The following is a 144,179-nucleotide window of genomic DNA, read 5'->3' as shown; positions in this document are numbered from 1 at the left end:
CACATCTTTTAAGAAACATTTATTTTCTACCAGCCAATGGCATTACAAATTATTATTATTATTATTTTTATTTTTATGTTTTTATGTGTCTTTGCGTGTGTCTGCCTGTTAGAAAAAATATCTTATGAACCACTGGACAAATTTGAATGAAACTTGTAGAACGTAATCATATGATGTTCATCTACAACTGATTATCCTTTGGAGACAACCCAATTCAAGATGGTTGCCACAGCCAACTGACCCTAATGAACACAAAAATGTGCTGGATATTTTTGCTTAAAGCCTTGACAGTAACTGTTGGTGTCAATCTGGTCTGTCTGTTAGCAAAATATCTCAAGAACCACTAGACAAATGTTCATGAAATTTTTAGAAAGTAATCATTGGACATACATTTAGAACTGAACTAACTTTTGAAGTCAACTCAATTTAAGATGACTGCCACAAGCTAATCACCTTAGCAGACACAAAACTGCATATAACTCAGTCAATTTCACAGATATTGAGATAAATGTGGTGTTGTAGAAACTGAAATATGTTCTTAACACTAATTTTGAGTAATAACAGATCATGCAACATCTCACAATGTCATATGAGATTATGCATAAGGGTGTTGACAAGGTTTGACTAAAACTGTGTGACACCCTTAAAAGTTTGCCACATTTTGTTGTAAATATTTCTTTATTTAACACTACTGGGTGACAGAATAAACTGGACAACTGTGGGTTTTCTAAGGGAAAAAGTAAGACATTAATGTTGATGTAATACTAAATGTTGCCACAGGGGGGCATCACGCCAGTGAACAGGTGAACTCGGAGCCGTCTCCCCTCAGACTGGCTTGAGAGATAGCAGGAAGCACACTACTTGTTGCCGATCTCATCATTTTCCCTGTTCTTTTCAGGTTAGTGGGTTACTTAACCAGCAAATATGTGACATTTACGGTTTCAGTGTAATCATAAGTTGTCCATTAATGTATGGGTTGTCTGGAAAATAGGTGTTTTCGGGGTTTTATTGCCTTTGAACGTGCTGTGCGCAAAATGCTATTGTTTCGATTGTGTATGCTAGCGGAGCTAACCACGTGCACTGTAGATGTGTAGCATTCGAGTTTATCCTGATTTCCTTTATAGAGCAACTGGTAAATAATTCATTTGTACTGTCTGTTCATTCACTAAGTTGGCTTTATGTTAAAGTTGGATTAAATAAGTGCGCTAAAGCCTGCTACAACAGTCACTTTTGTATGGGTTTCCATTGTGTGAATATTATGTTCAAGGCAACATGTTAAACAGCCATTTGGGACCAGTCTGTATGACTAAAAAAATAAATGTTTGTTAAAAGACAAGTACTAAAAACTGAGCTGTAAGCCAATTAAACTAAGTGAGTTATGTACATCTGGTAATCTGTACTTTAAAAATATTGTTCACAGAGCATTTGCACTATGTGAAAAGAAGACTATTTTTGTTTTGGACCTTGGATTGTGATTGGTAAATGTTTATGAATAACTGAAGATTGATTGTTAAATGAAAAGAATGACACAATGATGTTAATAAATCAGACTGGCTTGAGAGATAGACAGGAAGCACACTACTTGTTGCCGATCTCATCATTTTCCCTGTTCTTTTCAGAACAACTTTTAATCTGTGACTGGTCTCAGGCCTGGGACCTGTTACAACTGCAACATCTGAATGCCATCGGGTGATATGCATTTCATCATGGAATGCTAGACCTTTAATTTGAACATATTTTTGAGCTTTTTTTACAATTTAACACGAGTAGCTCTTGAATAAAACAGATGAATACTACTGAGGTACTGAAGTGGTCTTATACTGAGTGAACAGTGTGAGTGTTATTGGCCTTGGAGTGCATTCCTGATAAACTCATTAACTTTAACTTTTATGATGTAGGAATTTAGATACCTAAAAGTATTTTGTATGAGCTTTTGGACTATTACATATTTTGAGTCATCTGTTGATTGGCTGATTCTTTGAAGCATAATAACTGTCTTTAATGTTCCCAATACACCCAGAATGACTCACTGGTTGTTGGTGAAATCCTAATTTTGTTGTTGAATCTTTTTTAAACCTTGTGAAAATCAACAGTTTTTCTTGTGGAATCTGGAAATCTCTTTTGGTTATGTTATCATTCCAGCTCAGGGCATGCACTTAGACATGACTATAATTCCTTATGAAATGCTTTGATTTCCACTTCATCTTTGTTCTTAAACCCAAGGGTTCACAAATTTTTCATTGGCAAATATTGAGTCATTTTAATGAAATTACCAGGACTTGTGAAAAAAAAGGTTTACATATAAATTTATACTTTTTTAAGCTATGTTTTGGCAGCTGAAAGCAACAGCTACATCATTCAATAGTGAGTGTGAAATACCTCACCCACTTTTTAATTAACTAGTTTTTACAGTTACACAAAGTGACTTTTTATGGATGTATAGTAATAATAATTTCTAGATCAAAATTAAAAGTAAACTTATATGATTTATATATGTAGTTGTCACTTTACTGTGTATCTGACGATCTTAGACTAAAACAGCTTTTTTTAAAAAGAAATAAATACTGAATTATTCTCATATATAAAGCTACCAATGCCTGCTGAGGATGTAGACCACCAGGGTTCTTAAAAACAAAAACACAGGTTCTGTATGATTTGAGTGAGCTAAAAGAGTCAGTTAAAAGCCTGCAATAAAGCTTTATTTGTATTTGTTTATCATCATTTAAAAATACATCATGACTTTCAGCGTGTATTGGGGCAGTTTGCAGCAAAGTGTGAAGTGGCTGGCATGAGAGTCAGCTCCTCTAAGACTGAGGCCATGGTTCTCCACAGGTTAAATGGTCACTCCAGGTCAGGGCTGAGACTTTGCCTGTAGAGATGGAGATCAAGTGTCAGGGAGTCTTGTTCATGAGTGATGGTAGGATGGAGCAGAAGATGGATTTATGGATTGGGGTCTCATCCTCAGTAATGAGGGTGTTGCTCCAGTCTGTTGTGGAGATGAAGGGGCTTAGCCAACAAATTTCTCAATTTACTGGTTTGTGTACATTTTAACCCTCTACTATGGTCATGAGATGGATCATGACTGAAATGAGATCCTGGATACAAGCAGCTGAAATGACCAGGCTCAGCCTGAAAGTGAAGGTGTGGAGATCCATGATTTGGTGGTAGAGTTACTGCTTGTCTTCATTTAAAGGAGTCAGGTGAGGTGGTTCAGACACCTGATTAGAATAATACCTGGGTACCTGGGTATTCCAGGCACATCCCACTGGGAGGAGACTCCAGGGCAGACCAAAAACTCACTGGAGGAATTAGGTTTTCTTTGGCATGGGAATGCCTTGGGATCTCCCTGGAAGAGCTGAAGTGTAGTGCTGAGAGGAGGGGTGTCAGAGTTTTCCTCCTAAATCTGTTGCCTCTGCAACTCAACCACAGACAAGCAGCAGAAAATAGATAGATAGATTTATTATTGAAGATCTATAAATACTTAAAATGTGTTCATAAATGTCCCATAAAAATCACTTAAGCTATTTTAAAAACAGTCGCCAACTGAAGGGAATCTCAGCTTGAAATGGCTAAGACTCTCCCCAACTGAATCCTAACCATTCCAGTATTCCCATGGCCCCTGAAAAAGAAACAATCAGAACACTGTGGTCCACACACCAATCAAAATGACTTTTTGCTGCCCCGTGGCTTTGTATCAGTTTAATAGGTCAATACATGGCCTGCTCAAACACATTCTGTGTTGAAGCAGTTTGTTGTTGGCTCAGACTGTGATACAAGTTGTGCTTTGGTTTCTGGACCTAAACTTCAGCCCCGTGCTGAGCCCCTCATTAGCTTTATGGGCCCGGTGTTGCATTTGGGGCTCCACAAAGCTCCCGCTGGGTCCTTCTCTTCCCACAGTTTCCTCTAAGTCCTTCCACCAGCCGACCTCCTACTGCTGCTCCTGTGGGTCTTATTAACTTTTCGGTGCCCAACACCCATAGCTCATGACATTGATTAAACCCAAGTGAGTCTTGTTGCCTACAAAAACATCAGAAAACCAACCCACACCAAACTATTAAAACCACATTAAGTACAAGCACAGATTAAAAAAAGAGGCAACATCAATCACACAGGTTTAAAAAACACACAACAAAACAGTTCAGAAATGGTAAAATTACTTGGTGTTTTTTTTACCCTCATATTGGTTCATGCTTTACAATGGACCTTTAAACTAAAAGTATGTGTCTTCTTCACTGAGACACATTTTTGTCCCATGAGTTTTTATATTTGTTTTCTTGAGGTGACTTGTGATGGAATTATTTGTTGACATTTTATTATTGCTATTAGGCAGCTTTGAGTTTAGTATTCTTCTGTTGTCTTTGAAAACCCAGTGGTGCAAATCAAATATTTCCATGCAATATTTTTAAACCCATGTAATTTAATTAAAACTGGAAGTAATATAAATTTGCATTAGTCTTATCTTTTATGAACACTGACAATATTTCAGCCTGTAATGGATTTTTTAATCATCATTCAGTGTTGTTTACATTATAAGTAATGCAAATTACAAAAAAGGGGGTACAAACACTTAAAGGAAATAAGTAAAAATACTTTAAAATCTATTAAGTCATTATAAACTAATCAAGTTTATAAATTATTTCTTGCTTTAAAAAATGATTTTAAATGTAAGTAATAAAGTTTCTTCAGAATATTATTTTTACACATGACCAAATGTACAAGCTGCCATGTGTGAAATGCAATGTCAGTCGGAAATAACTCTACAGAAGTAATACTTGTTACAGTAAAAATAAAATGCTTAGCAGTCATTGAAGAAATGCATATCACCCGTCACCTTTCATGCCAGAATTTTAGACAAAGTTAATTTTATGATGAGAAATGTTATAGCCATTTTGTCAAACCCTTAAAATAAAATCATGCATAAGCTCATGCAATCTTGCAAAATCTCACCTGATCTGTCAGTTCTTGAAGTAGGTGTAGTGAATGATTGTCAGCTACTACCACAGCAAATTTTAGCTCAATATCTGTAAAATCCACTGAAGTATAATTATTTTTGTGTAGACTAAGGTCATTTAACTGGTTCATCATTTGTAGACGGACATCCAATAATTACTGTCTGAAAGTTAAATTTATATCTGCCTGGTGGTTCATGAGATATTTTACTAACAGACAAACAATGTTGACTCCAACACTCACTGCCAAGGTATTGGGCAAAGATGTCACACAATGTGTTATGTTTGAAGTATGCATTAGGGACAATGCTCAGTTACCACCCCACCAAATTTTAGCTCAGTGTCTGTAAAATTGTTTGCTATTTTTGTGTTTTTTTAAATCAAGTGGCTGTGGCAGCCATCTTGAATTGGGTTAAGTCCAAAAGTTAATGACTTGTATTTGTAGGTTCACTGATTGCTTCCTGAAAATTTCATTAAAATCAAGTCAGTAGTTCATGAGATATTTTGCTAACACAGAGACATGATCAGTTAGTCATGAGAGTATGTGATAGGGATTCATCTGAGCTACTGCCACACCGGATTTTAGCTCAATATCTGTAAAATAGACTGAATTATAACCCTTTTTGTGTTTGCAAGACAGTAGTGAGAGCAGCTGTGTTGGACGGTTTGGAGACAAAAAAGACAGAAAACAGAACTGGAAGTAGCAGAGCTGAAGATCTTGAGGTTCTCCTCGGGACGGACGAGGATGGGCAGGAATAGGAATGAGGTCATCAGAGGTCCAGCACAGGTTGAAGGACTGGGAGATAAAGTTAGAGGACAGACTGAGATGGTTTGGACATGAGCAGAGGAGGGACAGTGGGTATATTGGTAGAAGGATGTTAGAGATACAGCTGCCAGACAAAAAGGAGATATATGGATGCAGTTGGAGAGGACATGGACGTAATTGGAGTGAGGACAGAGGACCAGAAGACAGAGTTAGATGGAGGAGGATGATTCACTGTGATGACCCCTGAAAGAGGAAGAGCCAAAAGAAAAAAAAAAAAGGCTTTTCTATGGCAACAAAAGTGAATCAGGCTAACTCCAAAAAATAATCAGTCGTAAATGTTCACCCAATGATTACTTCTGAAGGTTTCTCACTATCTGTTCAGGGATTCATGAGATACTTTGCCAACAGTATAAACAAATTAAATTAAAAAAAAAAACAAAAACAACGAAACAATTTGAAACATGAAATACATAAAGTGATATAAGGTAAAAAATGTTTTAAGGGTAAAAGTAAAAAAATCAAAGCAGAAAAATACTTTAGCTGATTCAAAAGGGAATTAAAAAAAAAGAAAGTGGAGTTATTCCAGCCACTTAGCACTTTGTTATAGACACAGGACTGAAGAGGAGCAGGGAGTGGAAATGTCAGCTTTGCTAAGAACGTGCTCAGATTGAGATTCTCTGCCATCCTTTTAATCACTGAGTGTTGCGATGTTGCGTGGAACTCTGCCAAGGGTTGTTCGTACGAGTGTGAGCGTGTACTTGTGTGTTTATCAAGAAGAGAGAGCTACCTTTAATGGAACCCCACATCCATCTCCTTGCCGCTGCAAATTTAAATGAGACATTTTCACTTCTTGCCTTTTAGCGATGACGCATATTAATAAGCTGGAAACTGTTGCTGAAAGGTTAGACAACTTTCTTTTTTTTTTTTAAATCAGGAAAAAATAAAATTGTGCGTATTGTCTAAAGTGCCAGAGGGACAGATAGGAGGAGTGTGTGTGTGAAAGTGAGACGTGAGGGCATCCACAGCTACATGGAGCAAGAAGAGAAAGGTTGATTAAACTCGAGTTTAGAGGTCCATTTCAAGTCTTCTAGGTATTTTTAAAGCTTAAAATTCTCCAAGATCATTTAGCATCCAGTCTAACTGCATCATCCCTCTTTCTTTCCTTTTATTCTTATGTCTTCATTCTCTTTTTTCTCTCTTTCTACATTTTTTTATTTGTCTCTGAGTTTCTTATCTAAAGGTGACAGGATGCTTTTGCAGCACAGCTCAGAATCGCTCTCCAAAAGGCCACCAGTGACTCATTCCCTTTTTATAGACCAATTGTCATTTCTTAATCTCTTTTAATTCTCACATTTCCTAATTTGCAGATGAAATCAGTAGCAATGGAAGGCAGCAGCACTTGGAGATGCTGTTGTCACTTTAACAGGAGATCTTGTTATCACCTTGCCTCAGCATGAGGCAGTCTTTTTTGTAGATTTCACACAGCGATGATTAAAAAAATGCTACACGATGTGTAATGCTTTTCAAGCTGTATAATGATAATCAAACTTATTCATACGAGGAAATTCTGTTTCTCTCTACATGTGTTTATTATCAAGCTAAGACAAAATTATCAAGTAAGACTGATCTGCACAACCAAGCAGTTACAGGCAACCTTTGATCACTGACACATTTTTTGTTTGGTCTTTTATTTATTTTTTTTGTTATTTTGCTGAGCATTATTATAATGCCAAAATGGTTTAAATATTTGCTAAAAGCTGGATTTATTTACTTTTGGACACTTAAAAAATTATATTACATTATATATGACATTAGAAAGCTTTTATAGAAGCAGCAATAATGTTTTTGCTCATGTCTGTATTTGTCTGTAGCGTTAGTAAAATATCTGATGAACCACTGAATGGATTTGGATGTACATCTACAACTAATTGACTTTTGGAAGCAACTCTATTCTAAATGGCTGCCAGAGCTAAGCAAAAAACACAAAAATCACTGTAACTCAGCCAGTTTTACAGCTATTGAGTTAAACTGGGGTGTGGTAGTAGCTGAGCATCATCTCCAGAACATACTTTGAGGACTACAGATTGTGCAATATTTTTGCTTAAAATTCGCACCCTGTACATCTACAATTTATTAACATTTAGTCAACCCAATCCAAGATAATCAACATTAGCGAATACAGAAATTGTTATAACTAAATTAATTTTACAGATACTGAGCTAGTCTTCGGTGAGGTAGTAGCTGAGAGTCATTTTCAACACACACTCTGAGTGCTAACAAGTCTAACAATATCATGAGATCAGCATAATGCCATTCATGAGGTTTGACCCAAACACCTATAAGTTCATCCCTTCTCATAGTAAAACAATCATAGTTTACTTGGCCTTTAATTAGCTTTTTTATTTTAAGTATAAATCCAAAAATATTTAAGAAAAAAATGTGTTTTTTGTTAGAGTTTTAAAATTTTCCTTCTTTAATTTTAACAACAGTTGAAATGAAATGTTAATGTTTGAACTTTCTTTAATAATTTATGCTGAACAGATCAGATCATTTTTGCTAAAACAGATTCTTGCTGGTTTGTAAATAAGACTTAATCAGTAAATACAATCTAATGAATACATTTCTTGGCTTCAAAATGGATGCATTCAGCTAAAATACACCACCTTGCTTTCATCAGTGTATTATCATGTAATCTTGTTTAGGGATTATGTGCTTGATGTGACTCATTTTAAACTTCCAGAAATAAATTTAAAAAAATAATGGGAAATGAAAAAATGGTGGCTACACATATAACAAACCACAGAGACTTACAATAAATGCTGCTCTGCATGCTAGAACCACAGTTGCATGTCAGAAAGCTGTTTTTGTGTTTCAGCATTGTTTTGTGTGTGTGTGTGTGTCTTTGGTGTCATTAACAACACCTCTCTGCACATCGGTGGCTTCCCTCTGCTAGCTAAGCCTGCTAATGAACAGACTTGGATGCCTGCGATTAGCATCACACAGAAGTTGAGAGAAATTGTCAGGTGACAGCTCTCTGTTGATTTTTCACTGTCACACCTCTCACATTGCACGTAACCTGACACTCCATTGTGATAAGCATATTGATTAGAACAGCACTGGCAGATGCTGTAAAATGCACATAAATGTTAAGCAGTGTTTCACTAATCATATGTTTAACTTTATAATGCTTTCTCACATTTGCCTCTTCACTGTGTATTCGTCATTCTGGGTGGGCCGATTGGCAGGAGAGAGGGAAACTGTTAACAGAGAATGTAAGACAACTGTGTGAGCGGCGTACTTATGTAGATAAGCAGTTTCATGTTGTGTATTTTATGTGAAGCATGTTATTTATTTATTTATAGGTGCTCTGTTGGCAAAATTTGCAACAATGATGTCTTTAATATCAGGCAAAGCTTGATTGTTGGGAGTTTTGTATGTTAGAAGCAACGTTTTTAAATTCTAGTTTGAATTTTATAGGGTGCAGATGGATGTGAGTACAAGTTGAAAATCATCAAACCCAGGAGTGATGGATGTGGTAACACAGATACCAACCACAGATCATGTTTCAGTCCCATTAAGTGGTTTGTTTGCGGCCTGCTGATGCCCAGAAAGGGCAGTCGCTGATCTAATGTGTTGCCACTTAGGTTGCCTTCCGATTTCCCAACACCGGCCTATCAGTTACTTGTTGCAGCTTAATATTGGCTTGTTTGTTTTTTGTGTCTCTTGTTGGTCTCAGTTTTGTGTCTTTTTCGACACCGTAATTCGTTGGGGGAATTGATTTCCAATAAACGCACAGAGATAGCTGTAAGTATGTAGATGCAAATCAACTGGATGTGTTAAAAATGGTTCCTAAAACCATGACAAAAACAACCACAAATAATTCTGCCAAAAGTTGTGTGTCTCTGCAATGAAGAATAAAACAGCTCTAAAAACAGCGTATCCAGCAGAACCTGTGGCAGCTCCAACAAAACTACTGAACTGCAGTTTTATTCTGTGGAAAAAACCTTGAAGGAAGTCATCATTTGTCTTACATTCCCAGTTTTCATGTGCTGTGTAGAAAGTCCTTCCAAGTTCTTACAGCACTATAACTCATATTTATTGTGTACCTCTGCCTTTCAGCAGCGGGTGATAATGTTTTTTCCTGTGTCTGTGTGTACATGTGTTCGTTTGTCTGTCTGTTACCAAAATATCTCATGCATCACTGGACAAAAGTTAATGAAACTTGCAGAAAGTAATCAATAGATGTAGATCTATAACAAATTAACTTTAGGAGTCAGCTCAATTCAAGATGGCCGTCACAACCATCCATCCATCCATTTTCTTTATCCACTTGGCCTTTCCAGGTCGTGGGGAGCTGGTGCCTATCTCCAGCCCTGTCACACCAGCTAAACTGAAAAAAATAAAAAAAATAATCTAACTTCAGCTTTAACTGTTGGAGTCAACCCTGTGTGTTTGTTAGCAGCTTATCTCATGAACCGCTGGACAGATTTTAACGAAACTTTCAGAAAGTAATGAACGGATGTACATCTACAACTGATCAACTTTTGATTTCATTCCAATTCAAGCTAACTGATATTAGATAACACAAAAAAAGGCTAAAGTCTGCTGAATTTTACAGATATTTAAGCTGAAATGTGGTGCAGTTGTAGCTGATATTCATGAAGAATACACACTCTGAGCATGACAATTTGCAATGTTGTATGAGATTGTGTATAAAGTTATTGTCAAGGTTTGGCCAAAAAAGCTACAACTCCATCATTTTTCAACAGCTTAGTTTAAAAGTCAGCAGGCAATATGCATTCCTTCAGGGAATGCTAGGTCTTTAATTACCCACCTTGCTGAGCTGACTGAAGGCTTATTAGTTTTTTAAGAGAGCCAAACCTTCTCCAATTATCATGATATTTTTAGACACCACAGGCAAAGTGGTAGAGCGCACACTTTCAACATGTTGTCAACACGTTGGCAAGCAAAGTGTATTTTTTTTCCATGCGGATAACATAAAAACACTTGCTCATCTGACACATTTGTACAAATCCATCCAACACACAAGCAAGTTAGCATCTGAAAAGTTGTAAAAGGGAAATCAATATGTTGTAATTGCACGTCTTCCGTTAAGAGTAAGGTGAAATAACTGCCAGGCTGGGAGAGAAAGGAAGCAGGAAGGCAACAGAGAGAAAAGGAGTCTCCTGTGAAGTCTGTGACTCGTCTTCAGTGCTTTTCCGTTTACTCAAACGCTGACATGTTTGAGATTTTTAAAACATTTATTCTCCATGGTATAAGGATTTTTTTTTGCATGTGATTTGACAGAATACAGAATCTAAACGTATTTCTGAGCTGAAGAGACTTCAATGATGATCGACAATGAGTATTGATTTTTTTTTTTTTCAGTATGATAAGGTTTTATTTTTTTGTTCTTCAGCTCAAGCTTTCTTTAGGTAGAGCTTATTCCTTTTCTCAGTGAAGCCATAACTGCTTTATTTGTACTCCGGTTTTAAGATCTGTTTTCTGACAGTGACTCAAAAACAGCAGGTAGCAAGTTGACAGAGTAAGCAGAGGCGTTGGACTTGGGCAAAATTTGTAGCGTTGCTGCAGAAGAGCTTGATTTGATTCTCAAGAGATAATATAACTCAGATTAATCTGTAAGAAACTAAGAAAACAAAGCTGTAAAGGAGGAATCAAAAACTGAACATTTAAGAGGCTAAATATATGTTAAGGCAGCTGCTGGAAGTCAGAGACAGAAAAAACTGACTGAGAGAAAAACTCTGAAAGAACAGAACTGTATGAATGGAAGACTGACAATGAGAGACTTATTTCAGTGAGGACGATTTAATCACAGTCCCTGCAGATATCCAATAACATCATCATCCCCTTCTCTCGCTCTATGTATCAGTCCCTTGTTCAGGCTTTGCAGTTTTCCCTGGACACAGACCATTGAGTCCAGACATCTTCCCCTCCCTCACAGCTTCCCCTTTAATGGAAAACTAAAGGTGTTCTGGCTCATTCAGCGTTCATCTGAGTCTATCACAATAACTCTGCAAACGGAGCTTGTTATTCCATTATCTCTGGTGTGAGTGTGCATGTCTGTATGCATGTATGATTCTTAGAAGGTTTTTTTTTTTTTTGAAGATGTTAACAGAGCCATTAGGTGTCAAAGTGTTGAGTTTTTACCATCTGGGTCAGAAATGAGCTAGTCACAACAGGAGAGCTGATTGGAAAACAAAGATCTCCCATCAGCTCTCCTAGTCAAGGTATCCCTTTATAAAAGTCACTTAAGCTGGGCAAAAATAAAAGATTAGTGTACAAGACGAATTGTTTTTCTGGAACTTGGAACAAAAATACTATTCATAAAATCCCGATATCGAGGGAACCAGTTTTATTTATGAAAACACCACCAATATGTAAGAAACAAAGCAGACAGGGAAGCTAAAAATCACAAATGTGTCTTTTATTCTTAAACTCTGAGTCCATTCTTTTTATCTGATACCTCCTCTTTAAGAAACTGCTATTAGATTAGAACAACACAAAATAATGCAGTGTTTTTTGGGAGGAAATGAGCTGCTCCTAAATACGTTTGCTTGCTTTCAAACAAAAGTGAAAATAATCTCACTTTCGTATTTATTTGACTCTTATAACACTGAGTCCCAATAAGAAACTGAAAGGTTTGACAAGGTGAAGGCACCGTTAGGTTTGAACATGTTGATCTCTACATATTCATGTGATGCATAAAAAAATGTACATCTGGACATAAACACCACCAAAACAGCTGGAAATAACAGTGTCTGTTTGTTTAATATTATAATTTAGATGTAAAATAAGCAGCAGTGCACCATCTTAAGGACTGAAAGTGTTTGGTATTGGATTTTATACTTTGTTTCCAATTCATCTACATCAATTGAATTAAAAAAAAACATTTCTGTCAAGATCTTTGACTTGTTTTTTTTATTATTATGTGTTGTTTGTGACACCAGTAACAAGGTTTCTTTAGCTCTGATCAAATTTAAACTCCAATATCGCCGCATTGTTTTTTATTTGTTTAGCAACAAGTAAAAAGGCTGTGGATTGTGAAGCTGCACACAATTTGAGATGTAGCAATGTTACTGGAGACAGAACCAATTTCTTTTAGATATTAGATGCATTAAAGTACATGGTTACATGGAAATGAAGAGGGAAACAGATATTTTGCAGCATATTATATATTTATGACATATCAGACTCATCTTTATTCAGACATAGCATTTCAACTGCTGTAGCCCACAAACAACACACAAAAAAGGTTAAGTACAACCAGAGCAATTGTAAGACATAAAACTGCACATATTGAACAATATATAAATGTAATACATTTTTACCTTCTGCACTCTTCTGTTTTTATATATTTTGATACTGACATAACTTACAGGAATTAAGCCAAATCTAAAAATTAGGTTCAAATATTCATTCCTTAAAGTTTCCTTTTCAGAAAGAAAAAAAAAAAACATTTAATTTTGTCTCGTGTTATGATCGATTATTGAGTGTTTTGCTTTGTTTTAGGAAAACTAAGGCTTTTATAATTTATTTATTTTAGTAAAACAGCTTCAACACGTCTCTTTAAAAAAAAAAATCTAATTCTTCTACACTCAGTTGATGTCTCATAATTGCTTTGTTAGTGTAACATAATTTCAAATCAGTTACACTTTACTTTGAAAGCTGTGAACACTAAAAACTATCAATCTAAAACCTATTTTAAACCCAGTGGATTTATATCAACAGCTGACTGACTTTTTCACCCAACTGAAAATGGGTGCCACAGCCAACCACCCTGAACAACACAAAGATGGCTATAACTCAGTCAATTTTACAGATATTGACCTAAAACCTGGCCAGATAGTAGTCGAGAGTCGCCCTTAACACATATTCTGAACAGATCGTGCAGGATCTTTGTGTAACATTTTGTGAGTAATCATTTGGAGTCAATTCTGTCTGGACAGATTTTAATGAAACTTTCAGTGAAATAATCATTGAATGTATTTCTACAACTGATTAACTTTTAGCGCCAACCAAGTTCAAGAGGGCCACCACAAAAAACTGATCCTAGAAACTAAATAAATAGCTGGAATTTGGTTAATTTTACATTGGTGTTTTAGTAGCTGAGGGTCATTTGAAACACATGTTGTACTCTGAGCATGAGTTCAGTGAGATCACACAGAATGTTTTCAAGGTTTGACCAAAATGGCTACAACTTTGTTCCTTCTAAACAAAAGAATGATCTTTGTTTAAAACTATGGCATGGAAGGTGGCGAGTGACAGGTATTCCTTCAAAGAAGGCTAGAACTTTATTTCATACATTTTTCAGTAATCCATCTAAAACTACGGGAACATATTATTTGTTTTTGCAACACTTTGTGGATTTAAAGCCTCTGGTAAATTTGACTTGCTAGGAACTAAAATAGATTTTGATTTCTTCAAATCAACATTGTAATTTATGTGTTTGCAGCACAACAATTCCTTTACTTGCAAGCCAAAATATTTAGTTTATTTATTTATTTTTTAACTTGTACAAGGCTGACTTTATGTAATATTACCACTGCTAGGTGCAGCTAAATTCATGGACTAAGAGAAACTGTGTTCTGCTCATCTTCTCTTTTGTCCTCTTCCACAAGCAGTCTGTTCATCTGGAGGAAGATGAAAGGATGACATTTGCTCATTGATATAAATATATGGAGAGATAGAGAGGAATGAGGCGAGCCCGTGTAGGAGGGGAGATATCCTTGGGGCAAAAGAAGGAGTAGAAGAGAGGGATTAGGCGAGCGCAGGGAAGAATGGAGGTGGAGGGTGAGAGGGAGGTGAAAAATGAAGAGGGGAGATTCAGGGAGAGGAGATAGAGAGGGCGATAGAGGAAAAAAACAAAGGGAGGGTAAAAAGAGAAGGAAGAAAAGAAAAAGAAGAGTCAGAGATAATGAAAACAGGACTTTAACCACAAACTGTTACAATTAAAGGCTTAGCAGGAATTTAAGAAATGCATATCGTCCTCTGTCTTCTGGAGTTTTAACTAAGATCATCTTATGTTGGGAAATTAAAGAATTATAGTCCCTTTATTCAAACGTTGAACATAACAATATGTGTAATCTTTTGCAATATTGCAATGCCTTGCATTATCTCACAAGATCTGTTAGCTCTTAGAGTTTATGTTGAGAGTGACTGTCAGCTACTACCACACCAAAATCTGTAAAATACATTGAAGTATAGCTACTTTTCTGTATGCTAACAGACACCTTGGATTGTGTTGACTTCAAAAGTAAATCAGTTGTAGATGTACAGCCAATGATTACTTTCTGAGAGTTTTATTAAAATCCATCCAGTGGTTCATCAGATATTTTGCTAACAATCAGACAGAGTTGACTCCAATAGTTAGTGGCAAAGTTTTAAACACAGGTCTTCTGCAACCAGTGATTGGTCTCAGCTATTAACATATCAAATTTTAGCTCAGTATCTATAAAGTTGTCTAAATTATAGCCATATTTGTGTTGTCTAAAGTCAGTTGGCTGTGGTCGCCATCTTAACTTTTGGAGCGGCTCCAAAAGTTAATCAGTTGGAGATGTACATCTAATAATTAATTTTTGAAGGTTTCATTAAACACGGTCAAGTGGTTCATGAGACATTTTGCTAACAGACAAACACAATCAGAAACATTACCGCTTCACCTATCGACAAGCATCAACAGATGATTCAGCTGACTGAGGAGCAGCATGTGCACCACATATACTGAGAGGTATGTTCAGAAACGTGCACCTGTGGTTTCCGCCTGTGCACATTTGTACATTTGTCTGACTGTGCATTAACTGGTTCTTGGTATTTTGGGGGGTTTATGAGCTCATCTGTCTGCCTTACCTGGAATCCTGTGAGCTTGTACTGAGCGTATGTGTGCACAAAGTCTTAATATCATCCACGGGTACGTGTTGAAGTATATTCACATGGAGCGCCAGTTAACCTTTCTTTTCTGTCTGAAGCCATGGCGTTGTGACATTTTATTACCTGTGGCATATGATATATTACCACACTTCCCACGGTAAGATTACATTACTACTCTCTTCTTTCTTGTCTTATTCTTCTTTACCAGTGTGCCTCCTGATATCTCCCTTGCTTAACTGCCTCTGCTGCTTTTTTTTTTCTTTTTCCCTCCACCGTATTTACCTTCCTGCCTGGTGGCATCCACTACAATAATTACACTAAAGACAACCACAAGAACTTAAGAACAGTGAGCCATTAAACCAAAAAGGGAGAAGATTTAATTGTGAGATGCTTTTAGGGGAACATACAGGAGAGGCAGAGTGACAGAGAAGATGAAAGGAGTCTAGAAATTAAGAAACACAAAAAAGGTTTTTTTTTGAGGTTTTAAAAAACACAAAAACTCTTTAGCCTGGATTGCAGCATTCTTTATCAAGCAGGCAGTCCCAGCGGTGTTGACGTGGTGTCCATGCTGTATGAAGGACTGTCACAATAGCAGCTTCCTACACACCACTGGCTGTAAGAGATGTGTGGGTGACCAAAGAAAAGAGTAAGCGAGAGGAAGGAAAATTCTGGTAATTGCTGTGAGATGCACTTAACTGTTGCTAAGATGTGGTCCTCAGAGTTCAGCTACATTATTATCTCAACAAGGACAGGTGGGTGATGAGATCTGAGAAAATAACAGCTTAGACTCCCGATGACAGATGAGGATGTAAGACAGGAAGGATGATGGCTTTGTAGAAATGGTGGGCAGATTTATCAATTAAAGAAATGAAATATAAAATATCTATTTCTCTTATTTTCCTTATCATAATATTTAACACTGATGTGCTATATCTGATGTAATTTTTTGTTCAAAGCATTATTTATTTCCTTTTTATAATCTATTGGAATAAATGTTTCTCATAGAAAAGAATAAAGAGAAAAACTCCTAATATGACTTTCCAGCAGCTGGAAGTCTTTTTATGCATAAAGTTTTTTCTTTACTTAACATAATGCTGGTTGTTTTTCTCATGTCTTCATTGTGTCTTCATCATCATCAGCATTTTTATACCCACTATGAATGAATGCACATATGAATTCTGGTTTTGCTTTATTTGTCTTCCCCTGGAAACATGGCTGATTTGTCACATTTACCAAAATAAAGGGGACCAATTCCATAGCTTTAAAAAAATAGGAAAACAATCTATAATTCATGCTAATGAACATTACTTATCATACAAAGAGCTCAGCAATAGTTTCAGATAGTCTTGATTCATCCCTTAGACAGCAGCAAAGCCAGCAGTCCATGGGCAGCACCAGTTTTAGGTACTTTATCTTTTAACTTACTTCTGTCCTTCCGTTTCTTCCTCTAGTTTTCACATCTTGTCTGTTTTCTTAAATTTAACTCCTTTGGTTTAAACAAAAGAGGTGTCCCATCATACAAAATTGAGATTTATTTAGAAAGCAGCAGAGAGCACATGCAAGTCATCTTTATAATTGTTGTTCATGCTGCTTGCAACTTGATCCCTTAGAACGGAACAATAAAAGGTGTACAACGCATTGATGGTTGACATTTTGAGACCCCAATAATCATATTAATTGCAGAGTGACATAATACATCTGTCTTTAATGAGGGGATTGTAATTAGAATGGAGTCCAATGAAGCAGGCCACAGATATTTCTCTCACTGTGTTCTCATATGTAGTTTTGAGATAAAGCAGTCAAACGTAGTGAAGAACAACAAAAATTATGGAAAAAAAAACACAAATTTAGAGTGATTTTTTTAATTTGATTTGATTTTATATTTATACAAAGTACTACCTTGTCATTTCTTTTGTTTGGAGTAATTGGTAATTCATGTTTGTTTAAATGTAATGTTATGCAGTTGAACAGATACTGTGGTTTAACATGAAGAACAGAAGAGGGCATGCACGGATATGGATGCTATAGCATAATTAAAAACTGGCGAGTTTCCTCCGCAGCCCTACTGTCGGGGAAGAGGCCTACCTATCACGTTAATTTGACAGACAGGTTTTGGATGGGATTCAGTCCACTGAGAGTGGGCCACTCACCAGTCCAGTCAGTCACCTTCATAGAGTCTGACACAGGACTGCTTTCCTCTAATTCAAACTTCACATCCAATCACTTTTCATCTCCTCATAAATCCTGTTAGGCCCCGCCTCCCTCCCTGTACTCCTATTAGGTGATTGTGTGCTTTAATTTGAGGCAGCGAATAAGCTATTAGCTATCGTGGACATGTTACCCGTGTAAAGCCAGGAAGGAGCACAGCAGCAGTGACAGTTCATCCTCTTTGGCTCAGCCGTTCATTGCAAACATGTTCTCTTTAAGAAAATTAAATGCCTCGACTTTTAGATATCAGATTAGCCAAACTGCCCAAGCCTGACTGGGGACAGACAGGAACACTAAAACGCACAACACGGAGCAGATGAGTAAATCTGGTTCCTGGTGCTGTTAGGTTCAAAGGTTAGATGTATAATGACATTTTGGCAAGGTGTTTTGGGGTGACAGGAAAAAAAAAAAAAGAAAGAAGTGGGCGAATGGAGACACCAAGCTGGTTAATTGCAGTTGCAGAGAATGTCAGAACTTTATCAGTGTTTTCATGGCATTGGAGCTGACTGGCAGCAAGTGAGAAGCTTTATCAGCAAGATAAAAAGTAAAAAAAAGAGGCTGTGGAAACAAAAAGAAATTAAAGGCCTAGTAATACTTGAAGGAATGCTTATAGTCTGCCACAGTTTTAATTCACAATAGACACCACAGCTACATCTTATGAAATATGTTAATGTTCGGACTATGTCCTGAAGATGATTCAGCAACACAACATAAACTTTACCTCATTATTTGTAGTTTTGAGTAAGTTGTAGCTATTTTGTGTTGGCAAACGTAGATTAGCAGTTGTGAGCATCTTTAGTTAGGTTGATACCAAATGGCATTTAGTTGCAGATGTACATTCAGTGATCACTTTCTGAGAGTTTCCTTCAAATTTGTCCAGTGTTTCATGAGTGGTACAGAAAACACACACACACACATAAAAACATTACTCCTCTGTCTTTACCTTCGATAATAACGGATGAAAGGGAAGAAGAGTAAATGAGGAAAGAAAAAAGCACAATGGGGAAAGAGATGAAGCAAAAAAAAAAGGAACATGGAAAGAGAAATACAAGATATGTTCTCTTTTTTTTTCTTATCTGCAAAACGGGGTATTTTTAATCTCCATTCATCAGAATGCAATTGGAAAAACCAGAGCATACTGACTGGTTGCCACCAAGAAAACGGAAGCAATTATAGTATAAATAATAAAATGAACTGGCCTCTTTTCTGTCCATTTATTTCTTTTCTTAAACCTTCCCTCCTCTGCACATTCCTGAAGAACTATTTTGACTCTTAGCATTTATTTTGCAACTCCAAGTTTGCCCTCTATTGCACGTTTTTTGTTTTTCAATTAGTTTTTTTTTTTTTGTTGTTGTTGTTGCATTTTTCTATTTCCCTTTTCCATCTTTTTTGTGCTGTTTATTGTTTTCCATCCTCCTGCCTTTACAGTATTCTGTAGCACCCCTTTGCATATATCCTCTCTTCCTCTTCTTCACGCTTTATTTTGCTACTCAGGTGAAATGCAGATCACATCTTTATATCAAAGATGCGAACCCTCCAGGAAGCACTGCTTTCATGTGATGAGACTTGCTTATAATCCTTTCAAAGCTATAAAGCCAAGGCTGAATATTAACACTCCACATTATTGACCTTCTCCTTCCACAATCCTCCTTTGACAGTTACACTTACTGAGTCGATCAACAACAACCTGCTGAGCAGAAAGCATTCAGCATGTTCACATTAGGTGGAACAGTAGAATTTGTTAGAGTGAAAAGAACATAATGCGTGTCCTTGTGATAGTGATTCAAGTGATTGTTCTGGATGTCAAGGTTGGATGTTTCTTCTTCTTCCCTTTGCTGTCATTTACAGTGACTCCTCTTCAGTTGATGCTGAAAGATGTAAGAAGTCTTCTTTTACAGTTCATTATCTCTCAGTTTGTTTGTTTTTTTTTTGTTTCTGTGGCATTTTGTTTTGACAACAAGCATCTCATGAACCACTGGGTGGATAATAATGAAACTCCCAGAAACTTATCATTAAATGTACATCTCCATCAGATGGGCTTTTGGAGTCAATCTAATTTAGGATGGTCACCACAGTTAAGAAGATTTAGCCAACACAAAAATGGTTATGATTCAGCCATTTTTACAGGTATTGAGCAAAACTTCTGTGTTAGTAGCTGAGAATAATGCCTAACACATAATCCTGGCACTGACTGATTACATGAGTTTTGTTGTTTAAACTTTGCTATTCGGAATTAGGTTCAACTCTTTCTATTTCAACTTCTGTGCTTTTTGAAATACCTCATACCCCAAAGCATACTCCAAGCACAATACATTGTGCAATAATTTTGTTTAAAACGTTGATCGTAACTGTGGGGGTCAACTTTATCTGTTTGTAAAATATTTCAGTAACCACTGGACTGATTGTAATGAAAAATTCATGAGATTGTGCACACTGTCATTCATAAGGTTTGACCCAAACGACTACCACTCCATCCCCTCTTATCATAAGATGTTCTTAGTGTAAAACTGGCAATATGCATTCGTTCAAGAAATGTTAGGTCTTTTATTTGAGATATGTGATGCATTTTTTATGAAACAAAATAGAACACCTTTAGTGAAAAATGTTCACCTATGGCATACTGAGCTTTTAGACTGCAGGCTCTAATTAAAACAGATAAGGAAAAAGAATCCAAATGAGGGAGCAGGACTTGAAAGTCATCTTGAGTCTGATGATGAACAACCAGTAGGAACTTTAGCAAATAGAGGTGAAAAGGGACACATTTGGGAAGAACTACGGATGTTATTAGCATCACAAACTTGTTTTTGTTCTGCTGTCTCCAATACATTTCAGAAGACATGTAAATACATGTTTATCACTCACTGCCAAAAGGCAAAGGCAAACAGTAATGCTTTGCCCAGTGTCTGTGTGTTTATGTGTCTGTCTCTCACCAAACTATGCCATGAACCATTGTTCAAATTTTAACAAAACATTCAGGAAGGAATCATCAGAGGTACATCTGCAATTTCAAACGATTCTGTCAGCACTGCAGTCTAGAAATACTTTCTTATTGCATGCTAATGCATGTTTGTTTCCTCTGAGACGACCTTTTTGATTTTCCATGAGACAACAGAAAGATGCACTGAGTAGTTTCTCATTCACCCATCTATTAAAGGTCACCAACATTAACAAAGCTTGCAGTCAACGGCACAAATTTCAATGTAGATTAAAGTTCACTCATGTTATGCACAAGAATCAGCAAGTTTTCTTCATGTAATTGTCAGTTACTTATGCAATGCCATGACATTGATCTCTTGTTTTGCAGCATTACAAATTGTCCAGACTCTCATCCAAATTCATAAAGAATTCTCTCAAGCCAAAAGAAGTCTTCCAACAGATGGTAGTGGCCCTAAACAGCTCTAATCTTATTGTTAATGAGGTTTGTCTGAGCTGGCAGCAAGAGAACAAAGACACCTTCATAAGGCCTCTGCTTGTTTTCTGTGTTAGGGTTCACAGACTAAGCTGTTGCCAGTGCCGAAAAAAAAACAAAAAAAAACTACTTATCGCCATTGCTCGTTCAGAACAGACCAGTCTCCACATTAGTTAAACTTTTATGAAAAGAAATCCAAGCAAAAAATCCCCCATCAAAATCATTTGTGTTAAACTGTAAATTACAGCCTAGCCCAGACCAAAAATGTACAACACAAGAATATTCCATAATTACTTGCAAAACATCACACATTTTATCACACTGCTCTTCTTCTGTTACTGTAATTTTAGCTTTTTGGATTAAGTTTTGTTTAGAAAATATATCTCAATGCTTGTAGCTACAAACTGCTTATGGGATTCAGAGTAGAACCTGAGAATTTTTCAAATAAAACGTACTCAAGGGTAGCGAGTGCTAATTGGGGCATCTTGGTAAAGTTGTCACCTAGAAAAGCTCTCTTTTAAGTTGATCGATCTGCTTAATGATAGAGGTGCAATTAATTGAGTCAGAGGAGATAAATGGCTGAGCACTGATCATCCGGTGACTTTCCAACCATTGATTTGTCCCTTATCTTGGCTAATAAGATGCTGCTGGGGGGAATAATGCAGCACTTGTTATTTAGATTTAGGCTACTAAATCTTACTTATTCCTCAAGGCCTCAGCCAGGTAAACCAATAACTGTTTAATTATCAAATGCAATTAACATTAGGATCATTTATATTCGTCATGGGAAGTTTTTTGTTTATTGAGCAACAAGAGTGACAGAATCTCACTTTGTGTTTATAAAAGTGAAGAAGATGCAGAAGTAGCTGGGCCAGTTTTAATGTTGCATTTAATTTTAACATCTCCAGTAAGTGTCTGGCCAATTAAAGGCCCAGCCTTCCTTGAAGGAATGCATATTCCCCACAGCTTTTTATAACAGAGTTTTAGTCTAAGATAATCTTGTGTTGAGAATTAACAGAGTTGTAACACTTTTGGTAAAACTTTGTAAATATCATTTTTGTCACAGTCTCATACGATACTGTGAAATGTCATGGTCAGGGTATGTGTCGTGAATGACTATCAGCTAACATTACACAATCTATTAGTATTTGGAACATGCTGGGGATCAGTGACAGCTACTACTTCAGTAAATTTTAGGTTAAAATCTGTAAAGTTGACAGTTATGGCCATCTTTTTTGTTTTTTCATATCAGTTAGCAGCTATCTTGAATCAGGTTGATCCCAACAGTTAATCAGTTGTAGACGTGCATCAAATTATAACTTTCTATTGGTTTCTGACATAATTTGGTAACAATCAGACACACAAACATACACACAGACACAGGCAAAAACATTATCATCCACCTTTGCCTTTCAGCAACAGGTGATAATATATACAAATGAAAAAAAGCTGTAACTAAATATCATGATAAGTGAACATGAGTTAATTTTTTGCAAATGTGAACATATTTTCTGTTAAACCCTTTTTACACTACAATTTATATATAAACCCAAATGCTTTTATTGTGTATTAACCTGTTACTGGCAAAAACAAGATGAGTGACTGGGCCCACATTGGCAGAAACAGCATGGCTATTCTAAATAACTGTTATCAAACCTAACTACTACTGGGGGCAACCCTGCGGGAAACTGCTGCAACAGGACATTGCATTTGGCTCCTACAGGCTGTGGGAGACCACTAGTGCTGAAAAGATGTCTTTTAGAGATAAACCTCAGATATTTTTCTGAGTGGACTGCAAGCAGCAGGAACCAGCCTTTTACAGCTGGACTGGGAGTGAGCTATAAAGTTATTTTGTGGCTGCATTCACTCCTCTAGCAATGAGCATAACACACTTGGTGAAAATTAGTGTGTCCACCTGGGTGTCATCATACCAGTCAGAACTATTTGCAGAGCCATTTGGCCATGGATGGATTAATGATCGTACCCTTTACAACTGAAACACATTTCAGTGGATGTTAGCAGTGGCGGATCTAGAGATGTTTTTCTTAGGGTGGCAAAGGTGGTTCCAGGAGGAGCCCAAAACTTATTGTAACTTGTATCTGGTAATGAAATGGATACACTTTACCTTTCACCTGCCGCTCCAGGAGTAGAGCATCAGTAGCCGTCCAGTAGCCACTTTGATGGTTGAGGTGTCTTGAAACCATCTCTGCTTGTGAAACTTCCAGGTCTGGTTGGAGGGTAAATCTTTTTAAAATTCAAGAGAGGTCTGTGTGAATGCTAAATCAGTGAGTTAGCACTGAAAGGTTCTGTAGAGATGTCTTTGACTTTTAACATTGTACAAAATGTACAAAAATATATTAACTTGCCTACAAATAGGGTGGCGACAGGAGCGACAAGATCTTCTTTTCCAGTGGCAGTGCCATCCTCTGGATGTTCGCAAGTTATTTTAGTCTACTGAAAAACTGGTTTTTCATTGGCCTTAATGCATTGAAAGTCACTCTCTTGTCACTCTCAATGGTATATCAAATCTATAAATAATATGGATGGTACACATAAATTTCGAAAATAAGAGCAGAACTAGAAATGGCAGAACTTTCCAAAGATACTCCTGACAATGGATTGTAGGAAATTCAATGGATGTCAGTGGTTGAAAAAGTGGCAACAAGTGACACATATGAAAAATGAATGGAAACCTCCACAGTTCACATTCTGTATTTGAAGACTGCCACGTAAATTATACACATCATCTCTCCCCTGCAGGCTGTACACTATTTTCTTTAATAAGTGAGGTGCAGGTGATGAACTGATGGAATGCATTGAAAGGCATTTCAGCATTTTATCTGTTCATAATGCAGCACAAGCAGCCATGACACCAAAGCATGATAAATACTATAATTATTATTCCTGTCTCTCACAGCTCACCCGTTTGCAGATTGTCTGTCTTATTCATCATGCCTGCACAAACACTTTTGTGCACAGACACATGTGCACACACTGTGTTTTGATGTGACAAATCTATATCCATCATGGGGAGTCAAAGTGAAATTTAGTGCAGCACCCTTGCAGGGTAACTGCAGTGTGGGCGACTCCATATTAAATTGTCGACTGAAGTGGGCCAGATTGTGTTAGACCGGTCTATCCATTCATCTGTGCCAGTACTTTTCTGCCTTCATTCATTTCATGAACACTACTGAAAAGAGGAGGATGACTCCTAGGAAGGGATTGATTTTTTATTCGTTTTTTTATTTTATTTTATTTTTTATTTGCAAAGGTGTAATACATAAGCTAAATAATACAAGTCATTTAAATATATGAAAACATGTAAATTAAACACTAGAAAAATTCCTGAAGAAATTTTCATGGTAAGCTGTTAGCAGTCAAAGTATGTATTAGAAATCACAATCATCTACTGCCACACAAAATTATAGCTCAGTATGTTTAAAATTGACTGAAAGAGTTATAGCCTTTTGTGTCTTTGTGTGGCCACTTTGAATTTTAAGCAAATAAATTAGTGATCTGTCAGCAGTCCTGCTCTCCATTGGCTACCTGTCAGTTTCCGAAATGATTTAAAGATTTTACTGCTTGCCTTTAAAGTTTTAAAAGGTTTGGCCCCATCATACTTATGTGATCTCTTTAACATCTACACTCCAGTAAGAGCACTCCGTTCTACCAACCAACCTCTCTTAGATGTTCCAAGATCCAAACAAAAATATAGATGTGATCTGGCTTTTGCAGTTGCTGCTCTAAAACTGTGGAATAGTTTACCTCTTCATATATGAACCACTGAGACTGTTGAGACTTAAATCTATTCTCAAGATCCATCTTTTCTCCATAGCATTTGATCCAGGTATAGTTTAAAATCCAACATAATTTGAAGGATTCTTTATGTGGTTTTGTTTTTAGTGGATTAAGTCACCATGGCAATTCAAAACCCCACTATAAGTAATACATCTCACAGCTAATGTATATATTGTGTTGGTGCACTCCTCCATTTGGGACAAATTGACATTTGTTAATATATGTAAGAAACCCATTTAGAGGTGAATAACAATATGTGGTTGCCTTGAAATGAATTGCTTCCTATGCATTTCTATGGCAGGCACAAATGAACAAAAAGATGATGTGGAGAAAATACAAACTCTGAATAAGTGGAAGTGAGCAGGATGTTAGAAATAATGCTAGTAATTGTTTTGGTTCACCATATGCAATTATCTACTTGTTATTTCAACATTTGCATCATTTTATATGGTTTAAGCCCATAGCTGCTTCTGTAAAAGTAGCTGAATAAAACAAGAGCTAATGGAATGGTACGGCATGGCGTGTACAGCACACAACAGCAGCTCCGTTAACAAGGTTCTGTGCTAATGAGCTTAGAGGAGGTGAAAACACATATGCATGAGTGGACACACCCGCGCACACACCCACAAACAACACCTCAACGTGCTAAGACACTATCAGCATGCTCTCGTTTTACCATGACCACTTTCAAGTGTTTGTCGCCATGGCGACAGTGTGATTTATTTCCCAATTAAGACTTGGTGAACCTGCTCACTTACACCCAGTAATATCAAGCAGCACATAAATTACCTTCAAGCCTAATGTGGCCCTGTGTGATATTAAAAACAAATGAATATCACCATCTCGTATCTCTGAAAGTAGTAAACTTATGCATCAGAGGTTTGTTTGTTTTGTTTTTTTATCGCACATGACTAGATATTTTCTGATAATTGTGCACTGGATTTAATTGGCAATTAATGTGCATGCAAAAACGGATGAATTTCAGCAGACTCCACATCCAATAACAACTTTTTTCCCCTTTTTTATCCAGCTCACCTAAAATGAAGATAAACAATGTGCGGATGAATGAGAGAGTCAGCAGGCAGGTGGGAATGTAATGGAATCAATTAAGCAAACGCTTGTGATTTATATTCTGTGCTGATAACAAAGAAAGCTTAATTTAGTTTCCTTTTCTTTCTTATTGATATGTTTTGTTCCTAATGTTTGTACAAAAACAACTTCTAAATCCCACACAGCCTCTTGTGACAAATAACTACAGCATCAATGTTTGTCTTTATATTTCTGTTTTTTTTTTGCACATATTAGCAATGATTTATAAACAAAAAGGCAATGAATGCAACTGGTTGCAGTATAAAATTCTCTCTGTCTAATTGTTATCGCTGGGTGACAAAGGCGACAGTGGAGCGATAATGTTTTGCCCATGTCTGTACTGTTAGCAAAAAATCTCCTGAATCACTGAAGTTTTTTTTATGAAACTTTCAGAAAGTAATCACTGACATCTGCAACTGATTAAATATTTGGAATCAACCCAATTTACAATGGCCGCCACAGCAAAGCAATCTCAGCAAACACAAAAATGGCTATGTCTAGGTCAATTTTACAGATATTGAGCTAAAACCTGGTGTGCTTGCAGCTGAGAGTAATTTCCAACACATACTGTGAGCGCTAACTGATCAAACAAAATTTGTTTTTAAATAGTTTGCCATTAACTATTGGAATGAACTCTGTTAGCAAAATATCTCATAAGCCTGTAGACAGACTTTCAGGAAAGAATCATTGCCTGTACATCTACAGATGACTACCTTTTGGAGTCAAGCTAAATCAAGATGGCTGCCACAGCTAACTGATTTTAGCTTACACAAAACGGTTATACTATAGTGAATTTCGAAGATAACGAGGTAAAATTTGGTGTGGTAGTAGCTGATGATCATTCACAGCATATACTTTATTTGCTAACACATCATGTAAGATATCACAATCCTGCATGAGATCATGCATGTTATTTTCAAGGTTTGACCAAAACAGCTCTAATTGCATCATTTCTCAACATAAGATGTTCTTAGTGTAAGACTCTGGCATGAAAAGGTGATATGCATTCTTCAAAGAATGTTAGGTCTTTAATTTCTTTATGTTGTCACGAACAAGGTTTGCCAATTTCTGGATGTTTGAATGTGTGAAAAAACGCCATGTTTGCTCAAGTTCGCAAATACTAGTTTAACATTCCTCTGTAATGAACCCTCTCTGTTGCTCTCTTATCTATTCTCCTCATTCTCTTACTTGCCCCTCCTGCTTGCTGCAGTGTTCTTGAGCAGAAGAACTCGTCTGGCCCTCATTAATGTCCTTGGCATTCGCTTGGCTCTGCAACTCTTTTTTTTTCCTCTCCCCAGCCTCTTACAGCTTCATCCCACATTCTGGCCATGCCATTCCTGTACGCGCAACACTAGCAGGCTTCAACTGCAATTAGTGCTTATGTCGTCAGGCATTCGCAAATGCACACACTCTCTCACACACACAGACACACATAGCGCCAAAGCAATTTGGTCCACGTCTTTTTTTTCCTGCCCTCGGCCATCTTTTCCACTCTTCAGCCCTGCAGTCCTCTAAGTAATGATGGACTTCTTGGACAATAATTAGACAGAGTTATTAGGCATTCAGTTGATATGCAAAAACACTAGGATGCCATGTTCTCCACTAGTTGACTTTTGTAATAAGCACATCCATTAAAACAAAATAGCAGAAAGACTGGGGTAATAGCACTAAAAATGTAATAATTTATGAGCGATTTATCTTGGCTGTTACAGAAAAACTGCAGGATTAGGGTGCAGTTTGGATCTAAATGGCACTTCAGTGATTAGGTAAGATTAAATCGCTTGTAAATACTGATCAAAGTTTGCTTTTATGTGTATGATGTGGTACACTGGAAGCGTGCCATTTTATAATTGTGTACTAAATGATGCTGATAACGTTTTTTTTTTACTTTTACAATCTGACAGTAGTCTTGCCAGTGGATTGCAGAAACTTTGGATTGTGTCACATTAGCTCCTGTATGAATCTTTCATTTGAACCTCTATCACAGAATTCCTCAAACTAGGCAAAGTCATTACCGTTTTCACTTTCTTCGTCTCTCACTCATTTCATGTTCTGAGATCACTTCTTCATCCCTTGCATTCTATTTTTCATCAAAACTTTATCCTCATTCAAACCCTCAAACACTTCTCAAACTTGAGAAAATGAGGCCCACATCTCTAGGAAATGAAATAATAATAGTAAAGAAAAAAAGGTAACTAGGTCTGGGGTGATCACCAGAAAGTTTCTGACACCAAAAATCGCCCCTAAGCTGATGTTGAATGTTTTAGAGCTGGCTGGTCTCTTTTCTGAGGGGAATACGACAACTCTTATGTTTGTACGTCTGCCGGGGCTTTAGAGGTAGAGGGAAGGCAGCTACCTCTCCTGCTCTCCCCTTCTCATCTCTTCACACTAATTAGAAAGAACTGGGTTTGAATCTTAGAGGGGACATGCATCCTCGGGCTGCTCTTAGGTAGGTGCGGGCAGTCATCATTCATCAAAGGGCTTTATGAAGATCTTGTGTTTATGAAAAGATGATTTGAGGTCACGTTGTATTAGAAACAGACATGATGGTGGAATATGGCGTGACAACTCCTTTGTGTGTGTGTGTAGGTGAATATTGTGCAGTGTGGTGGCAAGGCACCACAGGCAATGATAAGGAGGGGGCTTAAGCGGCGAGCTCTCCAGGCCTAATCACAGCTCCCATTTCAAAGGCGAGGATGCCAATTAAAACTGATAGGGCTCAATATGGGCTTTTGGGCTGCCGCAGCGAAGGGCAACACAGCCAACATGAAAATCAATCACCCTCCTTCTCCCCAGCTTCTGCTCAGGAGAAGCGGTTTGCTACTTGGTGATCTGAATGAAGCTCAGGATAAACACGCTCGCTCTATTAGGAGCTGCATCGGGGCAAAGGGGTGACACTCCCTGGGGTCAGCAGGAGCAGACAGACTTATGACACACAATGAATTGGAAATAAGAATGCTTTGCAGTGATTTTTCATATTTATATTGTAGCGGAGGAGGGTCACAAATAGGTAAACATTTTAAGGAACTTTTATCTCACTTTAATTTAGTTGGAGTGTCATTTCATGAATCCAAATGACATAATTAAAAGCATAGCAGTTTTTGAAAGAATGCATATCGCCTGCCACCTTTCATACCAGAGTTTTAGACTAAAATCCTCTTATAATGAGAAATAATACAGTTATAGTCACTTTGGTCAAATCTGAAAACAATTTTTTAAAGAAATTCCTAGATCTGATGATCAGACTATGTGCTCTGAATGTGTCACCTACTATCACTCACACTTTACCTTAATATCTGTCAAATTGGCTGAGTCTATTTTTGTTTGTTTGTTTCCTGAGGTCAGTTGGTTGTGGCAGCCATCTTGAATTGGGATGACTTCTAAAGTGAATCATTCATAGATTATTCAGATTATTACTTTCTGATAGTGTCATTAAAATCTGTCGAGTGAATCTTTTCTTCCTTTTGTAAAACTTGGATTATGCCACTTTTATTTATGTATAACAACCTGAACACACCAGCTAATTGTTCAGGGGTAAATGTGTCAGGAAAGAGAGACAAAAATTATATTTTCATGTATCTATTTGCAGTAAAGGTTTTTATTTTACATTATCTGTCAATCATTGAAAAAACAACAACAACAATTTGTGATTTTTGAAAAACAATCAGTCATTACACACGAGTGATTTGAGTATCATTATTTGTGTGTGTCTGTGTGTATTCCCTAAAAATCAGGGCAAAGAATCACTGGGATTTGTAGCGTGTTATCTCAACAAAGTGAAAAATCCAGGCTACGCAGGAGATGAATGTCAAAATGAGCATCCCTCGTCACCAAGCACATCATAAGCGCTGTAGGTCACACTTGGCTCAGGCAATTTAAACTGATGTCCAATAATATGTGATGTGTGTGTCTGTGCGCTTGCACAGATGTGTGTGAAGTCTAACGCGGTCTGACAAGCTGATAACGCATTTCTTGTCATATCGTTTTGCATCATTAAGTAATAAAGATTGATTGCCCTTTGTTCGCTGTCAAAGACTATTTGCACTATTGCCCTGTTGCTGCTGTGGTGACTTTGTGTGTCTGTGAGTGCAAAAGAAAATTATTTAAAGAGAAAAGTAGCAATTTGGTACAGCTCAGGCCTTTCCCTTCCACAGATCAGATTCTGGCTGGACCCAGTCCTCTCCCATAATGTTCTGCAGGGAGAAGTTTTGAAAGTACTCCAGGCGGTGGCTAAGAGACAGACAGATAATAAAATTATACAAAAAAGTTGCAAAATAAGATTCTCAGATCATAATAAACACATCTACATATACTGATACAGTATTATAGGAGTCATCTGTGGATAATTCTGACCATACATTTTGATTCTTGTGTTTAGAATTTTTTAAAATATAAGCATTCATACAGACAATACAAAAAAAAAAAGAATAAAAAGTTATTCACTTAAACTGGAAGTAGCCATCTAAAGTTTGAAAAATAAATCTATCAAGATAAGTCCGATAATATAATCAAAATGTTTTCCACAATGTCGTTAAGGTAATTTTATGGTGCAGTAAAGGGTACAAAGTGCTGACTACTGAGAAGTCAGTGGAAACTTTATGTGTTTATAGTTTAATATATATATAGCTTTGTTACTCAGATCAATAGCTGCCGCGGCTAACTACTGATCTGGTTAATGATATCTGAGCAAATGTCAATGGAAAAAAGAAGCGTGCTTCTTACTGGGAACTTGTGTGTCTTATTAGATAAATCCACTGGTTCTCCTCTGAAAAATGTCCTCCTGTCTATCTATTTACAAAAAGGGCTCTATGCATGTGCCATTAATTTTAGAGCAACATTAAGATTCCTGCTGCAGCTTGCTGGCTTCAGTGTCAGTATGGACACGTGTGGACAAGGATCTGCTCTGAGAGCTTTTCTTCAGCAAGCTGAGGAGACTTTTCTCAGTCTGGCCACGACCTCTCATTCAGTCTGTACCCATCCTCTTTTCATAAACTTTCTTTTTTCTGTGCATGTCATGTTTATTTTTTATTTCTTAGGCATGGAAAACATGATCAAAACAAGAAGTGCCTTTATAAACATTAAGTCATGGTCTATGGGCTTTTGTTTTCTTGTTTTTAGCATGTTCGTGTCACTTCGTTGTCAGGTTTCCAGTATATTTTTGAAGTTGTCTTTGTTAGCTCTGTTTCCTGTTTTCTTATAGCATTTTTTCGATTGTGCATTTTGTTTTTTCCCATAATTACACAGTGTGTTTTAACACTCAGAATCTGCCTACATTTGAAGTGTTTTAGGTTGGTATGAACACCTGATCACCTGACATGTGATGTGCATGAACCCAAACTGTTTTCTACAAGCCAGCATACTCACAAGTTGGGCTTTTGGCCTTCCACAATGTCCTCCTTGGGGATGGGGTAGAGAGCCTCATATGTGCGTGCCTCTCCAGAGCCATGAATGGTGTACGAGTTCATCTTGTTGACGTTGGGTGGGAAGTATGTCCATGGGATTAGAGCCTCACCCTTCCACATATCCCCTGTGATTGTGGTTGTAAACATCATTGGAAGTTGTTGCTGGAGAATTAAATGATGAGAGAAAACTAAGAAAAAAAAAAATTATTGAAAACAAAAAACTGAAATACTCCAGCCTACCAGAAATGCATTGCCAACTCCTGACAGTAAAAGTATAAGGTGCTGTCCATGCCTAAAGTAAAAACACAGAAAAGATATCTGATGATAAAACTGTCTGTTTATTAACATAAGGTCATACACATGAAAAGAGCCAAAGCTTAGCTTCAAACTTACGGACAAAGCTCCACCTCAAGGTAATTTTCAGTTCTGCTATCAAGGAAGAAGGACTCCACAACTGACAAGATAAAGAAAGGGAAATTAAGATAAGACCTTTATTCTTGCATTAATAAACTGCTTAACAGCTGTTATTAACCTTATCAGCAACTTAGGCAGAAGAAAGCAGACCATAATTAAATCACTGAGTCTTGTTTTTAAGTAACAAACAAGCAAAGATATGCAAGAATTACAATAATATAAACTTTTTATAAGTGAAAAGCGCCAGCACTCCCACTAACCAGGCAACATACTCATTATCTACCTAAGCTATAATGATTTCCTATCTTTTAAGTAACATTAATGAGGCCAAAAATGGGGCTCTCATTAAACAGATATCAAACTTCTTTAAGGTCAATTAGAATGGATTGTTATTATTCAACCTCATTACAAAGTTTAATTGCTATGTATTACCATACTAATGATAATGCAGTTACTATAATAGTATCACAAATATGGGCAGGTGGTCAGGACCCTTGTCTCCCAAACCACATTGGACTATCTTCACAATTTTATTTCAACTTTTAGAATGGCTGAAAATTGCATTACACTTATTTAGTTACTTAATCAGAACTGAAATAATTACATTACTGTAACCGGACAATGGGGTTGGAGTATGGGTGTGGGGGTTTGTGGGAACCATAAAAGGCACATATGTGCATATAATCTACTTCACAAAACTATAAAAGTTTGATGTTTATTACTATGATGTTTATTTGGTGTGTTTTAATCAGTTTTATGGTTTTAAAAGTTTGTTAGTGGAACGTTTATATTATTTTTTATTAGATTTAATATAGGCTGTTAGATGATGTTTAGGAAATAAGGGTTTTATTTTAGGGGCAGCATGGAGGAGCAGTGGTGAGAGCTGTCGCCTCCTGTCCCCCCGTCTGTCTCTCTGTGACCCAGAAAGGAGAAACAGGTAAAGTGGATGGATGTTTTTTTATTATCTGGGTGGGACATAAATGAGTAGATCTCCAGTTCTTCTATTATAAACTCAGAAATGGTTTTTGTGGTTAGTAATAAATTATTAAAAAAAAGAAATAAAACAAAACAACAACTTATTTTCAAACTTCAGTAGGTGCACAAAATAAATAATGTTGCATGTTACTAAGTGGGCTTGTATTTTGCATTTCTTTTCTATTATATAAACCTTTTAATTATATATATATAAAATAGAAATCAACAATTTTGGTTTACACTAAGTGAAACTAGAAACATTCCTGTTAAAAATTATCTAAAAAGGAAGCTGGTGAGTCTTTATACATTTAATGGGTTTTAATAAAAAAAAAAAATGACCACAAAAGAGGTTAAACATTCTACCTTTTCCATTACATTTGGCAAGTGTGACAAAGTGTAAACAAATAGTAGCATGGCTAGAGTAAAAATAATCTATTTTCTTCCCCACCTTCGTAATTCCAGAGTCCAGGGAAGGTCAGACCTGGTTCCCCTGGAGGAGCTGCTGGGTCATTGAAGAATGGACCAAATACTTCCATTTTCAGCCCTGCTTTTCCATCAGAGAAGACAATCCTGATGGGGTCGTGATCCACAGAATTGCTGTCCCAGGTGTTCAAGATAGCATACTCCATTTTAGTAAATGGACTGAAAGAGAGCAAATATTAGTTAGGATAAAAGATGTTGGGTGACCAATAAACACACAGTGCTCTATTACTTACAGAGATTCACAACTCAGCAAGATGTGAATTAGTGTTAAAAGCTGAAGTCCAAGAGCTACCCTCATATTGTCAAAATCCTTTTCACTCACTAAAGACTAAGGTCCACAGTAGCTCGTTGTGTCTTATTGTAAAGTCTGCTTGACTTTTTAAGCAAGCTGTTATCAAATTAGGTCTAATGTCTGTTACTCAGTAACTAAACAGTAAAAAAAACAAACTTCCCGACATCTTGGAAGTATCAAGATGAACTTACCTGGTTTTACCAAAGTTTTGGTTTGAAAGAAGAGTTTAATTAAGTACTGGTCAGCAAAAATACAGAAAAATACAGAAAAATGCTTTCCAAAGTTGATGTTAGCACAAAATCCAAGACATTGTTCACTAATTTTCTCTAATCATTGTACCAACACTTTTATGATTCCGTATTTTGCCAGATATACAAGAAAAAAGTCAAAAACAATCAATCAAAACCTGAAATCATAGAAGTTTTTAATTTCCTCGTTTACTTTAAATATCCTTCGAAGCTTCCTTAAACACGGAACTGTTGTACTTATCTTTTTTTTTTTTCTTAGACGGAACTACTTCAGAGGTGCACACCCTTGTCGTCATTGGTTGTTTTTTGTTTACTTCAAAACGGGTGGCGGAAACATCGATTAAAGTAAAAATTTTAATTTTTATCTAATATATAAATAACCTGTGTAAATTTATTCAGCTGAGTGATTTATATGCGTCATAAAGTTAAAAAACAAATGTGTCCAGCTTTTAATTTAACGATCAAAACGCTAGCTTAACTTGCTAAGGTTAGCTGTGATTTTATTTGCTGCTCCTGCAGCTAGCTGCAAAGGTAAGTAAATATAGCGGTTAAAAGCTGTTAACATCCACGATCACACGAATTTTTAACCAACTGTTTATGCTGTTAATAGACAATTTAGCACCAAAAGCTCACCTTGAAATCAACAGCTGACACGACTGCAGCTTAAGTGTATCGGTTTCTATTACGATATTTAGTTTGCTAATAATTGTTTCGGATTTGCAAAAGTAATGTTTTGCTTTTGTTAGATTCCTCAAAAAGCATGGATACAGAACTTGCGTTTTTGCGTGATCAAGGTAAGAAAAAACAGGAAAAGAAAATCGGATTTAATGTTTGCTAGGACAAAGAAGCTGATAAATGAATGATTTGTGGTCTGTTCTGTTTTCAGTCAGCAGGTTAAATTCTGCTCTCAGCCAGTATCAGGACAGACACGACACTCAGTCCACATCACCTCAGGTAAAACGACATTTTTAAGCCTCATTATCAACCTTAATTAGTTTGTAATTGTAACCAAATAAAACCAGGAAGGTACAGTAGTATTTTCTGTAAACAATTATTTTTTTATGTGTCTGCTTTTGTTTTCTAACATTTTAAAAACAATGTTACAGATAGATATCCCCTGCTTTAAGTACTGTTATACTCTTCTCACATTTCTCTAAGCAGTCACAGTGAAAGCCCAAGATGTTATGGTGTATGTTGATTTTTCAGCTACAAAGTACACTTTTTATTCAATTGCTTGTTATACTTAAGTGGCTATCAGTGACTGGGTAAATCGTGTTTTGTTACAGTAGCATAATGACAACAAAGGCATTCTATTATTGAATCTCAGTCATACAAGCTTTTACTTCCTCTAGATGGTTACTTTCACATGTTTTAAGACTCAACTTACCAGAGATTAAATTATGTCCTAATAGTTATTGAGGTTTTTGGTGCTGCCATTATGTCCTTGTTTACCTGACTTATTAACAACATGTGTGCACTTTAACCAACAGTAGGCTGGATTGCAAGTCCATACCACTGTCATTTTGGGTCAGGAACTGAAAAGTTTGGGAACCTTTGTTTTAGTGTACTTACTTGACTTCTACCGTACATTGCCTTGGATAGAATGTAAACTAAATGTAAAATTCAAGATTGGATAAAACTGTTTTTTTCCTCTCAAAAAAGTATATTTGTTGCTACATTTTTTAATACCTCCAAAGATAAAACAAACAGAATAAATTAATCTAAAGTGGATTAAGTATTGTCTATGTTTGTTAGGTGGAGGAAACGCAGCAACCAGAACCTCCTGCTCCTTGGCTCTCAGACAGAGGGTCAGTTGAACAATTTTTGGTTTTTAATTTTTTGGCACATTTTAACACCACACCCTCAGAAAATGTGAATAAATGTGTTCATGAATGTGACCATGAGCAAATACTTTTCCCCGTATTGCTCTGTGTTACAGTATAATGGCTCCTCTTATAGCAGAATATGATCAGCACATGGATGAAATGACTGAACAGTTGCAGAAATACCAGGTAGGATTAAAAATGTTATCATGAGATGTTTAAACTCATGATTTTATGAAATATTTTTACTCTTTTTGTAAATGGTGCATACTGAAGTAGTAGCCAAGGACAAATTATTAAAATTCTTGCATAGAAATATGCAGCCAGTGATGAAAGCCTCTTAAAAAAATTTTTTTTTCTCCAGAAAAACTTTTTGAAAAGTGCCTATGTGTTTGTTTAACAGGAGATGATGACGGACATCAAACTGAAGCTGGAGAGGGTTGTAAAAGAAAATGAAAGGTAGAACAATTTTACTGATGTCACTGTGTGCAAGGTGGCTGCAAAACAGAGGAAAAATTAGGTGTCAATTATATAAAACAAGGCATTTTTGGTCACAAGAGACACTTTCTGAAAATTTTAACAGTAAGCATTTAGTCAGTAATGTGTTTTTTATGTTGGTTAGTGCTGAATGAAAGCATGGTTGGTTGACTGCAATGAAGGAACACCCAAAAAATTTAGCCTTTTTTGTGAAATGAATGAATCAGTGAATGAATGGACATTTTGGTACCATCCGATAATACTCATGACCCTCTCCAGGTTGCATGCAGAGCTAAGAGAGTGTGTTGAGAAGCAGCTTCATGCCGTGCCCACAGCTTCAGGGGCAGAGGGTGGCACAATAGAGGAGGCTACCATCATCAGAAATCTCCAGGAACAGGTTCAGCTGTCTGAACAGGTCTGCATATGTCTAATTATATATGTGTGTGTTCATTTCTTCTTGATTAAGCCCATAGTTGCAGTTATTATGATGTTCATGTAATGTCTCAGCCATACTTGCTTTTATGTATGTGCCAGCATATCTTCAGCCAGTTAGGAGTAAGTCTTTTTTTTCATTTTTCTCTTTTTACACACCAAAAATTGTATTATTATGGAGATTCTTAGTGACAATTCTGGAATGACTTCTACGTTTCAACACAGACTTGTCAAAACCTGAGAGAAAATACACATTCAAAGAAAACATTTTTGTTTGTGTGGCTAAAAAAAACATTAGCTGCATTTATTTTCTACAAAAACTCAGGAGAAATACAGACATACTTTGTTAATGAGGAGAGAAAAAGACCACCACACACTTCTTTTTTTCAGTATTATGAATATAAAAATCAAAGATATTTTTAATTTTATTTTAAAATGTGACAGATTGCACTGTTTGAAGTTCAATTCTAAAAAAGTTGGGACATTATGTAAAATGTAAACACAAACAGAAATTAATGATTTGCAAACGTCATAAACCCATATTTTATTCTCAGCGGAACATAATACACATCAGATGCTGAAACAGAAAAATTGTAAAAAAAAAAAAAAAATTAAAGGTAATTTAGAATAAGGTAATTTTGAATTGGAAGTAAGACATCCCAAAAAATGGGGAACAGGGGCAACAAAAGGCTGTAAAAGTGGTAAGAATAAGAAACAGCTGGAGGAGCATATCAGATGAGTTAGATTCATTGGCAACAGTAAAAGGAAGAGTAGTTCAGAGATGCTGGATCTCTCCAAAGTAAAGATGGGCAGAGGTTCACCATCAGTTTTTAGAAACTGGCTGAATAGTTGTTTTTTAATGTCCTTCCTCACAAAAAGACAAATGGCAGCTATCACATTTTCATACTCTTCCTCATCCCCTGCTTTGGCAGAACAATATAAGTGAATAATGAGCTCACTGCTGTTGTGCTGTCCTTTTTATTTTCACCTTAAAAAGCTGGATGTAATTTTTGCTGTTGTGTGATGGCTGCAGGGAATTATTGAACTCAGACAACGTTTGTGATTTTCATTTGTGTCTGTTGGCTTGTTAGCTGTTGTGGACTGTTGGATATGAGCGGAGATGAAAAGACAACAGAAATGATTTGCTTAGTTTTGTAGATTAGTTGCTCCCAGGATTGGTGTTCATTGCTGTCATGTTATTTCATACTTTAAACAACACTAGTTTCACATTCTTTTTCTTAGTTGTGGCACAAATCAGAAAATACATTTTATCATCATCAATTCTGATTATTTATTTCTTAATTACAAGTTCAATTGTTTTAACTTTTTATTAACTGATCAAATAAATAATCACATAAGTCATTTATAGCCTAAAAAACATAAAATAAGTACACTAAACATGTACCAGATGTAGAATTACTCAATCTGTTGAGTAGCAGTTGGTACCGATCTCTGATGTCCAGAATCCTCATAAATTAAAAATACCAACTTATAAAGTCAGTTATAAGGATATTTTAAATAAATTGTTACAGAGGTGATTTAACAGAATGAAATACGTTCATAATAATTTCAAGTGTTGAATAAATATTACCCCATCTGAATAATGTTGGCAAAACAACTCAACCCTATTATAAAATGTGGCCATAAATTAATAGGTGCTGTCCCTCTAAAATGCTTTCTGTGGATTCTGAAATTGCAACAGAGTCTTTACTGAGCTGTAGTGGAGCTGGAATTTGATGCAGCTGGATGCTGTGAGCATTCATCGTAACTGGAAGTCAGATTAGACGATCATTATAATTTTGATCTTTGCATTCAGTTGAGAGCAGTGGGAAACAGCCACTCTAGCTTTGTCAAAGGTACTTCCTGAGAACTTTTGAACTCCTTTTTCCTTTCCAGCGAACAGAAAACATGACATAGTGGTTATTTGAGCGAATGTGGGTGGATATTTTCATGTGTGCGAGTTTAGGAGCGGGCGCAGGCCATGGAGCTGTGGCAGACGGCATCTCAGGAATTGGACCGCCTACAGCAGGTCTACCAGAAGACCATCTCTGACAGGCAGCTCCACGATGCTCAGAGACAGCAGCTCAAGGTTCACCATTACTACACTTACTTATGGAGCCAGTACATTATATACTGTAAAACCTTAAAGTTTGGACAAACTTGCCTAATTTGTTTAAATGTGTAGTTCTGACTGGGGCATACATTACTTTTATGGAAGTGTTCGTACAGACACAAATACATTTGTTGGTATCCTTCCACAATAATAATAAAAACCTCCAGTTTTGTCTCATCAGTCCTAGAAACTTCTCCCAGAAACTTTGAGGCTTGTCAACATACATTTTTGGTGGCTTTCATTTTGGCTTTTTCTGTTTATTTTTTGTTTGTTTTTTTTTTTTTCTTGGCTCTTTTTCTGCTATCCACACCAACCTGGGCTTGCATTTTCTCTTGCATCCACATCCTGGGAGGTTGACTACAGTCCCATGAACCTTATACCTTTTAATAATATTGGCAGTTGTGGTCAGAGGAGCATGAAGCTGCTTGGAGATGGTCTTGTAGCCTTTACCATCAACATGGATATCTACAATCTCCTTTCTGAGCTCCTCAGACAGCTCTTGCCTTTGTTTTCTCAGCTCCATGTTCAGTGTGGTGCACACAACAATAGTAGCATGTTTGATCCCTTAAAATACGCTGAATGGCTGATGAATAGCTTGAAGGCACTTGTGATACTAATTAAGGTCACTTAGTTTGAAACATAACTACAATGCAAAGATTAATATTCTCTTTAAGGATACAAACAAATCTGTCCATACTAATTTTAGTAAACTAATTGACACATCGTTACTTGCCACTATTTTTTCTTTACTTCATCTCATACGACAGACATGACGATATACATTTGACAGTTGCTTTTAACTGAACCACTTTTCACAAGAAATGAACTGTTTGAGTGAGCCGTAAGGGTGCCAACACATGTATCTGTCTCTGTATACCCAAAAGGTCTTCCCCACTAGATGGAGCCATTATCATAGTAGTGAGGTTAATTGGAGTTGTTTGGTCTCAGATAATTCTTGATATATGCAGGAGGTAATTACTGGCACTTAAAGGCTATTGAATGCTCCCTTTTTGCCATCACAGGATCAGCTTGTTCAGTTCCAGCAGCACACTTTCAAACTCCAAGCATCCAATCAGAAACTGGAATTGGTAAGTAATGCTTAATTAAAAGTGTGTTAAATTACCGCCTTCCAATTAGCCGTGGGATCGAAATGCTTTGCACTTTTCCAAAATGAACCCTGCTCTAATAATTAATCTTGTAACTAAGTGAATTGGTTTCTAAGTCCCTCTGGTGGTATGCAAGAAATGTCTTGTTGTAGAATGGTTTGTCAGCCCACTTGGTAATCCTCTAACTATCTTAGCTGGATGTCACCTGAAATCAGTGATAGGAAAACACCTGACTGCCAAGGCTGTCTTTAAAAGAAGCTGCCTGAACAGATGCTCAGTCTTACTATGGATATACATAACAAAACATACATATACAGTGCGCCTGGTGTTTACTTTGCTCATAGTCCAGTGTGTGTGGAGATAGTGTAGTAATACTATATCCCTCTAATGCATTTTTAATGTGTGGTTAAGCCTTGGGCTCTCCCCTCTTTCACTGTTCATGCAAGGAGCCTTTTTCAGTCACTGCATGTGAGAACAATTGACTTTGGAGCTGTGAATGTCTGACACAGGCTCCTTAGGGTTTGTTCTGAAAGGACAACGAAAGTTTTAAGAGAGAAGTTTTGCTGGAAAGTTGATTTTGATAAAAAAAAATGTGAAGTTGTGTGTTTGGAATTATGCCCCACAAATGGCATTCCTGTCTCTCTTGCCACACGCAGACTAACCAGCAGCTTCTGAAGACGGTGACGGAACAGAGCACAGAAATGGAGGAGATGCACTGTCAGCTCAGGTAACTAAATATCTTAGAGATTCAAATTGGCTGCTGCCAAAGGTCTTATTTTATTATTAACCCAAGAAATACATCATGCTGCAGCCTTTCTTCTACCCTTTTCAGTACAATTATTTATCCAATTTGAGTAATAAAAATAAGTTTAAAAGGTTTGTTTCATGTGCTTTAACCTGCACATTGGGGTACAGGAGCTAGATTTTGGTACCTAAATTACCAGTTTAACACTTTTATATGTGTATTATCTCTGTTCCATACCAGTCGCTTTTCAGACTAAATGCACTGGAAATGTTTTTCTTTTTATTCTATTGTTAATTTACTTGTTAAACGGAATCATTAATCAGGCTGAGAACAGTTTAATGTTTTAGGGAATTGTATTTATTCATAAGAATTATTCTGTAGCCAACAATTGGTTTGTGATTCATGGTGTTTGCTGTCAATGTCAAGTGCCCCAGTTTCAGGAAGTCAGTGTTCTTAACTATCAGCCCAGAACATAACCTCCTTCAGAACCCCTACATACGATTTTTACTCTGCCACCTTTTTACAGTCTATTTCTTATTAATGAAGAAGAATTTTACATCTGGTCAGCAGGTGACTGTTTTAATATTGATATTACTATTGACAGACATGAAAGTAATAAGAATCTTTGCAACTAACTTTTAGCAGCGTTGCAAAATAAAAGTAATTTTCCCTTTTAGGAAGCTGTTTTTTATAACTGTAATAACCTAAACAGAAAGTCGAAATAGGGGTAGGTCCTCTGTGGTGTTCTTTGCTTTAACTGTTACTCTTTTTCTTTTTGGACCAATGCAGACAGGCTAAGGCTGAACTTAGGACAGCCACAGCCAAAGTGGACGAGATGACCAGATTGTTGCAGAATGTCCAGGAGCAGGTGCAGAGAAGAGTGAGTACATTTAATCAATAAATATGAAATTAAAGGCCTAACAATCATGCCAGTGTTTTAGAATAGGATCATCTTATCAATATAAGAAATGACATATTTGTTTAGACCTTTAAATTCTTTTGCCATACTCTATCTTTTGTGTTATTGAAATATCTTGTGTGATCTTGCATGATCTGTTAGAGCATGGAGTATATGTTGTGAGTGACTGTATGGCCATTTTTATGTATTCTAAGGTCGATTAGCTGTGGTGGCTGTCTTGAATTGGCTTGACTCCAAAAGTTAATCGGTTGTAGAGGTACAAGCATTAATTCCTTCCTAAGAGTTTCACTGAAATCCATCCAGTGCTTCACGAGATACTGTTCAAAGTGTAGAGACAAATAAACAGACAGAGACACTGGCAAAAACATTATCACTGTGCCTTTGTCTTCAGCGGCGGGCAATAACATTATGAATGGTTGGTTTACCCGTCTAATGACAGCATGGAGGGTGGGGGAAAATTAGTCCTGATGTGTTGCTGCAGTATTTGCAACAGGATGCAATTTCTGTTAGAGTGAAAATTGTATTTTTGGTTGGTTTTTAAGCCTTACTCTGAGCTGCACAAATCCTTGTTATCGTTATCTTTAATATTTTTCGAACGTTTCTTTATTTTACAATAAGATTCTCCTCATGTTCAAACCTATGTAATAAGGAGGAAGATGTCGCAGAGGCTCATGAACGAGAGGACGCAGCAGACAGACGACTCCAACAGCTTCAGACAACTTTGAGCCAACTCGAGACCAGGTGAGCACTTTATCAGCTGCCTGCTGCTTCACCAGCAATCCCTTTACACTCGTAGCAGTAACTGGCTGCAAGCCAACAACGAGCAGTTCTTCACATTAATAAACTACTGCAATATTGATCTTATAGAAAGTCACAGAATTTTATATCTGAGTTTTAAGTGTCACAAGGCCAGGCAGCAATTCTCTGACTTTTCCTTCTTTGCTGGCTCTCTCTCTGCTTTTCTCCGTTTTGAGGCTGAAAGCTGCATCTCAGGAGGCAGAGGCAGTTCGCAGGGAGCAAGCTGTGTGGGAGAGAAAAGTCGGGGAACTCCAGGCACGTTGCACCACCCTAGAAGAGGAGAAGTATGAGGCTCTGTCCAAAGTCCGGGAGAGTGTTCAAGTGGCTGAGGAGGCTGTGTTGCAGAAGGACCAGGTGACCAAAGTCTCTTTGTCTTTGTCATTTTTCTTTTCCTTTGAATCCGTTCAGCTGCTCTTTCCTCCGACAAGTCCTTGCACCCCATTAGCAATTTTCCAACTGAAATGTGTACCTGTTTCCATCCTTACTTGTTCCTGCAGTCACTGTTAAGAGAAAAGCAGAAGACAGAAGAGCTGGAAAAGACGACGGCAGCTATCAAACTTTTGATCCAGGAGGCTGCGGTTCGAACCAGGAAAGAGGTAGAATAAATAAATATTCCTGTTAAATGCCTTCAGAATGTGACTAATATCTACTTTGAACTTTATACTGAATAAATCACACAATTTCCTGAAATCACAGGTTAAAAAGTCCCTTGTTTTAAGACATATCTACAAATCCAAAACATAAAGCACAGACTTTTCTGCCTTTAATGAGTTTCACTTTGAGGAAGCACTAACTTTACAAGTTGCACGGCCTTTTGCCTTGCTTGCTTTAACACATGAATCCTCCAGCCAAAATCCGAGCACTGCTCTTTCACCCTGTGCAGCCTCAGCCAGAAATGTGTTGATTAGTGCGCTATTCTTCTTCATCAAGCTCTCCGACTTCTTAATCCTGTTAATACAGCGTGACATGACTGAAGCGCAGGCCAGCATCTTATTCACTGGCTGGCCTTTAAAAAAATATTTCACTGAGTGGGAGTTGATGCTTTGGACTTTCTGCTAATCACGAGCTCAGATAATTTACCTTTTTACCTCCTAGGTACTTTTTGTCAGTGAACTTGAAATGAATTTTAAATATTGCGGCTGTAGGAAGTACTTTTTTATCCTTATCTTCTTTTTACCTCATCTTAATTTAAATGTACTCAGAGGAAAGACAAATTTGTAGAATGAAGAATTAATCCCTGATCTAGTTACCAGGGGTAGTTAGACTTTGAACTTACCTGAGGAAAAAAAAATATCACTTAAATTTTAGGAATTAAAGATGGAGCTTCTTAATTAAGACATGCCAACAGTCATTTACAGTTAATACTCCTCTTTATCTAATTTTTGAACAAAGCCACTGTTGTTTCTTGGTGTCTTTTGAAAATGCATTAGCTTATACAACCACAATTCCCAAAAAATTGGGACCTTGTGAAAATAAATAAAAATGGAATGCAGTTATTAAAAAATCTCATGAACACTTATTTTTTCCACAATGGAACAAAGCAAACAGATCAAACATTTACACTAAGAAACTGTACCATTTTTTTTAAATAAGGTAATGTTGAATTTGATGGACAGGGGCAGCAAAAGGCTCTAAAAGTAAGTAGTACAAACAAGAAACAGCTGGAGGAGCATTTTGCAGCTAATTGGGTTAAATGGGAACAGGTCAGTAAGAGGACTGGGTATAAAACGAGCATTTTAGAGAAACTGAATCTGTCAGAAGTAAAGCTAGGCAGAAGATCACCAGTTTTTGAAAAACTGTCTAAAAATAGTGGAACATTTTCAGAATAATGTTCCTCTCCGAAAATTTGGGACGACTGAATATCCCACCATCTACAGTTCATAATGTTATCAAAAGAATGTGGAGACATCTCTGAGGTCAAAGGTCAAGGCTGAAAGTTAATACTGAATGATCGTGATCTTCTGCATTAAAACCAAGTTCTGAGGTGGTCCCCATGTTTGGTCATTATAAGTCACATCTTTCTGTCATTATTTTTAATGCTATTTGGCTTTTTTACATTTAACATCTGCTGCTTACAGCAATTTTTTCAAAGTTCTTTTTTTCAGTGTGCTATGAAATGTATTCATTCATATCATTTTAAATTGCACAAAGGTACAGTCGGGACAAATTCTGAATACAGACCATTTAATTGTAATTCTTCTGCTGCGTTAGGACACAGAGTGAAATGTGAATTGTCTTTTCCTTTTCTTTTTTTACAACAGGTAGAAAACGTGCGCAAACAGTGCAACGTCCAAATCCATCGGATGGCAGAAGAACTGTCTGCACTGCAGCTGGTACAAACCTGTTCCTCTAACAGGATTTTCTTTTCAAAATCACACTAAACCTGTTTCAGTTTCTGCCTGTCGGCTTCAGTCTCGAACAAACCCTTTCCCTGTCAACCCTTGTTCTGTCTTCCAATCTCTTTCTAGGAGTGTGCAGATAAAGAGTCGCAGATTGAAAGGTCCCTGCGTGAGAGAAAAGCTGTGGAGGAGGAACTGGAGAAGGTATCTGTGAACGCACAGTGACTGCTGAAGCTAGCTAAAGACTTCTGATAATGTTTGATTGTCTTCTTCTGTGTTTGGGAGTGGGCTGTGCTGTGGATTTTGTTGGTAATAACCGGTGGTGTTTTTTGTGTTAGGTGTATAAGGAGGGCAGGGCAGAGCCGGAGTTTAGGAAGATTGATGCCCTTCATCAGAGGTGTCTAAATGCAGAGAGACTGAAGGAAGACATAAGCCTCACTCTGAACAGCACGCAGAACAAGCTGAAAAAGATGGAGATGGAGTAAGAGTTGCTCAGCGTTGCACAGTATGTTTACATTTTGAGCAGAAAGTGAAGCCCTTCTTCTTCTTCGTCCGCTTGTAGATACAGTGAGGAGCTGTCTCGGTGCCAGGAGGAGGTGCGAAGGCTGCAGGGCTCTTTGGCTGCAGCGCGGGATGACTGTGTCAGCGTCAGCGACGAGCGGCTTCAGCTGCAACAGGAAAACACGCAGATCCGCAAAGAGATGGATGAGCTGCGCAAGACCACCATGCTGGTCCAAAAGAAAGCCAAGCAGAAGGTAATCACTGATGAAAACAAGGAGTATAAATCTGTCTTAGTACACAGTAAAACTATCTTAAAGTGAAAATGTAAAAATACAGGATAGAAACGGTTAAGATAGTGCAGTGGTTGCTCTCTGATAATACCAATGAAGTAAAAGTTAAATGAATCATGGGAAAATTCAAGTTAACTTTGAGAATGATTAAAGGGAAGTAAGTCGTGCTGCAGGGCAAAAGGTCAGACTTTACAGAGGGCTTTCTTTTTAATATGTAGACAGGAAGAATAAAGTAACTGAGTGGTTTCCTGGATTGATAGGAGGACTCAGTATTATTAATTCTCATGCACTCAAAACATAATCCTCTCAAGGGAGTATTTTTATTTCCTGTACACATGTGATCAGAGAGTACAGGACTGAGCTCTACCCTTCAGAACATGACATTCCCTCACTATAAGGTCATCAAAATTTGAATCATTTCCTCAGAAGTGTTGTCATTTAAGCTGTTAATTATAAAAAGTGTGCAGATATGATGAATTTGCATTGATTTTGATCAAGGTATATGTGAATATTTTAAATCTCTTTTGATGTCTTTTTAAGTCAGTATAGTTGAACTTGTGTTCAGCCTCACTCGCTGCTGTCCTCCATAAGGTTTCACAGATGGAGCAAGAATACAGCCTGAAAGAGCAGGGATTGGAAGCGCGAATGAGGGAGCTGGAGGAAAGTAGCCGGAGCTCGAGTGCTGATCTGACACGCCTCCTCACAGCACAGCAGAAGAGCACTCAGCGATGGAAGGAAGAGGCCAAAAACCTCCTGCAAGCCTTTGAAACGAAAATCACAGGCCTTAAGTAAGAACTTGTGCAGATGGTTTCAAACATTTCGAAGAAAAGAAAATATGGACACAAAACTGTCATTTTGCAGTAATTGAAAACAACCTTTTACAGCATGAGGTTTTTTTTTAAAAAAAAAAAAAAAAGAAAACATTTAGTCATCTGTAAGCACTAAACTTTTATTCCTCACCTTCTGGAGCAAATATAAACATAAAACTTGAAGCCCTTGTTTATTGTTGTTAATCCGTGTTCTTTTACTGTATAAGGTAATGCATGACATTTAAAGTGCAGTTACATCACTTGAGATCTGAAACGTAAAAAGCAAGAAAAATGTTACAGCATATCCTAAATGCTGAATATTAATGTAATAGAAAAAAAGGAACATTTGGCAAATTGTTTCTATTCTATATAAACAACTCAGAAGAGGATCCAGGTGGCACAACCTTTGCAGGACAACATAATGTCAAATTCAGAGGATGTAAATTTCTGCATTAAAAGTCTTATCAGAAAAAATATTGGTTCAATTGGTGCCATAAGAAAAGAAATTATAAGCCTCTTTACAAGTAAGCACACCCCAAATCCTTCTTGTAATTATCCTACAGGCTTGGCTCATTTATAGTTTGGATGTTTCTGTTATAATTTAATGCCAGACACATGTAAGTCTCGTCAAGCTGGAAGGGAAACATGAGTGCACATCTTTTCAGGTCTCCTGAGATGCTGTACGGTGCACAGGTCCACACTCAGGCTGGGTCACCTCAGACTTCTATTGTTTTCCTGAAGCTGCTTCTGTGTTTACGTGACATCGGAGCGTCTCTGCTTCTGCTGCAGATGCTAGCCATGCTCAGAATTTGGCCAAATGGACAGGCCAGGGAGGAGAACCCAACCGTTTTCTTTTTTTCCAGCACATCTGCATGCATCTGTGCCCTCACCTCATGCTTTTGTCCCACTTTGTTTCTCATTTGGCAAATGAAATGCAGTGTGGTGCTCAAAAACCAAGCAAGCTGAGCAAACATTCTGCAAAATGAAGTGTTTAATCAAAACCAATTTCATAGGAACTGGTTAGTAACTGACAGACTGCCAAAAGATGTTTTAAATTAACAAAATACTTTAATAGTTAATGTGCTTTCATAAATGCAATAAAACTTGTTTTAATCAAAAACAAATACTCACTTTGATACATCACTGCCTAAGGACATTTTTCCATCTATTTTACCATGAACACTATCAAAGACTCAGCACATTTCAGACAAAAATGGAGGTTTTTCTGCTCTGAGCAATGTGTATCGCAATAAGATGCGTCTGAAATACTGAAGATGTTAAAACGGTTGAAAACAAAGCTTTATGTATGTTTTTGTTGTCTCTGTGAGAAGTGTCTTGGCTCTTATCTTGCTTTTTTCTCCCACATTTGTCTCAGGGCAGAATTGAAACGGCAGAAGCAGCGATCACAAGAACTAGAGATCAAACTTGAAGCAGACCATAATACAATATATGAGGTTTGAGTGACACACACACACAGTCTCATAAAGTACTGCATTTTATTTATCAGAACATGGAGCTGTGACCAATTCTCAAATGACTTTAATATTATACATGGAAATGTAAAATTATTTTGCACCATGAGATCGAGATTTTACCTTCATTGAAGAAGGTACCATTTTACCAAAGATGATCCACTAATAGAAAAACATGTAACATCTTTTGAATTTAAATGTGCTCAGTGGTGGGTTCAAAATGATATTACCAACCAAAATAAGTTTGTCAGAAGCAAACAAGTTTTTTTAACACATACGGTGCTGCAAATAAGTATCCACCCCCTTACAGATTACGGAACCCCCGCCCGCCTCCCCTCAATTTGTCAATTCATGAATTTGTTGGGGTTTTTTTTGGAGAGCTAAGTTCAGTTTCACTGGGTCAGACTACTGTAGAATCAAAAAAATACCTTAAACAGGACCAATATTGACAAATGCAGGAAGCACAGAACAGTAGTGAACCTTCCCATCCATGGCTGGCCAACCAAAATGACTCCAAGAGCTCACTGACAGCTCATTCAGGAGGTTCCAAAAGACCCCGGAACGTCTAAAGCCCTGCAGGCCTCGCTTCAGTTAAAGTTCAGCTCAGGATCCAACAATAAAGAAAGAACTCAAAGGACCAGGTCCATCTCACAGTTACCAAAACCATGAAGATAATCTCCAAGATTTGCAAGACAAAAGTGGAGCTTTCTGGGAGTGTGTCCTGTTACATCTGGTGTAAAACTGACATTGCATTTCAGAAAAAGAAATGTTTTTTAGGTTTGGACAACAGTTCCTTTTTTTACAAGGGATCAGATTAGTTTGGACAGTTTTTTGCCCCAATAATAAAAAAAAGCACAACATTTAAAAAGTGCATTTAAGTCTGTAAGGGGCTGGATGCTGTTTCAAAGCTCTGTAGTAAGTTTAGTCTAAAAGAGGCCAGAATTGATAGTTACACTTTCTTTATTTGATTTTGAGTATTTTGAAAGCATCTAAAACCCAACCTATTGTGTTTTCCTTCATGTAATAAACTTATAAGGGTTTTATTTCCTCAGTACGAGAGACAGTTAGCAGAAAATCACGAGAAGACGAATCGTCTCCAGAGAAGACTGACGCAAGCGGAACAGAAAGCAGCTACAGCTTCACAACAGGTAACCAAATGCACTTCTGACTTAGGAGTTTTACAAGATTTTCATTCCTTACCGTTTTCAGATTAATGACTGATATTTTTTTTAATTCCATATTTGCTGTCCTTGTGTTACAGCTGAGCATGTTGGTGTCAGTGAAGAAACAAAGCAGCAGTGGCTTCAGAGACTCTTTGACAGCTGCTGTGCCACAGGAAAAAAAATAGCCATATGTGTCACTAACCTGTTGTTTAACTTGCTTTGATTAAAGGCACAGGACAGCTGTTGTTTTCTGTGTTCGGCCATATGTTCTACAATAAATGCCATATTTTACCATATTCTGGTTGATGTCTAATTTTATGAAGAGAATTGTGAAGTTGGTGAAATAAAACCAATTATTGGCATCTTTATGTTCTGTTTAAGAAGTGAGGTGTCCCTCAAACCTAACTACGTTGCCTCTCAGCAGGGGAGAGTTTTTGTTCCAAGATGTCGTCGCCTACAGCTTTTGTCTGTCTGGTACAAATAACAATAATAGGTGTAACTTGGAGGTAATTTTGGCCAGATGTAATTGCTTTTAGCAACTTACTTGTGTTAATATACACTATACTGGCAAAAGTATTCACCCACCCGTCCAAATCGCTGAATTCAGGTGTTCCAATAATCACTTCCATGGCCACAGGTGAGTTTTTAAGACCTGGTGAAAGATGGAACTCTTTGTTTTGGTCATGAATGCTTATTGGAGCATCAAACTACTGATCTGAGTGTATTTAGACTGAATGTAGAGATTGATTCAAAAAGCTGACAGGTTAATAGTTATTTGCCACAAGTGCTCAAAATGTCAAGGAGACCCTTGCAAAGATCAACTGTTTCTTTTTCTAATCAACTCATCTGGGGAGTTATTTTGTTCATTTTGCTTCTTATGGAATCTGTATTATTTTCTGTTGTAGTTTGTTTACATTCAGCCTCTAATGATGCTGCGTTGAATGTAAATAAAAAAACTGCAGTGGTTTGCACGTTATTTAAATCCTGTATTCAATTAAAAGTAGCACAAAGAAAACACATCAAATGCTCTGGCTTCTAATTGGACCCAAAGTTTTTAATCACTTAGTTTTTCTTTCTTAAAGGTAGGATTTTGTTATAATCTTTCTCTGAAGATTAGGTTTACAAACTGTCATTCGTCTTTCTTCATGTAATCTGCATATTTAGGTATGCAAATTCAGCCACCTCTGTCAGCTCGTTTCATAGCAATGCTGGTGTCATTTGTCAGTTTATTTTTAAATTAATTATTAAACAGATTCTACTCTCATCTTTCACTGAAAAATATTCATGACATATTTTCAGACTAATTTAAATTTAGGGTGGTAAAATGTCCATTTAGCCAAAGGTTGGTTGTGTCTTACTTTAGATCAAGTACAGACAAAGTGGTATTTGCATCTTTTTTGTATTTTTGTTTGGTGTACCACAGAAACGGAGAGAAACTTCTTTCAACCTTTAGTTGTCATCAATTTCACCATCTAATGATGGTGCCTAATAGGTGACATGTTTGTCATGATTTTTTTAAATTTCTGATTCTGTTTTCTGTATTTTTTTCCATTATGTCAGGATTACACATTTCATTACATGTCTCTTTAAATGTATTTTCTTAAGACTGTAACTCCCTGCTGAGATCTCTTTATGCACAGTTTCACGGTTCTTACATCCCTTGAACAGTTTGTTCAAGTGAACTTTTAAAGCCAGACACCATTTCATGGATCAAGTCTTGTTTTGTCTAGTTTTGTCTTTCTGTGAATGATAATTATGCAATGAAGATTATTGTAGCATTATTTGTTTTCTTTCCGTCCTTTGTTGCATTAATTCATTCCTCACCATCAGTCTCAAATGATAAGATGGTCATTGTTATAATCTAGAATTTAATTTTGTTGGATGCTTTTGATTTTCGGAGTAGTTGGTTCAACTTAGATCTTGTAAGTGTTTAAATAAGGGCTTGCTTTGATTTGCTCAAATTGAAATAAGCCTCAAAGTATTTGCAAATCACTGCATTCTGTTTAGATTTTATTCCACAACTTTTACCAAAATTGCATTAAAAAAGGGTTAAAATGACAATAAAAGAATGAAAGTAATAATAGCTTAATTTTACTTATTGGTTGCAGTTGAGTCATCATTAATGACACCTAATAAACACAACTTCACTCATGTTGGTTGTTAACTCCTGCACAGCTCAGTGGTAAATGCAGATATGTGTGTGTCTTTGACTGTATTCCAGCAGCACGTAGGTCAAACACCTGATCATCCCTCCATTCAAACCTGGAGTGCTTACTCTGAAAAAGACATGTATAAAGAGGTAGGACAATGTTACCCATGATTAAAGTATTTCTTATCTACAGCAAATTATACTGGAGAAGTTTTTGTGTGTCTGAATGTTTATTAGCCTGTTGAGTCCAAGGCCCCTCGTGGCTCTCCTTTATTCATGTCTGAGCTGATGCTGGAGTCAAATGCTTTGATTTACAAGCTCTCTGAGGCAGACTTTCAGGTTTGTTTACTTTTAAATTGTCATACTTAATGAAATAGTGTAATTCGTTGCATAACAGCAGAGTTTAATTCATTGTTAATTCCCTCAGGAGGCCATTGAAGGGATTATCAGGCAGTTTCAGGTGATGGTAATGTTGGTGAAGTCACTGCAGTTCCTGAAGTTGACTCAGTGATAATCTGAAACGTTAGCGGTATAAACAGTCACCAGCTCATGGTCACAATATTCTTTGTTGTTGTGATATCTAATATGTTATGTCACACTTCTAATTATATGTGAAATGTATGTTATTTCTGTGTATTGTTTCAGACTAACAGATAAATTTGAACATCTTTGGATTCTGTCTAGGAGAATGATGTCCACCTTCAAAGTATTGTGCAAAACATCAAGGTCTGTTTTTATTTTGCTGTATTTTTTTTTAGTCGGGGTGTAGCCTGTCCAGACAGAACTGTATCAGTGTGGTTCTTTTAGGATTCACTTCATTTTGCTTTTGATGCTACCAAAGTGTACTCGCACACATTTGCGCATTTTTGTACGTTCTCTAAGGAAAATGAAAGCCGGGATTGGGATGCAATGCAGCAACAAGAACGTGGTAATCTGCGGAACATAAGCCCCGTTTCAGTTTTTGAAGTTTTCCAGAAAACCAATATGTTTTAAACAGCTCTAATGATGCAAGCTGAATGTGTATTCACCAAAGCATTTACTAAAATCTTGCTTAAAAAAACCTAACAAATAAAAAACCTCTTACAAGCAATATGCAAGGTTATGCAAATATTAATTAATGTGAACATCATTCACAGTCACAGGTTTGTTGTCAGTGCAGATTCTTCCCAAGTGCATCTTCTGATGCAGGAGATCCAGATTTGCACAGATGAGCTGCAGACCCAGGCATCTGCCTACAGTTCATACCAGAGAAAATTCAAGGTAGTTTCAATTGTTTTGCTGCAGGTGACCTGGTTTGATGCACTAGAGGAGTTGACTGCAGAATTCATGCTGAAGCAGCTTTTGTGGGAGTCTGGAGAAATGGATGACAGCAGGTGAGATGCTTAGGCACATTCCATCTGTAAGCTTGAACATGCATACAATACAAAGATATCAACACAGGTCTTTCCGTCCTCTTAGCTCATCTTCGTCCTTGAAACTTTTTATCTCTCCCCAGAGCACACTTAAGCAACTGGACCTGGAGCAGTGCAGCTCTCAGATTAAGAAATTACAGCCAACTTGTCAACCAGCTGGAGGAGGGTCTGCCTCCTAACAATTTAGTGGCAACTTTAAAGGACAAAGTGGACATTAGGAAGTAGAGGGTGGGTAGGACAAAGTGCTCTGTAGTGACTTAGATTTGGATGTGAGGTGTGTAACATGAATCTAATTACAAGTTTCTTCCAGACCTGATGTCACAATATAAGAACTCCAAACAGCTGTTCATTGTTGTTTTAATATATGTGTAATTTTATGCTTTTCTGCATCGGCTTGTCATCACAGAGCTTCATAACCTGTGAATGAGTCTTTTATAGGCTCCTCACTGAGGCTGCCTTGGAAAAGCTCAGCGTTTTCTCGTACAGCATGAAAAAGTATCATACAGTTTTTCTTAGTTTGTTTATTTGACTTTTTACTTATGTAACTCTTAATTTTGTATTCAAACAAACAAAATATAATTAAGTTTTTTTTTTGGAGTATCTTATACTTCTTGTAAATTGACTAATGGGCACTGTACAGGAATGATTAAATGTCAATTACTAATAAATAGGTGCATACATTAAAGAAATAAAATGGCAAATTATTAAATGTTTAAAAATTTACAAACCAAAACGTACATCAAGGCATAATGAGGCAGGCATCTCAGTGTGAGGTCACAGTTAACAAAAAGCAGTGATGAGGGTGGCTTCTAACTAGAATGACCAAGGTGATCAACTAAGAGCAGAGCTATTTTTCTATGATGATAATTAGGTGCTTGTTTTGTTTCTTGTTTGAACATAATCAACAGTTACCCTGCCTACAAGTTCCCAGTTATTAAACATATCTGAGGCTGCGACTCATTTCAGAAGAGACTGTTTGGCATTAATTACATTCCTCCTTTTAAATAAGTGGAGTGAAGCATGCTACTTATATGGACTCTATCTCATATACAATGCACATTGAGAATTCTCATTAGTTTTTATGTGTTTATTATATTTGACCTTTTCCAGTAATCTCCTGCATGCATATCAACTCTTCAAGACCTGACTTCCCTGCGCCTTAGAAATTTTGAACTTGTTGTAGACACTTATGTGTGAAAAGAAATGCATCATTAGCAACACAAAGAGACATAAAAATCTAACCTCATGTAGGAAAATTTTGAATTTTAGGTTTTAGGACAATCTTCAGGAGAGGCTTCAGTGGAGACCATTATTATTGAAAGTGCAGTTTTTTCACAGCTTAGTAATACTTTCATAAAATGTTAATGTTTTCATTGTTTCACAATCAACTTGACAATTTTAATGCTCTAATTTAACCTTGTGTTTTGGTTTGTTATTTCTTGCACCTGGGTATGAGGAAAGAGGACACACACATTTACATTTAGTTGTAAACAAACAGTTGGTTTAATTATTACATGCATACTGTACTTAATTTATCCAAAGAATACTTAATGACAATGTTTTGGTTGAGGTCAGGTCTTTGTTGGGTCAAAAATTGGATTTTGTCAGTAAAATGTTTCTGCAGCATGAAGTAAGTGGCCCAATCAGCTTTAGGACTGGTGAGACTTTAGTCTCAAACATTGGTTTTGTTTTGTCCGTCTGGTAAATACTGTAAACCCGTTCAAGAGCAGCCTAATGGATTGACTTTACAAGATGTGACAGCTTAAATAACTGAACTTTACATGTGCATATCAACAGGTGTATTTACTTTGAAAAAGAATAACTAACCTGTTTTGTTTTAATTTATGTTGGTCAGAGAATGGACATATGCAAATTAAAAACTGCAGTGTAAATACTGTATTTAGTACTGAGAGGTCATATTGTTTAAAATTTCCCAAAAAGTCGTGCAGGTGGAGGATTTAAGGAGGACCACAGGATTTGCTGTGCTGTCTCACGGAGACTCCAAAGAAGTCTTTATCTTCGGATGCAATCAGGATATCCAGGTGGTTAACATCCAGTGTTGGAAAACAGCCATTGTGTTTGACTATCTCTGATCTTGTGTGTTTGTTTACTGTGAAGGGGCTCCTGGATGACAGCATTATCAATGTGGGCACAGTGGCATCTTCACGCCATGCTGCTCCCATCAAGTTCAGGGTGGACAAATTGCAGAAACGGCTGGGCCTCTTTAATCAGACACTGGTAAAGGCTTTAAAAGAATCACATACAGTGGTCTTTATTCTGCTCCCAGCGATTAGTCTACAGATAGTAAAGGCTTGTCAGCCTCCCTAAATGCAGACTTGATTTGAACAGAATTGGATTTGTTCCTAAATGTTGCACAGCACCTCCCCCTAGTGGACAGAAATGAGAGGCAAACATACTCACACTTGATTAATGTATACTGACTCACAGTGTTGTCCATAAGGCATCGTCTGATTAATTTCCTCTGCTTTTTTTTTTATCTCCCTACATTATTACTTCTATCTTTCTTTGCAACTAGAGCGTATCGTCTTGGCTTTAGACATCAAAAAGCAAGTTCCAGCTGAGACCAAGATGGGGACAAGTCCAGGAAAGAAATCATGACGAAGGTCAACAGGATGCCCAGTGCTCTTAAAGCAGCCACACAGCCTGGTAAGTGTTTATAAAACTAGAAAAGGAAAACATTCAATGAGTTTTAAACACTGTAAAAGGCAGACAAAATGGACGAGTTCCACATTTGCTCACTTAGGCTAATTTACTGTCACATCAAATGTTACCTTTTTGATTTATCCTACATAGATCTTTTGGAGACTTTTCAGCAAAAATGTGGTCTTTTAGACAAGGTAGAGAAGCCCCTAAAAGTTCACCTGGAGTCAAAGAGTCATTTCACCCAGGTAATATACATACACAATTCTGTTTTTTTTTCTTACTGATAAGAAAAAAAGATTTCCACATGTGAAATTATTTAATTATTTTTAAGTTCCACATACAATCTGAGTCAGAAGAAAGCACTTTGAATGCCTTCCTGCTGAAATGTGCTATACAAATAATTTTTTACTTTTACTTTGTGTAATAATAGATTTTATTCCTAAAATGCAGTTTAAAATACATTTGTCCTATGTTTGACGCCATACATTATTCTAAACATTTCCTTCTACTGAGCTCTGTGGATGATTTTTAGTTTTTACAATCCAGAAATCTTTTATTTTTTCTTTTCATTGTGGTTCTCAAATTGTACTTTTTATCTAATGATGAGCTGCTGAAAATCCTGGCCCAGACACATAAAAGCCTCAGGCAGTACAGCCCCACCTCAGGAAGTGTTTTGATGCCATTACCCAGCTCGAGTTCGCTTTGCTGCCTGCACGGTCCTCTGGTGCCAAAGGAGTGGTGGATGGAGGAGAAACGGGAAGCAGATACAGCAAAGACATTCTGAGAACGGTTTCTCCGGAGGGAGAGAAGGTCATTATTCCTTGTGACGGTTTTATTCTTCCTGATATTTCCTTGTTTCAGGCGGCAGGGAGTAAGTGAAAAGGAAGAAAACAATTCCTGCAGTATACTTCCTTAATTATCTAACTGGTATTGTATGTTGTATTATATAATATAGTTTTTATCGTCCTGTTTTTGACCTCTGAGTGGTTGCCAGAAATAACCAGATTAGGTCCACTGGTTACTTCTAAAGGATCTTTAAACATCAAGCGACAGTAAAAACAAAATAAAGGCAAAACAAACAGAACAGCCTTACATACAGTGGCAAAACCATAAACTACAATATATATTTAATTTAAAAAATGGTCATTTAAAATGTAAAGTATATACTTTTATTGTTATAGTGTTAGGATTCTAAAAGGTGAGTTATTTATTTGAAGTGAGAACTGATGCAGAAGATTTACACTGAACCCTTGATAAAAAAGAATAAAAACAATAATAGCAAAATGTGATTAAGTTGTCATCTCTCTGTGCATGTAGACGTGTTTCACTGGAGGTCTGAAAGCTCAGAGAAACGTGGGACTCTGGCTTTCCAGGGTTGAGGAGGCGAGGCGAGCTTCACCGAGATGTCTGAGCAAGGCTGCCGCTGCAGACGATCAGGAGAGGTCAGGAAGGAACGTCCATCACAGGTAAGCACACACATAAAAGTATTTAAACAAATAATATTTAATGAGTTTAAGACTTTCTGGTCAGGAGAAATATGTGCTGTTTTGTATTATATTATTTGTATAATTACAGCTCTGACGTGTCTTTTGTTTTGTTTTGTTGTTTGTTTGTCTTTTTATCTTTTTAGTCTTTTAAATGATTTCATAATATTTTCTTCTGCGTCCACAAGGTGGTGCTGACCATCTCACAAATTATGTCCTGGGAAGACACTGATGCTCGCCTTGAGGGAAAGCAGGACCGTTTAGTTGCTTTGCAGAAATTTGAGCTCACCAACTCAATGTGAAACAAATCAGTAGTGCTTTTTTAATTATTTTATTCTGATAAAAGATTAATAAAGCAAGAGTAACTTATTCTTTGCTTTTTTAAATTTTGAGGTTGTGTATTACAGAGGCTGAAAGCCTTGGCAGCACTGGTAAAAGAACAACTTCCTGCTTTACTGTCATCACTGCCTCATCACGATTAATATTCATGCAAGAGACATTATCACTGATCTAGAACAGCAGAAAGCACAGAAGCACAGCAGTGATGCCATATCATGAAATAAAATATATATGTTATAGATTTTAATGTGATCTGTTCCCCATATGGTATATACTATATACATCTTTATAACCACCAGCCACCCTAAAATTACTGCAGACCTCTTTCTTTTCTTTTCAGATTGACACTAGAGCTCACTTTGAATGGCAGAGACAGCTACACCACTACTGGGACCTGGACCTGGACCTGGACCTGGACTTGGACCTGGACCTGGACTTCTCTGTGGCCACAGTGGCTCTGTCCACTTACATCTGTGGCTCTGAGTATCTGGGAGTCTGTCCTTGGCTGGTTGTCACACCTCTCACTGTAACACAAAATAGAATATTAAAGTTGCCATATGTGTCAACACAAACACACAGTCAACACTGTATTTGTGACAGATTTACATATTTTGTACTGGGAAAAAGTGGGGTTGTGGCCTGTAGAATACCAAACAGGATGAATGATGGTAACATAAAATGCTTTGGGCATTCAATAACTTTCCATCACTTTGCTCTGAACAACTCTCAGGTTGCACTGACTGAATGTCTGGGATTGCTTTCCTGATGAAAAATAAAACGGTGGTGTCATGTTGTTGGTTTATAGACAGGTAAATTATCAGTAAAAGGAGGGTGTAAATTCTATTCATGACATACTTTTGACAGCTTTAACAACTAAATCACTTTGGCAGAGTTGGCGATACTGATTGGATACTTTCCAGTGACCAAGCTTAAAGGTGACACTTTGAATAATGCAAACTCTTTTTAAAAAAAATTCAGTTTTTCTGCAACTAAACTGGATAAATACATGCTGTGGTTTGTGAGACTAGCTTTTCCTGTATCAGAAAACACAGTTAGAATATTTATCTTGCTGTCAGAGTGAAAGTACTTCAGTCTACAGATGTTACCAAAAAGGAGAATTTGACAGAGGTTGAAAAAATGATGTGTGTCCTCCAGTTTCCTATTTCATTAGAAACATGTATTTATCTCTATCTCTGCTTTTGTGTGCAGGACCGTTGTTACCGTTGTCTGATGGGAGCTCTCCAGCTGGATTTAGGATGTGATCTCACTGGTCATCATTAACAGCTCTGAGGGACTAACTATAAGGTCAGCCATGAGGACACTGTAAGGATAAAATTATGTATTTAGAGACCTTCACTCAAGTAAAATTACCAATAGGCAGTGGGAAACATTTATTTTATAGAGTGTTAAATGAAACAAATCTGTATAAAATACCACATATAATCAAGAAACAAACTTGAATGAAACTAAATAGGTTTTGATGAATTTTCAGAATTTACACTACTATCAAACTAACCACTACATGTATAGGAAGATGTAAACTTTTAAATTCTTATCCATGATATTAATACACATTTTTTTATATTAGCTATTTTTTTTTACCTTTTCTGATACTTTTAATTGCTGAATTCTTGCTCTTGTTTCTTCCGTAATTGTCCTGGCTGCAACATTCCCAACAAGATTTTCACTTCCCTGTACTTGCAGAGTCATGCCTCTAGATGGCACTGTAACAAAAGAAGTCAGGCCTTTTACTTGGTTTTAGTTAAATCACTGTTATGTGCGACATAATTAACTCTTTTCTATAGTATTTGTGGACACTTTTGTTTTGTAGCTCAGGTAGAAGATATAAGTCAGCTGTAAGTGTTTGGAATCCAACCATTAAACTTGGTTTTATGTTTTATTTTGCTGACAGCAGTTTAAAATGTTCATTCATTCTATCAGCTGTATCTGTAAATCAGTGGGACAACTCTGTCTGATATCTGATTAGTCAATAATGTTGTTTGTATATGTTTTTGTTGTATTTTACCATGCAACCAATGAGTTATTCAAACAATGTGAAATGATTGCATTAATGTTCTTGAGTGGAGCTTTCATCAAACACAAAAACATCAGAAATAATCTTTTACTTTTGAATGCTGGGTTGAGAGATATCACATTTTATTTCATTCTTTCTTTGTTTCCAATAATTCCCGACACTTACAGTTGATAACTTGGTATTGTTTTAATGAATTTAGTCAAATGTTTTGTCTGTCATCACTCAGTTGCTTCAGTTTGTAAAAAATGCAAAAACTGCAAAGGTAAATACATTCACATACACACAAATACACAGGGACATCTATTTTATATATCAAAATATAATAAAGGAGAAGAAAAACTTATAATAAGTAATTTAGTAATGTTTGAATTTGACACACGTTTTTTTTAATTTAATGAAATATTATAAATTTGAATTGATAAACTCAGACCAAATTTATTTTGATTCAGTTAGGAGTGAATTTAATGTTTATTCTCATTTAGTACAGTTTGCAGGAATAGTTAGAAATATTCAGTCATGTATCTTCCACTGCAATTTCTGACAAAGTATCTGAAAGTTAAACTATTATTGGAGAGGATGCTTTATCAGTGATAAATGCAAAGATACCAATGAATAAAAACATACTTAAAAACAGTCGGTCCCTCAGTCACCATCCTCATTTCTTAAACTAATATTTTCCTCTGCTGGAATTTATGTTGAATAAAATTAACCTATAAGCTTTTTTTTTCTTCTTTTTCTTCATTTTTTCATAAATTTCCCAAATTCTTTGTAGGTTGATAAAAAGCGGTGGAATCTTGATTGGACTTTATAAAATAAATTCAACAAATAACTTTATAATAATCCAGTTGCATTTTTTATAGGCTTTGAGATCATGAGGATAAAACTCAAATATTAATAAATAGCTATTTAAAGTTCAAAAATGTTCCATTAAAAATTATGCTCTTAGAAGCTCACTGGTTAAGTTAGAAGATGACTGAATTATTTACCCGAGAACTGCCTTTTATTTAAAAATGATAATATGAGATAAGATGAAACAACTTTATTGTCCATAATGAACCATTTTGTGTTGTAAGAAATTAAATATATATGATTAATAAAAGCATTATTCTAAACAAAGTCATGCAGCTAACAAGGTTTAATTTGAAGGTCGTGAGATCAAGCTGATGAAGACATCAAATCAAATTTATTTATATACCACATTTAAAAACAAGTGTCAATGGCCAAAGTGCTGCACACAAAACAATAAATAGTTAGAAAAAGAGACTATAAAACCCAACAAAAACAATTAAAAATATGAGTTTGACTAAAATAATACAAAAATGCCATTTCTCATGCTATATTAAATGCCAGGGAGTATAAATGTGTTTTTAGATGAGACCTAAAGCACCAAGTGTTGAAGCCTGTCGGATATGAAGGAGCAGCTGGCTCCACAGTTTAGGAGCTACAACTGAAAAGGCCTAAATCACCTCTGAACCAGTCCGGACCTCGGGACAACTAAAAGCAAATGATCATTAGATCCCAGGGATCTGAAGAGCACATAAGGCTGCAGCAGGTCAGACAGATAAACAGGAGACTGCCCACTCAGGTCCTTATAGGTCGTCAATAAGATTTTAAAATTAATTCTAAAACAAACAGGGAGCCAATGAAGGGAAGCCAGCACCGGGGGAGATCTGTTCACGTTTATTTGTACTGTTAAAAGACGAGCTGCAGCGTTCTGAACTGACTGCCGTCATGAGAGGCAACATACAGAGAGTTACAGTAATCCAGTTGGGAAGTAATAAAAGTGTGAATCAGCCATTCAGAATCATTAAAGGATAAAAACAATTTCACTTCAGATAAAAAAAAAGATCTCTTTACCACAGAACTAATTTGTTTCTCAATGATTAAAATCCAAATCAAATATCAATCCCACATTTTTTACATGAGATTTTACAAATGGCTTCAAGCTACTCAGGTCTGTAGAAGTGCTGCAGTTTTTCATCACTATAAACCCAGAACGTGCTGGCAGACCAGAACTACCCGACAACCTTAACGCTCTCTTTAGACCCATAGCTGTGATGGTTCCAAACAATGTATCTTAATGTTTCCGTTCATTTACAAGCCACTGCACATTCAAACCTATTACTACACAAAATTTGTTTTCCTGATGTGTGGTTTTGTGGTCCTTGGACTAGTTAAAGCACTCTAGAAGTGCAAGACATTTCCCGTTTGACTCCGGCTCAAATGCTTCTTTGTTTTTATAACTACAGTGTGTTTCTGTTCTTCGGTCAGAGGGATTTGAGTTCAGTCAGACTCTGGCAAGGAAGATGACCCAGATGAAGAAGTTGTGCTCAGAGCAGCTATCCCAGCAGAACCATTATGATTTTGGCATGAGAGCTGTCAAATTTGTCCTGGTCATAGCAGGGTCAGATCCTCACACTGGCTCATGTTCCAAAGAGGCCATGGTGTCTTTAAACCTCATACAGACTAATGCACGAATAGTTCTGTTATTTGTTACTTTTAATGCAGAGAGCTGTAATAAATTGTGATTTACCCTGAAGTTAAATTGTGATTGTTAGAATACATCTCGATGAAATTACTTCAGGGTCTCTCCACCTGTGTGAGGAAGTGGTTCTTATCAGAGCACTGAGGGCTTCCAACCTGTCACAGTTCCTAAATGATGATGTTGTACAGTTTGAGTAAGCTTATTATGCAAGTTTGGTAAAAAGAAAAAAAAAGTATATTTTTTTTCCCTTTGCAACCATTTTTGTATAAACAACAAAAAACTGCATTAAATTCCAATTGAGAAATATTATATTATAGATTTTGTGCTCTTGCAAAATGTACCAAATGTGTTTTTGACCACTTCCCTGGTGTAAGTGTCCCTGAACATGACTGTGGGCTCCTACACTCAGACATCATGGACTATCTGGATAAACACAACCTTCAGCCACTATCATCACTAAGAAAGTACAGTAACAATGAAATAAATTATTATTTTTTATTTTCCCTTTTGTATGCATCATATACAATTACATTAAAGCAGTTAAATGTATTTTTCATATTTCTTATTCAACCAGTTTTATGACATGCTATCTCAACTTCAAGCCTATACACTTGTAACTGGTCAGAAATATGTAACACTTATAACAAGGTTGTTAGGTTCTTAAGGGCTGCTACATTTACATTTAGTTTTTATTTGACATAGATACAACAATAATTTCATATGCATTTATACCAGCATCCATTATAAAACATGCCCAGATCTCTCTGTCTTTCTTTTTTTATTATCAGGTAAACCAGCTCTATGAGACCATGTTGGTGTGTCCTGGTGTTGTGTTGGTGGAGGTAAGACCACTGTTTACACCACCCTCTCCATCACACAGACAACCCCTGAAGACCTACGTGTTAAAGCCAAAATCTGTCCTAAAAGGAGAGCTTTTTGATTGTATTATGAACACTGAGTGACTGAGTAATACAGTTGCTTTATTTGCTTTTCTTTCTGAAAATTACCTTATGCAAAACCCGCAGGTTAACAGTTTGTCACTGAAATGGTGCGGTGGACCGATGGTGCTTTGTGTCCGTGATGCATTCAATGACACCAGCAGCATCCACAAGTGGGTGATCTGTGGTCAACAAATTAAACTTATTCCATCTGTACAGATAATGTTTGAGGTCAGACAAACACAGCAAAAGAACAGTTTGATGTTTTGTTCTTGAGCAGCAGCTCCTATTAGAGATTTCTGGTTTGGATTTCATTCATGTATGTTTATGGTATTTTATGTACTTAAAATAGCTTTTAAAACTGTATTACTTGTTTTTTTAAGGTTCAGGGTTTGGCTGTGGCATCTCCAGCTTCAATAAGTCGCTGTGGGATGGTAAATATTGACCCTAATGAGCTTAAGTGGATGTCTTAAGTGGTTTAAGAGGCAAGGTGCATGCATTTTTTTGCCTGTTTGTTTTTTCATCTTTGTGTTTTGTTTATTTAACAAAGATTAGGAAGAAGAGGAATTTTCCCATTGATAAAAACTGCAGACTGTATGTAAACTGTTCAGATGCTTATAAGCCCACGTTTTTAACTAATAGGTAGATGTACATGGCTGCAATGCGTATTTTTCATCAGTGTAACAAATGTTGAGCCTCTGTCTCTGCTTAGTATTTTAAATCTGGGTTTAATCTGCCATAAGCAGTAACTTCCTTGTTAACGTTTGACTATCTTAGCACTATGTTGCTGATTTATTTGTTGCTTTGTGTATACCCCGTTTTTTGACTTCTTCAGTTTCTCTACTTTAGGTATTTCTATAATCTTTTCAGTTAATAATGAAACCCTCTTGGTCTAAAATTTAATGTGACATATTTTCATTTAAAAAATCTTTGATAACATTTTAATTACTTTTGAGGATACCCTGAGGTCATTACATTTTTAAAATAATTTTATGCTAGTTTTACACATATTTTTTAACTGAGGCATCTGTATTTTTCTAGATATCGAGGACAGCAAAGAGCATGTACAGTATATTACATTTCTCATCAAGCATTTCCACTTGTTAAAATTATAGAAGTTAGGTTCATTATACTTTTTTGACAAAGTTTAGTTATGAAGCTATACACAACCAAACTAAATGTCAAACAACAGTTGAACAATATGTAATCTAACAGCAGAAAAAACTAGTTTCTGTTAGAAATGATGGAGGTAAAATGTGTATACACGTCATTGTATGAACATGATATTTTATGTACATTCATATTTCTGTTCTCCTAGGTTCTTGACCCGGGTGCACACACATTTACTGGAGCTCTTTGAAAAGTATGTGAATAAAAGTCTAAAGTTTGTGTTGAAGCATTGTACGCAGGCAATTTGCCAGGTAGACATCAGGAAAGTCAAAACTCTGTGTTCCCTGTCGGAGGCCCAAACCCTAATATGGTACCTATAACACAAAACTCAAGTCTCCCTTAAATCCTCTTCCAGAACCACATCACACTCATTTTGATGAAACTTGCATAAGGAGCTTATGTTATTCTGCCCATAGTTTGTTTATTGTGACTGTTTTGAGTTTGCATCATTACTATGAGATGACGGTAGAGCAGCTAGGTCCCAGCTGTGAAGCTTAAGGGTATAAAAACATCTCACGCTGACAGACGCACGCAACCACATCATTAGCAGCAGGATTCAGGGAAACAAAAATGGGAGTGAGAAGAAAATTGTCACGGTACAGAAAGTTTTCTGGAAAATAAAGTGAAACTAACAAAAACAATCAAAAATGCAATATCTGTCTGCCTGCCTGTCTGTCTATTCATCTGTCCATCTGTTTCTTTTTTTGGTGACACTTTTATATCCAAGTACAATGCACTATGTGTTCCCAACATCTTTCTGTTCGAAACACCATCAGCTTTTTCAGCAATTTCCGCTTCAGTAGCTCTTTGATTCGATTTGACAGCACAGGTCAGGCTTTGCTCCACACACACAGCACTGAGCATTAGTTGCTCTCTATCGTTTTGTCAATTTACAAGCTTTCTTGATGAAAACCACTGTTGTTAGGTCTTGACCAGTGTGGATTGTTAAATTCTTACAAGAGCTACAGATACAGAGATTCAATGACCCGTTCATCCAGCAGTTACAATTTAGTCTTTGTCAAAGTTGCTCAAACCTTGGGGCTTTCTGTTTTTTATCAACTTTAAGGACATTATTTACCTTGCTGCCTATTTTATCCCACTTGTTGTAAGGTATCACTGTATCAAGATTATGAGTTAGTCATTAGTAATGCTGCTATGGTTGATATATGATCTAATATAAGCCCTTGTATAATATTTAGTGTTTATTAATTTATGTTATGTATGTTCTCATTTTTCTATGTGTAATTCTGAAATCATAAATATTTTGCAGCTCCCAAAGTATGGATCTGTTTGGATTCTATATATAAACTTCAACAGCAAGTGTCTCAAATCATGGAAGAAGCTAGTCACTTCATTTACTTACAACAGGAAGCACCCCTTTTAAAAAGTTGTTTTCTTCCTACTACAGAGACTGTCCACTTCAGCCACAAGTGCAAAACATGCAAGACACTTGCCAGATTTTTTCACGAGTGGACGTACCTACAAATTCATAAGGTCAGGATTACACAAAATGCAAACTGCTTAATGAAATTGTTCGGAAAAGGAAAGAGCTACATATTTTACTCCACAGATCTTGCAAAACTTGCAAAAGTTCACGACGGTACAATTAGGGGAATGAAATAGCAACCATGGTTTGTATGACAACATTGCCATAAGAAAACATCTCGTCTCCACTGGGAGCACGGCAGCATTAGGTATATTTGCAGAGTTACAAAATAAAAATGTATTCCATGTAGATATCTGGTCAGAATGCACAATACCAACTGTAGAGAAAACAAATACAGAATTTCAACACAAACTTTTGGCTCTGGGTTAGGAAAAAGTGACGATTTGGGCTGAATTTTCAGTTCCAGGCTCTGGCCACATTGAGGTTCCCTGAACGCCTCAGCATGCAGAAGAGTCAAATTTAAGGCCATCTGTCTGCAATACTTCTGAATTTCGTTGACGTTTTTGTTAGTTATTACAACATGGCTTACCCTACACTTAATCTTTTAATATTGTAATAATGTTCAGGAACTTAAACACAAATATCTGTAGAAACATTAGAAAGGAGGCTTTTGATTAAGATTTTTTGTTTAAGATGGTGTGAGAAAAGATAAAAGCCACACGCCAGTGGCCTCATACAGTTAATTGTGCACATCAGTGTCCCAGTATATTAGTCATATTAGTGAATTCAACAGTACTTCTGCCATACAATAAAAAAAATGTCTGGGAGCTTCATAAAAGATGAACCTGAATGGCTTTTACACTTGGAAAGGCTGCAGCAACACAGAACATGGAACTTGTGTTGCTAGTGTATTAGATAAAACACAAAAGAAAGAAAAATAAATTATATATATATATATATATATATATATATATATAGATGTATCCTGGTTTATATCTTGATCTGTTGTCTTACTGGGTTAACTTAAGTCTTGGTGGCTCAGGAACTTAACATCTAGGAGAATAAAAGATCCCTTTCAGTTTTTATCACCTTTTCTGCAACACAGGGGAAATCTTTGAATCCAAGCTGATAAGAAAACAACATTTTGGGTAAGAAAACAAGGTTTGCATCGACAATATCAACGCAAATCCACTGACTTAGAGAGCTGTAGAAGGTGAAGTTTAAGTTAATAAATGAAGTTATATTTTTGACAAATGAAAAATACACATTGGTCTGGGGAAAAAAAAGATTTTATATCAGCCATTGGCTGCCCTGATTTCTAAAAATCAGCATCGGCCATAAAAAACTTACTTAGGTGTACAGTATGTGAATGAATGGTTATGTGTGTTGGCACTGTGATTGACTGGTGACCTCTCCAAGGTGCACTCCGCCTCAACTGCTTGAGATAATCATCAGCTCCCCACAATCCTGAATAGGAACAAGCAGGTAGAAAAAAAATGGATGGATAGAAAATAAATACAAACCCTCACATGCATTAGTTTTGTTATATAGATGGTGGTTCTTATTTCTTCAGGGTTCAATTCTCAGACAACTGACTGCAGAATATTTTTCATCAGCAGGCTCTTCTGTACTGCACAGTAAAAGAAAAGAGGTTGGAACAGTATTTTAAAATGCAGGGCGGTAATATAAAGTAATGTATAGTTATTACACAAAAGTGGATGGTGCATTTACTGCAAAATACAACTGCTGCTTTTACTGTTCTTTTAAATCTTCATTCTCCTTTCCATTTATCCATCCTCTTCTTTTATTGTAGGTGCTCCAGCTAAAAACAAAAACCAAAAATAAAAATGTTGGTGGTAAGAAGACATGTTGTAATTGTGTTGAGGTGGTTTGTTTGGGTACTTTAAGGCAATTATAAGGGATGTGCTCACCAGTATTTAATTTCCTATTTCCACACATATCTGCATAGTTTTGGGATCAAGTTTAAAGTGGAGATTTATAACCTCAGTTTTTGTTTACTCAGTCAATTTGACTGAAATGGCATTAAAAATTGTCCATTTTTGTGTCTGTTACATTTTGAACCCAAATTTGTATTCCGTTTTAACTTGATCTTTAAATGAGCAAAAATACTTGATATTTTAGAAATATTAAGAACTATTACACTGAGTTAGCATCTGTGGCATTGACAAAATTGTTACATTTGCTAGGGTGGAGGGTTTGATTTAAGTATATAACATGCACCTGTTGCTGACTGCTTTAGTAAAGTATTTGATAGGCAACATATTTCATTTTTCATGCATTCAATCTGTTTTTGATTTGAATAATCCTGATTTGTGTTTTTGCTCCTGTCCTCCAGAATATGACCATTGCAGCAGCGTGTGCTTCTCCAGGAGGGGTGCGCAACCCAGTGACACTTCAGTATGCTGTGCCTGCCAACACCTTCAGAGAACAGCTTGAAACGAATCTTCAAAGTCAGGAGCAGCATCCCAATACCATATTATACACACATAATCATAAAAACTTGCACTATAGGTTTTATTTTTCCAGAGATTTTATGTTTGTGGTCAGAAACACAATTTAAATTGCTCCAGTATTTGGTTAGTTCTTAACAATTAAGATGAAATATTATCTGATCAGAATGACATACATACAGTACATGTCGCTCTTTCTATATTGTCTCATGGTTTCTCCTTCAGTCTCCGTTTCATCTTACTCCCTATATGCCTTCTTTACGCTTATTAAAATACTTTTTTTCCCCTCTACTAAGCTCCCTCCAGGCCATTCTATACAGCTTCCTTGGTGATTTTTCTCAGGAAGTTAAGGATTGGGCTGGAAAGATCGTAAATGCTGCTGTAAACTTTGAAAGTGCTTGAATGTTGATTTGCTGCCCACTCCAGCTAAGTTGCACTATGTCTTCAACCTACAGGACCTTTGTATGTCCAAGGTGATGCATGAGCACACATTATGTTGACACATATTTAGACAACCATGACATTTTAATTTCATAACCACTAAGTTATAGTTTTAGTGCTGAGCACTAAAACAAGACGTAAGCAAGACGACCTCTGCACAGAGACACAAGAAGGTCAGTTTACACAGGTAAATTAGTTTCTTTAAGGGAAATGTTTCTAGGGAGTAGGCCTGTCACCAGTGACTGTCAACGGTCTCACAAAGACTTGCGGAGTAACTCAGCCTTAAGTATCTGTTCACGCTCATTAACCAAACAGGCAGCAGCTGCGGGAACCACAGCGCTGCTCCAGACACACCGACTCCTCACACACCCTGTAGGTGGTTACTGCCAGAAAAATACAACAACAACCAAAACCAACCCCAGAATCCTCACAGATGCATCTCAAATGTCTTGTATTTGTGAATTAGCTTTTTATTTTTTTGTTGTAAGTACAAGTAATTTGACCTTCAGGGTTTCCTTTTTCTTCAGTGACATCAAAAATAAAGCAGCTGTTTTAACGTTTTAGAAGCTGCATCTTTGTGAAACCAGTGCCTGAATGAGTCCAAAAGTCACATTAAATATGACAACTCAACAATCAAAGTAATGCAAAGTGTTAAGCATTTGATTACTTTTTTCCCTAATTTCAAATCCCTCGTGATGTGCATCACAGTCCATAGTGGACTGCAAGTTCATTTTCTTCCTGCGAAAAGCAAAGACATCCACTATCCTTCTCTTCTTCTTACTGATTAGTTGTATATTTCTTTGCTGAAAGGGTTGGTTAGACTGAGGTATAAATATTATACTGATCATTACTCACTGATGTTACTCAGCAGAAAATCTGTGACAATAGTTAAACACAACCAGTTTACATTCAGTCACCAGAGAGCTTAGAGGCCACTGTTCTTACCATCCTTTGATAGACCTGCTATTTAAAAAATGTTAAACACACTCAAATTAAAAAGTTACTAAATTAAAACACCAAACATTACATTGTTTCTGTTATCAGTCTTTTTTGTTTTATTAAAATATTTTTAATTGCATAATTGGCTCCAGTCTGTCAGTTATTCTGTTCTGCCGCTCTAATGCACAGTTGTTTATTGGCACAATGTGATGCATCTTACAAGAAGCACTTGGTGAAATTTCCTCACCTCTGACTGTTCAAGCTATTGTTTAACAAAGAAAGAGAAGCTCTTAAACAAGATTATAGTCAGCACACTCTCTTTCCTCAATACACAAACTAACTTAAGCTTTGAGAGATTCACTGACAAACACAGAGAGCCTCTAAATCTTTGCTCTTCCACAGCATGATGTGCAGCTATGTTTTATCTTTTCAAGCCACATTACTAACTATTTATATGCCCAGTCTCTTCTTTATGCTCCCACATTATCTGCATCACTTCTCCTGTTTCCCTCCCTACTTATGTTTCTATACCCAACAGGCATAATTACAGCAAGAGATGCATTGAGCACAATTTTACTAGCTTTTTAAAATATTCCTCTAAAACATCCTTCAGTAATACACACATCCTACCCTGCATGTTTATAAACCACACCCACACATTACAATGTGTACAACATTACAAAATGCTGCATTTCTATCTGTACAGGGTTTTCAAACACTTGGAGCAACATTTTCACATTAATGTTTCTTTTTCTGATTTATTGATATCTTTTGCATTCACCTTTTTTGTAGAATATTTGCTTTGTATATTGCTCTGTAGTTTTAGTCATTTCTGTTTCCCTCTTTTTATGCAGAAACATTCTGCAGTGTGAGGCAAGACCAAGATCGTCCATATTTTTGCCGTGAATGTCAACATGCATTACATGACTGAGTCATCAGCAGCCAGGATAAACCCATTTTAACTTCATCGTCTATGAGAAGGCTGGTAAGAACCCTTTAAAAGCTGCATCGGTGCCTTAAATTTCTGAATGCATTTTATTATTTTCCAAATATGGATGCTTGATTTGGTTTGTTTTTATGTATGCTACTTTTTCTTCTTCAATTAATTATATCTACACATTAAATAATATTGTAAAAAAGTAAAATTAAGAATAGTGTTGATAGTTTGAGGAGGATAATCTATATATCTATAACTAAGTAACACAGATATTTTTTTCCCACAATGAGCCTAAACATTCATACTGTGGGCAAGAGCAGTAACTTAAACTTTGAACCACCATGTAAGCTGGAAGAGAACCTGAGCCTTTAATGTTATTTGCCTGCTGAGAATAAACCTTCAGATATTATGGAGCCCTGTGTGTGTGTGTGCGTGTGTGTGATCTTTCTTTCAGGTATTTCATCTCTCAGGTGTGGGAGAAGCTACATGTAGTTCTGTGCATGAACGCATCATCGGCTGGTTTGTGGAAGTCTGCAGAGAAGTCTCAGACTATTTTGAACACATCTGTTTTGGCTTTTGGTTAAAGTGATTATCACATGGTTAGTCAGATTATTTTGTCTCAAAGTATTTAAAATGCTAAATTATTCCCACACGTTCAAGCACCCACATTTTCTTAAAAAAAAGCACATTATTTTAGTATTTGGTTGTATAAATCAGTGTTGATGTTCTGAAAAAAATCCTCAGAACCATTCTTACTTTGCTTTACTGTTACAACCATGCTGCATAGCTGTAATTTTCATCTTTATAGATTTCTTTTTCTGTCATTTTTCTTTTATTTTTAAAACAATGCTGCTATGCATAAATATTCAAACAAACTAAAGCTAGAAGCCAAAGATAGAGCTGCTTTCATTCACTGCAAATCATATTTCTCCTTCCTTTTGTTTACCTTGTTGAGCTCAGCTGCCTTGTGAGGCGCTGCTTTCTGTGTCTCAAGCCCTTTTTCGAGATGCAGAGCTTGGAAGTGAAGAGCTGAAACAGAGAATCTCATCTACCTATTAAAGTATTTTTCCCCCTTGGATGTTTTCTGCTTTTACTGCGGTCATAAATCAATCAAGGTCAGTGCAAATCGACCTTCTTTAACAAAAAATACATTTCTAAACAGCCTTCTTCAGTGTCAAAGTGAAATCGAACTTCTACAGAGTAATGTTAATTAAATTTAAAAAAGTAATGTAAAATTAGTGACTGCAAAAATATTCACCATTTAATTTGATTCCATTTTAAAAGGATCTGTTGTTCTACAATCATCACCCTAACTGTCGTCATCAAAATTATTTGAAAATATCTTTTATTATTATGACTGTAATACTTGATATTTATTTTAAAAATGCTGATTTTAACTTAACTGATCCAAACATAGATCAGTTATCATCAATAAAACCCTTTTTTATTTATCTTATATTCATTTTACTATTTTGTTGGTAATGTTTTTATTTCTTTGTTTTTATCTTATTTTTATAGCCAGCATTCATAGGAATTATCCTCCCATCTCGTGACTATCACTCACTCCTCTGATAACCTTTAAATACCATCCTAAAATAATCATCTGATCCAATCCTATCCAATATCCTCTCCACCTTAACCTTTTCTCACCTACGGTTCTGTCAGTGGAACCCTTGCACACTGTAGATTCCTGACTTGTTACTTTAACTATAAAAATCAATGTTGTATTGTATTGAAAATGAAAGGCACCTACATTATGAGTACTCTTATATGAACAAACCACAAATATCATCCTGTAACAACGGCACACGCAATATGTGAACATTTAGTTCCTGTATATGAATGATAAACTTCAGTAGCTTGACCAGTAGGTGAAACATTACTGAGTCAGAACATGTATTAAACAGAATTTTATTGCAGAGATGTTCTCTTGATGATCCCTTTACTGTATTAATAAATTCTACATATTATTCCATGGGATCTATTTAAAAGTAATTGTATTTGCATATCATAATTTATTTTTTAGTTAATGCTTATGTTGTTTTTTACAGTGTTGTCTGCCTTGGTTTTCTAAAAGTAGCATTTCACAGTTTCATGACATTTCTGTTCTGTTTCTTAAATTATGCATGTATAACATAACAGCTGGCCAGATATTTTAAAAAGTAATCTTACATAATAATTTAAACATATGTATTTTTGTCACAGTATAAACTCTGACGCGTATGCTCTCAAATTAATCCCATTGATTAGAATTTTTTTAGTTGCAATTTTTTTTGTAAATTTTCACAAAGATCTGTCTCTTTTCACACACCAGTCTGGCCAAGTGCCAAACAATTACCTGGAGATGGCAATTTCCTCAAGACTCTGACAAGGATGACAAGGACAACATCAAGCCTCAGATCCTTGTAAAATTGCAAAAAAAATACAGCAGCAACCCTGATTTCATACCTGAAAAGGTCTGTTTGGATTTAATGTCAACTGCTGATATTTTTGAGGAAAGCAGATTAAATCAAAATACTTTGTTAAACTGGAATTTTGAAAATGTTGGACAAAGGTGTTAAAATATATGATTATGATTATATTATTAATTGATTATAGGTACTGCACAATATGCTGTGATAATGTATTCTATGAAGGTTTTGTGAATATCTAACTTTTTTTAACCATTGTACCATCATTTCTGTTCTGCACTATTTTGTACAACCTTTTGACTTAATTTTTAATGACTCCATTCTTCCTGCAGGTGATGAGGTTCGTCTTGAAAGCCCACATCTTGAGGATCAGAGGAATATCCTAATTGTGCACATCAGTGTTGACTACAATCAACTGAAGGTTATTGAAAACAACATACTTCAACTTGTTTTTACTGCTGAGGGTAATCTTCTTGAGAATCAGGAATTTTTGCAGAGTCTCCAGGCCTCAAAGGTCGAAACTGGTTATTCAGAGAATGCTGTGAGTACAATATAAAAATCCTCAAGCAGCCATATAAAGATTTTTTCACTTTTTTATGTTTTTTTTTCTCAATCAGTTCTTTAATTCAACTCTTTGATGAAGCTATCCTTCATTTCTTCTACATAATCACTGTTTTGCAACTTGCACAGTTTCAATTAACCTGTCATCTAAACTCCTTGCCATTGGTTCATTGACCTCCCAAAAATGTTTTCCATCACTCTGCTTTTACACTTTTATTGACATCCTTTATTTTATCTTGACCATCTACTCAAGGTTAGTCATTCATCTTTTTTCCCATATGTCCCAGGGCTATAAGGATCCGCCAAACGCCCCGTGGCTAAGTGATTTTTACTGGAAGACATGTTGTGAATTGGAGGACTCCCTTTCCTGCTTCAAGGGCATTTCTGAAGGTATCACCAGAATGCATATCCATGTCAAGCTGGGCAACTCAATTTAGTTGTTATTGTGGTTTATCCAACAACATTCTGCACATTTACTACTTTATGTTTCTGGTGATTACACACACTTAACCTGTTTGACTTGTATGTGATCGCATATTTACTGTGGTGCAAAAGTCAGCAGTTTGTGATGCATTTCATTACTTGTCTCTCTTTCAGGTCAGTTTCAGGCATCTATTAAACTAGAAATTTATGAAGGCTATGTAGCAAAGTTCCCTTCTCTTTGTGAGTCCAAGGAAAAGAAATGGAAGATTAAAATCTCCTGGAATGAGAAGTTAAGGTCCTTTTAGAAGCTATTTCTTATCAAAAGCTTCATGAAAGATAAGGTGAGCCTGGATTAAATCAATAAAGATATTTAGAAAGGTCTTGGACAGGTTTTGTTTTCGAGTCTATAGAACCACAGAATAGAGTTCAGTGCAGCTGAGCTGTTTTCTATCTTCTGTGATTAGATTGTATTTCAGGCTAATTTTGATATAAAGCTGTTCTTTAAGCCTTTAACACAATCCCCCCAAAGTCCAGTCAAAATGTCCAAATGTCTGCCCTTTTCTTGAAGTTTATTTTTTAAAAACAACATCACAGTTTTCTTCTTGCTCACTTGTGTCCAGTCTGTCCTGTTTGCTGTAATCACTAACTTCTCCTTTTTCTGATCAGGTCGTGCTAGTTGTAACTGAGTTTGTGATTGTCATCACTGGAAAACAGGTTATAATTTACAATGAAATGTCTCCTTCCATCCTGCTGGTCTTCATCTTTAATGCAGGATTTGACCCCATGGGTGCCTTTCAGTGTTTAGCAAAAAAAGAAAAGGTGTCTCAACAGGTAAAATAAATAAGACAATAAATGAGGGGTGTAGCTGAGGCAAAGGCTTGAAGGCAGTGTGGAGGAAACTGTCAGTGAAGTATGTATTACCTACAGTTCTGCCAACTTTCCCCGAAACTACTGTTTGAAAAAAACCCAATAATATTTATCATAGTTATCTTATTCTACAGGTGTGCACAGATTATCACTACGGGATTTTATGTCTGGTATTTATCAGAGTTGGGTCCAGCTCACTGGGTCAACCCAGGGGCCTATAGCAGAGAAAATGATCCAAGCAGCAATGAAGAATGGCAACTGGGTTTTCTTCCAGAAATGCCATCTGGCTGCCTCCTGGATGTCAGCCATGGAGAAGCTCATCAAGACCCTCACTGAGCCTCGGAACACCACAAACATACCCCCCAGTCTATACGACAGACCAGATACATCTGTTTAAGTTTTTGTTTCTACCGAGGCACTGCTCATATTTCACTAAAATAATACAAAACAGAAATTGTTTTTTTAGCTTCAAAACTTCTTTTTTAATTTTATTTTTTAAACTTTTTAGATATTCATAACACATACTTGGTTGGATTGAGAACATATCCTTACCTGAATACTGTGCTCCCATATGTTCTTTCTAGACACCAACACTAGCATGCTGCTCATGCTAGGTTTCTGTGTACACATGGTGACAAATACTTTCAGGTTTTTAAATATAACATGATGCTGTAAGCAAAAAGAGCCCAACAGTGTCAGGAGTAATGTTATGTTTTGTATCTGTGCACGCACATTACCGTAATCCACAAAAAGACTGCCTGGTTTTTTGTGGCACACACTATCTTTTAGTTTTTACACATATTGATAGTGTTTGCATTGTTTTCTGTTCATATATTTATATATCTTGTGTTCCTGTGCTTTAGGAGTGGAAGACATTTGGTCCGCTGAGCTGGAACATCCACTCTGAGTTTAATGACGGTGACAGAGAATGCACTCTCCTCAACATTAACCTCTACTGCACAGATAGTACCATCCCTTGGGATGCTCTGATCTATATCACAAATAAGTCTGAAATAATTTGTTATTATGGAAAGGATTTATAAAGAAATCAAAATGATAATCTAGCTTTAGACGTAGCACAACTTTTTAAGAGCAAAGGCACTTAACTTCCATCATGTAAATGGCATGGAAGAACATTTAATATCAGTCTCTCCTGGTAAACTGTGTCTCTTATTCACCTAAAGGCTCTTTCTCTTAAAGGCTCATTTGGAAATGAAAACAGTAGGAAAGGTTAAATGTGTCCTAGCTTTTATGTTTGCAACTGTTTTTAAATTATACAAGTTTAAATGTATAAAGGTTTAAGTTATAAAAGTTTACATTTTCTAATATTATAGATATGAGACTGTGTTGTTGAAGTATGCTCCTTTGGTCTTTTGGAAAGTGTAATTGCAAAGAGCAATACCTAAAGTGTGTGTTAAATTTACAGGAAACCTGAAGTTATTTGGCTAAAACCGACAGACACCTTATGGTGTCTGTTGTTTTATCTTCATATGATTCAGAACAAAAAATTGTCTCAACAAGATACATATTATGAGCTTCATTAAAAATATAAAAAAGCCAAATGTTTCCTGATTTTACAAAACAGGACAGTTCTCTAACTTGTTTTTATTCTGTCCTGCAGCCTTGATCCCATGTTTGCTCGGTTTCCAGTCAGTAAAAATTCACTTCATTTTTCCATTTGACTTTATTTGTAGAAATCAAATTTAAAGAGCACACAACCCTCAGACAGCTCAAGTTTTATTAAACACACGTTTTCTTTTCTTTGTTTGAACATAAAATGAAATGTTTTACTTGACAATTTTCCCAGAACTGAAGGTAGCATTTTGCATATTTTAAAAATGTTTTAATTACATTACATTATTATTATTTTACTACATATAACATTCTTAAATTAGGGACTGATAATACAAATTAAATGTCCAGTGGATTTTATTATCTGAGTTTCTTCCTTATTGGAAGTTATTGTAAATACTTGAGAGGTATGACTCTCAGTATCTAATAGCTCTGAACTTCATTAGTTTCTCTTATCTGGTTTTTAATTACTCATCAAATAAATTCTGAGTTTTGCTCAGTCTCAGAGAAACATGCTGCCTGATGCTGATGTCTCTTACAGAATTGTGTTATTAGTTTATTCCTCTGTAATGAGTCCTTAAGAACCAAAGCCACACTATTTTAAAGAAAAAAAATAGACTCAAATTAAGTTTTTTTTACATTAAAGAAGCAATTTCTCTTCTAGAAAAAAGTAAGCCTCTATTACCTCTGCAGCATTGTCAGTTGATTTCATTTATAATTATTTGATTCCTTTCTTACAAAACTATGTGCACCTGTTGGAAGAGTTTGCATTTGAAGTACTTTACTGTTTATAGTAATTTAAAATTCCTCCTGTTTGGTAGTTTAGTTGCATCTTTCTCTTTAGATTTGCTTTGTCTTGACCTTTATGCTAATCTGTTTTATTACTAGAAGCTCAGTTAGGTGCTTTCTCCTTATATTTTCTGAACCTTTACTTTCAGGTAATATGTTGATGCTAAAACCAATTCAGAACTGGTTTCTTCAATCAGAATACAGATGGGGTCTTTGTGTTCCTCAGCCTTGAGCTACACATTCATGGTGTTCATTTACCTAAAGTTTAACACAATATTAAAGAAATTCAGCTTGAATATTCTGCTGTGTTGATTTAAATCAAGAATAAAGGCAATCATGCAATTATTGAACCTAAACACAAGACCACTACATGTACTATAACACATGATTATAGTTTTTTAAAAAGTTTGTAATACTTTCCATCCTATTTTTAAAGCTACTTTTAAGTGGAATTTAAAACAATGCCTCAGGACAATCCTCAAAGGCTTTTTGTCTCCTGAAACTCTGCAGCCTGGCTACACCTACACCTCCTTAGGCTATTTTTTCATTTTCTTTCTCCCTCCTATTCTACATTTACAAAGCACAGAAATAATTTTTCAAAAAATGCAGTACACCACAGCAAGTCAGAGAGTGCAAAACTCTGCTAGCATATTTTATATTTTCCTTGGATTAATGTTATCCCCCCTCTGTGTGCAAGGTATAAATTCTGCTCCAGAAACAGATGCACTACAGCAATGCAGGAGATACTTCAAGGATCTTTCGATCGTGGACAACCTGGAGGTTTTTGTTATGCATGAGAATGCCAGCTTGACTTTCCAGGTGAGGAGTAATATTAAAGCAGTAATATCTTACAGAAAAAGTACAGTATTTGATTTCAAATTCTGTGTATTATTCTTGGTAATATGCGGGGAAAAAATGGTATTTGAAATGAGAATTGTTTTTAACTCTAATTCTGTATGTTCTTTAATGTGGAGTTCCTTATTTTCTGAGAACGTGTGTATGCCTCCACAACTTCAAGAAACCAAGACACTAATTAACCCAACACTGGATATTAATCCTCAGTATAACCGAAGTAAAAGTCATGATGACATAGTCTGAAAACTTGCTGGATCTGTACTGTTGCTACCAGGTACACATATAGAAAATATGTATTACGTATGCATTGTAGAATTACATCATAACAACATTAGCAAAAGCATTTTATGCAAGCCAGTCACACTGTGAGCCTATATATCCAAAGTTTGTCAGAAACAAAACTGGCCATTTGAACTTCCTAACAACTGTTTAGGGGCAGGAAGTAGATCCCTTCAATAACTTGCTGAGAGTTCAAAGGGTAACACACATAGCACACAAGAACATGGGACAGAAAGTTGGGACACAGATTCATAAACAGCGTTAAAGTTTGTTTCCTTTATTTTTCTTTTTTATATTTCTTCACTTCTCCCTACTATCATGTTGTAACATTTGTCTCCCAGATGTTTTTTAACACTCTGCTGAAAAACAGTCAAAGGTCTAATGGGTATGTCACTACAAATGGACCAAATCTATAAAAGCTTCTTAAACAACTAAGTTTCCCCCCTCTGGGCAAACTCAGCCTCGTCTTCCATCAGACATCCGTTCCTAAGAACATCTTCCACCCAGGTTTGAATGATCGTGCAGACATTTAAAAACCTTATTGTATTTAAAAGACAAAGAGGAATTCTGTGCTATTTCAACCAAAGTTTATCAAATATATTTCATTAATATCTGAAGGAATTATACCACATAGTAAAATTGTATGTAATCTTTCCAATAATGTTGTTGGAGAAAGTACTGCTTTTACTGCTGTTCACATGATAATTGATGAGATTCAGCAAGCAGGAGCACATTTGTGATGAGAAACTGTATCAAAGTGCAGCAGAAACACACTTTATGGTCAATTGTTTATAGATTGGGTGCAATTTGTTTCAAAGAAGCCAACAAAAAGCATATAAATGAATTACAGATGAGTAAATCCAGTGGGAAAATATGCATTATGACTCACTTCCTCTTTCAGGTTCAAGCTTTCTTTGCATTGCTGACTCTAACAGACATTGAGAACAGAATATTTAAAACTTTGTTTTTTGTCATTTTTGTGCACATATACATGAATTCATTTATCTTTCAATATTAGATTTGTGTCTTATCTCATATAGTTGAAAAACAGTCATAACATTTGTTCATTTTGCATTTGTCCTCGGGGCCCAGAACATTTTTTAGTCTCCGCTCTTCTTGTCTCTTTCTCTCTTTCTGTTACCCTGAACTACCTCTCTGTGTTTGGTTCATTTCTTCTGACTTAAGCCGTTCTTCCGTAAGACTGGTTAGAGCATGTGTATTGTACAATCTCTAAAACTGACCCTCTCTCTCTCTCTCACACACACACACACACACAAAGATGCTAATGAAACAAACAGTGGAGAATTGCATTAGCTCATAAAATGATGGGTAGCAACTCAGTCAGACTGCAAATGTCTGCATCCTCAGAAGGAATGATAAACCTCAGTGTGCTTGAGTTCAGTCACTGAGTCACTTTCAGGTCCCAGAAGAATCCCGATGCCCATAAAGCACTGTAGCATCCCCACAGCAACACATTTAAAAAGTTATTTAAAGACACCCAAATTTTAATGACATTGTGCCCCTTTTTCCTTGTCTTGTTGACTTTTACGAGACTCGGATTAAATGTGGGCAGTTTTCATCCTGTTCAATAATAATAGTGCATGTGGAGTGACTGTACAAGTCTTTACACGTTCATGATTTTTTGTGGCTCTTCAATCATCAACAGCAGCATCAACTGACCCCCTAACCTCCTTTTTGTACCAATTAATCCTGTTACGAGCTGGGATTATACACTATGAATAACTGGATGTACTGTGCTGTTATTAAGAGAAGAAGTTGCGATGAAGAAGGTGGAAAAGGATTGAAAGAGTAAATGAGATTATATGCCTCAGTGACTCTGAAACCTGATTAACATCATCGCCCACACATGCACAGAATTCTACCCCACTGGATTTAGTCAGGAGGAGGAGGAGGGCATAAACAATGTCTTAAACAGATGGGCTAAAACAGAAAGTTAGGTGTTTAGTTTAAAGGGGAAAGAAAAGAAAAACTCAGAAATAAAAGATGAGAAATTAAGCATGCACAGAATGGCAACAGCTGCAGAAATACCAAAACAGCTGCCAACATGGGAATTTAACAAATAATAATAACAACAATAATGCTGTTTTTGGGTATTTGTTTGTCTCTGTCTTATTATCCACTGGTCATATTTTAATGAAACTCTCAGATAGTAATCATTTGATGTATATCTACAACTGACTAACTTTTGAAGACAATCCTTCCTAAAAAGGCCACCAAAGCTATCCTACCTGTCAACACAAAAATGACTATAACTTAGTCAAATCTAGAGATCTTGAGCTTGAGTTTGATGTGGTAGCTGAGTCAGGATTGTGTAAACCCTTCCATGACCCCGGTGGTGTGTTTCACCTCTGGACCAGAACAAAACAAGGCAGCACTGAGGCTGTTTGCAGGAAACGGTGGAATGGGGACATTGTCAGGTTAGCCTGCTTGCAGATGTAGGATTTGTGTGTGTGTGTGTGCGCACGTGCACAGTGTTCTACAATGTGGCACAGTTTCAGCCACCAACAGCAGCCTGTTTGTGTGTAGTGAACCCTGAGATTAGATTTGGCCAATTTGAACATGTTATCACTCCACAGAGGAGCATTTGGTGTGTGTGCAAACTGCTGTGAATAAATTCACATGCAGTAAGGAGATTGTCATTCCTAAGTCATGCCTTCCTGCTTGAAAATGAGGAAGGTCTAATAACTGTTGCACGATCTCCTATCTGAGCTCACGCTAACTAATCAGCTCCAGGAGCAGAGAGGCATAAACCACAACAATGTGCGGTGGGTTGAAATGTGACATTCATTTTTCTCACTGTAAAATTTACTTTGAATTTGATCCAAATACAGTACATAAATAAATAAGAACAAATAAACAGAAAACGGCTATCTAACATTTTTTAAAGACACACTGAAACTCTGACAAGCCTTACATGTTGAAAAGTAAAGAGTCGTTTAACTCTAGACAAAAGTTTGTCACTTCATCCCCCCTTGTTTGTAATTTTTTCTTTTGTTTTACATTCAGCAACTGTGTTATATATTTACTTTTGAAATATTTCACTTTTGTCACTAAATTCTCATCATTAGAGCAAACCATTCTCTCAAAGAAAAATCTTTCTGTAAATCTGACATGTTTTTTTTTAAAGCTGTGAAATTTGACAATAATTTTCAGTCTTCAATGCTTTGGTATTTACAGGCTTTGATTAACTCTGTCCAGACAAACTGACAAAAGAAGCCTGGTATTAAACCAGTCACTCGCTGACAGAATGAAGAGAGTTTAATAATTCCGGGGACAGGATTTGTACATAATGAAGATAATTGCCAGTGTTGTAGCATGACAGCCCACCAATTACTAACAGGTTTTTGACATTTCCACTTTATTTCTCTCAAAATAGTCATGTGCAGTGAGTTTTTTTGTTACAATATTCTAGGAGAATAACTGAGCGAAACAGAACTGAGCAGAGAGGCACAGACCACCAAGACACACTCAATATGACTAAGATACACATGTTTCTAACAAAAATGCTGAAATACTCATACTGTGACACTGGGTGACAGGAATGTTAACAGTAACAACATATCAAAATACAGAAAAAAAAATCGTAGTTTGTCTAAAGCTATTCCCAACTGTAACTTATCTACTTTTCTTTGATACAGTTTACAATTTCCTCTCAATTACAATAAAAGTCTAATTGTGACAGCATCAGGATAAAGCGAGGCAAACGTGAATAATCAGTATGAATGGTTCTGGTGTTGGTTTTGTTTCTGGGGTGTCAAGGAATGTGTTGAGATCAGCCTGAAACCCACTCTCAGGCCTGTGCACGTAAAGGATGTTGCTAAAGACTGCAAAAAAGAGTGTGTGTGTGTGTGTGTGTGTGAACATAATACAATTAGGACATGACTGAGCATAAATTAAAGTATTAATGGATGTATGAAATAAACATTGTATTTTTAGTCATGTGGTTGATTAGTGTAGCAAAACTAGGATTACTTATAATTAGTTAGTACAAATAGTGTGTTTCTGAACTCAGAACAATGTTTCGCTCATTCTACATGTCTGATGAGGATTACAAAAGACTAGTGACTGTGATATAACTAAGTTTTAAACAAAAATTCCACTTTGGAAAGAGATTTTTTTTTTCAAATCTCTGTTTTTATCTCCAGCAAGGTAGTTTTTAGACCTGAGGTGCAAACGCAGCACAAAATCTTGTTTTTCAAAAATATTTGGAGTAGTGTAGACGAGGTCAAATATTGATTGATGCTTGTAGCATTAAAAGAACATGAGAGGTAGAGTCGTCTAAATGACTTCTTAAGTTGTCAAGTGTTTCACATAAATAGATTTTTTTTATACGGAGGAGTCAATGATTGAGAATTTTTTTATATATTACTCAGCAGCTCAGACCCTTTTCCTACTGGTCTTATTAAATATAGTTTTATTCCTTATAGTTTTCATGTTTAAGCCCATGCTTCCCTTTATTCTATTTGTCTTATTTTCTAGTAATGAGACTTTTATATGATTGCTCTTAATTTGTATTTATGCTGCCATCTTGACCAGAACCCCCTGGAAGAAATGATAATTTGTCTCAGCAGAACCTTCCTGGTAAATTAAAAGCTAAATAAATACATTTGTCTGCATGAACTTTGACTGTCTCGAGCTCTGCTGATGCTGACTGATGTTCAGTATCTGAAGGCAGAAGGAGGTCAGCTGCTTACAGCTGGTCAAAGGTGTGAACAGTTATCCTCTTTGTGCCTTCAGCAAAATGGCAGTGACAGATGAAACCACTGCTGGTTGCCGACTGCAGCTGCACATTTTGCCTCACAGGTTTTCACATCTTACTCTGCAGAAGAAAAGCCAGTGACTTATTTCCTTAACATTGCAACAGTGGCATCTGAAGCACAGTTTAAGAACATTTTACAAGAGTAAACATCAATTCACTTGTTAAATAAAATGTAAAAATGACCATTTTGCAAAACTGTATGGAAGATTAAGAAAAAAAAGATGATCAATATTTCACAGTTTTGAAGTTACATTTCAAACAAATGCCTTCCGTTTTCTTTTGAGTCCATCATTAGCAGATGGACTTACAAAGCTGCTGTTGGCCCGTCAAAAAGGTGAATAAATTTCATTTCCTCCTGCGTCCCCTAAACCACTTGTCAGTCTGAGAGTTCACCTTTGTGCAAGAAAAGTAGTAATTCACTTGAGTCTTACAACAGCGAAGATCAGAGAGGACGCTTGAGTGGCGAAAGATGATGAGGCTGAACACAAAACTGTTACATCAAGTCACCCAGTAATCCTCGTTGAATGTTGCTTCTAGAGATTAGAGGCAAGTGTTTGCTTTTGCTGAGCATTAAAGAGTGAAAACAAAAAGGAAAGATTAGGATGTTTCAGCAGGGGTGATGTCCCCTCAGTCCCCTTTCTTTGATCTTCTTGCATCACTTTGGATTTCTATCAGAATATTGCAATACAAACAGACCAGCCTTTGAAGGACATACGGAATGGGAAGAGATATTAATCACAAACTGCACAAAGTATACAGAATCAGCACAATATATAGAAACAAAGAAAAAATGTTCAAAAATCACCTTTTGAACAGTTTCACAGTTTGAGAAAGCTTAACTAGAAAGTCTCTGATTAAGTATGACTTGCTGATAAAACTTTCCTCATTACATTTAAGGTAGCAGAGCCTTGAGTTGAACTGTTCATAGAGGAACTGAAACGTTTACAGGTTAGAAAAACTGAGACGACAAAAGAGATTGCAGTGAAAGAGCAGTCTAACAGGAGAAGAACTGAGTTTAGCAGTTTTTAATGGAATAGATTGAGGTATTTGACTGTTAATGAAGAGAAACTTTAAAAGTTAAAGAAGAATGCCACTTTTTAACATCACAATGTATGTACAACCCCACTTCTGAAAGTTGGAACGTTGTGTAAAATCCAAATAAAAACAAAATGCAATGAACTGCAGAGCTTATAAACCCATTTTTTATTCACAATGGAACACAGTAAACATGTTAAATATTTAAAGTAAGAAATTGTATCATTTTTGGAGTAAAAAGAAGATCATTTTGAATTTAAAGGCAGCAACACATCTCACAAAAGTCGAGACAAGACCATGTTTCTCACTGGGAAGCATTCTCTCTTTGTTTTCCAGCAGCGTAAACATCTAGGAACTGAGAAGACCAGCTGCCGGAGAGGACATGGGGTGTGTGGTTTCAAATTTTTAAATGCAGTATTTGTTTTACAGGTTAGTGAACCTCTGCCCATCTTTACTTCTGAGAGATTCAGCTTCTCTGAAATGCCCCTTTTTATACCCAGTCTTTTTACTGACCTGTTACCAGTTAACCTAATTAGTTATAAAATGCTCCTCCAGCTGTTTCATTATCTGTACCACTTACTTTTACAGCCTTTCGTTGTCCCTGTCCCAACTTTCCTGAGATGTGATGCTGCCATCAAATTCAAAATTACATTATTTTTTCCCCTAAAAATCATACTTTTTTTAGTTTAAACATTTGATATGTTCAATGTGTTCCACTGTGGTTTTGCATTATAACTTATTCATATTCTATAATCAACAGTAGCATAAAAAAATGAAACTGAAATAAATGAAATTTACAGTAATGCTAAAATCTACAACTAATTACATAAAGATTCTTTCTTAGCTTAGTGAAACCACATTCCAAATTTTCAATACATACATAAATACAAAAGCCTAGAATTACAATATAGACCAGAATAAACAAAAAAGTGTTTTTTTGGACGGATTTATGTGAACAGAAAGAGGGAGACAGGAGAGAGTGTAGGGGACTTTTCTGATGAGACGTGAAGCCAAAATGGTGGCAACTAAATGAGGTGGTGCATGAGGGTGTGGATGAAAAGTGCATTAGTGTTTTTACATCATTAACTTTGACATGTAGCTTTAGCATCCTATGTGGCTTTCTGATCGTGTGATGTTTATCATATCAGGAAAGCTGCGTTAAAAGAAAAAACACATCACCCGATCATGTATACTGAGGCATATGTAAAGACCTGATTTACAATTGATCTGAAAACAACTTAAGTTAACACTGTGGTAAATATTCTTGTGAAGAACAGATCTAATCATGTTAAGATCCTTAGCTGTTGCTTTTCTTCTTGTTTGCCTCCCATTGAGGAAAGAAATCTGCTTTATGTAAAGTCTTTGGACACCGCCTCAATGAAATTGGGAGCTGACATGAGTATGGTGAAGGTGCAGATGATGGAGAACAACGAGAAAGCCACCAAGCATAACCGATCCACAACGGCAGCTGCAAACTTCCACTCGCTACAGATTTCCTCACCCTCATCCTGGTCCCGAAAGCGCCTCGCTATGTACTGCACTTCTTCCAGGATGCGGGAGATCTCTGGAATATGTTCCAGCAGCAAAGTCCGCGTTTGGTCTAAGTGGATGTCAGGCTGGGAGGAGCCGTTGTGGTGGTTTCCTCCTCCGCCACTGCCGCCGCCACACATCATCAGTCCTGAATCGGTGCTCGGTGGGAAAGCGGGGTTATCTGTGCCCATTGCGTGGTAGCCAAAGTAAAGGTTCATGTTGCCGTTTGTTGTGGTGGACTGAGTGGACGCCTGTCCTGGAATGGTGCTCATCTGAATGCTGCTGCTGCTGGTGTGGTGAGGAGGCGAGTGTGAATACTTGTAAGCCGAAGGGTTTGTTGAGTTTACAGCTGCTTTGCCTTCTTCTCCGGGCTTCTTCATGCGGAGGAACCAAGCACACCAGTTGAGAAGGAAGACTCGGACCTGGTTGAAGACAACAGAGGCGGCTTAAACAAAGTTGGTCAAAGACATGAACATATTTGGGTGGTTCCCATCTGGGTTTCATTGCAGTTTTCAGTTGTTTTTATTTGTCATTAACCCCTTAATATATTTTCTTTCTGTGTTGTTATCTCCCTATCAGCCATTTGTTTAGTTCGAACTTTGCTAGTTGTGTAGTTTTTACTTTACTTTTTTTTATATAATTTTTTTTTTTGATTTCTTTCAGGCTTTCAGTTTTATACAATTTAGTTTGTAACAGTTCAGTTTTCAACAACCTGTATCCAGTTAGTGCACTCGAGTCCTCAGCTCCATCATATGACATCATCAGGAAAAATAAATAAATAAAACTTCCTGTTCCCTCATTGTAAAGTTCTGTGTCTGCAAATAAACATCTAAGCAAGGAAGCATTTGGGAAACAAGTTGCTGAAAACTCGAGACAGCAAGACCACACTATAACTTTTCTTGCATAGACCTTCATGGCAGGCATTGTGAGATGAAGCAGTAAAACTTCCTCAGGAATTGTTAAAAACAAATGCATTCCACCTCCACACTTATCTGTAGAACATGCAGAACTTTCTCTACGCAAAACAGAGCTCACTTTAAAACACCTGGACAAGTCGATATTTCAAGTCAGAATGTCTGCTGTAAAAAAGGTCTACTGCATTTTATTTTGGAAAGCCAAATCACTTTAGATATCATTATCTGAGCTTATCCTACAGAGGTTTGTACTTCAAGGCCAAATAATCTCAATGTCCAAGTCTTTGAGAATCATGTTACTAAAAAAGGTTTCCAGTGTAATCTCTTGCTGCCCTTTAAAAATACTGTACCATTTTTCAAATTACAGAAAAATTAAGTTATTTTCTTCTGTCTGTCAACTTACCCATTTAGGCATCTTCCCTCCTCGAGGATCATGATGGTGGAACTGAAGAACCAGGACAGTTACCACCACAGACAAGCCCACAATCATCATGGTGCTGGCAAAGTACTGAGCTGAGGAGCAGAAACACATTCATGTGTCACAGATTGTAAACAGGGCAAGAAAATAATTAAAAAAAAAAAATATTTGGAATTTATCAGCAAATTTCTAACCTTACATGTGAACTAATCAAAGTAAACTTGGCTGAACTCCAGCTAACTCAGGCCCCATTCCACATCTGAACACATCTTTTTCCTCATGAACACAGCAGCGTTTCTAAAACTGTTTTCATCCACACAGAAACACAGAAAATGACCAAAACGCTGTAGTAACTATGCCAGGCTTGTATGTGGCGCTGTAACACTGCCACAAAAATACATCAGAAACAGGAAAGAAGACTTGGAGCAGACGCTTTAAACTGTAAACACAAAAAGAAAAAGATGAATGGTGAGTGCACAAGTAAAACTAAAATCCTTTTTGTGGATTGACAATGAAGTGGAACTTCTACTTTGTGTCACATTGAACTACTATAGAGTGGGGCTCCTGTCAGTCCAAATATAAAGACATACTGGATGCTTTTCAGGGCAGTATCCCACAAGTGATGGATGAAGGGAATAGTTTTCCTCTGGTAATGTTCAATGCACATAGGTAAATTGGTCTTTCAAAATTATTCTCATTTTCCCCTCTTTAAAATGTATACTCAGTGTATATTGTTAATCTTTTTCTGCAAAGATTACTTTAGTGTTGTTGACAGTACAATAAAATGGATAAAAACCTATGTTTTACCTTAATTATTTGGTGTAATATTAAGGGTTTTTGCTATTCTTTATTCAAGAAAATTTAATTGACCGTCAGAATTGTCTGTTCATTGAAGTAATAGAGCAAACAAAGGCTTTGCTGTAGTTGAGCAACTGGCAACGGCAAGAAAGTAATCTGTCATTACTGAGGTCATAGGTTATGCAGGAGGTGGGGTGATGACATCTTTGTTTTAAAAAAGTTACATTTAGACTGTTCACACAAGAACACAGTTGTGGCATTTCAAAGTTGTTGTTTTTTTGTGTCTGTGTGGACACATGACTAAATCAATCAATCAATTAATCAACAATCAATCAGTCAAAATTGTGTATTCACAAAACAGTTCCAATGTGGATGGAGACTCGGTCATTTGTTTTGGAGAGAAGTTTATCCATGTAAACAAGTCTAAGGTCCTAACCCTCCGGAGGGCTGATGGGAGGATGACTAACACGAGTCCTGATCCACAAAGCAACCAAAACAAATACTCACACTTAAATTGAGTGGAAGCCACAGACACATGAAATTGCACATTATATGCTTTTCAGAAGTGTAGTTTCCTGTCCACACACATTTGACGCAGCTGTTACCTCACAGTAAATCGGACCAATCAAAACATCCTGGATGCCTGTTAAAGCATAACTGGAAGCTGTATGAAAACCTGTCAGACAGAATGCTGTGCAGCATTTCCTTTTCACTTTAGTCTATCGGTTCTGCTTTGTCTGCAGTGTTTTGGAACATCCAGCCTCATGAAGGAAACTTTGCTAATGGCCTTGTTTTACATCACTGAGCTGCCAGATGATGCAGAGTAGCATTTCTGTCTGCTGCCTTCCCGCTCATGTCTTTGCCCGCTGCCTTGTCTTTTCCTGTTTGCATCAGTGTAGTCTCGCACAAAGCAGCCCGATGTTTGTCTCCCGCGCTGAGCACAATCTTCACATGCTGCTTTGGCAATCAAACGTCCAAACCCAAACCCGAACACCTCAACCCCAGTCACAACGGATTAGTCATTTGGTGTGCAGAAAGTGTTCTGTTACAGTCAGCCCTCTGGTATCAGGCGTAACAATCTCTTTTGGCTCCTAGCCTATCGTGATCAACTGTCTTAAATCTGCCAGCCTGGTAAGAGAAAGATTTCCATACAACTCTCCCACGCTGTGACAATGTGTAGCTCACTAAGTGTCTATAGCTCCCTACAGGCAGTTAAATTAGGGTGAAAATGTAAAGCAAAACATTATCTTTTGCATAACAAATGGTGCATTGACTTACAAAATTTTCCCTGCATGAATCAACATATTTTAATCTACAGTTAAAAAAAACAGCTCAACATTCTATTACGAATACAAATGAACTATTCTCTCCCTATTTTTGTCAATTTTTTAACTGCACAAATTAACAATTATTAATGAAGAATGATGTCTCACCAATCAGAGGAACAGAGTCTGAAGTGGCAGGCATGATCTCTGCTACCAGCAGCATGAACACCGTCAGAGAAAGAAGCACCGTTATGCCTGAAGAACGATGAGAACAGGAAAAGAAATGTGTTATCTCTCGTCTGCCTTTTGACTTGAAAGAACTCAAAATAAATGCAGGCTTTGACTCAAACGCAGGTGAATAAAAGTATGTATTTATTTTGGAGCATTCCTATTTTTACAACTATAACCTTGTCACTTTCTCACTGACTACCATTTGAAACAAACTGGCATTTTCAGGTGCAGGTGATTATCTTTTACCATGTTTATGTTGGCATTTTTATACATCTGCCAATGATTAGTGCCCAACATAAATGCTAATCCACAGCTGTAATGTCAGCATTAGCATAAAGCAATGGCAAAAAAAATGTTTTTGTGACACCACTGGGACCTGAAATCCCTGGGAGAAAGATACATTTTTGTCAGATTTATGCTAATAATCATGAATCCTCGTCATTTTGTGTTACTGTAAGATTATTTTATGTTTTCAGGATGGGTTGGTGTGTGTCTTATATTGTACCCAAAGAGATCTTCTCTCCAGAGTCAGCAGGGAGCAGGAACACCAGCATGGCCAGGCCCGAGATGAGCACACAGGGGATGAGCAGGTTGAGGCCGTAGTACAGAGTCCTGCGGCGCATGGTGACTGTGAACGTCACATCGGGGTACGGCTCCTTACAGCACTCGTAGTACAGCTCATTGCGCTTTCCTGGCACACCTGAGGAACAAATGAAGGTAATTGGTAAAGAGTTACAAAATATTGTTTAGAAAGAAAAAATACTGGTAAGTTAAAAAAATAAAAATAAAAAAAGACAGATGTTCTTCTGTCAAACTGCAACGTTTCCACCTTCAACCAAGTTCTCACTCATAGCAAGAAAATAAAACAAATAGTAGAAAACATAGGGATGATACTATTTCTGGTTGCAGATTTAAGATAAATACTGTTGTCCTTTTTCCTGTATTTACATTTTCTGTTATTTAATATCAGTTTGAGCCTTAACCAAGCAAACTGACATAGTTTCAGGTAAATTATCATTCTTACAATCGGGATTTTGTGAGAAAGCTACTTGTTCTCGATAAAAACAAACACTGAAATTGACACCACATGCAATATTTTGCTGTCCTGATGTAAAAGCATAGCCAAAGCAAGAGCTATGTCTGCATCCTTGGCACAAACTCCAGCTTGTCTCAAATGTGGGCTGGGCTGCCAGGGCCGTCCCTTGTCCCCCGTCTTGTATTTGGTGTTTACTGACAGGATTACAGGGCACAGCAACGGACAAGATGTCTGGTTTGAAAACTGTTGGGGCTCTTCTGTAATTTTTGTAGATGATGTGGTTCTGTTGGTGTATTCAAGTGATGACCTTCAGCATGCACTGGGCTGGTTCACAGCCAAGAAAAGACAGTCAGCCATGATTCTTAACTGGAAAAAGGTGGAATGCTCCCTCCAGAATGGGGATAATTCTTTGTTTGTAACAAAGAATTCAGGTGTCTGAGAGTCCTCTACTCAAGTGATGGAAGGATGGACAGGGAGTTGGATCAACGGATCGTGGCCTCATCTACACTGACGAGGGCATAGCTTCGGTCTGTCATGGTGACGATGGTTCGACTGAGCTGGTTTGGGCATCTGGTGGATGCCACGCCAGGAAATGTTTTTTTTTTTTTTTACTTTTATCAAAGTCTATGATTTTTTTTTACAACTATATCTGTCTAAGACATAGCTGGGATGTAAAGCGCTACCAAATCTTTAACTACCTCTGATTTGCGGTTCGTATCTGTTCATTTAGATGAATAACCTGTCTGTTTAGACTGACAACAAATAACAATGACTTAGTCCTGGTCAGAGTTAGATAAGTTTAAATAGGCATGTAGAAATATATAAACTTGAGCCAATCTGTATGTGTGTGTGTGTGTGTGTGGGGGGGTGTATGTGTGTGTGCACGCGCTTCCAGAGTATTGATTTTAATCAAGAATGAGATAAAGCTACAAGTGGTCCACTTTGAAATGGCCATGAAATCAAAGTCATGTCTATTAATCATTCCCTTAGCAAAGTGTGTGTGTGTATGTGTGTGTTGGTGTGTGTGGGTGTGTGTGTGTGTGTGTCTGTGGGAGGGGGCATAAGGTGAAGGGACTTTTGTGGTCCATTATCAACAATCAGTGGTGAATAAAAGTCAAGCCGAAGTGCCTCTGATTTCATAATACATTGAAGTATGACTGTCCAGCCATAATCAACCATTTTTAATGTTTTTATTTGTTCATATTTTTACTGTTTGATAATTCTTAGTGAGAACCTGGTATGACACAATCAGCAGCACAATCAAAATGTACAACTTATCTAGATATGTGTCACCAAAATATATGAGCTTCCTAAAGAAATTAAATTTAAATAAATTGAAAGAATCCAATTTCATTCCATTTAAACTTTGCCACCTGGACGCTGAAGAAAAATAGCCTTTGCTAGATGCCTATTATTATGATGGATTGCAGATTTGCAGAGCCACATCTTTTCTCTGTGTGTGTGTGTGAGTGAGTGTGTGTGTGTGTGGGTGTGTGTGTGTGTGTGTGTGCTCTGACATTGGCTTGGAATGTTTGAGGTTGGCCAACTTACCTCCTAACTGTCCTGAATTAAGTGAACCATCTCTGAGCCAGCTGCCACCTCACCTTCACACAACCCCACCCCCAACACATCCTCATACTCCGGGTGCAATCACTTTATGTGTCAGTGAGTGTGTGTCTTTGGGTTTAACTTATTTTGTTGGTCTTTGACGAGCAAGAATTGTGCACAAGATTATATAGATTAATCATACTGAGAGAGATAATGTGTGTGTGTGTGTGTGTGTGTGTGGGGGGGGGGGGTCAAAAGAATCAGTGATTCTCAAAACAATATTATCCAGATGTTATTGCTTGCTTCTTAAAATTGGCTTTAGGTTCAGATTTCTTTTTCATTTTATTACATTTTTTAGAGCCAAGATCATGGCTGTATTGTATGAAATACAGTGAAGGTATAAAGTATCTGCAGTTTTACAGTAAAATGATCTTATTCTGAGAAGAGAGAGTTACAGATGTTTGGGTCAAATCTTGTGTAATGTTGTGAGATCTCATTAGATGAGATAGCACTTAGTGTATGTGTTGTGAATGACACTCAGCTACCACTACACCAATTTATAGCTCAACATCTGTAAAAGTAACTATTATTTAGTAATAGGCATTTTTGTCTTGGCTAAGGTTGATTAGCTGTTCAGCCATCTTGAATTAGGTTGACTCTAGAAGTCAAACTGTTGTAGACGTGCATCCAATGATTAATTTATCAGAGTTCCAATAAAATTTGTTGAGTGGTCCATGAGATTTTTTGCTAACAGATAGACATAGTTGACTACAATAGTTGATAGCAAAGTTTTTAAAACTAACGCTTAAAGTATGTGTTGAGGATGACTCTCAGCTACTACCACACCAAAGTTTTGTTCTTACCTACAAGGTCCCACTCCCCGTTGGGTATGTAGGTAGAAATGTCCACCTCCAACATTTGGAGGTCCAGTAACCAGCCGTTGTGAGTCCAGGAGCCAAACTTCAGGTCACACTTCTGCACGTCAAAAGGGAACCACCGAACATCGATGTAACAAGTGCTCTTCAGGATACCTGGAGGGCGGTGTCATGAAAACGTTGTTTTTAAAAACTTGAAGTTTAATTTTGTAATGCACTGGTAATTATCACAACAAAATGTTAAAGACATTTTCTGATTTGCTGATAAAAATAATTCTAAAATGTTTTTTAGATACTAAATTAAAAGACAGAAAACAAGAAATAAAGGACTACTGAAATCTTGGCACCAACACTAAGGATGCTGTCAGAACAAAACTCCTTCACGATAAAATGCAAAATCACACAAGTCTTTTCAACTAGTGTAATGGAGACAATATCAAATATTGCTTTAACGAGGAATATTGAACATTGAAACAGATGATGAAAATATCCCGAAAACCTCACCTGGTGGGAGGTACTGGCAGGACCCGGAAGAATTCACCAGAACATTTGTATGAAATGTAGCATCAAACCTCTCATCGGCACTACATGCAGACAAGAGAGATTGATGTTAAAATGGCAATAAAACATTTAAACAGCAAGGGAAATAAATAAATTATACAAATGAAAAAATAAAATTTAGAAGCCTGAAAAGGAAGAAAAACACAAATATCAGCTTGACAAAAAATGTAAAAAGAGCCACAAGGAGAAACCTGGACAGTAAAACAGAAAACTGAAGGTGACACGAGGAGGATTAAAGATGAATCCAGACAGGCCGGGTTTAATTTCACTGATTATATTAAACAAACGTGGCTGGCTGTAAAAGAGACAAATAAAATTCACAAACAGTCAATAAAATGTAAGAACAGAAAGACAACAACAGAGTTTCAAAACAGCTCAAACAATTATTTTGTTGACAAAGTGTTTGTCTAAAATTTACTCAGGGAAAATAAGCACAGATTGAAAAAAAAACCCTCATGTCTTGTTTTTCTTGGACTCTATCAGTAACAGAAAACTCCTCCTGTCCTACTGCCAAAGGCAAAGGGGAAACAACAATGTTTTTGTGTGTGTCTGTGCATTTTCTTGTTTGTCTGCACCGTTAGGAAAATATCGCATGAAACCACAGAACAGATTTTTTTGAAACTTCCAGAAAGTAATCATTGGTTTGACATCTACAACTGATCAACTTTGGGACATTGGCAGTCAACCTGATTCAAGATGGACACCACAGCTTGTCAACCTTTGAAAACTTTAACTCGGTCAGTTTTAAAGATATTGTGCTAAAATTTGATGTGGTAGTAGCTGAGTCTTCAAGGTTTGACCAAAGTAACTGAAGTTCAGTCATTTCTAAACATGAGATAATGTAATTTAATGTTAGTTAGGCTTGAAAGGCAGCAGGGAATATGCAGGTAATGCTAGGCATTACATTTAATGAATGTTTAAGATAAATATCTCATAAAAAGACTGATGGGTGAAGAATCATGCACCTGTAATACCTACAGTGAATGGAGGAGATTTGGTTTAATCTTGCAGGAGGCATTTTCCAGCATGGTTTGAGTTTTTTGTGTCCTTTCAGAAAAGGTCTCTGCAAATCAATACATCATTGCTTTGAAAAAAAAATCAAATAAAAGGCTTGTTCAAAAATAAATTATATGGCACTTCAATCCAGTGTGGGTCTGTTTCACTAAAAGTGATGGATAAATGCTATAATGCTGCTGATGATTGTGGAGTTTATGTTTAAAATATTCAAAATTATGATAATTAGGCATCCTAGGCACAAATACAAGATAATCAATAATTTTAATAATTGCAGTGTGAAGCGCTTTGGGGTTCTTGGACTAGATAAAGTGCTACACAAGTGCAAACCATTTACCATTTAATTATTGAAAGTTTGCAAAAAGAAAAAAAAAAGTTAAAACATGGGTATTTTCCCTTTAGCTCAAACTGTAACAAAAATGTCAATCCCCTAATCCTCCTCTGCCATTATCAGGTGAGATTCTCTGACTGCGTCCAGTTATTGTTATTTTGCTCAATAATAAGAACAGCCAAGTGGACAAAACAAACAGGAGCAATCCTGTTGAGAAAAGCAATAGAGTGATAAAAATTACTCATTCATTTATGCAAAACAATGTTTTTAGACACATTTATTTGCTGTTTTTTGCCCATAAAAGAAGAGAATGGGGTACAGTGGAGCCTGAATGTGCCTCGTTTTAAACAATGATTGAATGCTCATCCAAAGCCAGACTGGAGCTTGACTCAAACCGTCATTTGTTACTGTCTGTTAGTATATTTCTTCCACTTACTATACGAGAGTGGGGCCAGAGGGTGAATGTGAGGAGCATACTTAACTATTCCTGAAGGTTTTTCACTCGACATGTAGAATATAAATTTTAGTAAAGTGCACTAGTGTACTTTTAACAGGACATGGATTTACCTGACACCAAATCCTAGCCTGTAAATTAATCATTTAAACATAATCATTTTTTCTTTCCACTTGCCAGAAGAAAAAAATACAAAGTGACTGAGATAAGACTCAGAAAAGCCACAGTTATATTGATTTATTACTTAGAATAAATAAGTTATAGAAACATTCACTAAAAGTATTTTGAATACATTAACTTAGAGTGTATTTAAGAAAGCAATTAAGAAGTTATTTTTATGTTTGTTTGCTTGTTTACCTGGAGAATGATGTAAATCATTATATGATTGATCTGAGACAGATTCTGAAGACGTCAATAAATTCAGTGACAGACTTATAATCCAATTTACACAAAAAATATATTGTCAGTATATTATCTTATCTAATAAAGACAAAATAAAGGCCTCATATTCTTTGAGGGAATGCTAATTGCCCAACGCTTTGATCCCTAAGTTTTAGACTAAGATCCTTTTATGTTGAGAAATAACAGATTTGTAGTCATTTTAGTCAGACACTGAAAACAATTTTTGTCCTTTTAAAGTGAGTTTAAAGTGGTGGCCATTTTGAATTGGGCCGAGTTCAAAACTTAATCAGTTGTGTAAGTCTAAAGAATATTTTCTGAAAGTTTTATTAAAATCTGTCCAGTTAGTTGTGAGATGATTTGCTAATAATCAGACAAAGTTGACTATAAATAGTTAAAAACAAATTGTAAACTTTATTCCTGTGCAATCTATTAGTGCTCAGCATGTGTTGGGGTTCAGTCTCGGGTACCACCACACCACATTTTGGGTCCGTATCTGTAAAATTGACTGAGTTAAGGCCTCAGTTAAAGATGTACATCTATAGATTAGTTTCTTTTTTTATTATTACCCACCCTTCCAGTGGTGGGTAATAATTAGTGCTTAATGACTCAGTATTTGTATTTTCTGTAAGTTTTCCATCCAGTCCAGACCTCTAATAAGAGATTATTTAAATAATTCACAGAGACTGATTTTCTCATCTTTGTGCTACACATTTTACAGCAAAAACATCATGTCTTAATTCTTGTGTTAGGTGAATATGACAAAAGACAAATAAATATAACAAAAGATACAGAGGTGTTGTGGTATTTGGGCAAGTTGAGTGAGATTTTGCAGACTTTTGCAGCTCTGTCACTTTATTACTTTTCCTGAGGATAAGCACTTGTACTTATGGGACAGTTTAATTAAATTTATTCCAAAACACACAGCTAGTATAATGAAGTAGAACTGAGGTTTAAATTTAGTAATCTGCCTGAATAAGTGACGAGTCTGGGAGTAGCGTTTTGACTTAAGTGAAATCCTAAAAGGTTCTGTTTGCTTTAAAATGAGTAAATGGAGTTTGAGCTTTCTGCACGGATGAGTGCATGAATGACAATTTCTTGGATCTTTAGAGACAGAAGTTAAAGATCTTAGAGATTCTGGATAAGACCGTAATGACAGCTTGGAATCCTGGTGTAATGATTTTGCCCCTAAAGAGATTCTTCATCTATTGGAAATCCTCTTATTTTACGTGAGCTGTTGAATAATGAAAACCAAAAACACAAAAAAATGTCATGCCAGTCACTGGCATAGCAATAAATGTTTTCAATTGTATAATCTCGAAGGAGTTAAGAAACAGAGAAAATTAGAAATGGAAATGAAATATTCTGCTGAGCCAAAGGACAAACTGCATTCAAATTTTATACATTGGGTATACGGTTCTTTAGAAATTTATAGCAAAGAAAGCTTTCAACTTTATTCCCACTTCAACACACATAAGAGGATGACATTTTAATAGGAGCAATGCATTTGGGTAATTCTGTTTCCCACAGGGATCCTCCCAGAACCAACCTTATCCCAGAAATCACATTTTGAGTGTGTGCTTGTTGACGTGCTGACATCTGCACAAAAATACATAACAGTGTCATCCCTTCATGGGCCGTTGAGACGTGGACCCATTCTCAGTGAGGTTGGTTAGGGTTTGATGTTTCGGGTAATATTTGAGAGCAAAAAAGGCAAGAAGGACTACACTGCTGTGTCTAATATTTCTGTCTGTGGAGCTGCTGAGGAGGAATATTTACTGAATCTGAGACACGTTAAAGCTACTCACTGCAAAGTATGAAACAAAACATAAAAAAGCTTATCCCAAACTATATCAAAAGGTGCAGTTAGAAATAGTTAACTCCAGTAGTTTTCCAGTAATAATATTATGTACTGAATGTAAACAAAGCACTTGGCAGAATCTGTCGAAAACCACATGGAAGCTTGAATCACATGATTGGCCTACATTAGGCTGACCGTAGTCTCTATCGGTAAAAAAAATTATTGCAGAATTGAATGAGTGTAGATTAAAAGAAAAGATGTTTAGTTAGAAATGCAAGAGTAAAACTGATGCTAAATGTGAAAGAAAAGAAAAAGAGCAAGGTTGGACAACTATCAAGAATAAATATTGGGAATAAAGCAGGGCGGTGGAGCACCATAAAGACAGAGCTCAGCATTCAAACTCATGGGAAAACTTAAACTTTTGCAGTTGCTTAGCTCAAAAAGAAGACAAAACACTGCAACACAATGCAAGGTTTTAGAAATTTTTAAGTACTATAAAGTCATGCTGAATCTCAAAGCCCCTAATCCTTCCACTAATTGGGTTTTACTTTAAATGTCTGAACAAGTTTTGCTATCTCTGTTAGATGAGGAAACGGACCATACTTCATCTGATTGAGGACACAAACTCTCTCCATCGCTGAAGTAACATCAAAGCTTATCACTGATCTTTGTCCGAAGGTGCTGCTGCAAGATCAAACGATTTACTGTGAAGTCCTGAGACAGGATTCTCCTCTGTGTCCCAAAATGATCCAATCTGTAAACTGCTGTTCAGTGCAAAGGCTTGGAACAGCAGCCAGAACCTGCAGTAACACAAAATCAACAGTTTTGATATTTCAGAACAAAAGCATTACTGGACCAGTGGCTTGGGGCATTAAGTTACTGCCCACCTGTAGTAGAATTTACAGAAAGCTTATAGTCCTGTCCCCTATGCAAATTTAAAAAGTTGCAGGTCAGCACAAAGAAGTTCATTATCATCATCATCATAGATATGGGTATGAATAGGATTTATAATTTAGCCTTTTTTTTTCTTTTGCATAATTCCCGAAATGATTTTAGTTGTGCTATATAAATAAATTGAATTAAACTGAATATTATTCACACACAAAATGCTGCAAGAATGAGACAAAAGTCAAAGATGTCCACCTAAAATAAGATTATCCATTGTAGTATTAAAGTGCTGTATCCTTGAAGCCATAAAGCGTAAATGTTTTTAAAGACAGCAGGTTTTAGAGGCTTTTTCATATGTGCCACAATTCAAATGGCATCCAGCAGAGGAACAACAGACAATAAGTCAGGCAAATGAAAAATACGGGGGGCTCTTGGCTCGTTTCCACTAATTCACTGGAACACTTATTTTTAGATTTGTTCTGCAAGGGCTGTGAAAATGCAAAAGTCTGCACCATCTTCGACTTCTCGCTGGGATCTCCCTGCCATCATGATTTCCAGATTCTCCACAGGTTTTATTAGATATTTTTCATGTCTTGTAAACAGAACAATTTTTCACACTTTCACAATATATTTTTTGTTTTTTTATGCTGTATTTCATGCACCAGTTTACAGTATTTCCAGCACTGCAAATGCATTTCCAGCAGGGAGTTTTGATAATGAAAGTGAATGTGTAAGTGGAGAAAGTTCAGACTAAAAATTGTCATTTACATCTTATAAACCTATTTGGACAACCTCTTTGGAGAGGCATCCATGCCCAAAGACGTGTAAATCAAGATGCTTTAGGTAGCATCTCACTGGGTTGCTGCTGTTGGAGACCAGTCAGTAACTAAAAATTGTGAGAAAATTGCAAGTAAATAGGCAAATTTTCAGTTACAGTGTCACTGAATTCTGAGTGTTTGCGACCAGTGACCAGGGAGCCATGTGGCAACATGTTGAGCAGCCAGTTTTTGGAAATCATGGCTAACTGTCATGTGCACAGCCTGAAAATATTCCAGACCGCAAATGTTTTGGAGATGCCAACAAATGCAGCCCATTATCATGTGAAAAAAAACTACGCTACAGTTAAGACAAAAAATTTAAACTTCAAATTGTTGGTAGCAGTTTTTTGTCCATTCATTTTAGCAAGTTAAACATGGACAGTGACAGTGGATAAGTTAGTTAGTACCCGTCACACAAGAAAAAAACAAAAACCGGTGTGACTGGAACCAAAAAGCTACAGGTTTGTTTCATTAGTCCCAGAAGCCTTTGGTCCTTTCATTTTAGTTCATCCCTGTATGATTTTTTGTGTCTTTCTGTCAATAGTGGAGCCCTCCTGGGGCCTCTTCCATGGAGCCCATTATAGTTCAAAAATGTGGGGAATAGTGACATCAGAAAGTGAAAGACCTTGACCTTGGAGTTCCACAAATAGGTACCAACAGGTTTATCTGCATCAGTAGAATAGTAATGTGTAAATGTAAAAAAGCTGTTAAGGGAGTGTCTTGTTATATAACAGGACCTAAATCTGTTTGAATAAACCCTCCCTGTTGGATAGACACCCTCTTCCTTTACTCCTTCTACAGAGCCACATTCGGGTGTGTTTGTTCCATAAATTTGTCTTCATTTTTTATTTGTGTTCAAGTTTTGCAGAAGCCATGACCTAATTTCCCAACGGGGATCATTAAATCTTCCATCTTGTAATTTTAATCTCCTCTCTCGCTTGCTTGCTTCCCTATTACATATAAATAAAAACAAATATTTATTTTCCCAGGATTTATACTAAAAGCACAAAGAACATCAGATTCAATCTGGGTCTGTGTCAGAACTGTTGCCATTACTGTTTGTGATTGGTGATCCCCACTATAAGCAGCTTAATGTTCTGTGTCATCTCAGTCAGAGACCCAAACCCTCATGCATCTCTCCTTCACTTTCCTTTTTTCTTTCAGAACAGGAGTCAACGGGAGATTGTTTCCTTTTTCATCATAAAAGAATTTACAATCGAGTTAACGAGAGTGGAAATACAATTAAATTAACTTGTGCTTTTTATTATTTTTACATTACAAATGCAGTTTTTGAGTGGGTATATTTAAAAAAGAAAACTGTGTTCATTGGAAACATGCTAAAGATTGATGCAACACATATCATCTGCTAGGGTTTGAGAGTTATAATAATGATCAACAGTCCCATAATATCCCTCCCCTGGTACTTTTTACTGTCAGCAGCTCAATAAAAAAGCCGTTTTTTGTGACATAAAGCAGAGCAGCAGACAAATGCAACTTTAGCATCTCCTAAAGTGATATTCCCTTTCACATTACCATGATTAATGTTCAGTAAAATAAAGCTGCTTCCAAACTAAGTTCAAGCTCTTTATTTGATGTGACAACGGAGGGAGAAACTGTTTCACTGCAAAAACCTGATAACTAGCTGCAGCTATTTGATTTCCTTTCTAGTGCACTTAATCAAATGCCAAAAAGCTGTAAATACTCTTCAAAATAAAAGACTTATAATTAATGTCCTTAAAGGAATGCATTTTGCCCACCACTTTTCACGCCAGGGTTTTAAACTAAGAGTTATTGCTGTTTGGCTCAAACCTTGTCATTTACATTGTGCACAGTTTCATGGGATACTGGGAAATCTCACAAGCTGTGTAAAAAAAAAAAAAAATGGTTTGAGGATGACTCTCAGCTACTACCACACCAATTTTAGCTCAATATCTATTAATTGACTGAGTTATAGCTAATTCTGTGTTTGCTAATGTCAGTTATTTGTGGCAGCCATCTTAAATTGGATTGACTTCAATCAGTTGTAGATGTACACCAAATGATTAGTTCCAAAAATTTCATTAAAATCCATCCAGTAGTTCATAAGATCTGTTGCTAACTCTACAGACAAAACACAAACATGGGCAAAAACATAATCACCCTTTTGCCTTTGACATTGAGCAATAAAGAAAAGATTTTTTTTTTAAATCAAAAGAAACTAAATACAGATAATACATTTTTTTGCAAGGAGAGCAAATGCTTAACTTCTTTTTATCCTCTTTTGCTATCCTTTGAGGCAACAAATTCCTCATATGTACCTGATAAAAATCATAGCACACCAGACGTCACAGCTGTTGTGCAAAAAGGCAAATGTTGACAGTTTGTTTACCATGTGGACAGTTGTATACAAATGCTATAGAAATCTAAAAACCGGTTTCAGAGCCAGAATTGCTGCCATAAACACAAAGAAGTCGTGAACACAATCAGTGTTTGTTGGCAGTCATGGGAGGTCTGAATTGTTCCTATTTCAGCACTGGTCAAGAGCACTTTGTGGAAATCACAGAAACACCTGGCAGTCTAGCAGGGGAATAACAGAGGCCTTATCTTCATCCAAACAGGCTGAAAACAGCTTTTCTTTCTTGAGATTGGAGTGACCTCTGAATACAAGAAACCGGTGAGACACAGTTTATCTTTCATACTAAGGTAGGCCCCAAATATATAAATAAAATATATAAACTAAACTAAACATGAAAATAAATATAAAGCAATGGCTAAATATCTCAACTAAAGGTTTACAGAAATATTATGAAGATTTTTATGAGTTTTAAACAATAGTCTTGCTTTGGAGAGTTCCAAACATCATAAAAAATATTATTATTATTTTCTTTCTCATCTCTAGTCATCAAATCATTTTATGCTTCTTATCCATGGTTGAGTCTCAGAGCCAACAGGTCCAGGAGGGGAATCCAGACGACTCCCAGGTACTTGAATTTGTTCTGCTTGAGGCAGAGACTTATTCCCAACCAGGAGGGAGCATTCTACCTTTTTCCGGTTAAGAACCATGGTCACAGACTTAGAGGCCATCATTTATTATTACTATCCTTGCAATATGTCCAAATCTGTTATAATGCAACAATCCAAAGAAAAATACTGACACAAATAATTAATTAAAGTTGCTTTTTGTAGACTCCATCTGACCAAAAGTTAAAAAAAAGTCTTTCTTTTCTGTTTACAGTTGTAAAAAGACTCTGAAATGTTAGACAAGCCTACTTTATTTATAGTTCCTCTTAGTTCTTAACACTATGAAAGCTTGGAAACTATGAGATACTAGGATTTTTGTGAAATATTTAGTGACAGACTGAATTAATATTTGCGCCTCGATAAAATAAAACAGTTCTTAGTTGCAAATACTACTTAAATATGTATATTTTCACAGCACTAAAATATTATGCAATTATCTTTAACATTATGTTATGCATCATTTAATTATGAGTAGGACTAAAGTGCAGGACTAACACAAAATACACAAAATAAAATCCTGCAGTAGTAAGAAAACCAATAAAACCATCAAAATCTCCCAAACTAAACAAATAAGAAGGAGTTAAAACAACAGGAAGCAGTAGGAATGACCTGCACAAAGGAACTGAGGAGAATACATAATGAGAACAATCATCTGACATGCAGAACACGTTTGTTAATCAGGACACTAAATCCAGGTGTGAAAACAGAAGATGAAACTAAACTAAACAGAATCCACAAAAAAAAACAAGGTGCATCAAATAAATCAGGAAAACAAGCAAACTACGGCGTAAAAAAGAATTTGGTTTAAAAAAAACCCACTAAAATACAGAAACAGGACAAAAAACAAAGTTAACAGAGAAATGAGAAAATAAAAATTATGAAGCTCATAAACTATAGGATCAATAATAAAAAGGGTTTTTCATCTTGAAGCTTTGAATCTCATCTTTCTCTTTGTAATATTCAGATTTATACTGGAAGTTATTTCATAAACTTGTACAAGTGTGAATCTAATGAATGAACTAAAATATTTAAGCTTATTACTCCCCAGTGAGGGTACTGATACTTATGGATTAATAAAAAGTAATATAAAACACAAGGCAGGTTCTGAGATAATGAGCAGAACAGAAAGAAGTCTGTAAAAGCTACCTGTTGTAGAGGAGGATATCTGGGACCCAGATGAGATTGGATGGGAAACGAAGGTTCTGAACCCCGGGGTAGTTCTCTGGGTTCCACGAGAGGTAAATATCGGTCCAAGACTGAAACAAATATTTGAAAACAGAGATGATGATGAGACTATTCGCATACATGTATATATGTCACAGCTTAAACTGCTGATGAATAATTTGTACATCAAACCATATTTTTTTAAATCTCTGCAGACACAGAAAGTTACTGTAAGACCAAATATAATACATGTTTTTAAAAAGTGTGATCAATCCTAAGCCATCAGAAGTCAAATATTTTCCTATTACACAGGCAATTAGCTGCTGGCTGTTGCACTTTGGCTCCAACTCTCATAATGAATGTTGGCACTGAAACTTTGCCAAGACAGCATTTGTTGGCACTAACCCCCTGCACTCACATTTGGGTCTGAGCCCATTCAGTAAGGCCGAACTGAGTCTATGAAACCATTTAAAACAAAAAACTATGCTTCTATGACTTTTATATTGTTTTTATTGTAAAACCTGAATAGTATTTGTCTTGACACATGAACTTATTCCTTTACATCTTTTTTATGAGCGTGTGTAAAGTATATAAAGTTGCACAGATGGAGCATTCGGATGAGCTATTTGGAGCAACCACTGTCCCATTACTAATATAGCTACAGTGCACTCTCCTCATCTCCTTCTCTGTTACACGTCTACATGTCTGTGTTCATGGATGCAAATTGTGTTTTTATTCTTCATTTGGAAAGCTCTGCCTTTGAGACTCTTATGTGTATCTGCATGACATCATTTTTTAATGCTATCTGCAAATGGGCCTCGGTCCATGTAAGTAAATTATCAATTACAAACAAATCATCTTCTCTTCAAAAATACTTCATCTGAGTCTACTGACATATGTCTGCACTGATGCAACTAATGACTTAATCACTACACTTGTCATCGTTGGGGTCTTGGCAGTTTGAAGCTTCTTCTCATGTTTGTTGGCTAGAAGAGCACAACCGGCAGCCAACACAATAAATCACAGCCTGCTAACTTTGCACTCTATCAGAAATGGATTAAGTAGACACTAGGCTATGTAGGGTAACAGCTGTCTAAGAACAGATTTTTAGTTACATAACATAAATTTTCAAACGCATCACTAATTAGAGACAAAGTTCTTATTAGGATAGTGTGAAATAGGCTCATTGAATAGAAGATTAAGGACAGTTCATTTTAGCATGTGCAATACATGTGTAACACATTACAGATCCAACAGTAGCAACAGCTAAAACAGTTGCAATGATTCAATTTATTGCACTGATTGCTTTTTGTTGTTTGAAATGATGTGTGCATTTCTCTTGTGTTGACTCCTCTGTCTTTCCCCTTCAAAGCATCCTCAAACAGAACAGCCACAATACAAACTCTGTGTGAGTAGAAAAGAAAAAAAAATACTTTTGTCTGTGAAATCTCTGTTCACCCATAGGAGATGAGCTGATTTTCTTTTATCGTTGCACAGCAGGGCAGCTAACAAACTTCACTGGAGCGTTACGTTTTCTGTCAGCGGAGAGCTCCTGAGCAGGTGAATAAAATAAAGCTGTAGTGGAAGAAAACCTCTACATTTTTTTTTTTTGGTTCTTTGTTTGTTTTGACATCCAAAACAACTTTGTGACAATTTACAGAAAACATTGATTTGTTGCACAAAATTTCTGAACATGTTTAAAATACAAAGCCTTTATGACTCAAGATTGAGAAGCCCTGCGACCACTGCAAGACATTCTGGAGACGGCCTCACAAATACTGATCAGCAGCTAGTCTCCTGCAGGCAGAGCCCAGTGAAACTACCTTAAAATATCTGTGTAGTTTCCTTTAATCCTTGTTGTTCCAAGGTTCTGGTTCTCACTTAGCTCTGCAGGGCTAGTTCAACATAACTTCTCTTTCTTTGTTTCTTATGGCTCTAAAAAGCTAAAACTCCACTCAGAAATAATATCAACTCTTTCAGTCTTTTAGCACATTTTGCAGACAATTTAAACTCTAATTGTTATAAATCAGTGTGTTTTGCCTCCATGTTGTTCTAACCCGGTTTAAACAGAATATGATGCTGAAAACTCTCGTAAAACCCTTCAGATTTTTGGCTTTTGTTGTGTTTGAATTTGTGTCATAATGTTGCTTTTTTCTGCCTTTGCTGCACTTTGCTTTCTCCTGGTAGTTAATAAGATGATTCTGCCTCTGGCCTTTCTGCTTTTAGAGTCTCCACCTTTGCTTATACTGTGACATTATTATTACTTATTGTGCTTTTCTTGGTAAATTTGCATTATTTATAACTACTCTGTGCAAAAATCATGCATAAGACTACTTTTTTTTACCAACTTTTTTGTCCTATGGGCACTTTTCCTGAACAAAAATGGAGGAAGACACCAAAATAACATGCATTTAAAAACCTAAACTCATAATGATTTCTGTTTTGGAGTTTTCTTTTTCTGATAAAACTGTAAATCTAGAATTTTCTGGGACGCAGTGGAGGGAAACCTGTTCCTTCTCTAACTGATTGTCTTAGGCTGAATAATGTTCTCCTTAAGTCCCCTCCAAAACCGCTGTGTCTGCAAAGCCCCCGTAAGCCACTGCGCCAAAGAAGAATTCAGTATTGAAGAGGTAGCTTCGTGAATAATTTATACATTTATAACCTGCAGGCAGTCAGCAGCTAACTCAACCTGACTGTGACATCTTTAACACACCTTTCTGATTGAGGCTGTGATAACGAGGTTGTTGTACTTACCTGACTGGACTGATGTAACATTTTTCTCAAGTCACTGAGCGTCGGAATACATATTTCTTGTACCATTAACATCATTTCCACTTTCCGTTATTAAATAAAGATGCAAATTAGCTCTGTTTAAACTTGTGTAGGTGGAATAAGTTTCTTATGCAAGGAATATTTGGTAAACTGACAAGTGAAAGTCTTTTAAAGAACCACAATTAAGTAATAACAGCTGAGCAAGCACACACAGGCAGGTCATGTCAGATAAGCTTTAGCAACATTTCAATACAGGTTGAATTGGGAGTGAGTGGTAAGAATTTTATGATCTTTTAAAACTGCCCCACTCCTAAAGAACAGCCCCATGAGTCACTTCTTCTCTTACTGTGACCTGTAGTGGCCATAAAACAAATCAAAACCAAATTTATTGATGGAAAAACCACTTCATAAAACTTGTTCCAATATAAAAACCTTCAGTTTTGATACCTGTGAATATTTAGTCCAGCCGGTGGAACGAAACTTGTAAAGCTGAAATTAACTTAACAAAAAAAAAAAGATTATTAGCAATAATTACCATTTGAGACAAAACTGAAGCTAGTTTAGTAAAATGAAATGGTCTAAATGTGTTCAGGAATTTTCAGGGTGAAACTGCAGCAAGAAGAAAGCTGACAACAAATTTTAATGAGTATAGCTACATTAAAAAGGATCGGTTTAACTCACAACAAAGCAAATGTCCTAATTAAAGGCAAAAATAGGCACAAGGGTAAGCTAACTGACGTTTCCGACTTGAATAAGAATATCTGTCAAAACCTGTTTTTGCTGCCTGTCCTTTGTTATATCATAGAAATACAAATGTTTATATGCTTTTATTTAACTACACTCAGTAAAAACTGTTCTTGACCCAATTAAAGACTAGTTTTTATAGCAGCAGCTTCACACTGTCACATGAAGTCCTAAAGATGTGGAAGCTCGGGTGTATTTATTTATATATTTTGTTGCAGTCACAGAGGCCACAGGACAAAACAAACATGTCTTCTAAATTAGGCTAAGTGACAATTATCCCACTGATCACAGAGAAAATTCTCAGAGAGGAGACGTACCAGTTGCAGCCACGCGTTCGTGATTAACACTTGGTTCTTCTCATCCTGGAGGGGGAACAACAGGAGACAGAATTATCAGCAGCAAGTAGGAATGGCTGCAGACAGATAGTAAATGAAAACAAGCTGCAGGGAACAAGAAACAAAAACTAATTCTGCATGGTTGGTAAACATGACGCGTCAGATCACAAGACAGATCGGCCATGAAGTCAAACTGCAACCCAGAATGAGTCAGAGCTGACGTGCTCACTGAATGACAACGATGCTCTGCAGCTGGTTTTATGCAATGTTATATATATATATATATATATATATATATGCCATTTTTAGAAATACAATAAGGTAATAGAATAGAATTGGAGCAAAATGGAGCACTTTATACAGGCAGATGTCAGTGAGAGTTGAAAGAAAGGATGACACTATTACATCTGAGTCATTTATTCTGACAGCAGGAACACCCGGCTCCTCTCATGGGTCAGCACAAGGCCAAACTGTTACTTACAGAAAAATGGAAGAGGAAAAAGGTAAGAATAAAAAAAAAATAAACTGAGAGCAACTGAAGCAAACAGAAAAAGAGGAGAATAGACATGCTATGGTTGTTTAAGACAAAATACAAATATGAGCACATTTCTGAATGCAAGTTACAACAATACTCACAATTATATTAAAAATGAACAAATGAAAACTTCACAGCTGTATTTCATACCTTTTTTGTTTAGTTTTGTTTTTTTAACACTCTTATTTTCATAAAGTCACTGACGTAACTTTATCACATTATCTCCTACCCATGACTGAATCTGGAACAATACAGCTGCTTCTTTGAAAACATTTCCTTTTATGTTGATCTGATAAAATCTTGATATTTCACTGCTTTTATTTCTGCCTGTTTCTCACCAACATACGCAAAAATCCTTTCTTATCAAACCACGTCTCTTTCCTGTTGTTTCATCCTGATTTTCTTTCTTTTCTCAAAATATTTCAGTAGTTTTATGTTGTGAAGCAGTTACAAAAAACTGTTCTTGTTAGAACCTGAGTGGTCAGGTTAACAGGTTTTGATGTCAGTGCTCTTTGCAGTAAAGATTTGCTTTATTCCTGCTGAAAAACTGTTTAAAAATACCATAACATTAAATTTGATTATATTGTACAACCTTTAAAAATTGCTTAAATTAAAAGCTTAGCATTCCTCGAAGGAATGCATATCGCCTGCCACCCTTCATGCCAGTTTTAAACTAAAATCATCTCCCGGTGAGAAGGGATTTATTCAGAGAAGTTCTGGTCAAACCTTATAAATGTTCTATGCAGGATCTTGTAGAATATTGTGAGATCTTGTGAAATGTGTTAGGGTTAGGGTTTAGCTTAATATCTTTAAAACTGACTGATTTATATCCAGTTCTGTTTGTTAATTAAAAGATAAATATAAAGGTATAAAGAAAGTGTAAAAACACCCTTTTATGATTGGCCTCAAACAGAAAACTCACACCAAATACAAACATAATGCTTTAAATATGCTGATCACCTGAGAATATCAACAACATTTGGAAATCTTTAAGCATATATCTATGAAACTACAAACATGAACTAGATTAATTTATCTGATTGAACAGAATTTTGACCTATTAGTCAAATGAACCTATGTAACTTTTACCCGATCTGGATTCTCCAATCAAACAGTGCCACCGTTCTTCTGTGAGGGACTAGCAATTAGAAAATAAACTATCATTTTATTGAAGTCTTAATTATCAACCGCTCTATGTGACGGGCTATTGTATTTCCACATGATCATCACCCAAATCCACATTTTACTCTCTAATAATTCACACAAAGAAAGTGAGATTTCAAAGGCTTTTGTTTCCTTTCTTTGCTTTTCAGCTGTCAGTCATTTGCTAAAAAGATATATTTTTTGACATGAAAAGAAATGTCAAGTAAATTCTAAAGCAAAATCCTCTGGATCAAAGTCTTCAGAATTCCAAGAATCCCTTGAGTGAATATGAAAAGATGCTTTTAGACTCATGATATCGGGTGTCTACTTACTAAAAAAAAAGCTTGTTTCTGAATGAAACAACATATTTCAGTGAGTCGTTATCATCGGGGCTTTTAATGAGCTTCACAAATGATAACATTTTTGTCATCACTGACAAGGAAAACAACAGACTTCCTTTTCTTTGTAGTTAAAATCAATTCTCACACACTCGCCTGCCTCCCTCCACACCTCAGCCTTATCTCCACCCGTCCTTTCTGATACGCACCTCCTTTAAAGAGACTTCCTCTCTGCTGCTCAAACAGAACAGCCTTCCATTGTGAGCTTCTTATATTTCTGTCGCTTTGCTGGGTGATCTACTGTTTAGCTAAAGATTTGGCTTTGCCTCAGAATTGCTGTTTTTTTGCCTGACCTTGCTGTGGTGTTTCATTGGATTTTACTTATATAACAGGCAAAAGCTACAGTCACTCCACCTATAAACACTAATCTTCTCATATATCTGCTGGCTGCTTTTAGACACGTTGACAAGATACTGATGAACACATGGCGTTTGTTGAACACTGCATATGTGTTTTTTATTGCAAGTCATCACTCATATAGTCAAGGAGAAAAGCATTTTACATATATATGGATTGATGCTTTCCTGCAAATCATCTTGAAGATTATGTCAGAAATGGCTTTTCATCCATGGGATTGATCTCTTACGGTCTTCTCTGCGGGGAAAAATGGAACCGCTCAATTCCTCTTTTATTTATTTATTTTTTTCTATTTAATTCAGATAAAAAAATCATTGTTTCAAATGTACTAAATCAACAAATAGTGATAAAAATAAACCAAATGAGATTCCATTTTCTTTTAAAAATGGTTAATATGTAGATTAATTTCTCCTTGAACACTGGAGTGTGTTCATACTTTAGTAAAAACACACTGAGATCCATGTATCCATACACATGTTCTGTTTTCTGCTTTATTGAATTAAATGTGAAAGTGCAAAGCTGTTCTCTCACTTATGCAAGAACCATCTGCTCAGAGGAATGTTGTGATCATTTCATATTAATACTTATCAAGAAGACACACTGTTCATACATATATTTTTGTTTGTTTATTTAGTATTTTAGTTTAAAAGTAAGCAATAGTACCTGTGAAGTTTTGGAAAGTAGAATTCAAGATAAGTTTGTGAGTTATAAGCTGTCCTGTGCAACCAGCTCCCAGTTTGCATTCAGGATAAAGACACTCTATACCTGGGATGTCCAATCCTGGTCCTCAGGGCCACCATCCTGCATGTTTTACTTGTTCCTCTGCTCCAACACACCTGGTTTGAATCAATGGGTGATTAACAGGCTTCTGCAGAACATAAAGAGGAGATTTAACCTCTGAATCAGGTGTGTTGGAGCAGAGAAACAAGGAACACTGGTGTGTTCATGGTGACCAGTCTGTTCGCTCTGTTAGTGTTTCTGTTATCATTCATGGTCCTGATCTCAGTCTGTGAGCATCAATGTGCCCCAGTTTCATACTTACAGAGTTACCCGGGAGCAGATGGAGAAATCAAAGGCCACATTACACACAAATACGCACACAAGCACAGCCAGCTTTACATTATTCACAACTGCCCAGTAAGCATTAATTCATCTGCTTTTGCCAGCTTATCCATTATGTATCGAGCCAATAAACAGCATATTTAACAACAATACATATATAGGAAACGTAAAGGTTAGGTAAAGCATGGTCTGCAGCACATGCAACTACAATGCAACAGTATTTTTAAAACAAACTGTAAAAAATAAAGAAAACAAGTTATTCATGTAATAATGGGCCTTCTGTCTGCAGTCTTGCCTATTAACGCGTTCTCTCTTTTTTGTTTCAGAGCATTTTGAGGATTTCAAACGTTGTTTTAGTACAGTTAGAAGCACACTTTGCAGTTCAGATTCTGACTCTTACCAGCGTACAGTTAGCATGAGGAGATGTCTTATGACAGGGCTGACTCAGAGATGTGATGGGTGTTGGATATGTTCTTTTTTTTGGTTGAGTGCTCAACTGTGTGGTGGGGCTAACAAGCAGGGGGGTAAGTGTTGTTGTCTTCAGGGGGAAGGTGCATGAGATGGGGAACAAGAGGAAAGACGTAATGAAGAACGGGGGGAGCCCTGAAGGAATAAAACATGAAGATTGATAGAAAACTCAGACCACAGATGTGTCGATTAAAAAGCTGTGGGCTTCAAATGACAAAGGAGTGAACAACAACAGAGTGAGAGGATTGTGACCGGTTTTAGTTTAACAAGGCTGCCGTGTGGTGCGTTGGTGTAAAATGAAAGGCAATGACTAGAACAGATGCTTTAAATGAACTCTTTTTCGTGAATGACAAATTCAAAGGTGGTATTTCAAAATAAAACAGAGGCAAAATGCACATTTATTTAGGTTTAAAGAGTGCACATATAGTGAGAGCTAAAACAGCTCTAACTTAAAAACTTGTGATGCGTTCATAGATAATAAAATATGCAGGTCTCCTTGTGCCCTTAGTTCATAGGCTGTTACTTAGTTTTGTAAATTTGGTGTATAAATCAAAACTGTTATTGTACATCTGTGTAGGAAATGATCCCAGTGCTTAAAACTCATAAGAACAGAGCGCAGATTGTGCATGTTTGCATTTTTATAGATATTCTGTGTGAAAAAGATACAGCATACTTTAATGATCACATTCAGACAAGACAACATGAACCATCCTGAGTGCATTTCACTGCATATTATGATATTCTTCATATGTCTGTTTAGGGTCATATAAATTCTCACAACAACTCACAACTGTACTGTTTCCATGGCTATGCCACTGCGTGACAGAGTATAAAGTTGTGCCTGTGACTGTGACCACCATTAAACAAATCTAATTAGGGTGTTTTTTTCATTAAAGTTGCAGTTTGTTGTTTTAAAATGATTATCAGAGGGTTTGATTTATTTGTGTGAGTATTTTACACAGCATGTCTGTTCAGTTAGACACAAGGGCGGAAAAAAAAAAGAAGAAAGGTGGAGTACAAATCAGTCAAGAAAAACACTCTGGGCAAAAAGTGAGAGACCATATCTCAACACTCGCTGACTGAACTGAATATGGAGGTGGGAAAAACAACATGCTGTTTCAAAGACAAATATTCTTACTGGATAATCAATTTTAGGTTCAAGGAAAGATGGAGCACAAGAATAACAGTGTGTTATATGCACCACGCACAGAAACTAGCAGAAAAAAAGGTTCCAAATGATCTGAGTGCACAAATGTTTCACAAAGAACATTTGTTCAACCTCTCTTTTTAAAACAATTTACATATTCCTTTTTGCTCCTCTTCAAGAACCTGCTGCAAGTTTACAAAACTCACCACGTCAATAATTTGTAGTAATGTGAGGCCGAGCTCCACCACAATGGGTGCAGAGTCATTCTGGACCGGTCTCTCGAGTCGGTTGTAGTTCACCAGCAGTTCGCGGTACAGCTTCCTCTGGTACATGCCGCCATGACATCCTAGATGGAATAAATAAACAATTACAAAAGGAAATGTAGTCAGCCTGCAAAACAAGCATATAGCAGGTAAACGCGAGAGGTCATTTGTCAATCGTAGAGTAAATCCTATTTTCTGAAATTTTTTTTGAATACAACAAAAGCCTAAATCTGTAAAAGAACTCATTTGAACCTTTATCTAACAAAGTACACAAGAAACTCTGACCAGCTTTATTGTTTTAGAAAATATAAACCAAATATAAGAAAACTAACAAAAAGTAAAAAGTAAAACAGAAATAGCAGAGGTTGGCAAGAAACATTTGTCTGTTAATGTCTCAGCTCAGTAATTCAATAAAAAGATTAACAAACAAATAAAACATTAAAAACTGATCATTTTACTCCCTGTAATCTCATCTTTCTTGCTGCATTTCTGACTGTGTTCATGGAGGATCACTTCCCTCGGGAAATGATGAATAAGTTACGATATATTGAATGTAATGAGTTCATTATTAACTCACTGAGCTTTAATTTGTTGACTGTTGTTTCATTTAGTCTCTCTTGCATTCATTAGGTCTCATCAAGGGGTTTCTGCTCAACAGCTATGCATCTTTAGCAGGAATAAATATTACACTGCAGCCCCGAATGCAAAAGCAAACCCAGTAATTTATAAAGGAGACTATGAATGCACTTTGGCACCGAGCTCCTGGCGTTGTTTCTCTTTCACTAAAGCAGCTGGTAGTTTATAATTTAACCACACTGACTGTTGGGAGAGTCTCTTTCATATATTTTAAACAATAGGCTGAACAAAATAATCAAAACCATTAACAGATAAAATGAATTACTTTTTAAAAATCCAGTTTTTAAATGTAAAGTTGTGGGTCCTTGTATTTTTCTGAGCTGATGGCTGAATGTTTTAGTTCCCACCTGAACATTGTTGAGGTCTAACAGTGAACTGCACAACATCAGCCCCCACCAGCCCCTCCTAGCAGATCAACAAACACGTGTACCACAAAAATCAACTTTCTGTACACTTTTTACACTTCCATGTTGTGGCTGGTTGGCATATATAATACTTGGCTACTATTTATTTATTAATTTTCAAATGTATTCATTTATTATGGCCTGCTTGAAATAGAAGTTAAATAGCCAAGATGTATGGCTTTTATTTCCATCCAAATTCTTGATCTTGTTTTTATGTGTCACATGTCCATGTTTCTTTCTCAAATCACCTCAAGCAATAAAAAAAAAGATGGCGACATAAGAGGAAGTTGAAAGCAGTGCAAATTTAAAATAGAACTGCTTTATCCACAATCCACTGTGCTCCCAATCAGCAGAACATTCATTTAAATTTCCCTCTCCTCATCCTTCAATGTCTTGTTTCAGTCACAGACCAAAAGGTCTCAACCATCATCTCCCCATTGACCTTTATCCAAATTAACCGCTGTCCTAACATATTCCAGCAATTACAATGTGACAGCCAAGATATCCATGCAGCCACAAAGGCTGACTGGATGGTTTATCAGCTAATGAAGCAAAAATAAAGAAGGGCAGCTTGCTGTGCACTTGTGTGTGAGGATGTTGGAACGTGTCAGATTGGAAAGCCCTGAATCTGGGTTTGAAAGGAAATCTGCATAATGGAAGAGAATGGCAGCCAGCAAAAATATTGAGGTTTTGGAGTGAATTGAGCCAAAAAAAAAAAAAAATGCTGAATCGTCAAAGCCAAGTGAGGGCGTTAAAGCAGAAATATGCACTTCTAAATGTGGCTGGCATGAAACCATATCATCTTGTTGATACATAATAAAGAAGAAGCTCACCCATTACCTCCTGGATGACTAAAATATGTTTTAATAGTCTTGAAATAAAATCTTTTTGAACTATATTCTCTAGGATCACATTACTCCACACACTTTTCCTCTGATATGCAGAAGAAAAATAACTTCTAGTTTAAGTAGCAGAGAATTGCATCTTTTTTTTCTTCTCACAAGTCACAAAAACATAATCCCTTGATTTGTTGTGATTATAAATACTGGTTAGAATGAAGTGCATGTGGAGCCTGGAGCGTCCTCAGATGCTCAACTTACAAAAACACTTAAGAAAAAATCCAGCATGTTTAGCTTTTTTCTCTGACATTGCAAGTATAGCCAAAATAACAACATGTTGTCATTAATTTATATATATGTGAGCTGATGATGTGTTTAATATATTGAAAAAATAACTATTTTACTAGTAAAGAATCAACCTCCTCCTGCTTCAAAAGTAACTATGGTTAAAAACAAAGTCTTAATGGAATACTGAGGTGGGGAAACTTTTTATTGTTGGTTTTTGACAACAAAAAGAACATAAAAAAACAAATGAGCATTTTTATGGGAATACAGTGATATTAAGATACAGCACACAGAATGGGAAAGAGGCTAACAGATGAAATATGCTGACAAAAGTCAGTTTCCTAATACCAGGTAATGATGCAGTTATTAGGCTGATTGATGAGAGATGTCATCTACTAACATTTAAAAGCTTTAGTAGAAGCCTTTATTTCTTGTATTTATGAGCTGCAGTTAAGAATTTCTTAACCTACCTTCCACAACAAAATAACAACCAGTTTACCCACAATGCCACCTTTACAAAGACTGGAATCAAATTATTCATCCATCCATTTTCTTTACCCGCTTCTCCATTCCGGGTCACAGGGAGCTGGTGCCTATCTCCAGCAGTCACTATGCAAGAGGCGGGGGACACCCTGGACGGGTCGCAAGTCCATCGCAGGGACACATAGAGACAAACGAGACAAACAATCATTCATGCTTTCACTCACACCAAGGACAATTTAGAGTTAGCAATTAGCCGGAGTAAACTTACGTGAGTACAGGGAGAAGATGCAAACTCCACCCAGAAAGGCCCCAGGCCGGGATGCGAACCTTTTTGGTAGGAGGCGACAGCTGTAACCACTACACTGCTGTGCCACCCTCAAATTACTCATTTCCATTTAAAAATATTTTTTGGGGGAACAATTTAGAGCTGCACAATATATCAAAAATGATTTGTCATTGCAATATCTCTAAATGTAATATCAATATCACAAAGAACTGTTTTAAATCATAATAAATAAATCAATAAATTATAGGCCTGTATATTTCAAGTACCATACATTCATGTTCTGCATTCTAATCATATATTTAATCAATCTGACAGACTCTCACCACACCTGGTTTACATGATGCTGATGATGATGGAACAGAAAGTGAGAAGTAAGGAAAATGCTTGTTTTTTCTACAATTAATAGGGTTATCGTAACGTTCAACAACAACCACAAGGTTTTCTAATAGGCTGCAGCCCTTGTACAATTTCACCAGATTACAAACCGAAAGATATCTGCATTCACGAGTAGATTATCAACACATTACGTGTGCAAACTCCTGGTTGTTGTTTGCTGAAAATAGGAATAGAAATACAAATTGAAATAACAGAGATTTTTCTTTTTCTTTTTTTCTAGCTGTGGGGAAGTTATTATTCTCATATTTGTAACATAAATAGTCACATTCTCAAAATATTCTTTCAGTGCATCCTTCCGATGCTTGGTTTGTTCTTTTTTATGTTCAAACCTCGTTTCCATTTCTGTCTTTACTTTTGTCTTCCAGACAGAAACTGTTGACAGTTTCAACAATAAACTCAGTACCAACACACACAAAGTACCGAATGCACCAAAAGAGTTGTTCCTTAAGATATATCCTTAAGATATGTAGGAGTTCCACAATGATACGTCTTTCTCACTAACATCAGTCCTCAATAAAAAAATAAATAAAAAGGTTTTTACAGACTTGCATCTCTGCAGTTAATTTTTGTTTCTTAGCAAAAAAAATTATACATTATCAGTAAATATTTCTGTGAAAAAATAAATTTTGCAATTTAGTGCAACACATTTGTAAAGTTTGCTCAAAGACAATTTGACTTGACTCAATTTGACTCAAATTCGATATACTGGTTTTACATTTCCCATAAAACATCTTTTACAATTCTTTATACTCTTTATAACTTTTCAGCAACACAAAAACAAAAGTTGGTGGAACACATGATACAGTCTGGTACCAGGTAAGTACAGCCCATGTAACCTACAGGTCCTGGGCTGTGTTATGTTTCGCTTTCCCCACATTTTGTTCCTTTTTCAAGTCAAGCTAAATCTATAAAGTCCTTTCTCTTGCGGTCCATGTTCAGAAACGTTTTGCAGCACTCAAGAGTTGGGAAGAAATGTAAAAACACTCCTCCACTGAGCCAAATCCTAATGAGGCCTTTTCCCATCTAAAGAGTATAGAACATTGCTTTAGTATGTAACGGTTTCCCTAAACGGCTCGAGGGAAACCATTAACAGCTTGAAGCTTTGAGCAAAAAACGGACACTTTGGACCAGTCAGCCAAAAACTGGCTTCCACAAAAAAGTCAATTTTTAATGTCTCCCATCAGGCAGTTTGTTTTACAGGCAGTAATAAAACTGAATAGTATGAGGACTGACAGTAAATTCATGATAAATGCAGCTCAGTATCTGTGATCATGCGAATGCAACGGATACTGAGTGAATACTGACAAGAGCTGAACAACTGACAGGAAAATGGCAGCTTGGTTGAGTCTGATAACTGAAGACTGATGGGATAAGTGTTATCTCGTGAAAACTAAACTCTGCTGTGATTTAAAGACAGAACATTATCAGTTGCATTCTAAAAAGTTCACGTTTTCAAATCTTTGCACTTCTGCATAAACTTATTCTCTTATTTTATCTCTTTTAGATTAACCACATCATGTTGTGGGTTTTACAGACATTTCTTTTTTTTTAACATCTTCTCAGTTGTTGTCGTAGCATGACCAAGTTAAAGAAATGTATCTGAAAGTAGATGTTATTTGAGTTGCTGATTATCAGGAACACAATAATCCACCACAAAGACAGATTAAATATTGATTTAGCCTCAGGTAATCTGAACATAGAGGACACTTGGCCAACATTCTGAAATCGAATCGCATTAAAGCAGCTGTTTTGCAAATTTCTGTAAAAAAAAAGAAAAAAGAAAGAAGGAAAGAAATCAATACAGATCCCGTATCTGAGAAACACACAAAGGGCAGCGCAGGTGAATGTTACAGGGTCGATTTATTTTCCTTTAGAATATCAAAAAGGTCAATTTATCGAAATAAGTTTAAAGGACTGTTTTAAGAACATGCTACATTTATAAATTAAGGCAGAAAACAAAATGCTTCACACAGCATGAGAGTGTTTGTAGTGACGTATTTGTTTTAATTTTCAGGTGCAACAAAGCTTTTGCCATAACAAATTTTTATAAAATCAGAATTGTTCATTTATGGTTTTAATGATGGTAACTTGGGTTCAATGCAACAATTTGTCTTTAGGACACCAAACATACAGCAATTAATACCCTGAAGGTAATAAGGTGGGGATGTTGCAGCAAACAGAGCCAAAGCTAAACTCATTCTTTATCGCTCGCTGCCTTGATCGACAGGTGATCATGTATTTCCCCATCTGTGAGTGTGAATCTGTGCATTTTTCTTTCTATCTGTTAGCAAAATATCTCATTAACCCCTGGCTGGGAATTAATGAAACTCTGAGAAAGTAATCACTGGATGAACTTCAACAACTGATTAACTTTTGGAGTCAACTCAATTTAAGATGGCTGGTACAATCAACAAAATTGCTAAAACTGTCATTTTTACAAATATTGAGCAAAAGTTTGGTGTGGTAGTAGCTAAGAGTCACCACAAAAATAAACTGAGTGCTGACAAATCACATGAGATCTTTGTTTAAAACTTTGGCATGCAACGTGGAAAGCCACATGCATTTCTTCAAGAAATGCTACTTTTATTATTATAGTTTCCACTTTATTTGTTTCTAAGCTAAGTTTTAGGAGTATAAATTGACCATTTAAGTGTCCCAGTATGTTCAGCAGCTTGCTAGCTTGTCAGTAGTTCAGTGTCGTTTCATCAACCTAAAAATTGACACGTACAAAGATTTTATTTTAACAATTAAATGAATTAATGTAAAACTGATTCTTCAGAAAACAGAAATATGATATAGCAAGCAGATTTTTAAAATCTTAAAGCCTACTGGTTTGGATTTTAAGATTGTAAATCTCTGATATGTTTCTACACTGCACTAATAATAATGGTTCACTTTCAACTCTCTTATCAACCCAGTAAATGTTGAGACAGCTCCAAGTAAAAAGGTCTCCGCTCTTTAGCAGCAGCTTTAGGAGGCTCGTTGATCTCAAAGCCTAAAAGTCATCAGTGTGCTGAGCATGGTGAATAAGTGGTCTACACAACAACTAATCAGCGTTGTGCACAAATGTTCAGATCCTACACATGAGTCATCCTTGTTATGCTCCCATTTGTATGTTTTTACATCCATAAATGTAAAAGCATTACTGACAAATATAAATATTATAATATAAACCAAGGGCTTTGGGCTACTGTAGGTGTGTCTTTAAAAAAAGGATCCTGTTTGGGTGTTATGTTGTGCAAAAAGGCTGTTTAATGTCAAGGATCCTTCAAACAGGCTTTCTTCTGGTGAAATGATAAAGATGCTTCTGTGGATCCTCAGTGTTCTCAACAATCTTCTGAGTGCCTCTAAGAGGATCGTTGTTAGTGACATTTGCATTTAAATTATGTTTTTACCCATATTTGCTGTTGCAGTAAAGTTGTTCCCATTATAAGGACAGCACGGTACACGTTATCTGCAAAAATGGCTGTTAAGAAGCCAGCAAACAGCTGATAATTATTTCAACTTTGTCAGTTTTGTCAGCTGTTGCCACACAACTCAGATGTGTAAATCTTTGGCAGGCTGCTCGGTTCTAAAAGACGAAGAACAAGCCTGATCCACCACACACTGTTTGTTTAATACTTTAATTTAATGTGGACACAAGTTGGACGCGTTTTGGCTGAAGCCGACATCAGAACTGTCATCAGACAGACTCGTATATACAAACAAATAGGAACTCAGGGGAAATCTCACACAAATAGTAACAAATAAAGATGAAGACCCTTGATCACATAAATATATAAAGAAAAAAGTGTATACATATAGATATCAAAAAGCATTACACAATATCATAAAGTTGATTTAAAATTACCAAGGACAATGAAGTGGCAGGATGGTTTAAATAGATAAATATAAATGGTTTAAGAGCAGTTCTTCATTAAGACCCTTTGAATTTTCTGTTTGCAAAGTGTGTATCCAAAATGCTTCCCTTTGCAACCATAATTTATCTCTATCACCCCCTCTTCTAGGTTGAGGAACCATTTCTAATCCCTGAAATCTCTTGGAACAAACATGTTGACCCACTTTATTAAAAAATCTGGTCACTGGAGATCGCTCATCATTACTGCAAATATTGCTTTTATGTTGAGAAATCCTAATTTTTAATTCCCTTTTTTGTTTTACCAACATATACTAACCCGCAGGGACATTACAGTAAGTGCATTTAGTTTTACATGTTACTCTCTGTTTAATAAAGAATTTAGTAAAGAAACATTGCCTTTAATCTTGAAACTGCTGTGAACACAGTTAAAACGGGGAGAATTGTCCCCAGGTAGCTGAGAGGAAAATGGTGAGGTGTGTAACAATCAGCTCTAACTAGTCAACCTCTTTAACTCCTGGCAAGTTTATTTGCAAAGATTGGTAAATCCTTGAAAATGTGTCCTAAGGGATAACCAGTCAAAATATGCCAATGTTTATAATACAACTTTAAATCTATTTGGACAATGAGGACAATGTCATGTTAGAGTCCCTATGAGAGGGAGGTGGCTAAAACTAGAAGTAAGAATTTTTGACTTTGGGTGCCTTATAAAATTGCAGAATAGCTCATATTCTTCACATATGCATTCAGTGTTTTGTATTTTGAATTTTAGACAAACAAACACTTGTGACAGCATTTGTCCATAACTTTTGTAAATAGTTCAAAATATTTCTTTTTCTCTCTCTTTTAATAAAAAAAAAACACAGACTCTTTGTAACACTTGACATGCTGCACTCAGTGAGTATGTTTCTTTTAATCAGCTTAAAACTCTTGTTTTCCTGCAAATTGTTCCTTTTACGGGCAAAAATAAATCCTTCCTTCTGGTGTTCAGCAAGAAAGAAAGAGTAACTCCAGACAAAAAGGATTTTAACATGTTTTACATTCTAGCGTGGCATCAGAACAATAACATGTCACAAAATGCTTTGTTTTCATGCATGGCAGCTCCATCCAAAGCATGTGATTATCTCCCAGCATCACCCTGGTTTAATACAGAAAACATTCAGTTTTCTTCATCTTGCTGGAGACTATTCAAATCGGAACTACGTCTATTTCAAGACCTTCTCTCTTTCTTTCTCTCAAACAATGATACCAAACGTGTCATTCCGCGAGGCTTGCAGGCGTGCTACAGAGTCCCAGCTCCACGGCTACAGCTGCAGATTCTAGCCACGGATCCCTGGAACTTGGCGAACCTGCGGGACGTCCTCCTGACTGCGCAGATGTTGCCTCTAAGGAGACTCGCTGGATTTTACGCACTGATCCATGAAATGTAGGTTTAAATATTTAGCATGACCACAAATCATGGCAATCTAAAGAAATAAACCCAAGCACATTTCAGAAAATGTATAACTCCTGATTTATGTTCTTGAACTAGAAATGCATCCAACATAAAATCCACAAGTGCCGCATTTCTGTCTGCAGCCGACAGATAAGCTTCCAGATCAAATAAAATCAAGAAAATGCTGCATTTGTTTTGCTGTGTTGTTTTTTTTTACTCACCTTGGTAGTATAATGACGCCCACAGGTAAACTCCAACTAACATAAATCCGTTGCGCTTCCAGATCTCCATTTCTGCGGGAGAGGAGAACTCCGCTGGAAGCTGTCAGGCTGCAGCTGCTGCCCTCTCTGTCTCTTTCACCTTGTCGGGTCTGTGATCACACACACTTACACACACACACACGCGCGCGCAGTCTGTCTCCGTGTTTGGCGCGAGCGTCACTCCAAAAGTCACTTTGGATTCCGCTCTGCCTTCTTCTCGCTGCGCTCAGCTGTAGTTTTTGTGTTGAGAGCAGCTCGCGGAGAATCTGCGCACTTCCTGTGGAATCAGCGCGCGCGGATGACAGCCACCTGTCCGCTCACAGGACAGGGATGCCGCCAACTTCGTCCGGGTTTGTCCCCTCGAGCCACAATGGACTCATCCTCCCGCGCACTTAACGCACGATGACTCAAAGAGCGCTGAACGCGCAGTTTGGATCCGCGCACGTCTCCCACACAGGCCACGCCCCCTCACCTTGGAGGAAACTTTCTTCTTCTTTTTCAGGCTGTTGAACAAATTCTTCATAACAACAGATTTAGGTTGTAATTCTGATAGTTTCCTTCTGTAGTGGAAGATAAACAGAAATGATCATGAAAGTAAACCAAACACAGAGTCTGCTTCAGTGGCCCCTGGAAGTGGGAGGGAGTCCCTCATATTTAATTATTTATTTATTTGTTTGTTTGTTTTTATTTTTCTTCCACTAGCAGATTTAGTCATTTCTTTGTTATTAAATTAGAGTCAACCATAAAAAAAACTTTATATAAGCTCATTTTGCACCATTGTTCAGCTTCTTCTATATATTTGTGATGTACAGAAGCAAGAAGGTGAAGTAATGCACATCTTAGGACAGTCAGCATGGAAGAAACACTCTTCATCAATTAACTTTAGCATACTTGAGATGTCTGTCCGTTTGGAAATAGAGCGATCTCTGCATAAAACAATTTGGGATTTCTTTGCCTCAGGTTAGACGAAGTTTAAAGCTTCAGCTGTTCAGATGAGTCAAAGCATCTGAACTTGTGGTGGCTGAATGTTTTTCTCTATTATAGATTTTTGCTGACGTGGATTTGACACAACAAGATGGAGCATTGTGCAAAAACAGGAAAGTGAGAAGATTTTCACAGATATTTATTCTCCTCAGGACTCCTTGGTGGATGTGTTTTCAGACAGATCAGATTTTATGTATTGAGCATCTTGTTACTTCCAGAGGAGAGAGGATAAAAATGAACAATAATGCTTAAATACAGACATGTGGGAATTACTTCAAGATGTAGTTAAAACTTGGATCCTAAGCTTTAATTGTAGTTTGTAACTCTTTGTAATGTAATTCTGTTCATCTCCATCCTGTTTTCTGTTAAATTCAGACTGTCCATTCTCTTTGCTCCAGTGTCCTTCAGAAGAGTTAAATTAACTCTTTCTCCTGATTTTCCTGATCTATTTTGAAGAAACAGTTGGTGTTCTTTGTTGATCCTGTGTTTTACACCAAGTTTATTGTCCTGTTTGTTCCCCTGACTGATGAGCATTTCTTTGCAGCAGCAGCGCAGATAATGAAATAATTCAGATGAACACAATTACATGTTAGCATGCATCGCTGAATGTTCCCTAAATCAGCACAGCTGTCTTCCAGTGAGGTTAAACGTGGTGCATAGTTAATTATGACATCTTGCATCATGTAATTATTTTGAAAAAGGCTTCTGTGTGATGCTCTCAGCAGGAGTAACAACATCTCCGGGCCAGCAGCTTACCTTACAACAACATGACTTATGATGGGGTGTTAGTGTTTGTTTGCTGTGATGCATTCAGGATCTGTGTATTCCTTCTAACTTTCTCATTTATTTTCTTCTTCTGCCTTCAAACCATCATCTTTTTTTAATTTTGTCTGACTTTTAGTCACCCCTTTCACTCACTTTTTCTGGTTTTCTAAAAAAGAAGAAGAAGAAGATAAATGCCTCTCCCCATATGCTGCTCTGGTCCTAATGTTTTCATCCTCTTTTATTCTTCCTCTCCAGCCCTCCATCTTTTTTCCCCTTCAGTCTGTGTTGTTCAGTCCTGCAGCTCTGCCTGTGAGCACCGGCAATAACCTCCGACACTTACAAGAGCGCCTGCAGGGTTTCTGTAACTCCTCTGTTTGTTTCAGTCTACAAACCATCTTTCTGTCACACGTCTTCTTTCCTCCTCTTTTTCCCTCCCAATGGTTTTGGTCTGGATGTTATGTCATATGTGTGTAATCCTGCCATCATTTTATTTTAAGTTAAGATTGTTTGATTAAACCCTCAGGGACTGGAGAGCCATTGTATTTATGAAAAATATGATGTTTTTATGTCTTTAACTGATTGTCTTGATTTATCACACACGTTGTCATATAGAAAATCAGCTTTGAGCACGTCAACATCAGCTGGATATAAGAGTCTCACACAGATAAACCAAGCATGCGAATGTGCTGTTTACATCACTGAATATTGTGTCACGAGGGGTAGCACAGCAGTTCCCAAAGGTGGGGTTGGGACACCACTGTGGATCATAAAATATCAAGTGAGAGTCCTCAGATGATCTCCACATCTAATTTTCTTATCATAGTTGGTAGAAAGCATTGTTACAGTAGTCATAACTTTATACAAATAGTAAGATAGTTGTTGAGGCATTTAGTGCTGTTATTACGTTCTGGTATAATAGGGTTATTAGCAAAGATTCTTTTCTTACACTGATACTATTTGGGGTCACAAGCCCCAACTATTTTTATTTTGTGGGTCAAAGGCTCAAACATTGGTTAGAAAATGAATTTTCGGCTAATTTTTTTTTTTTTTTTTTAGCTTTCTATAGCACAAAAATTTCCTGTTTGGGTTCTCATTTTAGAATGTCAGATGCACCAAAAAAGAAAAAGAGAAGGAAACTGCAAATAGCAAACAAAGGATCAACATACAAACTATTTGACATTAAAAAATATATATATATCTAATTAACAGACTGTTTTCTACAGGAGCTTGTAGATAAATTTGCTGGGTGTTCGGAAAGACATGGAACTGTTTGCAGATTAACCACATTAGAGATCCCAAGAGGTAAAAATGAACAGTTACAAATACTTTTGCACGTATGCATAGATCTAACCTTCATTTTTTAAAATAAATAATTTGTGTACATTTAATCCTAAGTAAACTGTATCAACATTAATGACCACAGCTGTAGATATCTTCATATGAAGACGGCAAATTGTCTTTTTTTTCTTTCAGAAATAACAGCTGCTGTACAGTTTATTTTTGATACACTGGCTGGGACTGATTACAGCTGAAGACTTTGAAGCTCAGATGCAATAGCTTAAGCTTCAAAAATAACAAATAATTAGATCCTTCCAATGTTCCAGAAAACTAAAGGACTACTTTGGATATGTTCAATTAGCAAGAAAAATCCCAGCTTTATAACACAGGGTCACTGAGTTTTAGATTTTTACACAATGCAGAGACATGTTTTGTTTTTACAACATCTGAGACCTCAGTTCACTCTTCTCACGATCTGTGCAATCTCATGATAGAATCATGTGCTTTAAAAAATGATACGTGAACAGATCCTTGTTCAGTTTTTTGTGGGCGTCATTGCATTCATTGAAAAGGCCTGACTCTGTGTCATGTTTAAATTAAATGATGTTTCAGCTCACAAACAGTACATTTCTAACATCACATATATAAAATATGTTGTTTTGTTTTCTGTTTTATCATTACATTGTATTCTTGTCGAAAAGCCCAATTTAACCCAGTATTTTAAGAAATAAACTACAATATATGTGCTGTCTCTTTAACACAGTTTAATCATGTGCATAAGCTACTACTGAATCTCTCGAATCTGCAGAAATGAAGAAATTATTTGCTCTTCTGAGGTCTAAGGTTTTTGTAAAAAAAATGTCAGAGCCGAGACTGTTTTTACATCCTGACGTGCAACCTGGAGTCTGAGCATGAAGAATGCACGAGACCGACGCTGTGAAGAATACATGCTTCAGCCTTTCCATTCAAATGAGTCAGAGCTTGCAGTAGTAATACCAGATGTGATGCAGAATATTGAGTCTTTCTGTATGCCTGGACGTTCCCCCAAGTGCTCCTCTGATCATCGTTTCATTCTTTTCTTGTCCATTCCTGGTGGAATTATATGCCGTTGTCACAGAAGAAAAATCTTTGCACGTTCCAAGCTAATTCAAGCGAAGATTAAACCTTACACTGCTCAGAAGGAGCTTTTATTCTGTATTTTAAGTCCTTCTCTCTGAAGCAGAGCAAATACATTTTCTGACTCATAAAAGTCGGTTCAGATACCAAGTTTTACAATGAATGTTCAATAAGATGAAAAAAAAAAAAACTAAGCAAAAATTCCTGATGCCCCCTTTACAGTTTTATGACTCGTGTGCACAAATATGTTTTCAGTTTATAATGTTCCATTAGCAAAAACTAACCTTTGCATATAAATATGAATCAATTTTCATTTTTTAGAAATTCTGTCTTAAAACACAACCAATGTTACATCTGTGATGGAGTACAAAAGTAATGAGAATCATATTTGTGTGAATGTTTCTTCTGTACATTTAACATCTTTCTGGACTTAAACTTCTGCATAATTTCAGCTATTTTAGCCAATCATTTATCAAAACAGTTTGCTTATTTAGGAGATGGGTGCTATGACTTTTAGTAATTGTAACGTTAATACTTTTCAAAATATTTAAGTTTATTGACAAAGATTTTACCTGTAGAAATTCATTAGGCAAGACTAGCATGAGCAGAAATAAGGATTTAATTAGAAACTAAAAGGCTGACAAGGAAGCAAAGAAAATGCAAGAGAAGTGAGCAGAGGAGCATATAGGGCACAGCAGCAAATCAAACAATATGACGGACTGACGACAAGGTGAGAACCAGGAGAAGAAGTACTGAGAGGGATGAGGAACAAGTAGATGCAGCTGGGCTGATGGGCAAACAAGGAGCAGATGAGTAATGAGGAGCAGGACTGACTGAAGGAATACAATGTTGAACGACATGAGGGAAAAACAGGAAATCAACGCGAAAGTATGCAAATGAAATCACAAGGAACAACATAACAAAATGAACTGAATATACAATAACAAAAAGATTAAAACCAAACAATATAACAACCACAACCTCAGCATACTGGCTCTGTTTTTGTCTTCTTATTTGACTTTTAGTTTTTAGATGCTGTTTTGTTAATTTGAGCTGTAGCCAGAGGAATGAAAGTCAGCTGTAGAAAAACAGAGAACGTGTGAATGAGAGGGAGGCAGAGGGAACAGTGAGGCTACAGGGAGGTCAGAGGTCACAAAGGTGCAGGACTTCAAGGGCTTAGGGTCCACTGTCCAGGAGGACGGGGAGAGTGGTAAAAAGGTGAAGAAGAGAGTCCAGCCAGGATGGAGTGGATGGAGAAAAGTTTCAGGAGTGATCTGTGACAAAAAAGGAGGCAGCAAAGGTCAAAGGAAAGGTTTACAAGACAGTGGTGAGAGCAGCCATGTTGGACGGTTTGGAGACAGAACAGGAAGTGGCAGAGCTGAAGATGTTGAGGTTCTCCTTGGGAGGGACGAGGATGGACAGGATTAGGAATGAGGTCATCAGAGGTCCAGCACAGGTTGAAGGACTGGGAGATAAAGTTAGAGGACACAATGAGATGGTTTGGGCATGTGCAGAGGAGGGACAGTGGATATATCGGTGGAAGGATGTTAGAGATGCAGCTGCCAGGAAAAAGACAGAGGAGACATATGGACAGAGTTAGAGAGGACATGGCATAGTGTTGCTAATTTTAGTTTTTAGCTATCTTTTTGCTCATTTATACTTTTATCTACTGTTTCACTAATTTTTGCTTGTATTTGTGTTTGTTAACCTAAGATTTTAACTACGGTTCTACTAATTTCAGCTTTTAACTATTTTACTGTTTTGCTAAATTCAGCTTCTGTTCTGCTTGTTCTAACAGTTTCAGGTTGTTCAGTGAAGTCATTCAGCACTCAGCATTCACTGAGCTCATTGTCATGCAACTTACACAATTAAATATTTAATTTTCTAGCAGCACAGGGGAAAAACTGGAGGTTTTTAATATAGTTTTTGAGAAAACATACATTTCTCTTCAAATGTTTTGGGAGTCTCAGATGCAACACTTATTCAAAACCCTGAACGCTTGTTAATTTTTATAAATTTTCTGTCTCAGTCAGTGGTTTTGACACACACAAACCCACATTTATGCAGTGTCTGCACTAACAAACACACCCCTGTCTCCATGACTCAGATCTGTAGCTGTGAATAATAGAAGAGCCGACTGAGGTCAGACTGTTCAAGTGTGCAGGAATCAGGCGAGAAACTTTGTTTAAATAAAACAAATAATAATTTAAAAAACTCTGCCATTTAAAAAAACAAAAAACAGGTCAGAGGACACAGCACTGTAGCATCTCTGTGACTGCTATTTGTCACAATGTTTAGTGGATATCGAAACCCTGAATACTACAAAACAAAGTCACAACAAATACATAAATGAGTATTGTGATTCAAAACATGCTTGTTTTTGTTTATTTCTTACATCTATGTTTCTGTACCATCTGACATTACTTCTGTATTATAAAAAAGTATCAAAGAGCAGATTTTATAAATATGGCAGTCTTTTAGGAATAAAGTGTATACTGCCATCCTGTGGCCATTTTGTGTTATTACACTGCCTGATCTTCACGCTTTGTTTGGTCTGAGCATAAACTCCTAGGTTCAGTAAAAGTCTTTTATTTTGGGGACCTTGTAGCAAAATAAATAAATAAAACAAAAAAGTCCATTATTTCTTATCATCTACATGTTGTAGTGATCAGCTGGCTGTAGGTTTTGGCAGGTTATAATTTCCTAATAAAGAAATCGACTTTAATACCTGAATGGATTTTGTAATAGATCAACTTTTTTTTCTGCAAATTTTGTCATTTTAGGTGCAGACAAATATTTTCCAATTTCCCTGCTGATAACAGGCACATTAAAACAACTCTCTTTCTGGTGGAGAACACAACATTTGATTTTAGAAGAGCATTAAAAGAATAAAAACAACAACAAAAAAAGCTAATACAAAAGCAAATTCTAAATCAGTACTCTAAAACTTAAACTGCTAAATTAGTTAGATGGAAAATACACATTTAACCAGTAACTGCATCTTTTAAGAGGTGGGGTTTTGCTTTAAATGTAAATATCTGTAATTAAACAAACAAACAACCAAAAACTTAAATTGGGCTTTTTCTGTCTCCATAATTTATTTAGAAATTAATTGTTTTCAACATTTTTAACAGGCTCTGATTCAGTCAATTAGCAAGAGACCTGACACAAAATTTAAACCATTCTGGCTATCGACAAATTATATATATTTAAAATAATGTCCTACAAAAAGCACTATAAAATGATTTAACAAAGATTGTTGTTGATTCACATAAACTCAAACAATCACACAAAAAACTTTAGAACTGTTCATAATAAAGCATAAAAAAGTGAAATCTGTTCACCCTTCTGTTAGTGCTTTTAATTACAGGAATTCAGAATCACCTTAGTTACATAAATGTATGAAAATAAAGTAAGACACAAAGACTGGACAATATTTTTCTCATATTGATGGTTCATTTGTCTTTAAATAAAAATTTGGAAGCAAAATTTGTGACTGGACATCATGTTTGTTTTTCTACAAGAAGAGCTGAAGTGACTGAAAATAGGTCAAATGTTAAACTACTGTAGTAAACTCTTTGATTTAGTTCAGGAAAACCTGTTTTAGGCTTGATTTCATACTTTGCAACAAACACCTTTAACTAAAACCAATGGAGCTTTGTTCTTCAGCTCTTGGAGAATTAGATTTATCTCTTTTAATAGCTGCCTCACACTTTTTAGAGTTATTGAGTACAAAGAGTTTGCAGTAAGTTGCCAGTCAGCATCTTTAGTCTGCTGTGTTCAAGTTGTTTTTGATGAATGGGTCAAGCATTAAATACTATCAGTGTCATGACAGGATGTGTGCTTCATCTAAAATGATGTTCAAGTGGATCATTAAGTATTTAAAAAATAGTGACATAAATGCAAAAAACCAAGATTCTCCCGCCTGACATCTGATTATACACTTGAAGCATAGACTTTAAATGTGGATTTAACCTGTGCCAATTTTTGAAATGTGCAAATTTGACTCCAATTAAATTTTTATGTGCTGCAGGCAGCATAATCAAACCCATTAATACACAAACTAAGTGGAGATGAAGCAGGAAGACATTAGCAGACTGCATGGGGCCTTTGAGCCGCTGCTGCTTTAGTTGTCGTTTTCAAATTAGTCTCAACAGATACAGAATATTGATTTCAGATTTATTTTTACTCTGATCATCACACAGAAAATACAGCTGAGTACAAGTGGCTTGACAACAAAGTGCATGTGACAGATAAAACCATGTTGATATTGTGCATTTTATTGCAATTACCATTGCAATATTACAGTCATACAAACATAATATTTAAATCAATTTCTACTTTACTCTGCTTATTGCTTTCACTTCTTCACACCCCTGTACATGCAACTTGGAATGAAAAATAAGTTTAATTTAAAACATTACAGTTCCCAGTAGTTATTATGGGTTACAAACCAAACTGTGAGAGGATGACGTTTGGAGCCTGAGCTTGGTTTTAGAATAGAATTAATAACTTGGTGAATAAATCATAGAGACTGAGAGACAATAAATAAATAAATAAATGAATGAATTGATAATGATTTTTGAGTTTCATGACGGTGTGCTGAGGTACATGTGCAGAGCAGGAGTGAAGATCAGAATAGTTCCCAGAATTGAGACTGTGAGGAAGGCCCACAAGAAAATCCTGTCCAAAACCTGAGCCACAAACTTCCAGTCCTGTACAACCTGAAGAAACAAAGACAGACAGACGTCAGAAAGTTCACACATGTGAGCCTTTTAAGCACTTATTCCACAGCAAATCCATTCATGTCGGGACAGATTAACTATTACCTGCTGATAAATACAAAGGCGGAGTGAAAATAAAAAGTGATATAACATGATAATGTGTCTAATGTTACTTTCAAGGTCTGACCAAAATAGCTACAACTCTAATTTCTCAAGACAAGATGATCTTAGTCTAAAACTGTCAGGAAAAGCAGCGGGCGATGTGCATTCCTTCAAAAATTATAGGCTTTGAATTTCAAGACCAGGTTGAAGAAAATGTGAGAGAAGTAAAGAGAGTGCTGAGAGTAAAATGTGACCCAACATGTCTGCCCACCCCCGCACCTCTCGAATGAAGTGCTCCTTCTTGATGTGGCGGCTGATGTAGCGAACTGAGTTTGTGGCTTTCTCCAGCATCGCCAGCCAGGCTTGGTTCTCATCCTCGACCCCCCCGAGGCCTCCTCTCTGCTGGCCGCCACCAAGAACGCCCCTCCTCCCCAGACCTCGCCGGGGCTTCAGCTCGGGGCTCCGCATCTCAATATCTGGGAAATGGTATCTGAGGACAAAAGGTACAAAATGTTATTCATGTTTTCAGTTGACATTTGTAGTCTTATTTTCGACTAAAATACAAATACAGTGATTCGGGTTTTACCTGTCGGTGTGGCCCCTCATACACAGCAGCCTGGGCAGCCTCTGAAGAAAGAGGCTCTTTACCCAGGGGGCCATGGGGTGGTAGGTGGCAGACGAACGATGGTGGACATTTATCACAAAAACTGTGACAATGATGGAGAAGGTGACAAAGATCATGATGAAGAGGAGGTATTCTCCGATCAGTGGGATCACCTGTTGATGTAAAAAAAACAATTAGAAATAAAAGCACAAAAATGTCACTTTTATGAGTTAAACACTCTGTTCCAGCTCATTCATCACATTAAAACATGTTCCTGTAGGTTTTCAGTAGATCTGTTTTTCTTTTTAATCTAAATGTTTCAGTCAGTTTATAAAAAAAAGTCCACATTTCCATTCAAATAAATGGATGTCAAGTGGAAGGTTATATCCCCTCCTGATACGGAGCGATAATGTTTTTGTCTGTGTGCATGTTTGTCTGTACCATCAGCAACAAATCTCACGAACCACTGAACAGATTTTAATGAAACTTTTTAAAATAAATCCTTAGGTCGACATCTAAAACTAATTCACTTTTTTTTCTTAACTGGGTTGACATTAATTTTGGTCATGATCTCGCTAAATAAGAATTAGGATTACAAGAAGAAAAAGTGTAACCTTGCAATCATGTATGTGTATGCTACAAACCTTTGAGGATGAAGGGATGATTTCTTCAATGACCAACAGGAACACTGTGAGTGACACCAGCACCGATGTGGAAAGTGACAGCTTCTCCCCCTCATCTGACGGCAGATAGAACACCAGCACGGTCAGGAAGGACAGGCCAAGGCACGGGATGATGAGGAAGAGCGTGTAGAACAACGGCAGCCTCTTTAGGATGAAGGAGTAGGTGATAAACGGGTACCAGTACACCCCATCCCTCCTGCTTCCTTTAACTCCCGTGGCATTCAGGATTTCCCATTCGCCGTTGTCAAAGAAGTCCTTACGATCCACGTAGTGATCCACCAGGACCACGTCCACCATGTGTCCATCGTAAGTCCACGAACCAAACTTCATGGAGCAGTTCTGTCGGTCGAAGGGGAAGAAGGTGACGTCCATGGTGCAGGAGGATTTATAACTGGCAGGTGGAGTCCATGTTATGGTGCCATCCCAGCGCACAATGGCCTTCGTCATCAGAGAGCCCTCAAATCGACCATCAGCACTGAGGAAAAAAAGAGGTTAGGAAAGATGAACACAAAACAGAACACAGAAAGAGAATTGGAAAGGGGAAAAGGGGAAGGACAGTAGTAGAGGAAGAGGAATCAATCTGAATTGACAGACTGCACATTCTGAGCGAGTGTTCGGTTCCTTCAGAGGCCCGCGGAACTCACTTTTCATACAGAACAATGTCAGGTAGCCAAATGGTCTCTGATGGCACTCTGATGGAGGTGATACCCCCGTAGTCATCCGGGTTCCACTTCAGCTTCACATCAGTCCACTCCTTAAAAAAATAATCATGACATCACACAAAAGCTGCTCAGATTTAGAGAAAAAAATCTCTTCTACTTTTAAAAAAACATGGTCAGTTTTTATTATTAAAAAATTATTCAGAATGTTCCTTTTTTTTGTTTTCACATTTTCTATGATAATGTAAATATGTCTTGATGTGATTGGGCTTTTAATTTTCTGAAGTATCTGGACATTAGGAAAAGAAATCTGGCACAAGTTCTGTTAGTGATCACTGTTCAACTGTCTTTATTGTCAGAAATTGTCTGAATTCTTCCTAAAACTACTCATGTTCACCTGCCAGAGCCAGACGTTTGTAGTCATCAGCTGGTTCTTCTCATCCTGCAAGAAAACAAATAAAGAAACTGAGTTTGCTGCTGATAAATCTGCTTACTGGGAATGATAAAATAATAAGATCAGAGAAGCTAATGAAGAGCAACATAAAGCTGAAATCAAGAAGTTAATAAAAAAAAAAAAAATCTTCTCCTCGACTCTACGCTTGTCTAATTCCACCATATTTGTTGACCTACACAGACTGTGGCGTTATGTAGGTCGAGCATGTGCTTTGTTTACATTGAATGCGTACCTGCATTTCAGATTGCATCTCAATCAATTTTAAAAACTACTGGAGTAAACTCTTTTAGACAGCACCATTTGATGTAGTTCAGGATAACCACTTTTATGGTTTATTTTATGGTTTGCAGTGAGAATGCAAACAGTTTAATACACAAAACCAGGCGTTGAGTTTCTTCTAGGGGTTCTCAAAATGAAATATGAGCAAAATTACAAATAACTGTAGGAGGCATTAAAAGAAACTGGTAGAAAAAACATCTTTATGGTGTTCCTGTGCTGAACAAACTCAGTGAAAATGTTGAAAGGTAAAAGGGAATAAAGAAAATTTCATGAATAAATCTGTCCTCTCATGAGAGACAATAAAAGAGATGGAATTACATCTTTAACAATGTTGACTTCTGAATAGGATAAATATACCAAATTTTAGCAGAAAACAGCACTTTTCTAAATGTTATTTCTGTTTGAAAGTACAGGAAAAAGATGAAATGTTATCCTCTGTGGGCCTCGGTGAAGCAGTGTGTGTTCTTGTTTGAATAATGAATGTAATCTGGGCCCGTGCAGCTCGGTGCTACAGAAGGCCACTTCAGGTCTTTTTAAAACTTTCTGTTCAATTTTACTTTCCATTTTATTTGTCTCTGCAAATTATTGATCTCCTCATCATTTCATTACATGATTGTTCCATAAGTCTCCTTATTTTCTCTCCTCTAATATTTTTGGTAGCTCTTACTGTAAGCTCCACTATGTTTTTACTCTTGATATTGTTTTTTTTTTCAAATGTAGTTTGCTCTTACACACTTAATATCAAACAGTCTTTCTTGTCTTCTCGCTCTAAAGGAAATATCAGACTTGATGGGTCCATCTCGGCTCTTCAAAGGTGGAAAATGGAAAGCAGGTTCTAGCATTTTAAACATGAGGTTTGACACGCTCAGTGACCAAACTCTGTCAAAACTGAAGACCTCAGTTTTAAAAATACCCACAAAGAAGTGATGATTCAGGTTTTCTTACTGTAACTGTGACTGTTTGCAACATTTTTCTAGGTCAACTCCAAACAGTAAAAACGCTTACATGGAATTATTCAGCTGTTTTTTTTTGTTTGTTTGTTTTTGTACACTATCTGTTGATTCAAGGTCTGCCAAGTTTTAGAATTTCTATCAATTGGTCTTTTCTAGAAAACCTGACAGCCCAAAGAAGTTAATTAAAGTCTAGCATTAAATGCATTTGCAGTATCTTTGAATAAACCTTCAGATAACTGTTGTACACTTTATTAGAATGAATGAACAGATTCAACTTTTTTATCCTTGAGGAAAATAATTTGTCACAGCTGCAGACTCTAAATAAATTTCAGATTATAAAATACATCAGAAATAACATCTGGTAACATTAAAATAACAATCATCTTTTACATAAGGATGAGCTGTTCAATTGTAAAAAAGTGTGGGTTATTTGCTCACCACATCCACCAGCTGGGAGATCTTCAGGCCGAAGCGAACTGTTATGGTGTCGTTGGCGTGCTGGACGGGCCGCACCCACTTCTGATAACCTTTGAAGAGGTTTCTCAGCAAGGAATCTTCCATCTCAGCCAGCAACACAAAGTCCTCTGAGACTGGACAAGAAGACACAGCAACGTGTTAAAAGTTTCCCTCGGACAGATGTGTGACTGGGAGCTGAACTTGCTGAAGAACAGGAATGAACACAAATAATTAGATAATTGTTTTAACTTTTGAAAAGACAAAAATCTTATCAACTCAGCTTATTTAACTAATCTGACACAATACCTACAGCCCTGTTCTCACAATAACAGTCAACACACCTAAAATAAACAGAGGTTTAAAGAAATGTTTACACATTTTAGATAAAATCTTTTGCTGAGGCTGAGGGAGGTCGTTACTTTATCGCCCACTGCCAAAGGTAAAGGCGGTAATGTTTTTGCTCATGACTGAACGTGTTTTTCTGAATGAGCGGGGTCTAGCTGCAGCTCATGGGGGAAATCTCCGACCTAAACCTGCAATTTCCACAACTAAGCTCCAATCATCACAAGGATGCGTTCTGAATTCTTAAAAATTAAATCCAGTCTGTTATCTGAACCTCTCTTTTCGTGCCACACAAATATTTTTTTTTTCATTCACAAATAATCATGAAAAACAAAACATAAAACTAAAACTTTCTCTTTGTGGCTGGAGATTTTCCTTAAGTTCTGCAGCTCAGTCAGTTTTACATAAATTAACCTATAATTTGGTGTGTTGGTAGCTGAGCACCATCTTCAACACATACCGTACTCAGAGCGCTACAAATTCTACAGTATTTTGACTCGTTAACTTTTGGAGTCAACACAGTTCAAGATGGCTGCCACAGTCAGTCAGTTTGACAGATCTTGAGCTAAAATATCCATGTGCTAAACCACTGTTACCACTGTTCCATGTGGTAATAGGCTGAGAGTCATTCCCATCATTGTGTTGAGATTTTCCTTCAAGTGCAAACAGCTGACATTAGATCTTTGTATAATGTCATTTACAGTGTTTGAACAAAACAGCTACAACTCCATAATTCCTCAACACAAGGTGATCTTAGTTTAAAACTCTGGCATGAAAGGCAATGTGCGATATGCATTTCTTCAAGAAACGCTAGGCCTTCAGCTTAAAAACTGTGCAGCCATTAAAAAATATTGCATTAGTTGAAATCTTGAATGGAGTTAGGTGAAAGTAAAAAGGTCAAAGGCTCTGCAATGCATGAGAACAAAATGTCTGACTGAAAGTACACCATCAGATATACGGTAACTGCAAAATGACAAATGTCAGCCTCACAGTGGCACAAATATGAATTTAAAAACACAGAACACCTGGAAACTATGAGTCCTGCGTCATTTAAATATAGATATAGAGATATATTTTTTTGGACAAACATTGATAAACTGCAGATGTTTGCACTACAAGTTCCCGTTAATGTCATACAGATTTTTTAACCTATTCTTTAAAAATACTGTGATTATTTTTCATTAGATAACGTATCAGTCAACATCAAATTATATATTATGTAAATGTGCAAAAAATTACTTTTATACGTAAAAAAAAGTACAACACTTAACTAGAGCTCCACATAACTGTGCTCTTAAATGTTTCAGAACATACAAAGAAATGATTAATTAATGAAGTGACCCTTCCTCTCTGGGTGGAGAAATGAAGTCATGTCCTTAGAGTCATGCAGCCCACAGACCCTCAGACTTGGACTGATGGCTGGTCATGGGCCAACGAATTCAACTAAACCCCCAAGGCTGGAAAATGATCGTGCTGACACAATCACCTCAGACAGATCAATCGCCAGGGGAACTGAAAAGAGCTCTGAGCACTCTGTGCAGTCAGGCACAAGACGTAATCATCAGTTAAAGAGTGACATTTGCATCCAGTGGGAAGCTGTGAAATGAAGGAACAGTGCTCTAAATTCACCAGCCATTCATTTGCAAACAGCTGGGAGACATTGGATCCCTGAGGAGGAGAGTAACAGAGAAAACCAAGCAAAATATGATCCAGTTTGAATCAACTTCATTCAGGTGAAAATACATAAAATGTATGAGTGTAAAAAAACACTCTGAATGGGATGAAAATAACAGACTCTTTAAAATGATTTACTAACAAAGTTTTTGTAGAAAAGCTAAGAGCTGTCCATATTTACAGAAAAAAATCATTTTAACTAAACTTGGTTTTTAGATGTAACGTGTCAAATTATTCATATATATCTTTTCCTCAAGACATTTATACAACTTATATAAAAAATGTAACTGTTAGAAAGACATCGTTAACAGCATTCATTTCTTAACATATAAATTAATAAAATTAAGTTTTCACTTTGATGGGAAGCTGCAGAAAACCGAGGTGTTTTCATTTGATATGGTTGCTACGTTCTGTTGTGAAAAAAATGTGGATTTCTGAGATTTTCATATCACTGCGTTTGTTTTTATTTACATTTTACAGAATGTCTCACCTTTTTTAGAATTAGAATTGTACATTCTTATACTCCTGTGGGCTGGATAAAAAAAATGTCAAGGGCCCTTTTTGGCCTGCAGACCTTCAGTTTGACACACATATCCTAAAGTAAAAAACTGAACCACTTTGCTGTTGCTCATTATATGTAAGTCAGATGCAAATGGCAGCTGTGTTCTCTGGACGCTTGGAGCGCCATGTGACATTTGTAGATGAGCAGCAAACACGAGGCTCCCTCAGTAACGCCATGGCTGTATCAGCCCAAAGCTTCAAGCTGCATTTGTTCATAAGAAGCCAATATTCAGCACAGCCTGAGTTGTTTTAGAGACCAACAACAGACAGAAGAAAGGAGTTCAGTTCGGCAGCCTTTCAAATAAGGAGTGGTGAGAGCTGATAAGGGATGGAGTGAGACAGAGTGACCCAGAGCAGTTCCCTGTGGTGTCTGAGCAGCAGAACAAGGAGGACAGATAGAAGTTAGTGCAGAAGGACACATTAACTAGGGCGAGGGGAAGGAGAACTGACAGCAAAAGGAATCGCAGAGGGAAAACTAATTCCCACTTCTTCTTGCATCTAAAGAGAGATATTGTTTTTACCGTTGTAAGCCGATTCCTGATGCTCTGTGGGCTTGGAGAGGACAGCTGTGGCTCAGGTGCTGCAGCTGAGGGATTTTTGAGGAAACCTTTGAACTCTAATAAAGCCATTTAGTTACATATTTTCTTTTTGAAATGGGCTTTAGTCTGTTAAAATGTCTTTATTCAGTCATTCAAGACTCTTTCAGACATGCATTGGTTTTATTTTTACTGTTGGCATCTAAACATGTCAGTTTCCTGTTTGAATCTCACCTAAGGTGTCTTTCAATAAATCTTCTGACACTTTTTAATGCTATTAATTTCTCCTGAACAGAATGTCTGTTTTTGAGCAAAAAAACTCGCTGTTAAATAGCTTAAACCTTTGGTTTATGAACTTATGTCATTTCAGGGTTTTGTGATTTATTCTTCTTCCTCTTCTTTACATCAAAAATACATGACAGCGCAATCAAAACCAAACCTAACATTTTTTATAAAACACATTTAACAACATTATTAAGTGCGGTGGCTTGGTGGTCAGCGCCGCAGTCTTGTAATCCTGAGGTTGCAGGTTCGAGCGCAGGTTGCAGCAGGAAGGGCATCCGGCAGTAAAACAACTGACAAATTGTTCATGTGAGTTTTCTCGCTGTGGCAACCCCAGAAGAAGGAAGCAGCTGAAAGAACTTACTATTAGGTGTTAAAAACCACTCAGAAATAAATAGGATTTATGATTCAGCTTGTTACTTCTCTGTATAGTGCCCTGAAATTACTTTTATTGTGAATTGGTGGTATTTAAACTGAACTGAATTGGAAACAGCAATAAATAAAGTGCTTAAAATTTGAAAATGTTGTTATGTTAGTTGTATTGTATTGTATTTGGTTGCATCAGATCCCCACAAAGTCTGCAAAGACCCACAATAAGGTTCCTGCACAATCAGTCAGCTGTGTCTTTTTAAGGTCCCAACAGCAGCTCTGTTTAAGATCTACACCAGTAAACATACAAGAGCTCTAATAGTCAAACATTGCAGGGATGGATTCTCCTGCAGGAGGATGCAGTCTACACCAGAGGGAAGCTGATCGACCCTGTGAATGTGTGTGTGTGAGCGTGTGTGTTGGGCAGATGTAAAGGGGAACGTATTGATTAGAATGTGCTCTGTGTTGGTTGGAGGGGATGAAATTCAATCTCTGTAGGAAAATTATGATGCATTAGAGCGCGGGTATGTGTGTGTCTACTTCCTGTGTGAAGGAGAAAATGTGCAGCACTCTGAGGGGAAGCTTTGTGGATGAGTGACAGAGACGCAGGAGGGGCCCAGCATGCCGCCGTGCACCCTGCTTCCTTCTCAATCTGAAACTCCCCATGTGTGCCACAGTTGTATGATCACCTTAACACCGCTACAGCTGTTCCAAGTGGAACCACAACAGGATGGTACCACTGAGAGGGATAACAGAACCCTTCTGTTTAAAGCCAATGGTGCATGCAAATGAGAATTGTGTGAATACTGATTGTTTTCCTGTTTCTCTTTATTATTCTTTTCCTATACATTTTTTCTGAAATCTAACTACTTCCACATAGATGTTATTGTAATCATTCACATATCAAAATGCTCAGCTCAGCTCAGGTTATGGGTACAATGATTCATTTTTTGTAACATTTGGACTTTTCAAAATATTTAACTTTATTAACAAAATAAAATCCCATATTAAAAACATGAAGATCTCTTCAGATTTGTTTCTTTGAAATCTGCTGGTTCTAATTTTTTCTTCTTATGCTACTTGACTTTTTGCTAATGTTTTGTTAATTTTAGGTTCTAGCTCGTCTATTGCTTAGCTTTTAGCTAGCCTTTTGCTACTTTTAAATAACAGTTAGATATTTTTACCTTTTAGCTTCTGTTTTGCTACTTTTAACTAGCGATCTGCTCCTTTTAGCTTTAGGCTAGCCCATTGCTACTTCTAGCATTTTGCTACTTTTAGCTAATATTTTTGCTTGTTTTAGCTGATGTTTTGCTTCTTTTAGCGATCGTTTCTCTACGTTTAGCAAACATTTGATAATTTTAGGTTTTATCTCTAATTTTGCTACTTCTAGCTTTTAGTTAGGGTTTTGCTACTTTTAGCTGTCAGGTAGTTTTAGCTTTTTTTGGCACATTTCAAGAGTCATTTAGCACTCAGCATTCGCACAGCATTTTTGCAGAAAATGTTCAATTGTTCTAGTTGAAAATAGAGTTTTAGCTTCTTAACTGCAACAACTTCATCAATAGTCTCTGATCAGAGACTGTCAGTCAAAAGACTCAAACAATAGATGGAAGCTGAGGCTGGAGGAAAGCCAAGACTTTTCCAAATAACTTTAGTTGCTTCTATGCATGCAAATGACTGAGTTCAGTGAATGATTCATGCAAATGGTTCAGTTACAGACTTCATAAAGGCAGTAAAAATGATGTAAGTGGTTGTAACCTGGAATCTGCTGCGCTCCACCCAGCAGTGCACCCAGACCACAACATGAAAAGTTAGGACTTGCAACAAATAAATGTTTTGAATGAAAATGGATCTGCAAGTTATTAGAACTAAGCTGTTTTTGAGAAAACAACAACAATATTTTATTGCAAATGCCTTGCAGGAAGCTCATATCATACCATCACAGCAAAACAAAAAGTGTTTTTTCTGCAGCTCCAGGAAAACAATATTCCCCTCTTTGCTTTTCATAATAAAGCCTGTGAGACACAAAAAGCTTTATTATGTGAGGGAATTCCTTTCCCCCGTTCGTTTCGATGCTTATTGTATTTTTATTGTCTCGTGCCGTTCTCCCACCCTCAGTCACATCCCCGGGGGGGCGCTGCGCTCTCACTCTTTCATAAATTATGAACGCGCTCCTCTCCTGACCCCAGCGTTTTGTCCTTCTTCTTCGCTCGATTCAAAGTACAATCCCATATAAATGATACAACATGTTACTCTGTGAACACCTCCTTCATTAGGAACAACAATCACCGACTAATTCCTCTGAAATGATGTCCTAAAACATGATGGAGAGGTGTGCTGCCGGTCAAGCAACACCAGCCACAATCAGAGACAATTCTTCTTCTTCTTCTCGTTTTACCTTCTGTTTTATGTTCCGACAGATGTTGGCAACATCTTCAACAGTTTACACCCAGATGTTTCCCCCCCAGAGTCTCACCTTCTTGCAGAGCAGCCTTCCCAAGAGCCAAGAAGGAGAACCACAACACCGCGACCGCAAACTTCATGGTGCTTCTTCCTGCTGTGTCCAGTTGTCCTACTGTCCCCGCTGTCCTGCAGGACGCGTCCCCGCAGCGTCCATGTGGACCCGGATCCCGGTCCAGCACGGTACCAGCTTCTCGCTGCGCAGCTGCTCGGCTCGTCTTCGTCCTGCCTGGCTTCCTCCGGGTTTCCTGTCGCCTAATGCGCTTCTCTGATGCTTCTCTGCGTGTGTGAGTCCCGAACCGAGCTGGTCCGGGCTGAGGGCGGGACACGGGAGGGGGACTGGCCCGTCACAGGACAGGGGGGAGAGGGAGGACAGATCTGGACCACATCCAAAAAAAATTAGCTGAAGTCTGATTTTGAAGATTTCAGATTAGTGAAAGTCCATCGAGCTTCATTATTAAACTGATTACCTGTTTTTGTTTTATTTAGTAGCCTGACAAATACCGAATGTCAGAGATGGAAAAACAACCAAAATTATGGTGTTTTTTTTTTTTTTAGAATTCACAGCCAAATGTATTAAACATAAGAAAACACTTCGTAATTTTACACAACATCTAAATTCTGGCTGAGGTTTATTTGTCAAATGTTGGCATATTATGGCATCTGAAGCTCTCCTGTGGTAAATTTATTATTTATTTTCATATCTCAGTTTTAACTGGACAAAAAATAATAGAAACAATAAACATGGAGGTTTGGTCAATTTCAGTGATGCAAATAAATGAACGTTTAAAAAAGATGGAACTGTATTTAAGTCCCTTTCTTTAAAAGTAATTCACCAATAAATGTGGTTCTGATCTCTTCAAAAGGAAATGGAAAACAAACAAAAAAAAAAACATTTTCAGTCCAATTTTAAACAACTTCTTTGCTAAGTTAGGCGTCAACACAACACTGGTTCATCCCTTGAGTTTGGGAGTCCTTTATTCCTGAGCGATTCATCGATCAGAGTTAAGATTACTTTACAAACAGCAAGACTTCTTTAAAAACTGTCAGCGACAGAACTGAAAATGAAAAAAACAAAAAACAAAGAATAAGAAGCAGCTAAAGTTCAAAGAATAAAAAAAAACTTTGAAAGACCATCAGCTTGTAGAAATATTACTTGACTATCTTAAAAGATTTCAAGAAAAGCAAAATAATTTTAAAAAAATGACAACTAAAGAGATCGTTCCATGTTGGGCTCAGGGAAGAAGTGCTTATCTGCTGAGCCACAACATGAAGTGGTGTTTAAAATTAACATATGTTTAAACTTTGTACGTTGTTTTACATCTCTAACCCAGGCTTTTATAGGGCGGCATGCTGTATTTCCTCTGCTGAATGTTGACAGTCCTTTTAGAGAATGTTTGTGTGTGACCTGAAGGAACGCTTCACACGCGGAAATTTTCTCCATCATTTCAGCTTAACTGAAGTTACCAACAGGAGCAATGGATTGTGATAAACTACGGGGCTGACTTTACAAGATGTGCAACATTCCCAGATCCTGCAAAGCACTTAGTTTATGATAAATGCCTGAGATCATCTTTCAGGAACCAGTGACCTGTAAGTTTCCTCTGTGAAAGCCCATCACACTGCTTTGTAGGCAGAACATCACCATAAATTATCAGAGAGCACAAGCTAATGCTTCATTTAGTCAGCTCCCCACACAGAGACACTTCTTCATCCCTCACCGTGCCCTTACCAAACATGCTGAGCTGTAGTCGCTTTGTAGACATAAGACTTTGTGGAGGCGCCATGAATGTTTCATGTATGACTGCTTCAATGCTAATGACGTAAAGACATTTGCATTTAAATGAGAAAAGCTGTTTAGAAATTACAAACAGAAGAGCCTTTCCTTATATTCGGGTCTAAAAATAGCAGAACAAAGAGTTCAAATACTGTTTCAGGTGTGGGCTGATTCTTCGTTAATTCTTTATTAGACAAGCTTATGAAAAGAGAAGCTACATTACTAAATCATGTTGTTTAACAGTTCTTGCAGGAAAACAAAATAGATCTATTTTAGAAACATTAGCAGTTGACTATACAACCTCAGTGTATACAATTTCAGTAACATTGTTTAGAAATAAATATCTGGTAATTAAAAGTATATATTTGAGCCATGAGTGAGTGAGAGTGAAATAAAAAAAATGAAAGAAGTTAAGAAAATGTTGAGCAAAATTGTTAGGATTTGAGTATTTTGAGTGATCTTTAGTCTTGGGTTTGTTTTCATTTGTGTTTCTGTTGTGATCCGTGTGTTTTGTCTATTTCCTGTTTTTTATGTTGTATAGTTTTGCTCCCTGTGCCATTATTCACGCTCCCTCAGTCAGTAGTTTTCCATGTCAGCCTGCCTCACCTATCTGCACCTGCTCCTTGTTAGTAATCAGTCACCTGTGTCTACTTCCTCATCAGCCTCAGTCCTTATAATCTGTTCCTCAGCTTGTTACAGAAATGCACTGTCTGTTTTTTTCTTGTTTCTCTTCACGATTCCCTGAAGTTTCTGTTTTTTTGTTTTTTGTTTTTGCTGCCACAACAGTCTTATGTTTTCTTATTAATGTTTTAGTTTCTTTCTGAGTTCATCTCAGGAGCTACGAGTACTTTGATATATGGAAGGATTGGAGGGACATTTTGACTGGTATGTAGGTCCTTTACAAGGAACTACGCAACCCTCTGGTTACCTCCTGAGCCACTGATCCTTGTTGTGTGTGGGCATTATGGTCCTTAACAAATCCTGGATCCACATGGCTAAAGACAGCTGTGCAATGAACTTTTGGAGCATTGTATTTCCAAAATAATCACCTTTCCCTGATAAAGCGCAAAATGGCAAAGAAAAGCACTTCCTGTTACACAATCTACTTAATTATGAAGCTGTAGAAGCTGAGCAGGCAATCGATCTAAGAGAGTTTTCTTAGAGAATTGAGAAATGGGCACCTCTTCTGCTTCAATACAATTCTGTTAAAAGGTAATGAGAGAGTGCAAAAAATGGACCTATACACAATAAGCCAAGCTGCTTTATTTCATTTTGCATATGTATGATATAATTTCTTGTGCCACTGTATAGGGCAAGAAGAAAATAGCACGAAGAAGGCTGATTTATTGAGGTGCAAAGGGCGACAGCCAACCATCTGAGAGAGAGCAGAGAGCTCAGATTCATTTGCTTTGTGTCATTTATTCAGGCAATCAAATTAGCAGTTGGTGGACTTGTAAACAACTCATATCAAGCTGGTGAAGAAGATGGACTACCGCTCTTTCTCTCCTAATTAAGTTTGAGCAAACAGCAGCTGGAGAAGGAGCTGAAAGGTGAATCATTTTTCACCCACTCAAACACAGAGTGGCATGGGATTTGATGGTTCATTCATAATCATCATGAACACATGCTTTTTCGTGGCACAAAGGCAGGATGCATGGTTGAAAATCTGCCACTTGGCTGCTTATGTGGGTTTTGTGCATTTGAAAAAAATGCTGTTTCAGGCAGGCACCTGATCATTGCTCTATTTTGCCAAGACTTGCCCACAGGGTGGAATCTGTCTTACCGACACCCGTCAACTCAGCACCACCTCCCTGCTTATCTGCAGCTCAGAGACTGTGCTGCTGCTCCTGTCAGTGCAAACAGACTGGAAGGAAATAAGTCAAGACAAGAGTCTGTTATCAAACACACGAGGTAAATGTAGATTGTGGATGGTCTTTAAATTGCAGACCACTTCAGTAATTAGACTTATTCCACTTTCGGTCCAGTTTAATTAAGAAAATGAGTTCAGATTAAGGGCATCGGTGCTGAGGGGAGGTCGGGAGAGTAATTTCTACCTTAATTACAAAAGAAATACTATGTCATTGCTGAACTCTCAAGGATTCCAATAAAAGAATGAATTTGCAGCTGCTTTTATTGTTTTTTTTCCCATGTAATAATATATTTTGTTTAAATGAACAATTAAAAAGTTAAGCATACTAACAAAAGCCCAACGACATCCTGAACTATTCTAAGGATTTGTTGGTTTTGTCCATGACTGCACAGTGTCAGGAAGTTCTTTGCACACTTGGATGTACTAAAATTTAATGTTGTTGTTTTTTTCAGACTCTGTCTAAAAGACAAAAGCTTGACATGAGGTGCATACATTTGGCCTCTGCTACATATAAACAAATCTTTATGCTTTGAATGAATTGGCGTTATTCTCATTTCTAACAGCCGTGCTGTGATGAGTTCAGTGACCTTTTCAATCCAAACAATATAAGAATCGTTGAACATGAACAATAGAAGAGTCTCTCCTTGTTGTTGCACATCTGCCTAACCCTAACCCGTCTTTGTCTAATAAAAGATGATCTCAATTTGAATTATAAAAATTACATAGGTTTTAGGTTCTGGTTATCCATCCTTTTTTAAAGAGTTGTTTCACTGA

At 36.8% G+C, this 144,179-nt stretch overlaps 4 protein-coding genes across 5 annotated transcripts; 1 reads left to right on the top strand and 3 right to left on the bottom strand.

Annotated features, from left to right (window-relative positions):
• Positions 1–29,685: 29,685 nt before the first annotated feature.
• Positions 29,686–34,155, bottom strand: lg3h4orf33 (linkage group 3 C4orf33 homolog). Of its 2 annotated transcripts, none has more exons than XM_017417035.3 (6): positions 33,865–34,155; positions 33,347–33,540; positions 31,903–31,963; positions 31,750–31,801; positions 31,472–31,671; positions 29,686–30,337 (listed from the first exon to the last, which is right to left on the bottom strand). In XM_017417035.3, exons 2-6 carry the CDS (start codon positions 33,525–33,527, stop codon positions 30,241–30,243), a joined length of 591 nt encoding a protein of 196 aa, XP_017272524.1. In that variant the 5' UTR covers positions 33,528–33,540; positions 33,865–34,155; the 3' UTR covers positions 29,686–30,240. The 2 variants fall into 2 exon arrangements, with proteins under 2 accessions (XP_017272524.1, XP_017272522.1); XM_017417033.3 differs by lacking the exon at positions 33,865–34,155 and adding an exon at positions 33,615–33,751.
• A 28-nt stretch (positions 34,156–34,183) lies between these two features.
• On the top strand, positions 34,184–49,204 carry sclt1 (sodium channel and clathrin linker 1). Its single transcript, XM_017417032.1, has 22 exons — positions 34,184–34,266; positions 34,668–34,715; positions 34,808–34,875; positions 35,677–35,729; positions 35,861–35,933; positions 36,148–36,203; positions 36,501–36,636; positions 38,620–38,742; positions 39,789–39,854; positions 40,529–40,599; positions 41,407–41,497; positions 42,186–42,277; positions 42,511–42,688; positions 42,832–42,930; positions 44,596–44,667; positions 44,803–44,877; positions 45,012–45,154; positions 45,236–45,428; positions 46,056–46,252; positions 47,649–47,727; positions 48,798–48,893; positions 49,007–49,204. Exons 2-22 carry the CDS (start codon positions 34,682–34,684, stop codon positions 49,091–49,093), a joined length of 2,082 nt encoding a protein of 693 aa, XP_017272521.1. The 5' UTR covers positions 34,184–34,266; positions 34,668–34,681; the 3' UTR covers positions 49,094–49,204.
• A 34,619-nt stretch (positions 49,205–83,823) lies between these two features.
• Positions 83,824–120,824, bottom strand: chrna8 (cholinergic receptor, nicotinic, alpha 8). Its single transcript, XM_017417025.3, has 10 exons — positions 120,442–120,824; positions 111,544–111,683; positions 106,210–106,254; positions 102,359–102,468; positions 92,451–92,530; positions 91,935–92,102; positions 88,993–89,187; positions 88,425–88,511; positions 86,179–86,288; positions 83,824–85,283 (listed from the first exon to the last, which is right to left on the bottom strand). Exons 1-10 carry the CDS (start codon positions 120,509–120,511, stop codon positions 84,681–84,683), a joined length of 1,608 nt encoding a protein of 535 aa, XP_017272514.1. The 5' UTR covers positions 120,512–120,824; the 3' UTR covers positions 83,824–84,680.
• Positions 120,825–127,744: 6,920 nt separating this feature from the next.
• Positions 127,745–140,121, bottom strand: chrnb3a (cholinergic receptor nicotinic beta 3 subunit a). The gene is made up of 8 exons (XM_017417026.3): positions 139,775–140,121; positions 133,520–133,671; positions 131,793–131,837; positions 131,381–131,490; positions 130,698–131,211; positions 130,036–130,226; positions 129,729–129,939; positions 127,745–129,347 (listed from the first exon to the last, which is right to left on the bottom strand). Exons 1-8 carry the CDS (start codon positions 139,839–139,841, stop codon positions 129,213–129,215), a joined length of 1,425 nt encoding a protein of 474 aa, XP_017272515.1. The 5' UTR covers positions 139,842–140,121; the 3' UTR covers positions 127,745–129,212.
• Between the last annotated feature and the right edge of the window lie 4,058 nt (positions 140,122–144,179).

The sequence above is a fragment of the Kryptolebias marmoratus genome, linkage group LG3 (genome assembly GCF_001649575.2).
Source record: "Kryptolebias marmoratus isolate JLee-2015 linkage group LG3, ASM164957v2, whole genome shotgun sequence".
In the NCBI taxonomy this organism is placed as follows: Eukaryota; Metazoa; Chordata; class Actinopteri; order Cyprinodontiformes; family Rivulidae; genus Kryptolebias; species Kryptolebias marmoratus.
This window is presented reverse-complemented; position numbering and strand designations above follow the sequence as displayed.

What these genes read in the sequence shown, in the direction of transcription:
- sclt1 (XM_017417032.1), top strand. Translation starts at nt 34,682, where the DNA reads ATGGATACAGAACTTGCGTTTTTGCGTGATCAAG. An exon ending in CCAATCAGAAACTGGAATTG is followed by an intron (nt 39,855 to 40,528) that starts GTAAGTAATGCT and finishes TGCCACACGCAG; the next exon opens with ACTAACCAGCAGCTTCTGAA. An exon ending in ACCATAATACAATATATGAG is followed by an intron (nt 47,728 to 48,797) that starts GTTTGAGTGACA and finishes TTATTTCCTCAG; the next exon opens with TACGAGAGACAGTTAGCAGA.
- lg3h4orf33 (XM_017417033.3), bottom strand. Translation starts at nt 33,679, where the DNA reads ATGAGGGTAGCTCTTGGACTTCAGCTTTTAACACTAATTCACATCTTG. An exon ending in TGGACTCTGGAATTACGAAG is followed by an intron (nt 31,964 to 33,346) that starts GTGGGGAAGAAA and finishes TTATCTTGTCAG; the next exon opens with TTGTGGAGTCCTTCTTCCTT. An exon ending in CTTGAGGTGGAGCTTTGTCC is followed by an intron (nt 31,802 to 31,902) that starts GTAAGTTTGAAG and finishes TTTTTACTTTAG; the next exon opens with GCATGGACAGCACCTTATAC.
- chrna8 (XM_017417025.3), bottom strand. Translation starts at nt 120,511, where the DNA reads ATGGAGATCTGGAAGCGCAACGGATTTATGTTAGTTGGAGTTTACCTG. An exon ending in TACTACAAATTATTGACGTG is followed by an intron (nt 106,255 to 111,543) that starts GTGAGTTTTGTA and finishes TTCCCCCTCCAG; the next exon opens with GATGAGAAGAACCAAGTGTT. An exon ending in AGACTCTGTTCCTCTGATTG is followed by an intron (nt 86,289 to 88,424) that starts GTGAGACATCAT and finishes TCTGCTCCTCAG; the next exon opens with CTCAGTACTTTGCCAGCACC.
- chrnb3a (XM_017417026.3), bottom strand. Translation starts at nt 139,841, where the DNA reads ATGAAGTTTGCGGTCGCGGTGTTGTGGTTCTCCTTCTTGGCTCTTGGG. An exon ending in GAAGGCTGCTCTGCAAGAAG is followed by an intron (nt 133,672 to 139,774) that starts GTGAGACTCTGG and finishes CTTCTTGTCCAG; the next exon opens with TCTCAGAGGACTTTGTGTTG. An exon ending in AGGAGCACTTCATTCGAGAG is followed by an intron (nt 129,348 to 129,728) that starts GTGCGGGGGTGG and finishes TTGTTTCTTCAG; the next exon opens with GTTGTACAGGACTGGAAGTT.